Below are 144,179 nucleotides of genomic sequence, written 5' to 3'. Positions count from 1 at the left end.
GTATATATATATATATATATATATATATATATATATATATATATATATATATATATATATATATATATATATATATGTGTGTGTGTGTGTGTGTGTGTGTGTGTGTGTGTGTGTGTGTGTGTGTGGATGGAGGCATTATGATAGTGCTTTGACAACTTCTAAAATGTCATATAAAGCCTAGCATAGTCTATGTATAATTTTAAAAGAGTTTCTACAGCAAAAAAATTGTGTGCACCATTGCTCCTCATTACTCCTTTATAAGTAGTATAAATATAGAATAACATCAATGAAAATGCCATTTATGAATTTGATTAAAAAATAAAGTTCACTCTCTACCAATTTTTTGAGCTCTCAGGCAGATTCGATCAGGATTGCCAACATTTTTTACCCTTTTATTTTTTTGAAAGGCAACCTAGGGTTGGACAGACCCCCACCAGTTATTATTCAACGTATCATTGGGGTTTGAACCTACAACGTCCCACCACAAGGAGACATGCATGGACAGCTCCTAGAGAAAATGGATTATTGCTCCCTGCAAAGTCTTTGCTCATCTAATACAAATGACTTGTCATCATTACCAAATTAATAGCATATCATGAGTTTGAAATCCACAAAGGGTATACATTTCTACAATGTCAAAGCTAGGTGTAGTCCCTGATGAGCAAGGGGAACCTCAAAGATTTTACCAATAGAATTATAAGCCACAATGAAAGATGGATAATCTCCTTTATTCATCTTACTATGCTAATGGTTTTGGTTTCTTTCATTAACTTTCCTTTTTCTAGTATTGATAGGATAAATTCTAATGAGGTGGTCAGCGTTTGTGATACCATTTTCCAACATTTAATTGGTGAGTTCTCTTTATGTAGAAGTCTATTCAATACATTTAGTATTTTAACCAACTTACCTTATGTTTTTCAAAAGAAAAAATAGGAAAAATATTGGATATTTTATGAGGTCTTGCGTAACTTTTGATAAAATCTATGAATATTCAAATATGGCCATGATTATGTTTATTAATTATTGTTCTGGTGTTTCTTGTAACTATAACTTATGCATGTAACTTTTGATGAAATCTATGGATATTCAAATATGGTCATGATTATGTTCATTAATTATTATTTTGTTATTGCTTGTAACTATAACTTATGCAAGATCTTATTTTAACTTTTCTCAAGTTAGGGGTATAAGTTTGAGTGAGTTGGATTGATACAATGTATTTTTTTTTTTGCATTAGGTTCTCTTGAAGATGAAGCTTTTAAGAGAGACTTACTCATAGCACAAACATGAGGAAATCACTCGAGGACCTGACAAAGACCGTGGAGCATGCAACACATGCTTCTAGTAGACCTGACATTGTCTCTATGCTAGTTAGGCAATTTGATAATCGTAGGGGCAAATAGCCCTAATGAGAAGCAATGGTTAATAACCATATTTGTTAGTAGCCTTCGAGATATGTTTGGCTACATGAACTTTGGTTTTTGACAATCAATATGTCTTATATTGGTATTGTATGTCTATGTGTTAGGTAGCAAAACTTTTCTGATGCTAGTAATGATAATTAGCATAAGCATGTTATATTAAGGTCAGACCTCTAATACATCTTTCAATGTGGACTTATTTAGTGAGTTAAAGTCATGATTTGTGAAACAAGTGTTTTATAAATCTTGTTTTTAAGACATATTTGAAATGATCGTATTTGTTAAATTTTGTTTTTGGTATCTTTAAAATCTCTACAACTTTTAGAGTTTTATTTTAATTAAAAATATTACCTAATGAAGGATAACTTTGTAAATTAAGAAAGTATGGTTGGAGGATGGCATTCACTAGGATTATTTTTTTAATTGGAGACTAGAGTTTTTGTATTTTATAAATAGAGAGTCTCACCCTAGGGAGGAGACATGGAGAAATCCTTTTGGGTAGTCTTGTGCTATGCAACTAAGATACAAACCTAAGTTTGCCCCATTCAGTGTGCTCCTAAACTTAGGGTAGATGCAAAAGCTTGAGCTCAATTCTCTTTTGAGGGTGGTTGTTAAAATAAGTTGATATAATCTTGTGCCTTTTTTTTTCAATCAACATATATTTGGAAGCTTTGGCTAATGGAAGGTATTTTTTTCTCTCTTTCTTGATGTTAATATATATATATATATATATAATTCAAATTTATGCTTGGATCTTAAACATATATTTGGGTCAGATCATACCCGAAATTAGATAACACCTGACATAGTCAGCATGCAAAAGTTTCAACTGTATATCAAAATTTAGTGATTTTTCATGCATTAAAAACCTTATTCAATTATCTAAATTTTGTCTTTTTAAGTCAAAAATAATTTGTTCATTTTTTATGTTTAAAATTTTATGACAATAAAAAAAAATCTATTTTGGCAAATTTAGTTATTTATTTAAATAAGCTTGATCTAATTTATGATCTTAACTAAAGTTATATTAATGATTTTAAATTCCAATTACATATTTATTTCTAATTTCAAATGTCTATTATTTGAAAATCGATCCATATAGATAAGCTTAGATCTTTCAATTAATTGTTTATGATTATATATACTAATTGAGAACATTGATTTATTCATGGTGATTTCATTTGCATATTTAAATTAACATGTCATATGGATCATGTATCAAAGTGTATAGTTTTTCTCATTACTATAATTATTTCAAATAAATATATATAAAAAGGGTGATGTCATTATTTCTAATAAAATAAAGTAATAAAATTCTATACTTAATTTTAATCATATGTGGATATGTCATAATCAGTTGACAATATTACTTTCAGTATGTGAATACTATAAAATTTATAAGTTATTTTTTAGATCTTGACCTACCACATTTTTCAACAAAAATAGTCCTTTCTTTCTTTAAATGGAAGAGGTGGCAGCAATTACAAACGGAGAGTCTCTTGCTATGTATTGGGGTGCTCCATTTTGACCGAGTCATATTAAAAACTTCATACAAAATAGTTGTATTCATGCGACATAGGCTTCTTGTTTCATTTTTTGCTTAGTATGGTGAACATTAGAGTTGAGAGACAAGTTGAGCAAGTCGTGGCTTGGCTCACGTTCAACTCGTAAAGAGTTCATTCAAACTCGTTAAATATGTTTGGTAAGATGTCTTTGAACAATAGTTACTCGGCTATGCCTGGTTCATCTAAGCTTGTTAGAAAGAAATATATTTTAGATACATTTTACTTGTATTTTTTGAAATCCTATTTTTTTCAACTAGAAAATGGTGCATTTTTTATAAACAAATCGGCTCAAACTCGTCTTGTTTTACTAGGACTAATTATGTAGGGCTGGTAAATGAGCTTGTTGTTTTTAAGCTTGGCTCATTCTTGTAGTGAGTCGAGCCGAGTTCATGCTCATAATCAGCCCGAGTTAAATGAGCCCATTTGTTTATAAATTTTTTTTTTATTTTCTAGATGGAATAAATAGGATTACCAAAAAGAGCTCATTGTTTCACAACTTTTTTCTTTCTATTTTTTGAAAGGCGAGTTGAGATTAGGCATACTCCTACTAGTTGTTTCATAAACCAATTACTTATTGGTTTTGAAACTGCAAGGTCCTGGTGACTTGTACAAGTCACGCCTACCAAACAAGGGGATTTGTGTGCTGTTTTACAAAAACCTTTTTCAGTTCATTTTTTAAGTTTACTATATTTTATAACTGAATAGTTTACAATGAATATTAGTATAATTTAATAAAGCTTACTTTGATATTGTTGATTCTTTTTTTCCCTTTTTTTCTTTTGTTATTGTAAGTTCTTCAAAGTTTCACGTCTTTGGTATTTTGGGGTCCTTTTTACCCACATTTTCACCTCGCACATGCTAGCCCTTTAGTTACGTTGGATTTGCTTTGTTTTTTCTTATAGAGAGTTTTCTGCAATGACATTGTACGCTCATCTTTTCAGTGAAACTGTCAAATAAGGAACTCTATCTGATTGACTCGGGTCATGCATGAATCACATATATAACTATAAGGTCATTATAGTGTCATTATTTTATAATAACATAATTGAATCACATTTTTTAAGACAAAGTTAAAGAAGATATGTCATATGCATCATAAATATGAAAGTAACTTGTTCATTCCTAAATATCTTCTCAAGAAAAACCTGTGTTTCTCTTTGAAACAACAATCAGAATCTGGGTCTCTCTCTCTCTCTCTATATATATATATATATATATAGAGAGAGAGAGAGAGAGAGTAGTTGCCTAACACTCTTTGAGCCTACCACTAGTGAATAGGGGTTTTTGTTTGCAAATCTAACCCTTCAAATGTGTTCAACGTGAACAATTTGCTAGGAAATGATCACACTTGTATCATATATTTTGATAAAAAGATGATTTTTTAAAAATTAAATGTTTTTAAAAATTATAGGCCATTGATCTTTAAATATTATAAAAACCTAATTGTGTGTCAAAATCAACAATACAAGTCATTCTTATAAAATCAATCATGTAGATCATATTTGTAGGGTCAGATTTAATAAAAATTAGAAGAAACTTTTTAAACCCTGGTAGGCCGACAATCAGATAAAAAAGTGTTAGGCGGCTACCACTAAATGCTAATGAAACATGCTAAATGGTTTTTTCGGTTTCTTTGATGATTCTTGCACGATTCTAACCCCATAGATGTGTTCATCATGGCTGATTTACTAAGAATCAGTGCCCAAGCCATGTATTTTCGATGAAAAATAAAAGATATTTAGAGCTTTGAAAATTTAGTGCCCAAGCCATGTATTTCTGATGAAAAATAAAAGATATTCAGAGCTTTGAAAATTTACAAAGATTTTAGACCGTATATTTTTTGAACCTTATAAAAGCCCATCCATACATTGAAATAGAGCGCTCAAAGAGGTAATCCCTATAAAATGAAGTATGTAGATCGCATATGTAGGGTTAAAATTTAAAAATAAAACCAAAAGAGTTTGAAAAACCCACTTAGCATGTTTCCCTCACTATATATATATATATATATATATATATATATATATATATATATATATATATATATATATATATATATATATATATATATATATATATATGAAAACTCATAACAGCCAATTTGCGCAAAAAAACTTATTAGCAGCTGTCACAACTGCCGCTCCAACAAAGTATTACAATAGCATAACTAGCCATTGCAATCAAAGTCCCCCAACTATATTAGTTTCTTATTACAATAACAGAACTATAATCAAACAATATTTTTCAATATGATTATTGAAACTTAATATGTTGGGCAAAAAATGCACATTTAGCGGCAGTCTCAATCGCCGCTAAATATCTCTTCTACGAAAAAAACTTGTCACACCTCTGATCTTTATGAGATCAGCGGTGGAGAAGCGTCTGATAATAATAGGCAGAATGAGAAATGGGGGCCTAATATTATAAGTTCTCATATATATATATATATATATATATATATATATATATATATATATATATATATATATATATATATATATATATATATATATATATATATATATATATATGAGTATAGGGTAGGTGCTTGTGATACATGCTTGATGGGTTTTTCTGCTATTCCAGTATTTTTTTCGCAGTTTCGACCTCATAAATGTGTTTGACATGGTAGATTTACAAGGAATCCATACCTAGATCATGCATTTTTTATGGAAAAAAATGATATTTGAAGCCTAAAAAATTTACAAAGATTTTGGACCGTTGATTTTTTGAACCTTATAAAAACCCACCCATGTGTCATAATTGAACACTTCAAGAGTTGATCCCTATATAATCAAGTACATAGATCACATCTGTACGATCAGAATTTAAAAATAAAACAAAAAAAATCTAAAAAACTCATCAAACAAACACCTAATGTTCAAGCACCTACCCTTTATTCTATATATTTATACGTGTGTGTGTGTGTTATAGCCTACCATTAGCCTACCAAGCTTTTAAAGGGGGTTTTCATGTTTTTTTTTTAATTCGACCATACATGTGTTCTGTATTCTTGATTTTATATAAGAATTGACGCTTGAATCCTCTGATTCCAACATAAGGTTTAAAAGTTGATAGTATAAGAATTTCATAAATATTCAAGGTTTAAAAACTATTTTTTTATCGAAAAAACATGATCCAAGTATTGTTTCTTAACAAATGTCATTCCAAACGCATCTGTAAGGTCAGATTTGTAAAAAACAATCCAAAAACACTGTTCACTTGCGGTAGGCCAAAAATGTGGTAGGGAGCTACCACTTTTCCTCTCTCTCTCTCTCTCTCTCTCTCTCTCTCTCTATATATATATATATATATATATATATATATATATATATATATATATATATATATGACCTGATGCAACTTGAGTTGACAAGAATATCAGATGCAGACTTCTCTCATGGTTGGACCCAGACTTCACCCAGGTTGCAAACTCCTTTGGATCTAAATTAGAGTTTGAGGTTTCTTCAGATTTACACTCCCATCCAGAAAAAAGTGGGATAAGCCTCAACAATACAATATCTCAGTTTATCTATATAAGTGTGCATCCATAGGCTTCCTTATTGGACAAGCAATTTGATGACAAATTGTTAAATTGGGGTGAGGCCTTTTTCGGACTTAACCAATTTTCATTAGATTTTTCACCTGAGTCAAGAGCAAACCAAGTAATCAATTATATGTTGCAAAGTCCAGATAAATGGATTTGGGTCGTTTAGGTCTCTTATCCAACTCCATATTGTTGGGTGTCATGCTGGGCTAGCCTACGTGAGAGCAGTCGAGCCATAAACTAACCCCCACTTATGGTCAAACAAGGTTTATATGATCAAACAAATCGGCATTTGGCTCCGAAAATCCAGATCCACTAAACCAGGTTCCTCAGCTCGATTAATCTTTTTGGGTCAGGAACACAACAAGGACCAATGAGTTAGGATCCAATTCCCCATCAACACCAAAACCAAATATCCTTACAATCCAAACCCCATGGGCACCAAGTCCAATTAACCAGTGATATATGTCAGACCTGGGTCCAAAACCCATTCCACTTACATGTGTACCTGTCTGAACTTTACAGTCAACCAGTGATATGATCTTCACCCAAACTATCATTATCAAGCCTTATCCTAACTGCATGAGGTCGTCGATCTGGGTCCAAACCATGGTCACAAATATCGTTCTCAAGAAAATATCCAGATAACTTTACATTTTTTTTCACAGGAAAACCTCACAAAACTATTATTATACATACTTTTTTTATATATAATAAAGATCTAAATAATACAAAAAAAAACTGAAATATTCAACTTTAACGTTAACATCACATTAAAAACACTGTATGTTTAAAATGCAAATGGCATTTTGAAAATGTCTTTTTTCCAATGGCACAATATCATCTATTGAAAATATCTCACTAAAATGGTGATATTTTAAAACCATCGACAATATTTTGTGACTATGGGTTAAAATTCCCTGTTTTAATCACAGTTTGTTCAAGGTACGTATGAGAGCGAGAGAGGGTGTACAATCCCCAATTTTCGGACCCCAAATCCGGGCCCACCAATATCCCACACGAGTGGGGGACTATAAGTGACACGTTTATAGTTAAAGGACCCTCCCAATCTGTCAGGTTTTGGTAATTTTCCCAAAAATTTGAGGCCAGGTTATTCAATTCTCTAAATTTTGTCTTTTTAAGTAAAAAACAAATTATTCATTTTTTATGTTTAAAATTTCATGACAATCAAACGATTTATATTTTGCCATATTCAGTTGTTTATTTAAATGAGCTTGATCTAATTTTTTATCTTAATTAAAATCATATTAATGATTGTTAATTATAATTACATATTTGCTTCTAATTTCAAATGTCTATTATTTGAAATTTAATTCATATGGATAAGGTTAGATCTATCAATTGATTGTTTATGATCATATATATTAATTGAGAACATTGATTTAATCATGCAGATTTCATTTGCATATTTAAATTGATATGTCATATGGATCATGTATCAAGTATCAAAGTGTTAGGCAGCTACCAATAAATGCTAATGAAACATACTAAATGAGTTTTACGTGTTTTTTTCGGTGATTCTTTCACGACTCTGACCCCATAGATGTGTTCGTCATGGTCGATTTACTAAGAATTGGTGCTCGAACCATATATTTTCAATGAAAAAAAAATATATTTAGAGCTTTGAAAATTTACAAAGATTTCAGACCGTGTTTTTTCGAACCTTATAAATGCCCACCCATGCATCGAAATAGAGTGCTCAAAGAGCTTATTCTGATAAAATGGAGTATGTAGATCGCATATGTAGGGTTAGAATTTAAAAATAAAATGAAAAGAGCTTGAAAAACCCATTTAGCATATTTTCCTCACTATATATATATATATATATAGGAAAACCCGTAACAGTGGATGGGTTTTCCATCGAACTTTGCGCATAAAATTTGCACAAAAAAACCTTGTTAGCAGCAGTCACAGCTGCCTTTACAACGAAGTATGCAAAACCAGCCAATCAAAGTCCTCCAACTATATTAGTTTCTTATTACAATAAAAGAACTATGATCGGACAATATTTTGCAGTATGATGAAGAATCCAACCTGAATCATGTGTTTTCGATGTAAAAAATGATATTTAGAGTCTCAAAATTTTACAAAGATTTTGGACTATTGATTTTTCAAACCTTATAAATACTCATCCATGTAAATCAAACACTTCAAACGCTGATCTCTATAAAATCAAGTGCATAGATTACATATGTACGGTCAGAATTTAAAAAAAAAAAAACTAAAAAAAATTATCAAGCCTTTAAAGGGTTTTTTTATGTTTTTTTTAATCCGACCGTACACGTGTTCTGTATGCTTGATGTTATAAGAATCTACTCTTGAGTGGTTCGATTCCAACATACAAGATGCAGGTAGGTTTTTATAAGGTTTAAAATTTGATGGTATAAGATTTTCATAAATATTCAAGGCTTAAAATCTATTTTTTTATCAAAAAAGTATGATCCTTCCTTAACAAATCAATCATTCCAAACACATCTGTAAGGTCAGATTTATGAAAAACAACCTGAAAACACCTCTTCACTTGTGGTAGGCCACTCTCTCTCTCTCTCTCTCTCTCTCTCTCTCTCTCTCTCTCTCTGTATATATATATATATATATATATATATATATATATATATATATATATATATATATATATATATATATATATATGACCTGATGCAACTTGAGTTTACCAGAAATATCAGATGCAGACTTATCTGATGGTTGGACCCAGACTTCACCCAGGTTGCACACTCCTTTAAATCTAAATTAGAGTTAAGGGATTGTTCAGATTCAGCCTCCCATCCAAAAAAAAAGTAGGATAAGCCTCAACAATGCAATATCTCAGTTTGTCTACATAAGTGGGTGTGCATCTATAGGCCTCCTTATTGGTCCAGCAGTTTAATGACAAACTGTTAAATTGGAGTGAGGCCTTTGCTGTTGCAAAGTCAAGATAAATGGATTTGGGTCATTTAGGTCTCTTATCCAACTCCATATTGTTGGGTGTCATGCTGGTTAAACCAATCCCCACTTATGGTCAAACTAGGTTTATATGATCAAATGAATCGCTATTTGGCTTCAAAAATCCAGATCCACTAAACCAGATTCCTTATCTTGATTGATCTTTTTGGGTTAAGAACCCAACAACGTCCAATTTAAATGTTTGACCTAGACCACATGCAGACCACCAAATGATTTAGGATCCAATTTCTCATCAACAACAAAACCAAATATCCTTACAATCCAAACTCATTAGCACCAAGTCGAATTAACCAGTGGTATATATGTCAGACCCAGGTCCAAAACCTGTTCCACTTTCATGTGTACCTGTCTAAACTTTACAGTCAACCAGTGATATGATCTTTGCCCAAACCATCGTCATCAAGCCTTATCCTAACTACATGAGGTCGTCCAAACCATGGTCATAAATATTGTTCTCAAGATAATATCCATATAACTTTACATTTTTTTTATAGAAAAATCTCACAAAATTAGTATACATAAACTTTTTATATATAATAAAGATCTAAAAAATACAAAAAAACTGAAACATTTAACTTTAACGTTAACATCACATTGAAAACACTGTATATTTAAAAAGCAAATGGCATTTTGAAAATATCTTGTTTCCTACGGCACAATATCATCTACCAAAAATATCCCACTAAAATGGTGATATTTTAAAATCATGGATGATATTTTGTGACTATGGATTAAAATTCCAAGTTTTAATCACAGTTTGTTCATGGTACGGATGAGAGAGAGAGAGAGAGAGAGTTCACGGTCTCCAATTTTCGGACCCAAACCCGGGCCCACCAATATCCCACACGAGACTATAAGCGACACGTTTATAGTTAAATTACTCTCCAAATGTGGTAGGTTTTTGCAATTTGTCCAAAATTAGAGGTCAGGTTAGCAACTTTCTGTGGGCTCCTTTTTTTAATTTCGGGTTCCGCCCGAAACCCTAACCCTCTCCTCGATCCACCGCTCCAGGCGCGCTCGGCAGACCCGCCTTCTCCGGCGACCTCGGCCCAGGATTCCGGTGACCCTGTAAGCCTCCTCCCATCCTTTTAGGAACATGGTGTCCTTTCTTTCCGGTCGAAACCCCGAGAAAACCGTCAGTTTTCCGGCGTTTCGGACGTAATGCATTGTCGGGGTACCGTTTCTTTAGTTTCCGTTTTTTCGGAGTTGTATTGTTCGTATCTGAGGTTTCGGCGAGGTGGGTGTTTGTTGTTTTTCTTCATAGTGGTTTGTTCCTTAGAGGATTGGGGTAATTGTTTGAGTTTGCTGTAGGATTTTGTAACCCACCCCCCCCAGAAAAAATAAATCGAGTTTGATGGGTTCTGTTGAATCTTTCTCTCTTTTTTTTTTTTTTTGGTAGCTATTGAAATGTATTTGGTTTTTGAGAAATTTGGTGCTTGGTTGTTTGGTTGTTGTGTCTGCTCTCTGTTTCTTGGATATGTGATGAAAGAAAAAAAGGGTGAAACCCGCTTTGTTTTTTTCATGGTTCTGTTTCAGTATAATGGTGGGATGTGAATGGGTCAGGTTAGGTCGGATCTAGGCTTTTTCTGAATCAGACCTGGTTTGCGGTTTCATCTGCTGGATTTGGACTCAGGCCTTGCATTTGGGGGACGCCCGGCAGAATCTGATCTAACCGGATATGTGCCCTAACCTGATCCAGAGCTCGCATCAAACGGATCGGATCTGTTTGTATCTACATATATCCGGATCCGCACTACTCTTATCCGACCTTTCCAGGTTTCCAACTTGGGCTGTGAAATTGCCAAGGTCTCTGTCATAATCCAGTCTGTACCTATGCAGTGTTTTCCGGTTTGGGTTCTACTCAACTTGGGTTGGAAACTGAAAATTATGCCGGGATAGTCAGTTTGGTCCTATATCCGATCCACTTTTTTACGTGCAGATTGTTTGATTTGTTTTTTGTTAGTTGAGAATTTGGATTGCCAACTTGAGAATTTGGCATCAGATTCCTGCTCTGATTGTGTATAATCTGGATTCCGCAGCATAAAACCCAACTAGGATAGTGTAGGCGGATCATATGGCTAAACCAAAATCAACTATTGAGTTGTATCAGTGCCCTCTTGTTTGTTAAATTTGGTGAAAAAATTGAACGTGCAGATTTTGGTGACATATCATATGCACCATGTCTATCATCCCCACCACGCCTACCCGGACTCCTAGTGAAGAAAATGACAGCAATATGGTGCAGATGTCGAAATCTGTAATTAGCAAGAGACCGAGTAGATTGAGATCTGCAGTGTGGAATGATTTTGAGAGAATTAAGAAGAATGGGAAGGACATGGCTATGTGTAAGCTTTGTAAGAGGGAGTTTGTGGGAGGGACTAGCAGTGGCACATCACATTTGAAAAAGCATCTAGAGAGGTGCCCGAGCAGAACTAACGTCGATGGAGCTCAGCAATTACTTTCAATAGGCAGGAAGAAAAGGGAGAGGACTGTCAGTGTTAGTAACTTCAAGTTCAGCCAAGAAAAAAGTCGACTTGATCTTGCACATATGATCATCCTACATGGGTACCCGTTCTCTATTGTTGAGCACATTGGTTTTAGAATGTTTGTCAACAATCTTCAGCCATCATTCAACATGGTATCCCTTGAAACCGTTAAGACTGACTGTCTGACGATTTATGAGAAAGAAAATGAGAAACTTAAAGAAATCTTGACAAATCTATCTGGTAGGGTTAGCATTACAACGGAGTTGTGGACTTCTTGTGAGAATGTTGCATATTTATGTTTGATAGCACATTACATTGGTGATGAGTGGGTATTGCATAGAAAGATTCTTAATTTTGTAATGATAGGATCCCTTCACACAGATGATGCACTTTTCGAAATTCTGGAATCATGTCTAATGGAGTGGAATATTTATCATAAGGTGTTTGCAGTGACACTGGACAATTCATTTACGAGCAAAAATCTTGTCTCAAGAATCAGAGACTCGCTCTACCAAAAGAGGATGCTTGTGAGTGAAAGCCAGCCATTTCACATGCGATGTGCTGCACATGCTCTCAATATTGTTGTCACTGATGGTCTGGAAAAAGTGCATGAAGTGATCCATAAGATTCGAGAGACTATCAAGTATATAAATAGCTCACAAACAAGGGAACAAAAATTTAATGAGGCAGTTCATCAAGCTCGAATCCATAGCCAAAGGAGCTTATGCCTTGATATTCCAACTCAGTGGAGCTCGACTTATCTCATGATTGAAGGTTCATTGGAATACAAGGATGCATTGTCCCGCTTGCAAAAGCTTGATTCTAGCTACACATTGGCACCAACTCCTAGGGAGTGGGAAATGGCAAGTAGTATTACCAATATACTGAAGCCATTTGTTGAAATTACTAATGTTTTCTCAGTAACAAAGAGCCCAACATCAAACCTTTACTTCCCCTCAATTTGTGTGATTAAGTTTCAGCTGCATGAATGGTGTAGAAGTGGAGATGCATTTGTTCGTTCTGTGGCCTTAAAGATGAGAGAAACTTTTGATGCATACTGGAAAACGTGCAGCTTAATTTTGGAAGTGGCTGTTGTTTTAGATCCTCGTTTCAAATTGAAGCTGGTAGAATATTATTATCCACAAATTTATGGTGTGAATGCTGCAGAGCAAATCAAGGATACTTATGATGGGATTGTCAGTCTTTACAATGAATACACAGCCCATTGCAATTCAGCTCTGCCTTCCCAAGATTACAACAGGCGGGTAGGAGGTGGAAGTGAATCTAATGTTACCTTGTCAATGAACATTGCAAGTGATCCAAGCGATATGTTGAGAGGATTCGATGAATACCTTTCTGAGACTACACAAAACCAGCACTCAAAGTCAGACTTGGATCTGTATCTGGAAGAAGCTGTATTCCCTCGTAATGTGGAGTTTGACGTTTTAAATTGGTGGAAAGTTAATACACCCAAGTATCCTGTTTTGTCTAAGATGGCTCGTGATGTTCTGGGAATTCCACTTTCAACTGTGGCGTTGGACTCAACATTCAACATTGGAAGCAAAATGCTGGACACCTATCGCAGTTCACTAGATCTGCAAACTTTACAGGCTTTGATGTGTGCACAAGACTGGTTGCAAGACAAATTGGATGGTAACTCTTTTTTATTATGTTCAAATCTACAAGTCTTTATTTTTTATTTGAGTTTTCCCCCACCCCATTTTTATTGCTACTGTTTTAGGTTCAGCATTATTTACAAGCTATTCTGGTTCTACCATGACCGCTCTCAACCAGGTTTAGGTGCATTCATGTATGGTATGCTTTAGTTCTTCCATATTTTTGAATCCTAGTTACATTTTCAGTTCATATTTTTAAGGATTATACATTTTTCTTGTTGCCAGGTGGTGGACCCAGTTGTTGATTTTTCTTTTCACTAATTAGTGGCTTCTGTTAATATAAAGTTTTAAGTGGACTCAACCTCTACATCGTGTCAGGCTGAAATTATGGAATTTTCTTAGCTTTAGTGTTATTAATAGTTGAATCAGCTAACAGAGACTGTTCAAGCTGTTTTTCTTTGTTGTCATGCTTTATGTGCTGCTAGCTGCTGTAGAATATATGTGGGTAGTGATTTTAGGTCATTTTCCTTAATATTGTACTTTTTCAACGGCCTATTGAAAGCCATCATTTATCTGATTCCGTTTTCAGCTACCTATTCTTACGGTGTTCAGCAGGTGGTTAAGCGTTTTTTGGAAAGTTGCTCTCTGTTTTTTTTTTCAATGGAAACTTGCTCTGTTGCTTGATTCTGTTCCTGTTCAACGCCTCATGCATGTGCTTTTACTCTCTTGCTTTTACTCTATCAATGGTTGTTTCAAGTTATTCAACTTTTGGGTTATATTTTTTGTTTTAATTTATGCCTTAATCAGTTTGTCATGAGATATTGATTATAATGAGTAACAAGAAAACAGATCTCAAATCCATGTCCGTAGCCGGTGAACTCACGGTACTCTGAGTTGTTAAGTCGGGTGAATTCGTAGGGTTAAGATCATTGACTGCTGTTAATATCATTCCAAAATCACCATGGTCCGATAGGCTTCTCTGCATTTTCCCTTGCATCAACAGAAGGTACCTAAGAGAACGGAGCCACAAATGCAACTAGAACCCCCTGAATTTGTGAAAACCAGTCGCCCACTTAATATATTATCCTAAACTATGGATTATTATTATTTTTATTATTATTATATTATATTATATTATATTATAATATATTATTATTATTATGGATCTGAGCCTGCCATACCCAATAGCGTTGATGCCAATAAAACAAACTGCCGTTTAACATTTGATGGATGTCTGCAGCGTTTATGACTTCTTTTAGTGTGTATTCAAGGGGGTAAGGCAAAAGGCTAGGATCCTAAAACAACTCAAAGTTGCCACAAGGGGTTTGGTGCAGTGGAGGGGGCCTTGGCACTAGTCAGGATTTCATTCCTAGCGCCAGCCCGTTGCATTAATGAGGACCAGGAGTAGCCTTTTCTCTGCTGAAGCTTGGCAACTCCCTGGGGTAAAGGGGTTCACCATGGGTTTATGCCATTGGGACAGCGACCGTAAGTATGGCAGGTTTAGCCAGCACGACTAGGTCTCTGATCCTGAAGGTGGTTGCACCATCCATGAAAAAAAAAAAAAACAATTCAAAGTTGATAAAGACATGAAGGGATTAAAATACTGAACTGGAGCTGTTTTAGAATTATGGTGATTTGCAAGAATGCTCATGGTAAACATAAAATGGACCAGGTAGACATAGAGGCCAGAAATGTCTGCCTTAAGAAACTGAGGAGGTGTGGAGAGACTTATGAAGGATTCATTGACTTTCACGCCAACTCTTGTGGATGTAAAATTGTAAACCCGATTGTTTTCTTTACTGGTTGAATCCAAAGTTTAACTCCTTTCATTGATCTTGAGGTTCTGCGCCTTCTTTGTGGCTTCTACATGCGAGATGTGTTTGTTATCTCAAGGTGGAGCGACACCCCCGAAACAGAACCACAATTGGTCAAGTATCTAAGGCTTATATTGGTTAGGGTCATGGATCAGTCATCATCAATCATTGAACTTGTTTGGATTAGTTGTTCACCGAGGTGAATCAGTAGAATGGATACTTGTCCTGCAGGGAGTGTGGGGGTGCGTTTGGACGCCTCATATTTCAAATGAGGGGTTGGTTTTTAGATGAGGATGGTGTTCGCATTTTGTAGCATTGGCTGGGGATGCAATTGTTTTGGATCCAGAACAGTGAAATACATGGGAGAATCTGATCCAGTTGGATTTGGAACAGCCAAAAATTGCAAAACCTCCATCCTGGATCCGACCCATTTGCATCCTTAGCTTTGGCTTGACCCCAACAGGTTGGACCCGAGATGCATGATTTTATTCTTAAAAATGAATTTCAGACCCCTGAAAAATAGAGGTTCGAGGTTTGAGATTTGGAACAGCAAAAAATTGCAGAACCTCCATCTTGGATCCGACCCATTTGCATCCCTAGCTCTGGCTCTGGCTTGACCCCAACAGGTTGGGCCAGAGATGCATGGTTTTATGTTTAAAAATGAATCTCAGACCCCTGAAAAATGGAGGTTTGAGATTTAGTGTGAACCACGCCAAATCCAATCCCTCTGATGTAAGATCCGAGGGATTCAAGCACTACCGAAGTATGCCACGAAGAGCAAGAAACCCAGAGGAAACAATGGGCCTTACTGCAATGGACCGGGTCTCTGCTTGTCCGGTAGGAGCAATTAGTGCATGTCACCTTGTTATGGGACGTTGCAAGTTCGAATCCCAATGGTACGGTTGTATAACTGGTAGGGGTCTGTCTAACCTCAGCTTGCCTATAAAAAAAAGGGGGCCTTACTGTGACAAGGGTAACCAACAACCGGCGCTAGTCTGCTATGTAGGAAAAGGTGATCCCATTTTCTTTTCCCCTGCATCTTTTCCTGAGACTATCCTAATGGACACTCTTTAAATTATATGGGTTGAGCTTGAGCTCTCATTTTTCCTTCCCAACATAACCCAAACCTCAACCTGACTAAGATGGTTCTGGTGCTCCCTTGTGGGTCGGATATCCAACCTGTTGACGTGCATAGTTGAGGGGGATGAATGCTGTATAGTGGTCTGCATCGTAACTAATCTGGATAATTAAATTTTTTTCTAGATAACAAACCATATGGGACATTGAACCATTCATCCAACCCTACAAAGAGGATCTCAAATTGGCACAGTCCAATCTTCACAAGATATTCAATGTAATTTTAAATTTTATCATTTATTGTTTTCTTGAGAATGTTTCGTTGACAGAAGCATTAGCTGATGCTATTGTAAGACTCATATTTGTGACCATGGTGCATTTAAAGTATGACGCAGGTACCATCTCATCTCAGAACATAAGCTGGATGAGAAGAGAACAATAACAGACTTACACACGGAAAGCTGGACGTTGCAAGTTCTTTTCCTGTTTTCTTTCTTTTTCTTCTTTCTGGGTAAACACATTCTCTCTAAAACAAAGAGGGTTACATATTTCATGCTACTGCAAAAAAACGTAAGATTCAGATTTTACACACGGAAATTCCATATATGTTTAGCAGAATCATAGCTCAATATGCTTTGTACATCTCTTTGATTATAGACATGGGGAAAATAATTCTCATACAATTATTCATGTCTCACCAAAACCATTTTAGTTACAGGTTAAACTTCAATTGCTAACAAGAGAGAGAGAGAGAGCTTGTACACTTCACTAATGCAATTTGCTATTTCCTGCGTCGGAGGAAAGTATGGTCAATCAGTCGGCCCTCAAGACACAGCAACAATGGAGAGGGATGGAGAAGATGGACATGTCGGGACAGAGGCAAGAACTATTATCAGGGAACAGAAACCATCTACCATGTGTAAGTGATGCAACACAAATCACTCATGATTGACGAAGGCACTGCGCATTGTTTGGCTTCCTGCTAGAGTCAAAGGTTGCATTCCTTTTTCTTTTTCTTTTTTGAGTGGGAGAAAGATAATATCATTAGCCATTTCCTCTCTGCAACGCTTTTGATTATTGCCACAGTTCTTTATCTGCAGCTGTGTGCAGCCACCAAACTCTCTCTCTTTTTTTTTTTTATATAGGCAAGCGGTGTTGGGCAGACCCCGACCAGTTATTCAACTGTACCAGTGGGTTTTGAACCTGTAACGTCTCACCACAAGGAAACATACACTGTAAAAGAATTCACGATAATGAGTCTAAAACAACGTTGGATAGAGGAAGAGATGACGCTACATTAGCGGCTACTTCGGTGGATATGAAATCTCCATTAACCAATAAGGTTAAATCTAAAGTGATGATGGACAATGAGAGCCTATCGATAATTGATAAATCTCAGTACAAAGAAACCAGTCTCACAAATAAAGGGATCGGTTCCATACATGAAGGAGTTAGTTCCATATATGAAGGGGTCGACGTGCAAATGGCTGCTGATGTGGATGAGCCTCATGCAAAGATTTCATGTATGATCGAAAACTCTAAAATAATAGTTATCGACATCATCAAAACTAAAGTGGAGAAATCGGTTCCTAAGAATGAGGAGTCTGGTTACCACACATGAAGACCGGTTCATGGACTCTCTCTTAGCCTTGACGTTGTTTTGTTCTCTTTTATTTAAGCATATGTATGCCCCTCCATCAAATTAACGATCATTCTCTCTCTTACCATGGATGTATGATACTCATATCTGAACCGCGTATATCTCGTGTCACTTTTACTCTCTTTCTCATCTCTTTTTTTCTTTATGGTATCAGAACTATCGAGGTGATTTGTGCATCTTGTTTTTCATAGCATAGCTTCCTCTGCACCTGAGACATTGATCTACCCATATCCTGCGAAACTTAATGTGTCAAATTTTATTTTCTTGAACTTGTCTCATTCCAATTTTCTGTTGTGGAGAACCCAAAGTCATGGCTTTAATCGAAAGCCAAGATATGCAAGGTTTTCTTTTCGATGAGACGCCTATGCCACCTATCATGATTCATATTGGCACTGATGTCAATTCCGAATTGAAGGAGGTTCTGAATCCCCAATACTTGACTTGAAAAAAATCAGACCGTCTTTTGAAAGACGGATCGTTAGAACCTTGTCTGAAAGTGTTCTCGGACTTGTTGTCGGATTGGAGACATCGAAAGAAATATGGGTAGCCATGATCGACACCTTCACTTAGGAATCTCAAGAAAGGGAGTTTCATCTTATGCACATGATGACTATTATCAAAAAAGGTACAGACACGATCGACACGTACATTCAAAAGTTCAAGTCTATTTTCGATGATCTCTCATTGGCAAACCTATCGAAGATGACAAAAAGGTGTTTTGGTTGTTGCAAGGACTTGGTCCTAAATATGAGTCATTTGTAATAACCATGTTAAAGCCACTCATTCCTTCATATAAGAAAATCATTCCTCTCTTGCAAAGTTTTGAAGAGCAAAACAAGATGCATGAGTCAAATCAGCCACACTTGGCTTTCTACGGGCAACATGCGTCAAATAAAGATAAAGGGCATGAAAATAACAATTTCAAATTTAACTCAAAGAGGCATTTTTTTCATAACAAAAATTCTCATGATTCCAAGAAAATTGGTGAATATCAAATGAAAAATGACAAAAAGAAAGGAAAAGAAGCAAGTATTGTTAGTCAAATTTGTAATAAAAAAATCACTCCGCCTTGAGGTGCTTCAATTGCTTCAATCATACTTTCCAACCTCAGGATGCACCTCAAGCTTTAGCTGCTATCACCATAAACAAAAGTCAGGATGTTGAATGATTTGATGACACTAGGGCCATGACACATATGTTTGAAAATTCAGGTAAATTGCTTAACATGAAACCTTATACTGGCAATGATCTTGTGATGGTAGAGAATGATAAAAAAATGCCTATTACTTACACTGAAAGTGCCAGTATAAATGTTGATTTTGTTTTCATCCCTTGTTTCTTCTTTCATGAAAGATCTTGTGTCAGTTAGTCAGCTAACGAGGGACTTGCCATATATTTTTGAATTTTTTCGTGTGACTATGTTATAAAGAACAGAAAAACGGGGAGAATAGTGGCCAAGGAGAGTAGAAAAAGTGATCTCCATACTCTTTATAGAACTCCAGAGGCATTTTTCTTCATTCAATTCAAAAAGATTTTAGAAGAAAAATAGCATGAATAGCTTGGACATCCTCAAATGAGTATCATGAGATTTTTGAATAAAAATAAACTTATTGATTTTATTCCCAGTAATAAAAACACCGTATGTGCTAGTTGTCAACTTGGTAAGGCTTATCGCCTATCATTTTTTTATTAAGATAATATAACTCTTGAACAATTTGAAAAGGTGCATTCTGACATATGGAGATTCGCTCCTGTCCTGTCTCAGGATAATTATTGCTATTATGTAATCTTCATTGATGATTATATAAGATTCACGTGGTTATATCTCTTGAAGCAAAAGTCTCATTTTTATGAGAGTTTTATCCATTTTCACAAATATGTTGAAAACCAGTTTGAGAAAAAAATTAAAGTTTTCCAATCCGATGGCGGTAGTGAGTTTACCAGTCACAAGTTTGTTAAGTATCTTGATGATATGGGCATAAAATGTTAAATATCGTGTCCTATGACTCCTCAGCAAAATGACATTGCGGAAAGAAAACATCGTAACATCACTGAATTGGGACTTACTATGATTTTTTATAGTTCTATGCCAAAACGATATTGGGTTGAAGCATTCTCTATGGGTTTTTTTATCAATCACCTTCCTTCATCCAGTTTAAACATGGACTCCCCCTTATCTTCGTATGTTTGGATTACATCCAGATTATTTGAGTCTTCGGGTTTTTGGATCATGGTGCTTTCTCTACTTTAGAAAATATAGAAAAAATAAATTCAATCCAAATTCTTTTTCCTATGTTTTTCTTGGATATAGTGTCCAACATAAAGGATACAAGTGTCTCTATCTTGCCATCGGGCGCATATACATGTCAAGACATGTTGTCCTTGATGAGTATAATATGCCTTATCAGGACCCAGCCTCATTATATAAAGATGAAAACATTTTTGTAGATTTTTATGTTAGTGAAGAATGGAATCCAGAAGGTTCTTTTGAAAACTGGGAGATCAATAGTAATTTCAAATATCTCGAGAATATTGAAGATTTGCCAGTCACTGACCCCCGCAATGTTACTTGTTATGATCCAATTTATGAGAATATGCAAGATCGTGATATCTCCTAATGGTTCCATAGCAGAGATCGACTTCCATCAACCTTTTCCTAGTCGTACTAAGAGCCTCGACCATGGAACCAACCTCCCTACTAATGATGAATTTCTGATTAAAATGGATCTGTCGATCCATATTAGTGAGGATGACCCAACCGACTGTACGGCTCTTACTTTGCCTACTCCAGAACAACCTTAGCCTTTACATCATATGGTGACTTGAAGCATGGCAGGTATCATCAAACCTAATCCAAAATACCGTAATCTTCACATTTTGTATGACTCTATTCCTCGCGAGCTGAAGTCCATCAAAGAGGCTTTGACTCATTAGGGATGAAAACTTGCCATGGATAAAGAAATCATGGCCTTAGCTGCTAACCACACTTTGGACTTAGTCCAATGAGAACTATTTATGAACATAGTCGGTTCAAAATGGGTTTTTAAAACCAAACTAAAAGCTGACAGAAGTTTGGATAGACTTAAGGCATGACTGGTGGCCTGAGGCTTTAATCAAATCGAAGGAATTGATTTTCAAGACTTTTTCTCCCGTTATACGTCATGTCAATATTAGAGTTGTTGATAAGTCTATTACGTGATAACCTCAATATAGTATATATGGCTACTCGAAGGAAAACATCATATCTACCTAAGGACACTGTAGCTGCTAGATGAGAGATGAGGCAGTTTGATACAGTGACTGCGGATGGAGAACCCCTTGGCAAACCATCCTGGAAAGTGCCTCCATCATCCGCACCTCAGGAGCTGCATCAGTTCAAAGAGCGCTTTTATTTCTTTATACTCCTAAGAGGCATGCTTGATGCGGTGGTGAAGAAGAGAGTATAGAGATCTCACAATGATCGTTGATGGGAAGCTCAGCATGAGAAAGCACGAGGATACCTCATTAATATACCACAAACCACATCATGTATGAGTTTTTACAAACCACCCGAGCTCAACAAGGTCAACCCCAAACGATCATTTCTAGCATCACCTCTTGGGCTAAAAGGTTAAAAAATATGCAACCTTCACTTTTTGATGGCACCCCTGATAGCATCGTAGCAAAAAATTGGCTCATGCAAGTGAAAAAAACTTTAGATGTTATTCAGTGTCTGAAAGATTAGAGGGTATGGATAGTAGTATCGAACTTAACCAGTGATGTTGAACACTGGTGGAGGACCATCTGAGACACCCTGGAGCAGGACACATGTTTTTTCTTATTTACCTTTATGAGAAGGTTCCATAGGCAATTCTTTCTGAAGTGTTAGAAGGTGGAGAAGGAAGAAGAATTTAAGAAGTTAAAGCAAGGTGATATGACGATAGCCCAATACACTACTCGATTTAACTCTCTTTCTCGTTTCACCGAGTCCTTGGTGGCAAATGAGAAAGAAAAGTACACACAGTTTGAGAGGGGCTTGAGACCCAAAATTCTGAGGTGGGTAAAACCACAACAAATAAAGAAATACAATCAAATTGTGGACTATGCTTCGAGGTACGAATTTTGGGAGTTGAGGACAAAGGATAAGCCACATGAAAAGGAAAAGCCCAGGACTGAAAAGAAGGTCAAACACAATGGCAGTGAGGTAGTTGAGTCCTCTCGAAGAAAGTTCCAATATAAAAGGAAGTTTCAGCAATAACACAAAGGCACTACGGAGGTTAGACCCCTGGTCAAACTTAGGGTAAGTAAGTCAAGAATACAGGAAGCCAACAAGCTAAGAGACATAAAGTTCAGAAGTCGGCCCAGTCAAACAGTTTGTGTAGGACTTGTGATCTTTAGAGGCACGAAGGCGGGTGTGACCTAAGGAATGTCAAGTGCTTCAACTGCCGGCAGATGAGTCACTATGCCAATGACTACTTATATCCTAACCGGAGAAACAATGCAGCCCCAAAGTAAAAGCTCGTAGTACCAGGTCGCACATATGCAGTCGCTCTTCAAGAAGCCCTTGCGAGCCCTGAGGTGGTTAAAGGTACACTCTCTTTTTGTGGTATTTTAACATGTGGTGTTTGACTCTGGAGCTACATATCTTTTTACCACCTTAATCTTTGAGAAATTGTTATCAGATGTACCTTCATGATTGGTTGTTTCTTACTTGATAGAAACACCCATAGGCGAGTCCACCATGGTGAACACTGTGTATAACAATTGTGTTGTAAAAATAGATAACTGTGAGTTGCCTATGAACTTGTTATAACTCAATTTTAAGGATATAGATGTTTTCCTAGGTATGAACTGGTTGTCAGATCACCATGCCACTATTGATTACATAAAGAAGTGTGTTAGTTTCTAAAACCTCAAGACTTCAACTCTCGTATATCAAGGTGTTATAAAACTATACAGGCCAACAATCATATCATGCTTGAAAGTCAATAAATACATTCAAGAATAATGCATTTGATTTCTAGCTTATATGAAGGTTGACGGGAAAGAGAACCTCACCATATCAGTTGTGAACATAGTTTGAGAATATGCTGATATTTTTTTTGAGGAACTATCAGGTCTTCCTTTTAATCAAGAGATTGAGTTCTAAATTGATCTTGTCTCAGGAACAACACCCATTTCGAAGACCCCTTATCGGATGGGACCTGCAAAACTTAAGAAACTCAAGGAGTAACTGCCAGAATTGTTAGAAAAAGGTTTTATACAACCACCAGTATCTCCTTGAGGTGCTCTAATTCTGTTTGTCAAGAAGGATGAATCACTGCGAAGGTGTATAGATTATCGATAATTGAATGCAATAATCATAAAAAATAAATATCTATTATCGTGGATTGATGATTTGTTCGATCAACTTCAAGGAGTTGCATGTTTCTCTAAGCTGGATTTGAGATCAAGCTACCATTAGCTGAAAATTAAGGTGTGACTAAACTAGCTTTCAAATCAAGATACGACCATTATGAGTTTTTTGTCATGTCTTTCGGTCTAACTAATACACCAGCAGCCTTCATGAATATGATGAACAAAGTTTTCAACCCATATTTGGATAAGTTCGTAGTGGTATTTATCGATGGCATCCTTATTTATTCAACCACAAGGGAACAACATGAAGAACACTTGAGGATAGTTTTGTAGACACTCAGAGAACATAAGCTCTACGATAAATTTTCAAAATATGTGTTTTGATAGAAACAAGTGTCCTTCCTTGGTCATATTGTATCTAAAGAGAGAATTATGGTAGACCCTGCGAAGATTGAAGTAGTATCAATTAGGCTAGACCCAAGAACCCTACAAAGATTCATAGTTTATTAGAATTGGTTGGATACTACTGATGATTTGTGAAAGGATTCTCTATGTTGGCGGCTCCAATGACAAAACTTACTAAGAAAAATATAAAGTTCAAGTGCAATGACAAGTGTGAACAAAGTTTTCAAAAAATAAAGAAGTGTTTGACCACTACCCTAGTGTTGGTCTTACCCTCTGAATCTGGAGGCTTCTCTATTTACAGTGATGTTTCTCATAAGAGATTGGGTTGTGTTCTGATGCAATATGGTAAGGTCATAGCTTATGCATCTCACCAACTGAAAACACGTGAAATTAACTATTCAACACATGACTTGGAGCTAGCAGTGGTTGTATTCGCCCTTAAGATATAGAGACACTACCTATACGACAAACAGTTTAAAGTTTTTACTGACCATAAAAGCCTCAAATACTTATTTTCGCAGAGAGACTTGAACTGGAGACAGACGATATGACTTAAATTTTTAAAAGATTATAACTTTAAGCTAAAATATCACCCAAAAAAGGTGAATGTAGTCGCTGATGTTCTTAACAGAAAGTCAAGAGCATTGGCCAAACTTACATATTGGGATTTGTTTTCTTTAGTCGCGCATCAGAAAGCAGAAACTTGATGCTTACGAGATCAATTATTGTTTGTGTAAACCACATTGAGATCAGATTTGTGAGAGTAAGGAAAAGCAACCCTTAGACCCAGAGTTGGCCAAAGTTAGAAAGAGAATTTCAGAAATAGAGGAGTCAGACTTCAAGGCTAATTATCAGGATCTCCTCAAATTTTGTCATAGAGTATGCATTCTTAAGGATAATCAGCTCAGGAATTAGTTGTTGGACGAACACCACTCTAGATATCTGATCCACCTTTGCAGTACCAAAATATATCAAGATCTGAAAGATACGTTTTGGTAAAGCAAAATAAAGAGAGACATTATTGATTTTATAAGTAAATGTCTAGTGTACCAGCAAGTGAAGATTGAGCACCAATGACCCAGAAGACTACTATAACTACTTCTCATACCTGAATAAAAATGAACAGATATTACTATGAACTTTATCTCAGGACTTCCAAATACTAAGAATGAGATGGATTCAATATGGGTGATTATAGATAGGCTAACTAAGTCAGTTCACTTCCTGGCTTGTAAGTTGACTCATACTTGTGACCAGCTGACCCATCTTTTTATCAGAGAGATAGTTAGACTTTATGGAGTACCTGATTTGATTGTTTCGGATAGAGACTTCAAGTTTATATCGTGATTCTGACAGAGTTTCTAAGAGGCAATGGAGACATAGTTAAAAATGAGCACAACATTTTACCCTCAGACAGTCAGAGCGAACTATTCAGACCCTAAAAGACATATTGCGAGCAAGTACTTTAGAGTATATTGACTCATAAAATGACATTATACCTCTGATGGAGTTTGCCTAAAATAACTTTCAAGCAAGCATAGGCATATCTTCATTTGAGGCATTGTACGGTCGACGATGTCGAACACCCTTGTGTTAGGACGAGGTCAAAGAAAGAAGATTGTTAAGGTCATAATTTGTGCAATGCATGACAGACTAAGTCAGATTTATTTGAGAGCGTCTTCTGGCAACACAAAGTTGATGAAAAAGTTATGCGGACCAAAGACGCCGCGAGTTGGAATTTAAGCAAGGTGATCATGTATTTTTGAAGATATCTCCCTTTAAGAGAGTGACATGCTTTGGTTGGAAGGAAAAATTGGGTTCAAGATATATTAGACCCTTTAAGATACTCGCAAGAGTTGGTCAGACAACGCATCAATTGGCTTTGCCACCTTCCTTGTCCCAAAATCATAATGTATTTCATATCTCTATCTTGTGAAAGTATATGCCTAATCCCTCCTACGTATTGGATACAGTCGGGTCAGTATTTAAAATCTAAAATGATCTAAACATGAGTGAGAAGCTCATAGAAATCTTGGATACGAAAGTGCAGAAGCTGAGAAACAAAGAGATATAATTGATATTATTTGAATGGGGTTATCACAACCAAAATGAGGTCACATGAGAGCGTGAATCAGTCATCCATGCACAATTTTCACAATTCTTTTCTGGTAAGATTCACGACAAATATTCTTTTAAGGGGGTAGAATTCTAAAATCACCCTGACAAAATTGTCAGAGGAAAAAAATTAAAGAAAAAAAAGAAACTAGTGAAGACGGTTCTCCCAAAATCGAAAACTGCTTTCCCCAAATAACATAGAGGGGGGGAGGATGAGGATAAACCTCATAACCTACGATCGTCGAGTGGGGGTGAGAGTTATCCTCACCCACCGTGAGGGCTATAAAAAAGCCCTCACGGTGCGTCTCTTCCACCTATCAGTAAAACCAGAGAGCGACAAAAAGGGGTAAGAAAAAGAAATGAGTAGCAATAGAAAGAGGGGCTTATCGGAATCTTGGCCGACGACATCAGGTACGACACTCTTCTTCTTCTCCTTCTTTCTTTTTCCGATCGAATAGAGGGCCTGCAACCATAGCTGTCCGCGAGTTGCAAAAAAAAAAAGGGAAAACTCGGCTGCCGAGAGAGAAAGAGAGAGAGGGTCGATCGACCGGTCCCTTTGGAACATAGACAAAGAGAGAGGGGGCTAACTCCGGCGACCAGACCCTTTGCATTTGAAGAAAAAAAAAGAGACGAAAGAGGGTTGTGCCTCTTCCGCCCTTCCTTTTATATGGGCAGACCGAACCACGTGGTTTGGGATCAAACTAGTTCATATTAAATCGGTTCAGACCAAACCAATTCAGACAAACTCAACCAGACCAAACTGATCTGGGTGTGAACCAAATCGAGTCAAATCTAACTAGGTCTCGGTTCTCAGTTTGGATCTGGTTTAATATAGGTCAAGTTCGATCCATTTAATTTGGACTGATCCAAATGAAACTGGATCCAGATAAATCAAGGTTTGGATTCTATCTGATAAATTTGGATCCAGATCAGAAAAAGATCTGGTTCAAATCAATGTTGAATCCAAATCAAAACTGGATCTAGATTCAACTGAATAAATCAGTTTTAGATCCAGATCAGAACTGAATGTGGATCCAATTTGACAGTTCTAGATCTAGATCAGAGCTGGATTCAGATCCAACTTATAACTGGATGAATTAGTTCTAGATCCAGATCAGAACTAGGTCTGGATCTAGTCTGACATGATATCCATAAAATCACCATGTATGAAATTATGAGATGATTACATACACATGTTAGTCATGATATGTTATGCATATTAGAAAGAGATTGTTTTTGTGATAGCATATCTATGTTATGATTTGTAAATATCATGCATCATGATGAGATTATTATTAAACTTGAATATTTTTATTTTATTCATGTCATGTGAATTGTTACATTGAAATTAGCATGCATGACCCTTTAAATCTCAAAAGTGGTGGCCTATGAAAAGGACTACCTAATTCGCGACCAGAATGCAACCACTAGGCCACCAATAATTTAACGATGTAGAGACTCTACATTATTGCATGCTTAATATAAGATAAATGTGAACCCTAATATCATTCTGAGATTGAGAGTGAGACCTGTCATTATTAATTCACGATATAACTCGTGAGAGAACAAGTGAAACATGATCTTGAGAATATGGTTTAATGTAATAAACTTAAAATATAACTTAGGGTTATACACACAGTATTTAGGACTTTAGATGACTATGGATGGTTGAAAGCCATCATGGTTAGGATGTAGCATAAACCATATTGAGATTGAGTTTGAGCATGACTTCCTAGCTAGTTGTCGATGAAGTCTTTTTTTTTGTTTCACTACAATGCCTGGTGATCCAGGAATCACTTGGAGTGTATAGTTCACCAACATTGTAAAATTAATGTGTTTTACGTTAGTTGCTACGCCCATAGACGGCTATAACCGGTATAACCGACCTAGTGTTATAGTTGATGTGAGTGAGCGTTTAAGAGAGTTAAATAAAAAAAATTAAAACATACAAACATTGTGTAGTATGTTAAAAATTAAACTCAAACTAGGAGCTTAGAATACATTACACTTGTAAGTTAAAGTTTATATTTACTTATAATTATTCTTTACTGGATTGTAAACTCACCTCTTATATAATTACAACTATAGGTTTCAGGCACACTAGCGCAAGCATGACGTTATCGACTATTTCAATAAAGTACTTGATAGTTTTTATTTTCTTAACATTGAACATTCATGTACTTGTTATTTTCTTATGTTATTAATAATGAACTTTGTGAAAGAAAGTGAGTTATTGAAAAAAGAATAAAAAAAAAAATTAGCTATATTTTATCTGTGTAAACTCTGTATGTTTTTCATCTAGAAAGTATTATCAACTGGACTTGGACTCTTGAGGTCCCAAATCAAAGTGTTACATACGCCAACATGAACAGAGACTATAGTACGATAGGTTGAGACAACTAGGCTAGGTCTTTACGCCTGGGGTGGTTTCTCCAAGTAAAACTCAAAAAATAAGAGCTTCTCTTATGTTATAGATGGAATTAACAATTGAAATATGGTCGAAAGAAAAAAAATTTATTTTAAAGTGTTTTTTCTCCTAGTACTTTTTTATTATATTTACCAAGAAGAAACCCCGGTTCAAGTTATGGGACATTGGAGAGATTGATGCTCTGCCGTATGGTCCACTCCCAGGTGATTAAAGATAGCATACAAGAGAAGCATCTTAATCAATTTTCCATAAATCTTGAATTGACGAAACATAAATCCCTTATTTGTTTATTATTTCAGAAAAAACAGATCTTAAAACTTCTATTTTTAGCCTGTTTTCCTGCTTTCTGAACATAAGGTAAAAGGGATCTGAAAACTTGCCTTTATTTTAACCTTGCTGGTTGCAGCAAACAGCCTTCATGACTTCCCATTGAATTTGAACCTCACATACTAATGACAATCTTTTAGGCTTCATTACTACCAAGCACAAAGAATGATAAAATTTTACCAACTGGGGCTCAGCTTGTCTGGCAGGAGCAGTTAGTGCACGCCACCTTGTCTTGGGGGCATTGCAAGTTTGAATCCCAATGGTATAATTGTGTAAGTGGTAGGGGTCTGCCTAACCCGTACAAAAAAAAATAATGATAAAATTTCTGAAATCATCCAAAATGCAGCCACCGGTAATGCAACAGCACTTCACAGGCATCATTCTAGATTTATTAGTAGCCATTCCTTGACATGCAGTAAAAAGAATGTTCACATGCGGGTGTTTAGGAGAAACAGACATCGTTATTGTGCAGATCATCTAACAATGACACTTGAATTTCCAAGGCAAGTCCATTTATGCATTTCAAGTGCAGAAATTATATACTTTAATCACTCCATAAGTAATGAATTTTGTAACTGAACTTCGTAGACTCATACTGCTCCTTGTTTCTTTGTATAAAAATGCCCTTATTGGAGAAAGACACACATCGTGGAAGGTTCAATCCAGATGTGTGATTTGCACACAAGCTGGTCAATGTACTCTGTAAATGTTTCCAGTGGACTGCAGAGAAACGGAGGGAAAAAAAAGAAACACTATTACACACCTCTCATCAAAAAGCCATTTTGACTAGCAAATATGTTCTTTGGACCACTCTTCATATATATGACGACCAATTACCAATAATTAACAATTGATTTGCCTAATAATGGTATACATATAAATATATAGGGACGGGAGTAACAGTGGACGGCATTTAGTCCACTGTTACATCAGAAGAAAGATTGCAGCTGATCGTGCCGTTGCTAAAGACCTGGGCAAAAAAAAGGTCTTTAGAGGCAGTCAAGGACCACCGCTAAATTGTGATTTTGCGCAAAATCGGATCCTCCCTGAGCACCCAACGATTGTTCGATGAGAAGGGGTATTGCGCTCCTTCTATCGACCTTCTCGTTCTGCCCCCTCAAAAGTTGCTGTTTTTGGCATTTTTTTCACATCTAACACCATAGATGTGATCTATAGGTTTTGTTTAGTAGGAACTGGCTTTTGGATTAATACCGGAATCTGACATGTATACAGATTTTTCCAGTGATCTAAAATCAATGGCTATGAAGGTACCAGTTTTTCCTGGCTCATAAAAATATGTTTTTTTGTCGAAAAAACATGATCCAAGAGTCATTCTCACTAAATCGAGCATGCTTAACACATATAACAATTCAGATCTATAATAAAACACTTCAAAACTATGGGGCAGAACAATATATATATATAGAGAGAGAGAGAGAGAATATGAGAACTGGAAATATGATAACTAATTGTGAACAACTATTTTCATGGATTTTTTGTCCTTTTCTCTTGAATCTACCATTAGGATGTGATCTACATGGTTGGATTTATAAGAACCCGCAGTTGAATCATCTGATTTTGATGCATAAACACAATTTTTTTAAGGTTTTAAAATCAATGGCTCATGTTCTTTATAAATGTTCAAGCATTCAAAAATCACATTTTTTCATCAAAAATACATGATCCAATGGTTGATTCCTAGCAAATTCACCATGCCAAGCACATCCACATGGTTGGATTTGCAAAAAGAAGTGTTGAAAATGCCCATATTTCTAGTTCTCATATTCTAGTTATTATTATTATTATTATATATATATATATATATATATAGAGAGAGAGAGAGAGAGAGATCATGACCCTTTGTGCTTAAGAGAACTATCCATGTAGGGAAACACGCCATTATTACTGAGAACTCGTGGATGACATGTAATGGAGACGCGCCATATTACTCGCTGTCTGGCTCATTTTCAGAGTCAACATTGGTGTGAGCACTCTTATAACCAGCCATTTCATCCTTGTAGCGCAGATCGTGCCATGTTCTCATGGTCTCGTACCGCTCTTTATCCTCAGCTGAATGCAACCACAACAAAAACATCAGAGGCTAAGCCTTCTCTTTTTTACTTTTTGAGGATTACATTTTTAAAATAAATGTACAAAAGTAACCTTTGCCACTTTTGAAAACTATTCATTTTTTTCCCTCCAAAACAAAAGACTCGATACGCTTCTAAAATCAATTAGACCAGCAAAGTTGGTCTACAAATGAATGGTGAATAGACATATAGATGTAGACATCACTAGTAGATGTGAAAGAAATTGAATGCGACAGTTGCTCGTATCTTTTATCTTCTTTTGACATGTGATTTCTTCTCATACACACATTTTAACTATGAACCTGGATGATTAAGAGGAAAGTGCGAGGGTGGAAGAAATTATGACTTTCTCATACCTGACACTTTCTTCCATTTCTCTCCAAGGGCCCTTTCAACGTCGGTAAATGACATTCCAGGGTTGCTTCTTAGATTCTGCAAGCACAAGAAACAGTTACCTAGAGAAGCAGGTGAACATGCATAAACAAAGAAAAACATTAACTTCAATACATAAGATCCAGATTTTGATGGTGCTGAATGTGTGCACGTGTACGTGTTTGTAGTAAATTGAGTTGAGCAAATAACCAACTTGGTTAAATGGATGCACAAATTGGAGAAAACATGTAAAACATGAATAGGAGAATAGCAGAACAGGTGGTAGCATATACATGAGTTGGTCAAAGACAAATTGTCATTGAATCTAGTCGCGCCGTAGGGTCAACAATAAACATGATACATACAACACTATTTGTCATGATATTGCCTATGGCTATGCCAGATCTCTCAAGAAATTAGAGGAGAATGGCAACACATCACAGAACACCTGAAATTATTTGGCATCATGAAAGTACTATAGAAAACTGTGACTTGAGAAAACCTAACTTTTCAACAGGGCCTCTTCAATCTGATAATTCAGAACCAGCAGCACAACTTCTCATGGTTGCAGTGTTAACAATGGCTAACCAATGTCGTTAGGGACCTACCAGAAACAACACAAATTGGAACTATTGATTAATCATAGTCTGTACCAAAGACGGCATAAACACCTGTCACTTGATTCCACAGTTGGGTCAAAAGATGTGGATAACCACATTCAATGGATTTGAATGCTTCTCATTCCTTGTATTGATTGTTTGATTTCAGTGCGCCTCTCAAAAGCAAATTCAGCTGCTAAGACAAGAACAGTGCAGCATTGACTAGTCTTCCTATTCAATTAAATGACAACTAACCTTCCTATTCAAGTAAACCAGCTTGAAAAGTAATGATGGTCTCTAAGCTTGACAAGTAAAAAAGGGTAAACTAGATGGCTAAGGACTCAAGTACTATCTGAGAGATACAAGTCCTAAAGGAGAAAGGAGTGATCCAACCCCTGCAAGTTGGTTTTTTCTAGTAGCATGAAACTGCATATCTAGTAGTTTATTTAAAAAAAAGTGAATTTTGTATAAATTGCATAATTAAACAGGCCTTGGTTTTACTGAATTGTTGAATCTCGATAATGATATAAAAAATAGTGTAAAGAAGCCAAAATTTTAAAGGATGCACAAAATGATGATATTGACGTCATCTCTTTCAGCTGTTGAGGAAAACATAAATGCAAGCATTGCTTTCTTTGGTGCATTGGGGTCTTTTCTTCTTCTTTGGCTGTTTTTTCTTTTTGAACCATCATCCTAGACTTTTTCTTCCCAGAAGTAGACTTTGCAGCCACAGCATACTTTTTAGCTTCCCTCTTTGGAGGCTTCTGAATTGCAAATTCAAGTCATCATCAGAGAACATGAATGCATCAGTATCAATCACATAATAGCCATTGGAAGTCTTAACATTTTCAACATTTTTCTTGACAGTCATATCCACGAAACTTTTCCTGCATAAAATACATACAATTAGCGGCATATTAAAAGAGGAAAAGAATTTCTCACTTCCTTGACATCTGCACTTTCACTGGCATCTGACTCTTCTTCCGAATCATCAGTAGGGGAACCAGCATCATCTTTATCCACACTGAAGTCTTCATCCTGGAAACACCCAAAGAAAAAAGAATGAAGAAAGCATTAATTCAGAAGACAATACATACAAAAGACATAAGGAAACAACCAAACTTACCTCTTCATCACTTTCTTCGCCACCATCAGCACGTTGATTTTTAATGCGCTGAAGATGAGGATCAACAGCATCATCATCATCATCAAGGACAGCTGCAACACCCCTTGTAACTTGGGTGTCGCCAAGATTTAAGATCTTCAAACCCTTTGAGCTGCAAGAACCATTTGTCAAAGTTTAAAATCGCTAAGTTCTTAGACAACAAATTGTAAATTTTTGCACAACAAATCACGAAATATGCCTACCTTATAAAGTCAAAAAGATTATGATATTCATTTCTCTGGATATTCCGGAACTGATGCTCCTGTTCACTTTTCAATCTAACCAGTAGATCAAAGTAATGAGATGACATACTTGATCCTCCAGCGGCATGCCTCTCAAACTCAACATAATCAATCTAATATGAAGAGGAGAGAACTCATTATCAACCAAAAGGTCAAAAACTTTGAACAACAGGGGAAAAAAAGAATGAAAAACTGTCAATGAACTTCATTGAGTGCGTGTGTGTGTGCGTGTGTGTGTGTGTGTGTGTGAGAGAGAGACTTTGTTTACGTGTGTGACTGCATGCATGCAAGCACCTCATCATGTAAAACAAAGGTGGGGGCCTTGGGTAGAAAGAAAAATCCTTCCTCTAGAGGGTATAGGACTCCATCTTCAGCTTTCAATGATGATTTCGCTTCAAATCCACCCTGAGCACTATGGAACTTCCCAGGTCGAGTTATTCTAGCACCAGATAAGCCACGCAGAATCTGAGTGAATACTTCGTGCATTAAGCCCTGGAAATACCCACAGAAAATGGTGGAAAATAAAAAACTCATGTTACTTCTCTACACAAGCTCCCGCTTGAATTATTTCCAGAACCAACATTGAAGATAAGTTCTATAAATGAGTAATGTGCACACTTGCTATTGCAGGAGCAAAAAGTTACACTATAAAGTAGTATTAGGGCTGTCGATAGGTCAGATCACACAGAATCCAGCTTGATCTAGATCAATTTCCCAAGGACGTGGAGTGATGAATGGGATCTAATTAGAAAAAAGAGAAGGATAGGAAATAAAATTTGATTTAATTGGATCCAGATGGATCATTCACATTAACCCCAAGACAAAGTAAATCCAAATCCCCAGAATCAGAACCCTTCTTTATCAAATTTGGATCTCTGCTCAGATCCAGACCTGAATAAATAATATCTATTTTGAACCACTATGGATCCTCAAATTCAGATCTAGAAGCATGCCACCAGGACAGCCCAATGAGGCACCTATTGGTGCCTTAAAGGTCCAAAGATTTTAACTTTAGCCCCGTCAAGGTACACTCTAATGGGTGCTTCAAAATGCCCAATCATGAAATGATGCAGATTCCAATGATCTTCAAGACTCAAAAATAGTATACAAAACTTAAGAATTGAAAGACATGTATCAAAATGTAAAAAGATAATTTTATTTATAAGGAACATTAAAAGAAATATAAAAATAAAATTACATTCAAACATCACTACAATACACTCAACTAAAAATAATGAAAAACCCTAATACTACTCATTACTCTCTCACATTACAAAGGTATACATCCTCCCATATTTATAGAGAAGAAAAGAGAGAGAAAACTCTCAAATGAGAGAGAGAACTCCCAACGGCTAGAGTTTTAGCTTTTGGGAGTAAGTCAAAGCTAGTTTGACTTCTCTTATATATATATATATATATATATATTATAATATATAATAAATATATATATATACATATATATATATATATACGTATATTACATTAATCTTAACACTCCCCTCAAACCTACTGTCAGTTTGAAATTATAAAAAAAGAAACTCATTACACAAGATGTCTTAATAGACTTCATCAAGTTTGTTCATTTGGCGCTTCTTCAAGGAGTGCTTCATAACATAAATGATCTTCAATATCATCAATCTTTGATACTCTCGAAACGTCTTTAGAATCATTCATCCCACCAATACTTGAAGAACATGTAAAAGAGAGCAAAAAACAAGAGCAATCTAATAAAAAATAACTATATATATATATATTATGGAGAGAGGATGGCTAAGCGCACAAGCATAAAATACGTACAAAATAAGTCAATTTTAATATTTTCAAAATCATTTAAAGTAAGAATTTTGAACAATCATTAACTATAAATATGATAGTCATTGTCAAACTCAACCATAATAGAATAATATTTAAAAGCATGATTTTCAAATGGACACTTTGTTGACCAATAATGTAATTACTAGATTTTACATGTTTGTTTATTTATTTGTTATGTTTGTATGTAGACTCATTTGAATCTAATATGAATGTATCACATATGTTGATTTTATAGCATCTAGAAAGATTCATACAAAGAATGATTCATAATCTCATACGGGACACGGTGGAAGAAATCTAACTATCAAAAACCATTTACCTTATCTCGTATTTTTCGATGAGTCTCGAAAGTGATAGTTTTTATATTTTTTTACCGACTAAGACAAACTAAATGCTTAACATTGTTTACAATAAATGGTCCAAAGTGAGACTCAATGAGATGAGAGTCATTCTTTCTTGGAGAACATCAACTTGTCAAATCTTTGTGAGGAATTTGACAAGGTATCAGTTGAAAAACATTGCATACTTATATTTGCATTTAAAAGTGACACATACAATTTGTGCTTGTGTCTTTATCTCAAATTATATTATTGATCTTAATTCATCTTAATTGGAGCAATTATCACTAGGTTTTTTGAAAGATGAATATAAACGTAAGGAAATTCAATATCTATAATTCCATAGGGAGCACAACGTTTGCATATAACATCATATCTCTAATACAAATTCATTACTTGTTCAATAATATCTTTATTTTTTACTCATATTAGGTAGAATTAATGTTGGGTTTCAATTTTATTTTTTATAGAGTATTTTGGCTACGATGCTTACTCTGATTGGGTGGTTATTCTCGTGGATGATATTCCTCAACAAGAAAATGAGTAATTACTTTGCACATATTTTTTAACTCAATACATATATGTATATGTTATTACATGGTTGATTATAGTATATTTATCATAATGTACATACAGTACTTGGGCAGAAACATGAATCTCAAATTCATGTCGGTATGTATTTATGTCACAGTTTGTTGTATTTTTTTAATATAAACTAATTACTTGTTTGCTACTAACTTTTTTTTAGTCTGATACAATATTCTGTAGAAATGATATACTCTCATACTATGCCAAATTAAAAATGGTGAAGCAAAGAACATTGCAACAAAATAAAAAACAAAGCCAAGGAAAGTGAAGTCAATTGCCACAAAAGGTCTAGAGATTAAACAAACGGCAGAAGATGACAAACAAAAGAAAGCAGAGGTGGAGGCACTGAAGGACCTTGATGAGGAAGCTAACATGAAGAAAAATGTGAGATTTCTAAAGTCGTGTTTGATATTTAATCTGATATATTGTAAATTTGATATTTAATCATATCTTTTATAAATTTTGAATTGTAATAGGTTCACAAACAAATTTTTGTTGTATAGATACAAATTGTATTTTTGTTTTGTGGATGTATATTAAAATTGTATTTCTATTTTTTTTTATAAAAGTTTTTTTATTGTGAATATATGGATGTATATACAAATTTTAATAGTTTTTTTTACTTCACATACAAATTGTATTTATACTGACATTATGAGCAGATTAATGTGTAGTTAGCTTGTGGAAATGGCTAGTTTTATATTAACAGGTTACCTTGAGAACACTAGTGATGTTCACATATACCATCATGCAAAATGGAGGAAATTCGTAAATATAGGTCATACTTTGCATGCAAAGCACAACCTATAACTAATATCAAACAAAGGACATTCGCAAATATAGGTCATACTTGACAATATGTGTCCACTTTCACAAATAGGTATCCACCTTCGCAAATGTGTTTACATGTTCTCAAATATTTGTTGAATGTATACGAACCTTTTTCTTGTTAAAAATTAATTTCACAAATATGTAATGTGAACGTCCTGACCTTCACTCGTTAATTTCATGCAGATCTCCTTTAAGTATATAATAACTTAAAGTTAAAAATGACACCCACAAATACATCATGGAGTTTGAAAATATTCGATATGAACATCCTGACCTTCGTAACTCTTGAAGATTAACAATATGTGTCAACCTTCATAATTATGTGTTCACCTTCGCAAATATCACAAATACATGTTCATCTTTGCGAATATGTCTTGATTGTATGTAGACCTTCTTTCTGTTAAAAATGACTTCCACAAGCATGAAAACATCCTTAATTAGTGTGAATGTCCTGAGGTTACTTTTTTGTTACAATTTGTATGCATATCCACAAATTCATAGTAATTATCATATATTATAATTTGTATTTACTTTCACACATTCAAAATATATACATTTCTGTTATAATTTGTATATACATCCACATAACCATACTTTACATATTAATAATAAAAAAAACCTGCTACAATTTGTATATACATTATTGTAAAATAACTTATTACAATTTGTATATACATTTATACATTCATAGTAAAAAAACTATTATAATTTATATATACATCTACACATTCACATAATATGCATTCAATCAATGAAACAAAAGTTTAGATAAATAAAATAAATAATTGTTTGTGAATGTATCTATACAACGGAAAATTGTTTGTAAATATGATCACAATTACAAGAAATTCAGAGCTTGCAACTATTGTGGATGATGCAACTATGGCACTCGTGTTCTTAACACTGCTTGAGTTGATGAAAGTTCTTATAGATTATGTATAATGTTGTCTTTCCTAGAGAGTTGTCTATCCCTTGCTTCAAGCAGATCATGCAACTTAAGATTTTAATTCTTGTAAGAGCTAAGTTTGCAAAATCAATACTTGTAGTCCTTCTAAGCTTTTGTTTTCTTGCCCCAATTTGATCATCCTCCTTTTATTTATAATCAAAATATATATAAGTGTACAAGGTAATCAATTTCTAATTAAAATAAATTTATAAACATAGTTAATATATGTATAAGTGCATTATCATCTCAATGCCCCTCTATGTGTTAGAACTACTGGTTGTCAGCAACTACATTCTTATGGCAATGGTCACATGAAATACAAGTCAATGTCATTGTCATCATTGTGTCAATTCTCAAGTTTAAAGAAAAACAACATAAGGATAATCATTCAATCGATCTTTCAAACAGGCGGACACACTTCTGCTAACTATGAGAGGGTGATGGGGTTGTTTTTGAGCGTACTTAAACTGTCAGACCACTCAGTTGACCATTTAGCGTACAACTTCATTCATATTGTGTAACCAAATATCCTTCATCGCGAGCTCTATGGCTTGGACAACCACATCCTCCTCTACTATATTTTCTTTGTAGGGGCACCATGTTAGAATGAAATTTTATTCATAGTTAATCTTATATTGCATTATTTATAAAAATATAATAACTTTTTTCATGTTTGCTTACATATGCTTTGGTCAACATGTGCAACTTTGTAATGCAAAGGGCCCTTCCCAACCTAGGACCCATCCTTCTTCCATTATTCTCCTTCTTTTCCTCGTCGTCTAAGTTTTCTCTATTGTGTAACCTACTCCTCATAGAAATACATGAAAATTGAGAGATTGTGTCACATCTAAAAGGCCTTTCAATGGATATATGCTACCCTATCCAAACATGTAAAGATTAATACATATATTAATACATAAATTAGTACATAAAGATAATAAATTCATGTTTTCATATCAATATTTGTACCTTAAATAACACCAATATGCCTATCAAGTTTTTTCTTTCACGCTTTACTTGACTCAAACTTGCATACATACACGCAAGTGAATCTACTCTCTATGCATATTCATCGATGTGATCCAAGTCTTGCAGCAGTTGTACATATGATGCATGGGTCAATTTTCCACCATTGTCAATTAATAAACATATGTCAAAAAAGTAGAGCAAGAATGACCTAAATTCTTCGTCTATCCCATGATTGTCCTTCCTTCTAATACAAGCTAACTTTTCTTTCATTCTCCTCGCGTTGTTGTTGTCATAATTGTTCTTTAACCATAAAAACTTCAAACTTTTACCATTGAATGAAGCCTCAATTGCTCTCAAATACATTTGACATAGGCGCTTGAACTTTTCAAACTAAGGTGCATTGACTATCTCCTTATGGCATTTCAGTTCACTGATGCATGCTACATCTTTCAAGGTGATGATCATCCCAAAATCAAAAATCTTAAACATGTTGGTTATCGGATTTTATAAATGCACTATAAAATTTAAGAGGTTATGACCAATTTGTCATGGTGTGAGCTCTAAGAATTTTTTTAAATGCATTCAATTACAGTTCTTCATTTTCTCTCATAGTATTAAGAACCACTCATGTACTTGAAACCAGTAGAACTGATGCATAAGACTTATTAGATCCTTTACTTTTTAAGTTGTGGATCTTGAAATCATAATAAAATTTGGGCAGAATTAGTCAAATATCATAATTTAATTATTGAATATATGACTCAAATTCAATTCACACGCATATATGACAAATTAAAGATTGAATTGCAATACTCAAACTATTTGTCTTGCAAACATGCTTTACACACACATATTTGACAAATTAATAAATATATATCTATATTCACACTAGTTATTATAAAAATATGATTCACATATATATGACAAATTAATCAATAAATTATAATATTCAAAATAATTATCTTATAAATATATTATATGAATACATATATAATGTTTTAAAGATTGAATTTCAAGAATCTAACTACTTGTCTTACAAACATGTTTTGCACACACACATATGACAATTTAATAAATATATGTCTATATTCAAATGAGTTGATTGCAAATATCTTACAAATATATTGCATATAATAACAATTAAAAAAGTACATGTCTTGGTGACCTCGTTATTGAAACATGCACTTGCTCCTCCAAAAGTTGATCTTCTACATCCTTAAACTTCTGAGTATTTTTCTCTAATCTCTCTACATCATCCAACACTTGCTCCTCTCAAGGATCCTCCTATGCACTCTCCATCCCAACCTCCTCATTTTGTTGAGGATCCCCTTTGCAAAATGACCCTCACTCTCCTTCTCCTTTAGTTGATGACCATCAATCTTCTCCACCTCAGCCTTGATATCATTCTCTTGTCGAGATACCTTCTTTGCCCTTCCCACCCTCACAGTGTCCATATTTTCCATCTTGATCTCACTACTACCATTGCAGGTGGCCACATCTCCTGCTTCTTCTAGCCACGTATTGAGGTTAACAACAACCTAGACTCGGTCAATGGCTCCTTCAACTTCTTTACCATTTATTGCATACATGAATCTCCCTCCTTTGATGATTTCAAGATGGGAGATGATTTGAGCCACAAACTAGTCAACATTATTTTTTGCAACTATTTTTTTGTTGGGCTTCCACTTAATGATGCTGCATTTTTTATGGTATATGTCAGACACCCATACTTCTAGCCATGGATGAGGTCTTCTCTCTATCTACGTGTCCAGCCTCGTTTATACTTCTTCATAGAATGAATCAACCAATGTGTAATGTTTCTAATCCTCTATTTGCTTTGTTCTATAGGTGTTGTTGACTCCATGACAATCTCTTTAATCCTACAGAGCAATCATAACAAGTTTCAGCGAAACATAAATAGCTTTTATTGGTCACCAATGCATGAAGCCTTTAAAAAAGATAACTAGGAGCAAAGTTAAAATTATTCAATTATTCAAGTGCATAGCTATTTGAATCTTTGCTAAAGAAAATATGTACTTGGGCACAAATGAGAACATAATAACATCCCAAAAACAACAAAGTTATGCATTAAGAAAAATTCTAATAACAAAGTTATTTTTGCAAAAACAAATCACTAAAAAAACAAATAAGAACAACAAATGTGTCATGAACAAATAATGATTTTTCTGTTGTTTGCATAGTAACGAAACTAACAAATATGTCATGATGATTCTAACTACTCACCATCTTGTTGACAGATGGTTTTCGATAGTGCAGTTGGTTATGACATGAGAAAATACAAACTAATAACCATTCTGACAAACATCATAATATTTTTCATGTTATCAGAAAATTTTAGATGAAAAAAAACTTAGATGTAATGAGTCTTTGAAACCCTTAAGCATTGTCCATTATTTCAAGGCAACAAGAAAAGAAATACATTGTTTTTAATACAAAGACCATAAAATATGAATAGATCTCCATTTCTTTAGGTTAACAACAACCAAAACAGCAACCAAAAAGAAAGAAAAAGAAAAGATCCTTTAAGCGATTTTGATATCTTGTATATATACAAAGAATATCACATATTGTAAATATTAATGTTTAGCTCATGCAATACGTCAATTTCTTACACAAATTCAAGTTTAGTTAACCTAATGAAATATAAAAAAAAGCTTTAAGATCTCTTACAATAATCAGTTTGTTGAGGATACACTAAGGTGTCTTTAACCACATGTACTCAATCGATTACTTAAAAAATCTTATTACAAGATTTCTTACAATAACCAGATTTATATTTTTCTACTGTTTGGGTAGAAAATTAAGATATTAAAAATAGATTACTTAAAAAACTAATAAATATATTAATTCAGTGGATGTTTGGATTAACAAAAACAAGAAATCACCTAGGTTCTCCAAAGCCAACTCTTATAAGACCTGCAAAAATTTTAAAATTTTAAAGTAATGAAAAAGAAAATTATATTGTCATTTAGTTTAATTTATCATTTTTGGGCTAATTAATTAGCTATTATTTGTCAATTATATTTAATTAATAAATTAAATAATTTTTTTAAGGATTTAAGGGTGAGTAATCTAAACTATTCAGGTATTGAATTGGATTTATGAGATCGAAAGAAGTATTCAGGTTTGGATTTTAATAAATATCCTATCAAAACCAACCTACAAAATATCAAATTCAAAATATTCAGTTGGAATATGCCAGATCCAATAGAACTGGATCAACAAACTTGATTGAGATTGGATTCACTTAGTGGATTTGATCCAAATTAAAATTATATTGTGTTTGGATCTCCATTTAAACCTAAGAAATAAAATGGATAATGGATTTGAGTTTGGATTCAAGAACCCAAAATCCAAAACTATCACATCCCCTCACCCATTACTTCTCTTATATCCAATATCTTAAATCCTTCACCAAACTCATTACAATCCCTTAAATCTCTCACCAAACAATCCCTTAAATCTCTCACCTACCTACCTCTCACATCATTTATCCCATATCACACTGACACTCACCATTATGTATTCTCCTCTATAAATACCCTCCTTTTAACTCTCTCTCATATTCTCTCTTCCCCTTGGTACTGATTTTTTGGAGTAAAAGAACTTATTCTTTTCACAATTTTTAGAGTGATATCTAATCAGGCTTTTTTTTAAATTCACAAAATTGGGGTAACTCTCAAGTGTCGGAGCCCACTATTAAAGAAGATTGTTATTTTTGGATTTTTTGCTCTTTGTAAAATTGTATAGATTTCAACGTAGGGTAAATTTACACTAACTCTGGTATTTATGTGATTCTAATGCATGATTTAAATTAAGTAAAATAGAGGCTTGAATGCATTGTTTTACGAATAAAATATGTATATATGCTCTCATGTGTGGTTTTATGAATATAGGTATATATTTTCATGTGTTAAGGTTTAGGTGCCTCGTATTGTGAAATATATATGTTTAAAATTATATACACATGTTATGAAATATAATTGATTCGACGTATCGAATACACATGTTTTAGATTTTTTGTGTGTGCTTTAAGGTTTAATTTACAAATGTATAAATATTATAAAATATGATGTTATGATATGTTGCTAGATGATGCGACATATATGAAATGATTGAATTATAACATAATAGAAATGATATGTGATAGTTTCTTTTGATATGAGATCGAGTGATTGATCGAGCTCAGTCTGGTGGCTCATGACCTTATGTATGGTCATCTGAATTGATATGCATTTGTGCCCCAACGAGGTAGCTGGTAATCTTATATCTGGTTAATTGAATGTATACAAGTTTATGTCTGAATTGATAACCGTTAACCTTGTGAGCGGTTAATTATGTTTATGCATATATATAAATATAACCATTGAGAAATTGTTCTAAAGGGAATCTATGTGAGGGTGTGTGTGATCAAGATCGAGTGATCTTGCTATGATGGTAAATCTTTGTGAGAAGGTGCATTGTCTAAGATCAGAAAACCTGCTAGGATGATAAATCCTTATTAGTAAGTGCAATGTTCAAGACCATGTAATCCGACTAGAGTGAAAACTTTTCATGAGGTTGTACATTTTCAAGACTAGATTAACTAGAGTGAAACTCATTTTTAAGATACAGTGAATATCTAAGGATGAATACTTAAAGTAAATTTTGATAGATTAATGATGTATGTTTGTAATTACTCATGTTGATTATGATGGAATGTTCAGTATGATATACTGCATGTGTATTTGAGGTTTCATGGCCTTATCAACTAGAGACCTTGGCATGAGATTATGATTGAAAGGGTTAAACATGTTAGTAAATGACACATCATGCCTACTTAGTTACTTGGCAAACGAATGTATTATATTTTTTAGAGTGAAATGTATCACGTATGTGTACCATGATTGATGTGCATCATGGATATCTTATTTGATGAATTATGTTATCATTAAATGTGTTATCTATATTGACTTTGTACACTCACCATGTGTTCTAGTGTAGACCTACCAAGCTTTCATGAGTCTGACCATTTTTATGGGATTTCAATTGATGTATAGCTAAAAAGCAGATGCGGAATGTTGAGGCGACGTTAAGAGCCAATCATTTCCTTTTTATCGACACTGAATTATGGATATATGTTATTAAAAACATTATCGTTTATTGGGTTATAGTATTTTGAATGCAAAAGATTATCCATATTAAATTAAGTATAGTCATTATTACATGGAATGTAACCCACCTGAGGTTTTGAACCAAAGTTAAAAATGTTTTCATTGATGATTATTTCAATAAAAGAAAATATTTCAAATTTTCAAGTATTTTACAAGTGATTACAAATCTCGGGACATTACAACTCCAGTCAAGTTTCTCTACCAAAATTGCATATGGGCAAGATTTAACATACTCAAATTCAAAACTCAAAATAAATAAAGAGCCTAACATTTATATTTATTGCAATATTCATCCCAATCACCAGTTAAGTATCATATCTAATAAATCAAAATATAAGAGCCAACACCATACACAAGCATATACATTAGAAAAAAATATATATAACAATGCCTAAATGGAATGGATGCACTAAATACAGATTTTTTGTAGTGTAAAAGCTCATTACCACATTAGATAAACAACCACACGAAAATTAAGGAAATAAAGTGAGAAACATCGACTCACACAAAAATTAATTAAACAAATAAAAAATGGAATAGGCTATTAAACATGCAATGATAACTTGAAAACCATGCAATTCTTTTATAAAATAACTTATTCATGCCAATGTTTCAAAAAATAATGAATTCATGTCAAAAAAATTAAAAAATAATTTATTCGGTTGTTAAAGATGTGCTTGCCGCAATGTCTCATTGCTGATGATATCTAGGATACTAAAAAAATTGTTGTTGAAGTATCTCCGCACGATGGAGAGCAAGCAATAGCACCAGAGAATTTTGTCAAAAAATAGTCGCCAAAAAATTTTGTCTAGAAAAATCCCGTTGGGGAATAACGGGTTGAGAACCACCGCAAAAACTTTGGTTTATTTGAAAATAGCCCCAAAATGTGAATCATCGCTTTTGAAAAACCGAAGTATCGCATTTAATGCTTGTACGAAATTTAACAAAAAAAATGCATTAAAGACTTGAAATAATTTGTGAATCTCATGTTGAATATGTGAATGTTTAGAAAGTCTCCAAATGAGGTATGAAGATCCGCATATGCAGAGGATGTTTGTGAATTATCTTGTGAACATAACGAGGATGTTTGCAAATGAGTGACAACATTCGCAACAAGTATTTGTGAATGTCAGCAGACATTTGTGGACGTACGTGAAGAGTATTTAGTTAAAGGAGGTTCACAGGTTTTCTTTATGAAGTTTGTCTTATATTTGCGAAGGTCGTATTGTATTTGTGCAGGTTGAATTAGAATGTGAATGTCAAGGATATTTGCAACAAGTGACTGCAAACGTCGGCATATATTTGTGGTTTCCTCGAGGAGTATATATTTACTTAAAGGAGGTTCGTAGGGTATCTTCGTGAAGGCCGTACTATATTTGTAAAGTTTGCACTATCTTTGCGAATTTTCGTAAGTGGTATTCTTTTTATTGAAGGTTGCGAACTGCATACAACAAGCCTATATATTGTGCAAACCTCAACAAGTTTGCATATAAGAAAAAGGTTAAAAATATCCCACAAAAGTCGGGGATCAGAGATTTTGGATATGCAGTGGCTTTCATCAAATTGTGGGTCATTTCAGAAAGCATGTTATTTTGCAAGAACAGTACGGTCATTTTCCGTTATTATTTTATCATGTATGAACCGGTTAATTTATGTAATTCTTATAAAACCCGAGTATAGTTTTTTTTATTGCGTATGAACAGGTTAATTTATGTAATTCTTATAGAACTCGAGTATAGTTTTTTTTATTGCAAGTTCAGTTTGACTTGAGCCTGTAGACTCTATACTTAGTACCAGCACCTCAAAGTCATATTTGTGTCTGGATCCACCCTAGCCCGATGAAGGTCCAACCAGTTAGTACCTGAATGGGTATGTAAACAGGTTGATCCTGATTGAATATCGATATTATTGAATCATGATAATGGGATACGGATTCCGAGAGCAATAGTATCTCTATAAAACGAATTGTGGGATACTTAAGGATGTTACAAATCATGATTCTGTTAGCTTAAATCAATAACACAATATGCATTTTAGATGTAATTAGAGTATAATGTTAGATTGGGATGTGTATGTAAGACAGTATGGATTTCTCAAGTAATTGAGATGAGTTTTTTAAACATTTGACACTTCCGTATGCGAGTTTCATACCTGTATCTAGTATTGGTATGCTTGACATGTGATACTTCGAGGGTGTATCAAGTACCAGTGCACTAAAGTTGTTAACCACCAACCGGGGGCTCAGATTGCCTTGCAGCAGTTAGTGCACGTCACCTTGTGTTGGGACGTTGCAAGTTCGAACCCCAAATGGTATGGTTGTATATAACTGGTAGGGGTCTGCCTAAGCCCAGCTTTCTCTGTCGAAAAAAGAAAGGAAAAAAACTTTGTTAACCATAATTAGAGGGCTCATGATTAGCTTAGTTCAAGTCAATCTGTAGCACGAAGTCCTACAACTGCTCATACGGTGTTTGGAGGTGTCCAATAGTAAAATTAGAGGGGCGTGTTTGATCGCAAGGGCATGACCTGTCTGAACACGGCTGGCCCAGTGCAGAGGTGTCTTCTACTACTCGAGTATTTGGCCCGTCCATGTTCTGATCTTTTAAGATTTAATTTTTTTTTTTAAAATTTTTATCCCAAATGTTGTCCCATAGACTACTGCTCCAGGGAAAGGAGTGGAACACTGCAGAATGTCGTGTTCCAAGCATGCCGTTTGCATCAGGCTCATGGGGCACGGTCAGCAGTGAACCACGGACGCTGCTGTCCATGCAATCAAACGCCCCTTTACTGAATCAGCAGTGGTGCACCCAGTTGTCCGACTTGAAACAGATTAAGTCTACCCATATTCTGATCAGGCATACCAGGCAAGCACTCGAGCAAGAGAGGGACCAAATGTAATCACATTGCACAGAAGAAATGTGACATCCAGCCTAACGGAAGGACAATGGACCCTCCAGAACATGCCATGAACCTGCTGGAATTGGTGGTGACCACGGACAGCATCGGAGAAGTTTCACAGGGTCGGGAAGGGCAACACATTTTTGTTTTTGTGCAATGCGACTGAACCTGATCCGCTCTCCTCAAGCAGCACCAACATTTTTTTTAAAGGCATCAAGCAGAATGAACTCAAGCATACCACAAAGTTCAAACTAGGAAGGACTATATTACACCATAATGAATAAAAGCGCCACATTTCTATAATACAAATTACAAGTGACAATGGTGGATAGTCAAAATTGTTCCACTTAACACGAAGCCCGTTATTACTCATCCTCCAAATCAAACCCACCAATGCGCTGCCGTCTTCGGTCAAAAACTGCACGGAAAGACTCGCTCTCCGCACGAAGTCGTTCAAGAAACACAGTTCGCCTCTTTGGCTCTCCAGAACTGCTCCGATCACTCTCGTCCATGGCCTCTTCCTCAGGTGATGGATTGGAGCCCTTCACATGAATGGTAACACCAAGCAAGCAAAAGAATACATCTCAAGATTGATGTACAGCAGAACTAACATGATGTGAATTAGAACCAGTTTCCTACCAATGAAATTTGATTTTGATTTCCTACAGGAGCGAAGGAACAACCATTCACTTTTGGAGTTTGCCTCCAAGCAACTCTGAAAATTTTGGACAATTTCATGTAAAACGTAATAGGAAGATATTACTAAAATTTTGCTTGGACTATACATAAACTTTTTCATTATTTTCTTAATATTTCTCCTTCTCAGGTTATCAGCTGTCACAAGGACATGCCATTTTGGCTTACATGTCCCCTGTGACACGATTGGGCACAGGCAAACACACATATGGATACTAACATCTACTGCGATTATTTTAATATTTTAATAAAATTTAACATTTTTTAATATTTGAATGAAATGCATTTTTTATATTAAAATATCAAAAAATAGTTTTTATTGATTAAAAATTGGAAAACCTGTGTCATTGTGTCCTATTTTCCAAAAAACAAATTTTGAACTTGTGAGACGAACCTGCATCTTGTGTTTTCATATCCACGTGTCTTTCTGAGATAGGTTATAACCTAAAGATATTGTATACTAGAAACAGGAACCAGTAAGAATTCAAATCTGCAATCATCTTGAATGGGGCTCATGCAGAAGTTACAAAATCCACAGTTTGTCGATATTTGGTGGATTGCGCTGAGACAGGCTGAGATGCAAGTCCTTGCAGACTCTCCTCTCGGACATGGTCTGGATAAGGTTAAGCAGGCTAGACCTGCACAGCATGGTACTTCTATTCCACTTTCGGCTCTATCAATTAAACATTCCCACTCATTGCAAAAAGAAATAGCAGTTTTTAAAATTATATGGAAAATAGAAAGTTGTCTACAGGAAAACTCGTCCAATTCTTTTGTTAAACAAAGCCTGTGAAAAACTTCTAGGTTTCTCTCGAGGAAAACAAAAAACTGCAGGGCATGGCTTATTTTATCAATGCAAGGACAGTAAAAGTTTTCTGACAGAAAAACTAACATTTTCTTAGAAAAGAACAATCCCAATCAGACAGCAAAATAGGCTCATAGATTTCTCAGCAATAGGGAAGGCCTATGGTCTATGGAAAAAATGAACCTGAAAAAGAACGTGAAAACAAGGAAACTCAGAGCAAATGCAAGGTGTTGTTGCATTGCAGACATTGGTTTTGCATGTGGTCAGGAGTGTGGATCAACACCTATTTTGTGGAGCAGCTGGATCGGCTGTCTATGCATGGAAGAGAATGTCTACTTAACCTAAAACCACTCTACAGGTGAAATTAGCTTTTGATCAGTCAAAGACATCTTCCTCACATGTATACTTAAATACATCACAAGGACTCTGGATTATTCTATGAATCTCCCACTCCTTGTGGAAGTAACTGGAGACTATCTTCCATTCCCCATATCTTATAGTTGCACACTTTTACATTAACTACTAATATATACCACCAGACTTTTTTACTCCAAAGATTTGTTCAAGGCACGTGTTATCCTTTAGTCATCTAATTCGTCTTTCCTTTATAACTATTACTTTGAAGCATGTGCTTGAAAGGCTTATTTGCCTTTTATATACTATAATTTTAAAGCACAGAAAGTAAAGACAACGACTGGTCAAATATGGATAGCATTATTAATTTTGAGCTTCTGATCACAACACCGTAACCAACAGAGGAACATAGGTGAGGAATGTTTACGTTGACGGAAATAGTAGAATTTTCTTTGTAAGCTATTGTTATTTTTTGAAACAGCTTTTCTTGTGATATTTTCTCCTCGCTTTATCTTCTCATAGCTTGTAGACTCGTAGAGCATATCCTGTTATGGAATTAGGTGGTAGACACATTCAGAGTTAATACATTGGATAGGGTCATAAGGACCACTCCAAACTTCCTTGTGTCAAAGATGTAAGAAGCAAGCCTCTATAAGTAAATTCTTTCAAGTCCATACGAATTCAAATTCATGACAACTCTAATTGAACATTTTTGCTTATTCATTTCATTTTTCTGCTGTTGCAGATTGACCTGATTATTATGAACTTCACATAGATACCATATAATGAGGTTCCTAAAAAAGCCCAAGACTATGAAAGAAAGCTAAGAGTGAGGTATAAACCATACAAATAGCTATAACCAGATGAATACCATCGATGAAGGAAATGCATCTTTGCCTATATACAAATCTGAACATATGAAAAGTGACTTTAAAACTCTCAATTTTTGCAATTAAGCATTATAATGAAATCTTGCTTTACAATTATATACAAAAAACATGGGAAAGTGATGAGAGCAATTCCTGGAAAGATAATAATAAACAAACATGCAGAAAAACACCAAGTGACTGACAATGTATTCATCAATATCCATTTTTTGTTTATTAAAATAGAACCAAAAAAGATGAAAATGACCCATGGATCACTTACCAGATTGTATCCAACTCCAGGTCCAATTATCAGAGAGCTAGATTTCTTTCCCACTCCTATGGCAAATCCCCTCCTTCCTACCTGAACAAACAAGAATCTGTTGAGCAAGGTAAACATGAACCTAGTAACCATGAATGCAGATGCAGGCAGGAAATTGATGAAAGTTCGTTGCCACAACAGCAGGATGTTTGAGTTGCAAGCATTTATAGATGCCTATAAATGTCAGTGATGTGTGCACATTTTCATGTGAAAAATCATATGTATAAAGCATGAAGGAATGAGTCATTTTGCATGGATAACTCGGGATAAATTAAGACAGGGTAGGTGGAAATGACTTACACGATCACCCCAATGGACAGATTTGTCTCCCTTGCCATATGCTTGCATCAGTCCAGAGAGTGCACTCAAAGATGCATTTTTAGGAGGTTTTGCTGCCACATCAACAACCTCATCTGTACCATCAGACCACTTGCTCCTTTCTATTTCTTTCACCTCTAATGAGTCAGAAATTTCAGTTTGCCATCTCTGTCCAATTTCAGATTGATCACCTAAAAGAAATAATGAAAAGTAAATTACAGAAGAATATGAAGCAAAGCCTTCTTCACCCCTTAGAGATGTTATTAAAGCAAAAGAAAGACGAAAAGAATAGTTAAAATGAGAGAGAAATGAGAAGGAAGCAGTGAGCACACTGTTGGAGAGGTTGACTACTAGAATTTTGAAGTCTCAGAAATGTAACCCCACCCCCCCACCCCCCTCCCCTTTTCCTGTTCTCATTACAGCTAAAACATTTTTACATGATGACCAGTTTAGCTTTACACAAGTCCAATATATTTTACCAAAAGTGAGGTTAGTCAAATATATTGGGAGAAAAAAGACCTATTCAACCACTACATACACCAACAGAATCAGATTTTTTTTTGGATAATGAATAACAGATTTTTCAAGCAGCAACAATGCTGAAGTTGGTACTTGTGCTTGTGTATGCCAACACCTACACCCATGAGGCAGCCAAATTCCAAAATTTGCAGCCTTCAATTCAATTTCAGTGACAGATTCATCAACTTGCTCATGGAGATCTATGCCAATTGCCAAAAAGAGTACGAAAAAGACATACTTTGATGTTCATAATCTGGTGATGACAAATCATGATTCTTTAAAGACTTAACATCGTGTTCCTGAAGGGATTCTTCCTCATTGCAATCCACATCCTCCGTATCCATCTCAACCTGTAAATACAATATGGTCAATGTCCCTTGAAAGAAAGTGTTAGTCCATGGTACCAGAAGACAGAAGGCTAACTAGGACAACAATATCTCCATAAAAGGATAATGACAATTAACATACTTCAATATCAGCAGGTTATCATACGCAACACTGAAAGATGAGTGAAACATGCCATGACATCAGAGTTGAGAGAGAGATTTGTTGCTTCTATTCCAGTGGGTTGCTAATGTTAATGAGCTTAAATGTCACTGTAATTATTCTACTATAGATTCTATCAAAATTCATCCCCTTTTTGCAAAATCCATCACCTTCATGTTGTTGCATTTTCTTAACATTAATAAAGACATTTGAATTCCATAAAATTCTTAATTATCACTAAAACTAACTTTCCAAAAATGACACACCAAGTGCATCTGAATTATGTTAAATAAATGCTATCTGAGTAAGTTTTCCAACCACGAGAAATTTAACAAAAAGCAGCCCAATCAGCTTGTAAGCTAAATCTGTGCTGACGCATGACCAACCTTGGTAATGCCCTAAAAAATGCATTGACTGGGAGATCTCAGTCACTAAAAAGTTTTGTAATCCAAAGATGGTTTCTTCGCCAGTCAACACACCCTAAGTCAGATTTTCTCCAAAGTTCACCACCAAACCAACCTAACTAAAGCAACTTGATTGACATGCAAAGAATACCTTTCCCTTTTCTTTTAAGGAAGGAAGCATGATGATTAGTTCAAAAGCAAGTACGGATGGCATAATCTCAAAATGGTAAACATACTATGAAAAGCAAAGATTCTGATACATCTCAAACAGCATATTAGCCATTGAGGAAAACTTATGTAATTTACCAATTGGATAAAATAAATCTTACTCATATCTGTCACAGAAAATTAATTACCTCTGCAATATCTTGGTCATTCAGATCATCTCCTCGGAACAATGACTGTAATAAAAATGAAAGAGAAATTACTAGATGGATTAAGAAACTATATGCAGGAAGTCAATTCTAGTACCACATGCATTATTGATCCGGTTAATACATACAATGCATTTTATTCTATAAAAGCAACAAGTAGTGGCATACCTGGGTATCTAGTTGTAGATATAAAGGTGGGGCCTGTTCCCATTGTTCTGCCATTTTCTGAATGTCCTCAAAAGTAAATCCATGCACGTTCCTAGCCGCACATCCCTAGCTTGACATAAGGTTATATTGTAAGGGAATATGAATATATCAAGCCCAAAGATGCCTTCAAATTATACAACAAAACAATAAAAGTGGAAATCAAATGACATTATACATAAAAACACAATGCATCTGAAGAATGGAGGAAAACCAAACATCACAGAGCATCAAATCCACATCTTTCAGGAACATGGAAGCCTGCCATGAAAAAGTCAAACCTTTCTTACTGCACATCAAAATATGAAAAAAAAACTTTAAATCCAAAAAATCTTCCCAATAATAAACTTCAACCATCATAAACTAGGAAACATCCATAACTAGCATATACCAACAGTTTCTGTCATGAAGCCTGACAACTTTACCACCAAAACCAAGAATCCTTCCCTACCCCTCTGAGCAACTTCTGGTCTGCTGGTCTGCCTACATAGCCATCTTGCATTGGTCAGAAACTACTAGATAGGAGGTCCTGCCATCTATGATGACCCGGTCTCGAGGTAAGCAGAGCCCGATACAAGTCAGCAAACTCTTTCATCACTTCTTTGTGTGCTTCAATGTGTTATTCTGGTCATCTCTTCTTCCTCAACTATGTTTTTCTTAGAGCACCTAACTCCAGCTTCATGGGCAACCACGTAGAAACATGATTTCCTCAATAACTCACTGATATGAGCATATCGGTAATTACAAGCTCCCATGATTCCAATATACATCAGTTTTTAAGTTCTGATGTGCTAAGTAGTGGTTTAACATGGATTCTAGATCTTGGAACCAAGCCAATTATAGAGCAGCTCTTTTGAGGATTCCGATCTGAGAAAAGAATTTGATAGCATGTGATTTTTCAATTATCATTTCAACGATCAAGTCCTTTTGTTTGAGAGATCCCTCTATGAAAATGGACAATTGCACCATCGAATTATAGGAAAGTCAGTTTGGGTTAGGGGGATAGCTGGAGGGTGACCTTCAAGTAGTAGGCACAGTTGGAAAGAGAAACCCTCAAGATTAGGCATCAATATCATTGCCAGTCACAACACTCACTTTCAGCTATCAGTTTGTATGAGAAAAGAATGAAGGGTTATTGTTGGAGGGGACATGTTTTTTGGAGAGAGATACTATTTCACCAATCAAGTCATAGGTATCTGACTATTCATACCTAACAACTTTCCACAATGTGGTTTACTGACACAAGATTTTTTTTGGTCCAGACAGAATAGCCATCTAGAAGACATGAGTTCTTGGAACTGAGGCTTGTTCATTCTTAAATAAGTCTGTAAATAACCGTAGCTACATATTATAATGTGAACTACTGAACTCTGGTGTATGCTTAGAACTCTAGAAGAATGATCCAAGAGTCTGATCAGATTCAATAGTGAATGGTTTACACATAAAGAACAGACAAGAAGAAGAGCTCACCACAGTATCTCTGTAAGTAGCCTCAAGAATGTAAACTTCATACCCCGACCTCTGTCATAAAAAAAAGGCATGAGGTGAACTGGTGAAGCAGAAAAAGGTAATGGAAAACTGTAAATAGCATGTGGCAATCCAAAACAAGGCCTAAAAACTTTTGCATCAGAATCCAAACGATTTCATGTGCATTACATAAATGCACAAAAATATAAACAAACGTACAGCTTATATACAACAGAAAAAGACAATGTTTTATTGGCTGTAAAGAGTGCAAGGTGTAAAAAAACAACAGCAATCTTTGGAGCAACAATGAGCAAGATAAGGCAACCAGAGAAAATAGTATAATAATACACATGAAATCGAATCAAATTCAGAACTACAAGATTTAAGAAAACAACCAAGTGATTTTGGAGATCTACTAATACAGTTGTCAAGTTTATATTTTTGGTTCTGAGACATCAGGAATTATGGTTGTTAATTAACAATCAGATAATCTACTAGAAATTTTATTTAGGGACTTGTTTGACTTCCGACTTTGTTCCACATCTCCAGTTTGCATTAAAGTTTGTATCATAAATGTTTAATACATTGAAATGGAAGTCATCTCAATGTATTTTATTAAGAAGAAAGATGCATCCCAAAGTAGGGAAGACAACCACCAATATATATATATATATATATATGGAGAGAGAGAGAGAGAAAGAGTTACTACGTTAAGAAAAGCTGAATTTTGATTATATCATGATAACCATAACAAGGATTAATGGCCTAAGATATTTTGTAAATTTCAAATGGCCAAGGCACTGACACAATAGACATGATTATAACCTATTTAGTGGTAAAACTTAAAATTAGCAGAACTACGCTCAATCAGACCTAACTTCTCAAGTTCCAACCACAGTAGCCACATCTGTGTGGAAACATTATTGGGAGTCTCATGGTTGTCAATTTTAATAAAGGAGCACCAATGTTTACATTCGGTTCCTAAAGAAACCCCTGTATATATATATATATATATATATATATATAGAGAGAGAGAGAGAGAGAGAGAGTTACTCGGTTAAGAAAAGCTGAATTTTGCTTATATCATGATATCCATAACAAGGATTAATGGCCTCAGATATCTTGTAAATTTCAAATGGCTAAGGCACTGACACAACACACATGAATATAACCTATTTAGTGGTAAAACTTTAAATTATCAAAACTACGCTGAGTACGCTCAATCAGCCCTAAGTTCTCAAGTTCCAACCACAGTAGCCACATCTGTGGAAACATCATTGGGATTCTCTTGGTTGTCAATTTTAATAAAGGAGCACCAATGTTTACATAGGGTTAGACCATTATCTGCTATCATGTTTAGGTTCCAACCTGGCACATATATACCACTTTTGCTAAGTACACATGTCTATATCAATGTAAAGTATTCTTTTCTTCAGAAAAAAACTTCAAGTTATATTGTACCTCAAAGAATGGTCCTTGACTTAAGAACATGTCAGCTCATAGAGGTATAACCCATGGTAGGCTCATTTTAAGTTTGAATCAGAACAGCTACAAAAAACAGCTAACCATCTCACTCAACCTATTCCATGAACATGAAAGCTAGGCCAAGACTGGCACAAGCTATCAAAAGTTAATCAACATTAGCCAAGTCAACCTACTAAATTGACAGCATAGATCGATCTATGACTATATTTTATACCCTAGAATAAATTAGTTTAATCTATTCTTTGGTGCATAAATAGATTTACCCAAATCAGGATCCTTCGCAGAAAATTTTGACCTTAACCATGAACGAGCAAATTCAAGTTAGCACAGAGAAACTGCAACTACCTGCATTGTGAATCTAACTCCATATTCAAGAACTGCAACTACCTACATACATACATACATAAAAGAGACGTAATCTTTTCAATAGTTTTAAGCTCAAATTTTCAGAACCAAAGAAACATACAGAAACATGTGGTGGAAAGGTAAAAGATAACAGGAAAAGGAGGATGAGAGATAAGGAGTGGATCCAGCTGACAGAATTACGATTCAAACACTGTAATCTGCAGAATATGAATGAAAGAGACTATTACAAAGAGAAGGCATCATGACATTCATGAAATCACTGAACCTTTTTAAGAATATTCTCATTGTAAGGGATGTCCCTAAATTAGTTAGGCTTGGCAAAAACTAGAAGAAAAACAGCGAAAGCAAATCCTTTCCTGAGAAAATTCAAGGTTGGTCCTGAGTACAAGGGAACCCAACTACAACAGAAGAAAATCACACATGAACGTGTGCATGCACACACACGTAAACACGTAGAGCCTACTTCATGTAATAAGCCTTTTTTTTACCTTTTCTTGTTTGTCTTCAAATTCCCTCAGTTTAAAAAATTAATGACCTGATCTGAGACTCAGCAGGACGTCATGACCAGACCTAGACTGATTCAGGTCAACTAATATTCAGAGAACCGTTTTGTTTAGACATAAGCTCAGATGCTAACAGTTCAACCCTGACCCAACCTGGACCAATATGTAATCAGACGTATTAGGCATTCAAGTGGGTGTCCCTAATGGAGAATGCCAATCTAGGTTCTCCAAGATATTTATTCAAAATTTTGCTACTATTAGTACATCATAATTGTGGCAGTGACAATTTAATGGCGATAGCATCTTAATAGATAACCGGTCTTTGCCAGGAACTTCACCTGCATCCGATCCCCAATTCTTGTTCACCCCGGATGACCATGTTGGGTGAATTATGACATCGTACAATCATGTTGGGTGAGCAACAGCCACTTCTTCACAGTACGAACTTATTGGCTAATGGGTCACACTGACCAAGTATCCTACAAAGGGGCTCCTAAGAGCCAGAAGTATTGAAGGAATGGCCATTGACCATATTTATTTATGGCATTCAAAATGTATGTAACAAGATCATCGTCTAGAAGAGGCTTTCCACTCTGCACAAGGATAAAGCAGAGCCATCACTTTGACAGCTTTTAGAGTCAAAGAGGTATTATAGCAATTGCAACATGGTTAATTTCCATTTCTGAAAGAAAAATGAATGGAAACCATTGCCTCAATCTGCATGCATACAAGTGCTAAAAGCGCTAAATTTTGAAAAGACCTTAAGGATAATGAAAGAATGCCACGGACACTCCAAACAGGCAACAATCACAATAAGTTATATTTTTTTATCGTTTTGGCTTCATCTGACAAATTGTCCAAGAGAACTGATAATATAAAAACCTAACAGAAGTGTATAGAGAAGATTCACAAAATAATAGAACCTGTATCGGACAAAAAACAGAAAAAGAGAAAAGGTACACAAGTACTCACTGAGGTTGTATAAATAGAGAAGAAATTATACCTTTGCAGTTGCCCAAAATTGAGCAAAATCAGCTACCCGCAGATTGCGGTCATCCACTAAGACAAGGACACATGCCACCAACAAATGGATCAATTGTCGAACAGCACTGCATCTGTAGTTAGCGAAAGCGAAGCGGCATATAGATACCGCAGTTTGCTATCCTAAACCATGCTAGAAGCATTTAACTTACCAATCAAAAGAAAAGCTAAACATAAAGAACAAGCCATGATTTCATCACTCTGTCCTTAGCTATAGCTACTTCAGCTAACAGTTACAAGTTACGAAAATCCTTTTCAATAACTATTTTAAGCATAATATGAAGTCCAGAATCCAAATGCAAATAAGTTATAGACGGCCAGAAATACAACGGTATGAGCAGCAAGTGAAATGATAAAGAAAGTACTTTCCATCCCAATGGCATTTAGAAATTATATTTCAGAAAACACATGAAAAATACAATGACAAATCAATCTTTGGCATTTTATAGATAAATGTTAACCAAATGTAACAGAAACAAAGTGCAAACCAGAAGTTGAAATAAAACCTCAAGAAAGAATATACTTTATATATAGCAAAATGTGATCAAATAAAACTCATACCAATTACAAATTTGAATATTCCATCCTCTAGGGTCTTCTTAAAAGCTTTCAACATGCTTGTGTGATAGACCTGACATAAACAATATAAAAGGGTGATACATAAAAAAGATTCAGTGCATTTTTCTTATAATAAAAGGTTTAATGCATTTGAATCCTGAAATAACAATAATTGTTACTGACAGTAATAAGCTGTTCTTGTCTCAGACTATTAGTAAAGACAAATTCAGGTACTGCAATGGCAAATAAGCAGACCATGGAACTCAAATCAAACCAAATTATGTGATGTAACTGCATAAGATGCAGCTCAAATATACAAACCATGGATCTCGAGTCAAGTAATATATCAATATTTATCCAATTTAAGCCCACAGGATGCCAAAAATGCAACTTTTAATTTTTTCAGCAGATCATAGCAGATGAAAATAAAAGTGGTTACAAATAGAAGCACCAACTGTGGGAAAAAAATAAAGACTTTAATTTCAAAATGAATAACCAAAATTGTAAATGGTCATATAACTGCCTTGTTGGAATGTTCATCATAACACAGATATGCGTGGAAAATTTCTGGAACACCTCACAGAGGCCAATAAAGTTTAGCCTTTGGAGGTAAATTTAACAGATAACCTCATCTATTGTAAGAAAAATGCAGAGAAAACACCCATCTCATGCTAGATTGACCAAGCTGAATGGAAACCCAAAAACCATCTTGAGAGCAGCAAATACTACAAATTGCACAGCATAGGAAAACACCAACCATGAAAAATAAATAAAACAACAAAGCCAAAATTGAAAGAAATGGAGGAGATACCCAGACAAATACATCTTCTCATGTAAAGAATATACCAAACATTACCTCCACCATTTCTGGTTCATAACAATACTCCATCACTTTCTTAGTTATCATCCGCTTCCCCTTGACAGACCCAGATGACTTGGAACTCTCATTCTCCTCAGCCTATTTCCAGATAATGGATACCATTTTCACATAGTATCAATGCTCTCGAAAACTTAACTTAAACTAAATAAATTACAACAGGCCATAAAGGACAGAAGAAAAAAAACAATAAACTAACATCAGCAAACTCACTACACAATATTTTTTGATGTCAAACCTTTTCAACCTCGATCATGAAATAATCATCCATGGAATGAATTCGTGGTGCATTACCGCCATTTGAAACCTCTAGATCACGTAATGCCTTTGCTAAGTAGCTCTTACCACTACCTGAAACAAGAAGTATTAGTATCTCTTTCCATCATCTCTTTGCAAGCATCTGCAGGCTAGATAAAAGAATGAATAAATAAAATTAATCCTCAATCAAAGTTAATTATTGAATTAACATGTGTCCAGTACTATTCTGTTAAAAGCCAACAATGGTAGAACAACAAAGCATAGCTTCTGCCAGCTTTCAATTTATCATCAATAAGGCACATAAAGTTCACAAATCACAACACTACATGGCTGAGAAACATACAAATCTATGTCACAGGGACTTGGCCAACTGGGTGTCGCACCCGCGTCGATGCGACGCGGGTGCGGCACCCGGTGCGGTCAACCTGGGTCATTTATGTCTAACTTTTGGACTTTATATATATATATATATATATATATATATATATATATTTATTTATTTATTTATATTTTTGCCGCACCCCCGCACCCAAGTTTTTTGAAAGTGCCGCACCCCCGCACCCATGTGACATAGATATAAATAGATGTGACATCATACCAACGTGCTACACCATCAGTCATTTCCCCAATCGTCATCATCATCAAACATGCCTTATCAAGAAAGAAAATGGACCAAAGGAAGAAGGGAAGAAGGTAATGAGAAAGTAAATGGAAGAGACATTTAAACTCACTCCAATAAGAGAGTAAAAAGAGATAACAAAAAAAATCACTGCTGTTAATACACTCCATGAAATAAATTCATGGATGAATTTTATTACTGAGGCAGATGATAACCAGTGCTTCCCCTATGGTGCACTTATTGACGAGAACATTCCTCATAATTCTGCTAAAGCTCAAACAGTTAAAATTGTCAAATCTGTTTAGCTATGACAAGGCTAAACAACAATGAGACAAGAAATTGACAATGCAAAAACTAACACTTATTTTTCCTTGTAAGTCCTTTTTTCCCTTCTCTCCTCTCAATCTCTCATATTAATATAGGCCCTGTTGGTTCCCTGTTCACAATCCATGAGGCCACCACCGACCAGAAAAGTGTCATGAGTCTTAATTCTTAAAGTGTTATTTCTTTCCCATGCCTTGAAGAAAAATAGGAAAGTATGGAACATCCAAAACTATTGAAGCATTTCAAAAGGCTGACAAAAATACTATTTGAAACTTTGAAATGCTGAAGCTCGAAATACTTCCCTTCAATATAATACTTCAAATATATGTTTCATGTTTCACAAGGATAAATACCAACGAACACTATAAAATTTTAATTCCCTAACTTATGAGAGCCTTAACAACATTTTCTATTAATGTAGCAACAAATGATTTTGTTTAACTTTTGTACCTACAGAATCAATAGGTTCTCTGTACAAGGGTTTTGGTCATATTATATGTGTATGCCCATGAAAGTAGAAGTTTCCTCTAAGTCGCTGACATGTTTGGAAGGGCCCCATATGGTTGCTTCATTTCCCAAGGCCTCCATTAAATCATGAATACTATGAAGTTGTAAAAATAAATAATATCTTATCATATAAGACGTAATAAGAAACCATCTGCTATCACTCAGGGGAGTCCATGGTCGATGATACACCATATGCATCCTTACTGTCATAGTTTTAAAGCTTCTAGATATGTCTTTGCTCCTTACATCACAGTCCTGAAGCTTGCAACGTAGAAATTTTTATTGGTGATGTTTTGAAGCTTGTTTTGAACAATCCTATTATGTGACTGCTTATGGTTTCTAGTATTTCTACAATGATGGAACTTAACAACATGACACAACATGAAAGGAACCATGCAGGTACCCAGAAAATAATAATAATAATAACAGTGAGAGATGGACAAATTTTATTGGGATCTCACTCACAAATAGTTATTAAAAAAAGATGATTTCTTAATGGAATAAGGTGGCACTTGACAACTTATACATTGACAAACAACCAGCTCATGATCCCCATCTAGTTATTCCTTAAACAGAGGGAAATAAAATTACTACTTACAAACTTATGCTTTCAAAACATACTACTTTTTACTTCAAGAAGTGCTTGTTTTAATCTAACAAATGGAAGAAAAAAAATGCTCGCATGGACAGTATGACCACCTTCTAAGAACAAGCATCATGCAACAAGTAGAAGAAAACAAAGTAATCACTTTTATGGGGCCATTCAATGACTGAAAACAAAATGAAGTATATACCAGGAAGACCACGAAGAATGATAACTATATGATCAGGACGAGTTGCTCGATGAGGCTGCATAAATAAATGAATTGCATCAACCATCTTAGGCTTTTCCACTGGACATTTCTTCAGAGAGAATGGCTGGATTTCTTCTGTAGAATGCTTAGATTGTGCTTCTTGTGATCCCTGTAAAGTAAAAAAGAAAAAAAATTAAAAAAAAGTTCTGTCAATTCTTCAATTCCACAGGCACCATGCAACTGCAACAATGCCTTAAATGTAACAGAGTATAAAACTGATGAAGATGCAAAGTGACTGGGGTCCTAAAGCCAAAGTAACTTTTTTATTGGAATGCATAAAGAGCAAAACAAATGCAGAAAAAAATAGGGTACAAATCAAACATCTATCATAATTCTCTCACCCTATTGAATATTTATTACCATAGCAGTTTAGTCACTAGAACTCGGTTCTTCATGATGTGGAATTGATTCTTTGTGTTCAATGAATTGATGATGGCTTCCAAATTTTCTCATAATAAGAGAAGCTATGTCACATGGGTGCGGGGGTGCGGCAGGGCAAAAATGTAAAAAATTATATATATATATATATATATATATATATATATATATATATATATATATATAATTTTGAAGTTTTAACAGTTAACATTGTCATAATATCATTCATCATGCATGAAATATATCAACCGCAATATCAATCAAATAAGTAAAGCAGAAAAGAACTAAATTACATACCAAAAGAGGTGTCAGGGCAGGACCATGAATAATTACATAAATGACGATGAAGTAATGGATCTTAATAATTTTCTTCTTCATCATCGAATGCATCATTAGCCGAAAACAGGGAGGGGCTTGGCCCATCCCCTGAAATCAGAGGGAGCAGGGAGGGGGGCTCAGCCCCTCCCCTGCCGAAATCAGTGAGGGGCTCAGCCCCTCCCCTGAAATCAGAGGGAGCAGGGAGGGGGGCTCGGCCCCTCCCCTGCCGAAAACAAGGAGGGGCTCGACCCCTCCCTTGAAATCAGAGGGAGCAAGGTGGGGGGCTCTGCCCCTCCCCTGCCGAAAACAGGAAGGGGCTCGACCCCTCCCCTAAAATCAGAGGGAGCAGGGAGGGGGGCTCGCCCCCTCCCCTGCCAAAAACAGGGAGGGGCTCGGTCCCTCCCCTGAAATCAGAGGGAGCAGGGAGCAGGCTCGGCCCCTCCCCTGCCGACCCAACAAGAGAGCGAGAGGGAGTAGGGGAGGCTCGGCCCCCTCCCCTGCCGACCCAACAAGAGAGAGAGAGAGTGAGAGAGGGTACCTGAGACGAGGGAGAGGAGGAGGTGGCGTCGGGCTCCCCTGCGAGACGTCGGGAGGAGAGGAGGCGAGCGAGAGAGGAGAGGATGAGGGCAAAAAAAATTTGCCTTAATCCTCTTTCGCAGCCCCTTTTGATCGGGCAACAGATTTTTTTTTATGTTCAAAAATTTGGATGAAAATGACCTTGGGTGCATTGACTGCACCCAGGGTCGTGTTGACCGCACCGGGTGCCGCACCGAGTGTCGCACCGGGTGCCGCACCCGCATGCACCTACTTTGCCGAGTCCACAACAAATCTGTCCATGTGCGCCTTTTAGAGTTGCAAGAAAATATGTGAGGAAATAGGATTGCCCAAGATCTTGTATGATCCTTTTCATAAACCAATAACCACAACCAAAAATGTGTATATAGCACTACACAACAGGTTTAAGTTCTTGCAGATGAATTACACAAAAATGATCCATATTTTCATGTGGAGAGCACCAATACCTGTGCTTTTCCATCACCGGAGAGCTCAAGAACACCTCCGGAGTCATTAGCCGGAATCAGGCTCTCTGTTAGCCACCCAAAAATGGTTTGAGGGATATTGAACCACATTCCTAAGTATCTATCCATAGAAGAGAGCTACCATTTGGTATGAAGACATCTAGTGCAAAAACTTGGTTTTCTGAGATGACTGTCTTGTTCTGTCTCAATTTTTGGCCCACCATTAAGGAGTTTATTGAATTGCACAATGCTAGGAATAGGAAGCAAGAATGAAAACAAGCATGAGAGAGAGAAATAAGAAACCATGGTACACATTTTCACGCTTCCCACTGTCACTGAATATATAATCTGCTCGATAAACGTCAAAAAAAAAATCATATTTTCAAGTTAACTTTTATTGACACTTCTGAACACTTTACTTTTAGTTTATTTGGTACTCATCTCTTCTTTGTAAATGTATATTTAGGCTTTCCTCTTGGATATCAACACATATATTTTAAGATTAAATGGGTTAGCCTTATCTATAATTACAAGCATCTTGAGTGAGAGAGAGAGAGAGATCTGCATTCAAATGGTAAAATAGTCTTTCTAAAACTAAGGGTAAAGTTGAGTTTTACTATGAAGAATTTACACTAAGTGACGCTTTGATTAACCATGAAAAAATAAGATATGTTTTTCAGTTACATCAAAATAAATGTATGAAACTGAATACATACTGAGGTATGTATCCGTAAATAATCCTTAAAAGAAAAGGAGATGTTTGACAACACTACATGCAAGAATTGAAGGATATTAACTACCCTTTAAAAACCAATGCTCATTATTAAACAGAAAAAAACAATATCCAACCAATTAGCACTATATTTCCACGCCCTAAAAGCCAAGAACCAAAGGAAAATAAAGAAGAGGACCAGACTGAAAAAGTGCTGAACCGTTGAATTTGACAAAGAAAAAATACCTCCTGTGAAAATCCAGTAGCAACATGACTTAACTGACACCCGTGTGCAGGGGGTTGAGCTTCAGGTAAAGCATGACCAGGAACTGTAAGTGAAGAGGGCACTGTAGCAGACGTGCTTGAAAGCCCTGGATATTTCAAAGTAGCGGCTAAAGGTGGTGGCATATGGTTCTGAAGACCGGGAGGATACGGTGGTGGTGGTGGTGGTGGTGGTGGTTTCCCTGACAAAGGTTGCATATGGGAAGCAAGAGAAGAAGGAGCACCAAATGCCTGAGAAACTTGAACAATGCCTGGCACTGGACTACCAACAGGCGGTACAATAGAAGATCCATCAGCATTAAGGCTTCTGGTACTAGAAAGACCTTCCGCAGGCATGCTCTTAAGAATCACATGTCCCTGAAGAGCCACAGGTGGTGGTTGAAATATGTGATGATGATTACTGAGGTGAGCCACCGAATCCAATTCTGGGAAAGAGTAGTTTTCATGTCTGTTCTCAAGGGGCAATGCCTTATCTTGCAGGCCATGCTGCTGCCTGTGGGGCTCACTCGGTATTCCAACCAAATGTTGGGGATGCTGCTGTTGTCTGGTTTCCATAATCTGATAATTTACGTGTTCATGAACCGGTGCATAAGAAGGATCCCCGGTATAAGATGCATTAACTGGTTGTTGAAATTTTCGATTGCTAGAGGTAATGTGCATTGCAGAAGGGTGAAAGCGATCATCATCAGATGCATACTGAGACATCTGGTGGTGAAGAACTGAGGAACCTTGCTTGGATGGTCGAAGCAATGGATTATCCTGCTTATTCCAGTTTTCCTGTTCTTGATGACTGACTACTCTGTCCTGATTTTGGTCCGTATGATCTGAAAATTTCGAAGAATATAGATCATTTCCTGAAGAATCAAAGCGCGTTTGCATTTGGGCATGCTGGGGTACAGCTTGTGGCAATATTTGCTGAGACAAAATGGAATTTTGATGGTCTTGCGTGTACATACCAGATGCCAATCTATCATTCCCATGAGAGTTTGGTGCGCGGCGATACTGGTCCTGGTTGTGCATCATACTTCGTTCATGTTGGTCAAGGGACGACGAATTTCCTGCTGCTGCATGCGAAACATAATTTCCAGACCCAAGGTTGGCTTTTGACAGGTCCGTTCGATGCTGCACGTTGGAACTAAGCTCTGACTGATCACCACCCGACCACCGATCCCTCCCACCTTCGGTTAAATGAGGACGTACTTGGAAGGGCGTGGATTCAAAAGAGCCATTAGGTGGATAGTGTGAGTTCGGCTGTTCCGGAAACCTAGTCTGGAAAACTGGACCGTTGTAGCCGCCGTGATCACGAATCAGGTTGGATATCCTTTCGTCTTCGAGCGACCTTTTACTGGAATTTGCAAAACCTGGATGGCCATAATCATTGTGATCGACGGCACGACCGTTTTCTAACCTAGCTCGCTTGTGAGTCACCCCGTTGTTAACCAATCGCTGTTCCTCCGGACCTCTTCCAACAACCGACCCCCTACGATCGTCGTCGAACGCTCCATTATATCCCAAAGAACCAGAATTCCAAGTTGGTGGTCGTTCTTTTCTCGGATCAAAACTCCCCCCAGGAAACGAATTGTAGTCTGCATGATTACCGCGCCCATCATTCAGATTCGGAAACTGCTCGCTTCTTCTATCGGAGCTCGGGCCATGGAACGAATTCCAGCCAGCGGGATCTCCGATTCCATCCCGGGCCTGAAAATCATCCCACCGTCTCTGTTCAGGAAAATGACCACCTGTCGGCATCGGGTTCGCCCTAGGGTCAAACTCCGGCCGGACGAACCCCAAGGGATCCGGCCAGTGTTCGAATCCAGGCAGCACGGGGCGGGCTCTAGGGTGGAATTCCGGCGGCCCGGGCGGCCGAGAATCGTGATGAAGCTGACCTGGAGGATCAAAGAAGGGCCTTTGGAAGATCGTTTGCTGCGGATTGTGAAAACCTGGCGACGGATGAAGATGACTGAAATCCCTACCGGAATTCGACGGAGGGAAATCACCGTGGATCGGCCGCAAATTCCACGGGTGCTCCATCTTCACCGGAGAATCGATCGGATGGGACCCTCTTCGAGTCGGGGGACGGGCAGAGAGCGTTGGATTTAGGGTTAGGGTTTGCGCAGTTACCGGCACAGGCAGCAGTTGGACTTAAGCTTTGCAAACAGATCGGATATATAATCGGACGTTCCGATCCGAATCCGACATTATACATTCGGATCGAATCCTTAAAGAAAGATCCGAATGTGCATTAAGATTAGATTTGGATTTACCAAAACCAATTATTTTCTGATCGAATTTGAATCAATATGTTATATCGGATTTAGATCAAAATCTGATTAATTTTTTCTGTGTAAAGCTATGACCAGTCAAGAGCTTCCAACTGTTTTAGCAAATCCAGTATGATCACATATATATCTGAATCCAGACATGGATTCAGATCACACGCAGTAGACCGGGGGGGGGCGGAAGCGGGGATCCATCCAAACCTGATGAAGGTGAAAATAAAAACTCGTGCGGGCATGGAGGTGGAGATGAACTTACACTTTTTCTGCCCCGTCCTTGATCTGGTTAGTAAAATAACTAAAATACCATTAGTTATTTAATAAAATTCCATACAACACCTCTCTCTCTCTCATATATATATATATATATATATATATATATATATATATATATATATATATATATATATATATATATATATATATATATATATATATATATATATATATATATATATATACTCGTTTAGGGTTAGAAATTTAGTAATATATATATATATTGGTTATGTGATAAAAGTCATTTTTTGCCTTAATGTGTAGGGTGGTTTTCTTTTTAACAAAAGGTGATGGTTCCAATCCCACAACTGACTAAAGTTCTATTTTTCACAATCCAGTCGTGCAAATCCTGCCCTTGATTGTAGTTGTTTTATTTTTGACAATCCAGTGCATACTTTATATTTATATATTTTCTATGTGGTGCATACTTTATATATTAAAATGTATTTTAGAGGGGTTGATCGCGCCCCCTTGAAAAATGTATAACAATATTCATTTTTATTCCGGCCATGCTCAGCTCGGCTTGAGCTCAGAGCCTAGCCGATCTCGAACAATGTTGTTCAAGCTCGTCTCCATCTAGAAACAAGTTCGATCACTGGTATTTTTGGCAGAGGCGAGCTTGAACAGCCCAAGCTCAGCTAGTGTGCACCCTTAGCTTCATGGCTTTAGTCATTTTTGGTCAATTTATAAAAACTTACTTTTATCATCCATTTATAGAAAACCACCCAACATTTATGTTATTACATTTTACACTATTTTTTCTCTATGCATTTAAGAAACCAGCCTATTATATAATTACATTTTTATTCTTCACTATCGTAGATAGCTCATCATATGCTTGTTTTTTAACTGAATAAATGTTAAGAATATTCTAATTGTTTTATTTTATTTTAGCTAAATTATGGCTACCCAATTTATTTTATGCCCCATTTGTTTGCAACAAAGATAAAAGTTCAAGCGATTAAACATGAAAACCAAAAAGTTGATTAAATTGCCCACTAGGACTTTGCTCATCTAGCTAGGAGGCAGCTTCAAATGTCAAGTTAAAGGTGAAACACATGGTGCACATTGCACGCCACAAGGTTGATGATAGGTGTACGCCTTGGTGGATTCAATTTTTCATATTCAATTAAAGTCTAGATTGTGAAAATAAATTGCAACATATGAAAAATTAAATGGAGAAAGAAAGAAGAATACTAAAGTGCATCCAAAATTACATATTAATCATGCACAACATTTTCCAATATATTTACCTAGTGTCCATTTGTTTCATTGCCTAAGAAGAAAATAATCTTTCATGGGAAAGGCATGGACTCCTAAAAAGTCCCGTTAGCTCAAATTTCTCATGAAAATTCTTTCATATTGAAGGGATTTACACATGAAAACAAGCCTCTATTTAGAAAATATCATGTTTGTTCAATATAAGTCTTTGTTTTCATGAAAACTGTCAAACAAATATCTACCTTTATTATTAACTCAGGTTAAATCACAAGTCAAGTTACAACAATAACCTTCATAATCAAATATTCAAAATATTTACAGTTTCTTTTCTTGTAAAGGTGAATGAATCATTTTCAGTTTTACAAAAACTATAAAAAAAGAAAGAAAAAAATCACATTTTTTCATATGATGGATGTTAACCTAAGGACCCTATTTGACAAATTTCAAGAAAGCTATGGCCAATGTTAAAAAGTGGGGCTAATTTTTGTCTTGGCCCTTAAATGAAAAATTGAAAAATAATTGTATTGTTTTTGTAAAATGGCATGGTTTCATAAATGCCTCACAATTTGCTGAGACCCTCTTTATGCCCAAAAATTAGTTTCTAGACTTTTTTAAAACATGTTTACCATTCGCAACATATTTGTGCAGACATCCCGACAGTCACACAAATATGTTGCAAACCTTCTAACATTTGCACAAATATTTTGTGAACATCTTGACGTTCGCATAAATGTATTCCAAAGCTTCTAACATTTGCATGTGTACTTCCTGAGGTCCACATGCAATTATCATACAAATTTTTTAAGTGATTTTAACCATATTTTGAGGTTCACAATATATTTGTGTGAACCAGTGGCGGAGCCATGGGGGTCGCCCACCCTGGAATTTGAAACCGAGTTGACTTGTGACTCGGGAAACTGAGTCGACTCGGGACCTGGGCTCTCGATGAGTCTAGAGCCTGTGTCTTAAAGACACAGGCCAAAAGGGGCGAGGGGTAAAACCCTCGCCACTTTTCCTCTCTTCTTTGTGCTATGCCCCTCCTTTCCGGCGTTCTCCATTCTCCGGCAACTCTATTTGTCGGCTCTCCTCCTCTGTGCTCTGCAGCCACCGACGATTGTGTCGTCGGCCTCCCTTCGGTGAACCCCATTCGTTGGTGCCCCTCCTCCTTCGCCATATTCCTTTTGTCAGCGACCATCGCTAGCTGTCGACCGTTGCATTGTCGCAGGTAACCTCCCTACCCCCTCGCTCGGCCACTGGCGACTCAGCCTTGATGTTTTTCCGACAGGGGGCAGACCGACGGAGACCCCTGCCTCCTTGATGTTTCCCGGCAGGGGGCGTCGTCACCCCATGTCTTCTTGTGTTTCCCTGCGAGGGTCGAGGCCTGAGACCCCTTGTTTCCCGGCAGGGGGTGACCCCCCCCCCCCCCTTCCCTCTTATGTTTTCCAGAAGGGGGCTCTGCCACCTATCTCGTTGATGTTTTTACGACAGGGGGCGGAGCCCTCTGCCTCCTTGATGTTTCCCGACAAGGGGCTTCACCCTCTGCCTTGTTGTGTTTCTCGGCGGGGGGCGAGCCCCCCCCCCCCCCCCTCTTCCCTTCTCTATGTTGTTTGGTTAAAGAATAGCATTATAATTGTGATTAACCATACCATGAATATCCTATATTTAGTGCTTAGCAATTTAATTTTGTAAATTAATGTAGAAAATATATGCTATGAATAACTTCCAGTAATCTTTTTCTTCACAGAAATTTATCTTTGCAACTGATGTCAATACCCGTGAATGTGCAATATGATGATCATATGAATGTGTTATTTCTATCTGTATTGATTTTCACTAATTTCATTTGTATCGGGCATTGCCATGTTCACATTTTTCAGATGCAAGATCAATTATAATAACTATTCTGACTGCAAAATGAATTTGAACTTGAAACTGAACTTTAAACATGACATACTATTTTTTATACTATGAATAACTTAAAAGAACTAAAAACTCTTGTACATATTGAAGCATAATTTGAGCATATTCTACATGTCATGCTTAACTATTCAAGCAAGTTATTTGTGTATATGTAATATTACTGGTACTAGAATTGCATTTTATATGTTAAAGTAAGTGATCTTAATCTTGCAAAGTCATGAGTTGTGTTGTTTGTAGGTGGATTGACAAACTTCTCTAGAAAATTACTAGGTATAAGTTAAATAATTGGATCAGGATTCAACCGAAAGATAGCCAAATGTTGATTAATGAGTGAGAATATATGGGTCCACCCTGTTTAGGAATTGCCTTGTAGCATTACATTCCAAGACATTTTTATGATCTGCTATTTATTCCAACTTCTACTTTAGATGAATGTTTTGGATCCTAATTCTTACTTCCAGGAATCATTTATAATTAGTTAAACTAAAAAACAAAGACAATCGCCTTTGCATCCACTACTGATAGTTCTTGTACTACATCATCAATTCTAGAAACTCCTCCACCTATATTGAGGATCATTTTTTTATATGATCCTACTACTCTGTTATTTTCTGTAATTTGTCTCTCTTCATACCTTCGGGAAGGGCTCACATAGGCAAGGTGGGTGAAGCCTTCTGGGCCTGGAACTGCCTTGTGGTTGTTTGTCGGCAGGGGGTTTCGTCCCTTTTCTCTTTTTTCCCGGCAGGGGGGCGCGCCCTTGCCTCTACTGGTGTTTCCGGCATGGGGCTTCACCCGCCTTGCCTATGCAAGCCCTTCCCGACAGGGGGCTTTGCTTCCACTGCCTCCTCTGATTGCCAACAGGGGGCTTCGCCCCCTGCCTTGTTAGTGTTCTTGTTCTTATTGTCATTTCATTTTGCTCGATCCTTTTTTGCAATGAGATTTGGCTCATATAACATTGTCATATTTTTTTCGTTGCGTAGGAATGGATAAGTTTATAATGAAAAGATCAATCTTTAATAAATCTTCTCTAACTCGAGAAGAAGAACTAAGTCATAAAATAATCAAAACAGAAATTGATGAATCAGAGTTACCTGCAGACCCTGCACTTCGCCCTTCCATTTCTAGTTATCATCCAAGTATCCAAGATAATGTTCGTAGAGCATATATGATCTGAGTTCCTTATCAACCTCGAGATTGTACGTTTCAACTAAACCACCAAAAATGAAGGTTCATTCCAGCTTGGTATGATGAGTATAAGGATTGGTTGGAATATAGTACAAGTAAGCATAAAGCATATTGTTTGCAGTGTTATCTTTTCAGGCCAAAAAGCACAGAGAAGATTAGTGTAGAGGCATTCGTATCTGAAGGATTTGATAACTGAAAAAAACAAAAAAAGGTTTGATAAACATGTTGGAAGCTCTGGCACTTTTCATAATTTAGCACGAATGAAGTGTCAAAATTTGGCACTTTTCATAATTTAGCACGAATGAAGTGTCAAAATTTGATGCAACAAAAATAACATATTGATGCTATACTTTATCAACAAAGTGTTCGACAGAAAGATGAATATAGACTTCGCCTTTGGGCAACTGTTAATGCAATCAGATACTTGTTAAGTCAAGGATTGGCATTTTGAGGGCATGATGAAGCTAAAGAATCTCTTAATAGAGGAAATTTTATTAAGTTGTTGAAGATATTTGCAAAGATCAATGATGACATAAATAAAGTTGTATTGAAAAGTGCTCCAAAAAATAACAAATTGATATCTCCTAATATACAAAATGATATTGCCAAGGCTGCTTCTATACAAACTACAAATGCTATTATCATGGAACTTGGAAATATTTTTTTTTCTATTTTACTTGATGATTCTCGTGATGTATCAACTAAAGAACAAATGGCTATTGTTTTATGATTTGTTAATGAAAAAGGTCGAGTGGTTGAGCGATTTCTTACTCTTGTGCATGTTCTTGAAACAAGTTCTATGTCACTCAAACAAGCAGTTGAAGAAGCATTTTATAAAAATAAATTAAGCATATCAAGTTTGCGTGGACAGGGTTATGATGGAGCAAGTAATATAAGATGGATGTTTAATGGATTGAAAAGTCTTATATTACATGAAAATGCATCTGCATATTATATTCATTGTTTTGCACATCAACTTCAATTGGCATCAGTTGGCGTTGCTAAAAAAATTCATTGCTTGATATGATTTTTTAATATATTAGGCAGGTTTTCGACTTTTTTCTCTATTTCATGGAAGAGATCTGAGCTTATTCGAGAAGCAAAATTTATGCAAATTGTTGAAGCACTTGCATTGGGTGAACTTGAAATAGGGCGAGGATTAAATCAAGAAATAAGTTTCAAACGACCTGGTGATACTCTGTGGGGTTCTCATTACGATGCTTTGGTTAATTTACTCAGTATGTATTATTCTGTTATTCAAGTGTTAGATTTCATTGCAGAAGATACATATTCAGGAAAAAGTTCAGATGCAATTATTTTATATCATCAGTTGCAAGATTTTGAATTTGTTTTTTACTTACATTTGATGTGTAAAGTTTTGGGAATAACTGATGATCTTTCACAAGCACTTCAGCGAAAAGACTATTTAATTTATACTTGAGATGCATGGGTTATTGTTTTTTATGGTTAATCATAAATTTATAAATATAAGAATAATGCATTCATGCAATCAAATAAAGAGATAAATATAATGTCTTATGATGTAGTTTGTGCATCTGAATAAACAATTATTGATGATAGGAGAGGACCAAGGCACAAGTGATAGGATAATTAACAGTGGATGCAAATAATGCAAAAATGACAATTGAAAAGTAAAACCCTTGGTATATTGTTTAAGTTATATAAGCATTTATTAGTCAATAAAATTGATTTTTTCTATTAATATGACGTGGTTGAATAAGTTTTTGTTCAGTAGATTCTCATATAATAAAAAACAATTGAAAATCATTGAAGTAGAGGTATATTGGCGAGTTGCGTAACAAAAAACTTAATGTTCGAAAAAAATTTAAGTGGCTAATAATAAACTTAAATGAACAAGACATTATTGTTGGCCAAAGGTTTAATGATCTAGAACATTATAGTGAAATTTTTAATGATCATGTGATCAGGCTTAACTATAAAATAAAATTCTTGAAGAGTTAGAGTAATAGAATGATTGTTATATGTATGAGAAAGAATCTGCATATTATAGTTGATTGCCCCTAGAAGATCCATTGCACAAAGATGAGCAGAACAACGTTCTTTCAAGTAAAAACATAAAAAAGGAATCATATATGTGGTGGTTCATTGGACAACCTTCGAGTAAAAAAGTTCATGTAGTGTGGATTACAGGTTTTATTCGCAAACACCTGCAAGATAACCCAAATATGACTCTTAGAGAAATCATTAATGACATAAGTCGCAAGAAAGGTGTAAAAATTTTGATTAAAGTATCATGCAATGGTGTTCATGTTAATGATGGTTATATATGGTTCTCAACTTTGGATTTAGTTAAAATTTATAGCTTCATGGTGGTTGGAGTTTATCTCAGCAACCATTGTGGTTTTCATCAACAATAATTTAATTCAGTATTAGCTACTAAGCAATAGATAGTGATTGAATATTTTAACTATGTTCTTAATATACACCTTTTTAATTTTATTTTAGCAGGTGGCCTCTTTGAAATTTCAAATCCTCTTCTTTAGTTTACATAGACTAATAATCATAAGGGTGCTTATAATGTCCAGCATAAATTACATAGATGCTTCATCAACTACAAGTGGTTTGATGACATTGGTTTGAGCAGTTCTCTTAAAATTCTGCCTAGATCCATAATTGATCATACCTTGCTTATTTTTGGCATTAATTGTTGTGTTAGGAGGAAGAAAGCTTATCTTTTTAAAATTTACTCTATGTGGTTGACTTAAGAGGCTTGTTTCATAATTGTGCTTGACAATTGGAATTCCTACCAAGCAGGTTTCCCTATGATTCATGTTCCTGAATAAGCTGAATGATGTTAGAGTGAAGTGCATTACTTGAAAGAACTCTCACTTTGGTGATATAGAAGGGAGAGTGAACAAGATCCGTGATGATCTCCATGCTATTCAGATCCGAATGGATTCTCCTCATCCAACTCCAAAAGATAAAGAGTATGAAATTTATCTAAAATAACAGTTAGAGAAAGCTCTCAATCAGGATAAAATGTTCTAGAGACATAAATCTAGATTTTAGTGGCTTAAGAAAGGGGATATGAACACCAAGTTTTTTATGGCTACTGTGAAGGGAAGGCACTAGTTGTATATGATGAGTAGAAGATAAGAGATGAATGAAGAAGATAGGAGATGAATGTATGATTTTTTTTCAAGGATTTCATTATGAAGATGAAGATAGACATGATGTTATGCCTATGCTTGACAGTCTAAGAGTGTTTCACAAAGAAAAATAACAGCTTTTTAGTCCAATTAATGATGATTATGCTTCTTGCCTTCTAGGTAAATGGGGACAAATCCCTGGGCCTTGATGATTTTCTAGAGATATTTATTGAAATATTTTGGAATATCATGGGTCCTGGCGTTATTGGTGCCATTAAAGATTTCTTTTTAAAAAGTAAAATTATAAGGAATGTTAATGCTACACACATTGTTCTCATCCCCAAGGTGTTGGATGCTTAGTATCTCTAAGGGTTTAGACCGGTATTCTTATGTAACTTTTTATATAAAATTATTACTAAAGTGATGGTTAATAGGATGAGATATATTTCTCGAGAACCACATCTCAAAAATCAAGGTGCTTTTTTGAAAGAAAAAGATATTTGAGACAATATTCTACTTGCACATGGAGTAGTAGACTAAGGTTATTGAAAGCGCCAAAATTTTTTGGGAAGCATGCTTCCCAATTTAGAGGAAGCTCACTTCCTATTTAGGGGAAGCTCGCTTTTCCTTTGTTTTTTGTGTTTTTTTTTCTCTTTTTTCACTTCTCCCTCACTTTCGGTTTGCTTCTTAGGTCGCTTCAGAGACGATTTATGGTTTACTTCTAAGTCATCTTGCGCTTTTCGCTTCTTAAAATTTTGGAAGTGCCTCGCTTCCCACTTCCCGCTTCCGCTTCTCAAATCACTTCCCGCTTCCGCTTCCCCAACTGGAAAATATGTGGTAGACTCCATCATAAAAATGTAATCATGCTCCATGTGTGAAGCTTGATTTATCTAAAGCCTATGATCATGTTAATTGGAAGTTCTTAGAAAGTTCTCTTCTTATTCTCGATTTTCATCAAGTGTGGGTCCAGCACATTATGCTTTGTGTTTCCTTAGCCTCTTTTCAAGTTGTATTAAATGGCGTTCCTAGAAAAAATTGAAAGTTCCATAGGTATTAGGCAAGGGGACCCTATATTCCGTTGTTCTTGGTGATTATGGAAGGCTTCTCTTGGAGGTTTGGTTTGGCTATCTTAGAGAATCAAATGGATGCATTCTCTTTTCCTCATTTCAAGGGGTGTATTTCACACTTATTTTTCGTGGATGATGCCCTCCTGTTCGGCAATCCAGATTTAAGGTGCCTCTCATATTTAAAGGTTTTAAAAGAGTTTGAATTATATTTTGGTATGAAGGTGAATGATAACAAGTCTCTTGTAATTCCTTTTAATATTATGTTTTCTATTGTATAATATTTCTGGTGTTTTACAATGGCCTTTTGCCGAACTTCCAATTAATTACCAAGGCTTGCCTTTGTTTGTTTGAAAGTTGAAGTTGAATATGTGCCTTTAAGTTGTTATGAAAGTTCAATAGTGGATTGAAGGTTGGAAAACAAAGATGTTATCATATTCTGTGAGAATTCACTTGATCCAAAATACTTGAGTTGTCTTTTGGCTTCTATCATTTAAGCTTCTTAAGAAGATTATTAATATAGTGGAGACTATGTTTCACAACTTTCTTTGGCAGAAGGGAATGGTAAGAGACCACATCTTATATAGGGATGGCAATGGACTGAGGGAAAACGGGGCCCCGCCCCACCTTGCCTCATTTGGATCGGGGATGGAAAACATGAAACAAGGATGGAAGCGGGGGATAGAGGTTAAAATCAAAACCCGTGCGAGGATGAAGGTGGGGATGGACTTACGATTTTCTCTGCCCCGTCTCCAATCCTCACCCTGCCCCATCCCACCCCATCCTTGGTCCTTTTTTAGGGATGGCAGTGGACTGAGGGAAAATGGCCCCCCGCTTCGCCTCTACCTCGCCTCATTTGGATCGGGGATGGAAGACATGAAACGAGGATGGAGGTTAAAATCAAGACCGATGCGAGGATGGAGGCAGGGGTGGAGACCTTATCCCCCGCACCGATCCACTGTCGTCCCTATTCTTATAGCATGGGATGTGTTATGTAATCCCAAATTGGAAGGAGTTGAGATTCCACATGTGAAAAAAATTTAATATAGCTTATCTTGCAAAATTGACTTTAGATGTTTGTTGCAAGGACTTGGTTTGGGCGTTATTCTCAAGATCAAAATACCTTTCGAATAAAAGTTTTTGGAGTCTTTCTGATAACCCCAATGGGTCAGGTGTGTGGAAAGACATTATTTGGGGGCTAGTCTTGTGTTCAAGTATTTGTTTCTTGTGTGGTTAAAGATGGCAAAAATACAAAGTTTTGGATAGATCATTGGGTTGGGGATCCTCTAATTTCTTTAATTGATGAAAGGGAAAAGAGAGGCCTTAGAAGAGTCAAATCTTTGTTTATAGTTGAAGGCTTTGCTACCTTTGGTTCATGCAGTGACCCTCATTTTCTTTCTATGCATCATACTTGGCATCATGTACATTCTTTTTCTATGTCAGATGATTGAGATCAGATTTATTTGAAGGGCAATCTACCTGAGACTGCTATTTCAAAGAAGGAAATTTAGAACTCAGTTAGATCATATGCAGTTCAACACTGATGGTATAAATTTATCCGGACGAAAGGAGTTATTCCAAAAGCATGTTGGGTTGTTTATTTGGCATGTTTCAACATTTATTTACCCAATTAGGGTTGAGAAAATTTGAAAAATGACTATATTGTACATTTTTTAAAAAAACCCTACAATTTGCTAAAATCCACCCCATGACCAAAACCGCAATCGTTGATCATTAAAATAACCATTTTAACCTTTGCATGTTCATATCTCTTGAGGATATGTGAATTTTCTTTGTGACAAACTTTACTATTTATTTTTTGCCTAGAAATTGAAGGATTCTGAAGAAACACAAAAAAGAACAAAGAAACTAGACAAAAATACCTTTTCAATGACATCTGAATCGCTAGAAAATGACAAACTGGTGCAGAGATACATTCTGGACAGCATTTTGAAAAAAAAAGATGAATAGGCACACGTGCCTAACTTGAAAATTTTATGTTGTTTTTGGCTACCTGCAACCAGAAATAAGGAAAAACCATAAAAAAGAACAGAGAAATCAATATGTTAGCTTTTCAACACCACCAAGATCGCCTTGATCTACTGAACGGTTCAAGAGAAATATCATCTGAAAGATAAACTTTTTTGTTGTATCGTATCCTCTGACTAAAAGGTAGATTCACACAATTTTTTTTGTAGACCTCATGAAGTCTGCATAAAATATAGGCGAAGATGAGGAAGTTCGCATAAAAGATATAGGCAAAAATAATCAATATTTACGAGGATGAAGAAATTTGCATATATTTTATGCGAGGATGAGGAAGTCCATATATTTTATACGAGGATGAAGAAGATAAAATATATTTGTTGCGAATATGAGAAAGTTCGCATATATTTGATGCGAAGATAAGAAAGTCTACATATATTTTATGTGAAGATAAGGAAGTCTGCATATATTTTATGAGGAATACCTCATGAAGTCTGTATAAAATATATATGGACTTCCTCATTCTCATTTAAAATATATGTAAACTTTCTTAACCTCGCATAAAATATATACAGACTTCTTCATCCTCGCTTATATTTTATGTAAACTTCCTTATCCTCACTAATATTGGTCATTTTTTGCTTATATTTTATAGAGCTTTTGTGTGGTTCACAAAAAAAAAATCTTGTGAAACTACCTTTTAGTTAGAGGGTATAATATAACCGAAAAGTATATCTTATAGAGGATGTTTCTCACAAACTGCTCATCAGAAAGGCAATCTTTGTGGTGTTGAAAAGCTAACAAGTCGATCTTTCTGCCATTTTTATTGTTTTTCCTGATTTTTGGCATAGGTGACCAAAAATAGCATAGAATAATTGGGCTAGGCACAACTGCGTTTGTTCATCTTTTTTTTTTTTAAAACGTTGTCAGGTTGTATCTCAGTGTCCGATCATCATTTTTCAGCGATTTAGATATCGTTGAAAATGTATTTTTGTTTAGTTTTTTTGTTTTTTTTTCTTCATAATCTTTGAATTTCTGAGTCAAAAATTAATAATAAAGTTTGTCACAAAGAAAATTCACATATTTTCAAGAGGCTTGCACATGCGAAGGCTAAAATGGTTATTTTAACGCTCAACATTTGTGGTTTTGGTCATCAGTCAGATTTTGACAAATTATGAGTTTTTTTTTTAAAACACATCATTTTTTAATAAAGGTCATTTTTCAAAGAAAATTTGGGACTACCTTCCCCAAATAGGTGCTATTTCTACTGAAGGAGGAAGAGGATTACACTCATTTATTTCTCTTATTCCATGTTACACAATTAGTATGAAAATTTGTGTGCAGCAGATTCAGAAGACGTAGAGTTCCTCATTCATCAATCATTGCAGAGCTTTGGTAGTGGGCGTCCATTAAATTTGATCAGTCTTGGATGCAGAAACGTTGGGATCCTATTTTCTATATAGTTTTGTGAAAACTATGATCGGTTAGAAATGCTATTCTCCATGATAATGAAGCCTGTTCTAAGGATTAGAGCATTCGTATTGTGTGTCATGCTTATGCAGAGAGTTTTATGGTGCATTAGTGGCCTTCCAAATTGATTCCCCTATTATCAAGCTTTTTGTTGATGGTGGTCCGATGGTTCAACATGAATCAGGGTGATGTGATCTTCAGCCATGCCTTTTCATCTCATAGGCAAAGTGTTTTGGTGGCTTTAGTGGCATTTTTTTTAAAAGGCAAGCTGGGGTTAGGCAGACCCCCACCAGTATTATTCAACGTACCACGACGGTTTGAACCTGCAACGTCCCCCACCACAGGGAGGCGTGCACTAACAGCTCCTACCAACCACGTGGAGCCCCCTTTATTGGCTTTTGTGGCATTTGATGTCTCTAAAATCTTCTTCATTGGTGGCTTTAAAAAGACCATTACTTGTTGATCTGGTAGAAGTTGAATGTTGAAAGCTCTTTGTTGATTTGATTCCGAAGCGTGCCGATGTCTTAATTTTGTCTGATACAATCATACAAGAAGTGTTGTAGGTGCATCAAAACTGCAGTGGAGGGACATGGCAGATATCCAGTGGTTTTGTCTTTTGTTTCTAGTTTTAACAAGAGGGTGGTGTATGTTCGCCCCCGATGATTCACTGAATCCCACGTCTGTGTCCGAGGCTTTGAATGAGCACCACGTATACAAGCACATGGGGCTCGTATTCCCGTGTATGTTGACATAACTTTGCATCGGACTCTGGTGTTGTTGCAAAGACTTAAGTAACCTTTCTTGCTATTCTTCTCATAAAGTGATGGTTTGAGAAAATGACAAAAATGCCCTTTATTCAAAAAAGAAAAAACAAATAGTTCAAAAAAAGGACAAACATGTCCTCCATCTAGAAAGTCGAGGATGATGTTGACTCTTCAAAGTATTCTTCTTCTTTCTCCGTTCAAAAAAAGGACAAACATGTCCTCCATCCAGAAAGTCGAGGATGATGTTGACTCTTCAAAGTCTTCTTCTTCTTTCTCCGTAAAACACTGTAAAACCCCCTCTCTCTCTCTCTAGAGAAGAAATCAAGGGAGGCAAAGAGTTCTCCCTGGAGAAGGCCATGAACATCAACCCTCTCACTCTCTCTCCCTTCTCTCTCTACTTCTGTGCACATCCAACAGACGATCCTACATTGCTCTATCGTCATCTTCTTCTTCTTCCTTCTCCGTAAAACACTGTAAAACCCTCTCTCTCTCTAGAGAAGAAATCAAGGGAGGTAAAGAGTTCCCCCTGGAGAAGGCCATGAACATCAACCCTCTCACTCTCTCCCTTCGCTCTCTACTTTTGTGCCTGATTTAGAGTTTTTGCCCTTACAGGAGGGAGATCTGGGGGCTCCCCCCGGCGCGGATCCCGCTGCACGGTCAGCGGACGAGGGTCCAGGGGGGGCCGCCCCTGGCGGGGGCTCGGGGGACAGCGCCCTCCGGACTAATTTTTTTTTAGCCTTCCAACAACGATTTGTAGTATTATCGGGCTTTCCTACAGCAATTTGTAGTATTTTCGAGTGATTTGTGGAAGACACTACAAATCGCTATAGCGATTTGCGGAAGACACTACAAATCGCAAATCGCTATAGCAATTTGTAGTGTCTTCCGCAAATCGCTATAGCGATTTGTAGATTCTTCCGCAAATCGCTATAGCGATTTGTAGTGTCTTCCGCAAATCACTATAGCGATTTGTAGTGTTATTCAGTAAGCAAATCACTGTAAATCGCTAGCCAAATTAGGACAAACTTGTCAGGGTCATATCTCCCTAACCGGAAGTCATATTCCAAATTCGTAAAAAGTGCTGTCTTTGTTATTGAGTCTAGTTTATATCTGTAAATTTTCAGCGATTTCTATTGTCATTTCATTCCTCATTTTAACTAAAAACCAGACCCCTATTATTTTGTGTTATTTGAGTTGCACAACACTATTCTCGCTTGACATCCACATCCTGATTCTGACATGCTCCTTGTTGGATTTTCCATTGATTTCTTCCAACCTTGCTTGGAACAAAAATATGTCTTTCTCACCACGATACCCTGTGCATTTTTTGACCACGACACCCGAGACCAGTGCCGGGGGGAGCCCCCGGATCCCCCTCCTGTAAGGGCAAAAACTCTAAATCAGGCTCCACAACGAATCAAGTTGAACGATGCTACCCAAGCTGGGAGGAGCCCCCAAACCCTCCTCCTATAAGGGAAAAAACTCTAAATCAAGCTCCACAATGAATCAAGTTGAACGATGCTATCCAGGCTGGGAGGAGCCCCCAAACCCTCCTCCTATAAGGACAAAAACTCTGAATTAGACTCCACAACTCATCAAGTTGAATGATGCTACCCACGCTGGGAGGAGCCCTCAGACCCCTCTTTTTGTAAGGGTAAAAACTCTGAATCAGACTCCATAACTCTTCAAGTTGAATGATGCTACCCACGTTGGGAGGAGCGCCCAGACCCCTCTTCTGTAAGGGCAAAAACTCTGAATCAGGCTCCACAACGAATCAAGCTGAATGATGCTACCCACGTTGGGAGGAGCCCCCAAACCCTCCTCCTATAAGGGTAAAAACTCTGAATTAGGATCTACAACTCATTTAGTTGAATGATGTTACCCACACTGGGAGGAGCCCCCAAACCCTCCTCGTATAAGGGTAAAAACTCTGAATCAGGCTCCACAACAGTCAATGTGCAGGTCAGCCGGTGCTTGATGGAGCAATGTAAGATCTTATGTTGGATGTGCATAGAAGCAGAAAGAGAAGGGAGAGAGAGAGGGTTGATGTTCATGGCCTCCTCTAGGGGAGATTTCTTTCTCAGATAATCCTGCAGTGCAGAAACTGGGTCTTAAATAATCATCTTCGGGGCACTTAAGTCTTTACAACCACTCATTTTCAAGAATCGTCATTTTTTTTGGCACCAATGGAGGAGAGGGTACTTAAGTCTTTGCAATCGCATCAAACTCCAATGCTAATTAATGCTGACAAACATGGGGATACGAGACACACATGCTTACATACGTGGTGCTCTTTGGGACCCCCGAACATGAGATGTAGCTAACTGCCTTGTTCCGGGGGGGGGGACATATAACCTGCTTCGTTAGAATGGTCTCTTATAGGGGCCCTAAGAGAGAGGATCGGGTCCCACTTCTGCTGAGGGGCTGGTTGTAAATGTAATGTCACCGAGCGTACGACAGTATCCGCTCTCCAGCCTACACGCCATGGGGCTCTTGTTAATGTTGCGTAGTCATGAATTCTTGAATTGGAAAGATAGGCCATCAGATTAGCTCCCATCTTTGGGATGATCACTTGTAATTCTTTTATTTATTAATAGATTTCGTAAGATAGTGTCCAGAGTTTCCACTCAAAAACAAAAAACTGGGAGGTTCCTTACCCACAAGGGTAGCAAACAAAAAGGCAAGCTGGGCTTAGGCAGACCCCCACCAGTACCAATGTTGTCAGTATCGGTATGGGCTTTGAACCGTTTGGCCAACAATGCAGGTGAATCAGCACGATACCAATTCTTAAGTGAATCGTTTTGAATCGGCCAAAAATTATTTTGTGTCAACCAAAACATGACACGTGTTAAAACCATTAAAATAATATTAAAAATTAACTTTAAACAACTTTTACATTTATTAAAAATAGCTGAATCAGGTTAGTATTATATCAATTTTCTGCCTATACTACACATATTGGCCGATAATGATAACACTGAGCCATACCATTGATATGAACTTGCAACGTCCCAACACAAGGTGACGTGAACTAACCACACATACCAAACAAGAGGAGCGCCTGTTGACAGACAAGGCCCTGGGATGTGTACATCTGAATACCAACATTTTCCAAGAAATACTTGGTTTTTCAAAATAGTACAAGATCTTTCTTAATGATAATATTCCAACAAGATCTGTGAGTCTGTGACTATGATTCGAAATACGCATTCAGCTAATCTTGGCCATGCAACCAACCCAAGTTGACTGCCAAGGCCCTGTGCTCGTATCTTCCAAACGTGGAAGGGAACAATTCCAGGCTCATAATCAACACTTCTGTTTTGAAGTTAAAAAATAACTGGTAGAAGCAGTATAGGAAAAGGCCAAGCACACTATCGGGGGCATGCAAGATACATACTGAACTCTCCACGTCTACAGCCTCACCAAAACAAGGAGCCCAGATTATAGCAACCCACATATAGGGTGCATTTATTTACCTCGGATCTTAAGGAGAACTGAGGTTTTGTAGATCAAGGCATGGGGACCACACTTTGATCCAACCTCCATGCAAATGGAGGATATCAAAACCGAGGCTTTGAGATCCTCATTTTAAGCCAAAACACTCTTATCCCCATCCCCCCCACCCCCCCACCACACACACACAAAATGTACTTTTTAAGTTGTCGGACTAGCAATCCTCAGATCTCTTATCCAAGGATCTCTAGTTAAAACACCTCGGATATTAGATCCAAGGTAATCAAACACACCCATGAAGAGGGCTGATGCCGGTGGACATTGTCCATCTCTGAGATGGAGGGTGCCTGAAAAGAAGAGCCTGCTATACCACAACATGAATCCTGATTAATATCATAACTTAAAATCTCCAGTGCACATTATCCACAACTGAACAGAGTAACAAATGTTCCTTCTCTGTTCCCATTTTGTAATCAGCCCCAAACAGCTGAGGCATAATTCTGTATTTCACTATTCTGCCATTAATATACAACGCATACCCACTTGGAAAAAAAATAAAATCCTGATAAATTTAGCTTTTGTAACAGGAATTTACAAAACCACAAGAGGACACGAGTTCAGTTCCTCCAGTTATTATGGATAACAAGAGAATCAAGTTTAACAGCAGCGTCCTTCATTATGATGAAAGCAGAGATCAACATTTGATAGAAGCGGTCCTGCAATTAACCCCATACATTCAGCTTGATGCATATGTGTGGGCACCGGCACATGGGCATAATACTTACCATAAAAAGAATTGCATGCTTTGCACGAAACAGTAATGATTCGCACATGGTAAGGCCCAAAACAACATAATGATGCCACGATTTTGTATCAAAATATGAAATCGAACTTCATCAAGGAGCAACTTGGAACAGGAAAGGTGGAGCAGACTGTTACCAATTGCAACTCAAGCACTTGAGCTAATCGGCTTAATGATCCAAACCACCAGTCTAACCAGAGTCACTTGGCTCACTTGACATCCAACCCACAGCCAGAGTCCAAGGATATCATAGCTCAAGCACTTGAGCTAATCGGCTTAATGATCCAAACCACCAGTCTAACCAGAGTCACTTGGATCACTTGACATCCAACCCACAGCCAGAGTCCAAGGATATCATATCGTGGGGTAATCTTATCATAAAAATTTGTTGGCAGACTAACAATCGTGCAAAAAGAGATGACAAAAGTTGAGTCTGAACCTTGTTAAACTTTTCATATTTTTCTCCAAGCCATCAATGTCATTTTGAAGGACCACGTTCGTTTTTGACTTCTCAACCGTCCCTGACTTTATGGTATCAGCTATATACTGAAGACCCTGTTTTTTTTTAAATAAGAAAAAAATCAACCACAAGTAACTTCTAAGTATTTCACAAATTTACCTTCCTCTTCAAGCAACAAGAACATCAGCAGTAAAATGTACACTTGGAGATGGGTGTGAAACAAACCTTGGCACCGAAACCGTCTGTGAATCCCAACAGGCGCTTAGGAGTTTTAGGCTGTCCCTGCACATTGGCACAAGGCAACTGAGAGAGAGAGAGAGAGAGAGCAATCACTGCAGATGAAGGGCCAAAAAATACGAAAAGGTCTTAAGGCTGTTATAGTCAAAGTCGCAATTCAAAAGCATGGATTAGATTAATCTGCCCCTTAAAGCATTCCATGCTTCCTAAATACATCACTCTTAAGTCTTATTTACTTGTCCAGATGAGCCAAGAAATGCTTCCGTTAAAAAGAGTACAAAAATATGACGGATGAGGCATCACCATCACATAGAAGAAAAAATAGATTCTGAAGAAAGGGCCTGCCAGCTGTTACACACAAAGTTGGCAAGAGCAATATCAGCCACATGGTAAAAACACTGAATAAATATGCCCCTTACCCTAGACGCAATTCTTGATTAATCAATAGGTCATTCTAAGGGTTTTTTTTTTTACTTTTGGAAGACCAACAGGGTACTTGTCCAAAGGACAAAAGTATAGAAAAAGGTTTCATAAGGCTTCACCATCCCATACTAAAAAAGCAAAAAAGAAAGCTGCAAGGTCTTCTCCATGCCCATTCAAATTGTACAATCCGACTATGTCCTTTCTGGAGCACTGATCTAGTCAACAAAATCTAAAGAGGCTCAGACATTACTCTACCAAAGCCTGCAGACAAATTACTGATCCAAAAAGCACTATTTGTTAATATATATATATATATATATATATATATATATATATATATATATATATATATATATGTGTGTGTGTGTGTGTGTGTGTGTGTGTGTGTGTGTGTGTGTGTGTGTGTGTGTGTGATATGTATATATTTGCAATGTATTCTCCTTTTTTTGTATTTTACTTTTTGTCTTTCATTTTATTATTTTGTTTTTTTTATTGTGGTTGCAACTAAGCATTAGGAGTGCCTAACCGCTCAGCTAGCCATTAAACACTCCTAAAGGTTAGTGCTCCCTCTTCTTTGTGTTTATGAGCTTTGAGCCCTTTTTTTATTCCAAGGAATTATTGTGCATTTTATGTGAGTTAATAAAATCTTATTTTTTTGTGAGTGTGTGTTTCTAGCCCTTTGTGGCTTGTGTTCATATTAGCATTGTGAACGGTTGTGCACTCTTGTGGTACACTAATATGCAACAAAAAATATGAACCAGAAGAGATAATTTTACCTGCAGAAATTCTGCCATTTTCCCATCTTTTGTACCTCCAACAAACTGGCACAAGTACAAAACTCCAGCATTTGCAAAATCCTGCAAACCATGTTTAATTGCAGGCTCACAATGGTAAGTACCGGATAAAACAATAAGAGGACAATTAACTACTTCCATGTTTAGTTTCATACAATTAACTAAGAGAAATTTGATCAGAGAGCCTTAATTGTTCTGAATTAATGACAAATCTGAAGAAAAAGCTCACTGTGATAGGATGACCTCAAAATAAGCAAAAAGATGCAAAACAAAATTCACTTGGAAACTACTTGTGGACGGTCATATAAAAGAGGAGGCAGTAGGACACTGCAAATAACTACAAAGATATATTAATATTTAATCAGGCTCAGGTCTCATCAGCAAGCAGGCATAACAACCTCACATTTCCATTCCTTCAAATATAAGGTTTCAGAACTACTTGTGATTATGCTCATGAAACAAATTTTACAAGAGAAAGAAATATGGAACAGTCAAAGAAAAGGCAATCAACATCTGTCTACGAATAGGCTCAGTCGGATTGCACTAGCATTTGGACATGAAGTAGACAAATGTTTTAACAATCTCACATTCTATAAAGCATAATATGTTTCAAACCACAGGTTCAAGATATCAGCAAGTTGAGAAAGAAATGGGGAACTGTACAGAAAAAAGGAAATCAACATCCATTGAATAGGCTCAGTCAGGCTCCATTTAAATATGACATGTTTGAACAATTTCACATTCTATCAAACATAAGATGTTTCACACTACAGTTTCAAGATATCAGCAAGTCCTACTCTTACCCATGAATAAACATCAATTACATGAATGCTCACACTATCATTGTGAGACCTACTAATCAATCCAACCATTGATTTATGTTTCCAATATATAAAAGTTGTGATTTATGTTTCAAAAATATAAGCGGATTCCCAATATCTCATATAAAGCACTTTACACCATTACACAAAAGCTCAACTGTAAGCTGAAACAAAATGTTATCCGCATGAAACTCTTGCAGTAATTGGTTGCCAGAAACCACCAAATGGTTTTACTTTTACCATTTTCATATCTCATTCTTCTTCTCAATTCAAATGGCTGTGGAAAAACTGAAATACTGCAGCCAAACCACTACAGACTGCAATAAGAAAATGCAATTTTAAGCACGTACCTCACCAGAAAACTCCAAAATCAGCTTTAGCATTAAACTGAGCAAACCTTTTGTTGGTTGTTGTTCCAAGGGGTGATTGGCCTTTAGATAAAAAAATATTCCAACCAGTCATCAGCAACCATTATTGGTCAGCTATAATCGCATCCTCCAGATTTATAGCATACTATGAACTATGAAGAACTTTTTGCAGATTACTCAATACAGACCCGTCTTAACAACACTCTACAAAGCTAAGTTGGCAATGTTCCTCTTCAAGTCCAAATATTTGTCCACATGCCAGACTCCAATAGCAAGTGCAGATTTAGACTAGCCAACTGGTTTGTCTTGCTATTCCTTCACCAAGAGGCAAATCCAGATTGCAAATAGTTCCTTGCTACACATTTTCAATTTTTGAATCTACAAGAAAGGTGACATCTGTTAACATTCTTTTTGTGAGGAATAGGCTTTTGCCCCATCATTCTGTAAAAAAAAAAAATCCTTACAGGAATATGGATATTCACCAACTCTTTCACAGGGCATAACAATGTCTAAGTTCTTTTTTGCCTCTACCAAGATTTTCATTGGCCTTTCATCTATTATTTGGATGCCTGCCACATGATAAGTTCTCCATCGCTTGTGCATCCTAGAGCTTCATAAATTCCCTACTTGAACGGAGACGGAGGACCTTCAGAAGTTCAAGGAGCAAATTACTTTAGTAGCACCTTGTAGTTGACATGACTACATAAGGTCCACAAGTTTGAGATAACCTTTTCATATTTCAGGAGAGGATTCACGGTTCCATTTAACATTTTTCTCCATCCATGTGATTTGAACTATGTACTTCAGAGAAAAAAAATACCCAATGAACACAAAATAAATAGCAAAATCTGTTCCAGCTTCTGCAATTTGTTGCCTACATTTAGCAAACAGTTGATCAGTGCCACGGAAAGGGAAAGGGATAATGTGCCATGTCTTCCTTTCAATTCCAAATGTTATCTACACAATATGCAAAATAACAAGGGATACCAATTCACATTCCAATCAATTCCAATTCACAAATTGCAACAAACTCCTAGTTCACTCAATGGACAAGGCAACCAAGTTTCCTTCAACCATGCCAGAACTTATCACAACATAGTCAAGCAGCTATTGATGAAATGTCTGGGGCGACATTGCACCTCAGATCAATGTTGCCTTTATCACAAAGAATAATTTATGCCAGCTACAAACTTCTGAAGTCTCCTAGAAAGGGATTTTCCTCTTCTGTTGCACATCTTAGACAATTATTATGAAATGGTGTGATACAGGATAAAGTAATTTAGCAGTAAACTTACAGGATCAAGCAAGCTACTTCAAGAAGTTCAAGATGCACAATACCGCTTAGTTTGTCTTGTATTTGCCATTTTAAAATTTTGCAGGTTTAACAAATTGGCTAAACAGGCCCAATGACAATTGAATAAACCAGTAAGCAAATCCCAAAGTGAGCCCTTCTATTATCAACTACAAAGACATTATAATTTCATTGCCCATTCAAAAGCATCAAAGAATGTTCTTCCCAAAAAGGAAAAAAACCATACAGAAAATGGTGTTTCTGTAACCACATCTGGGTTAATGATCATATACCTTATTGAACATAACAAACCCAATATTAGATCACATACTAAACCCAATAATACATCACATACTCATAAATTAAGGCTACGGTTCTCTATTTATCAGACTATAATTATAGCCTTAACGAACTTTAGAAAAAAGAAGCCAAAACTTAGAAAGTCAAACATAGAAATTTCAATTTGTAAAGCAAACTATCTAGATCACCTGTTTATCCTCCAATGCACAGATCTTCCCATCCTGCAATACAAGATTTGGGATGCCAATAAGAATAAGACAAAAAGAAACCACCAACATGAAGTTGATTTATGACATCAACTCACCAATCCGAAAACCATTTTCTGTAAAACCTCTAAGTCGATACCTATATGAGAGATATCCGCTCGAACCACACTGACCTGGTAAATAGTTTGTGCAGATCAGACATCTCAACTAAAAGGGCAAAGCAATTAAGAAAAATTTACTAAACTAGAAAGAAAAAGAACCAAGTAATGCTAACCTCATTCTTCATTAGTTTTGTTAGTTCTTTTTGCTCATCCAATTTATCATCCAAGTTCTGAATCCTTTGTGTCAAATGCTTTTTTGTATCCTTACCACACAAACAGAAATCTCAAGTTAGAAACACAAAAAGACTCCATACACGTAAGGAGATCTTGGTACTGAATTGGATAAACAATAACTTGAAATTCTTAATCTATGCCTACAAGTTTGGACAATAAAGAAAATCATAGTGAACCTTGGCAAGTTTCGAGGATAAAGAAAATCACAGTCAGCCAAAATTAGATCCTTATACATTGATAGGGAAAGAAAGAACAGAAGATGCAATATTTTAGGTAAGAGAACATGAGCAACATCAGGATATTTCAAACAAGAAATATCCAAAGTTTTTATTTTTTAATAAATCCAAAGCTTGTTAAAAACTTATAAAGCTACAAGACCATCAAATGCAGATCAGTCAGCACAAACAAGACATACATAGTTGAAAATTGAAAAAACATATTTTAGGCATAAATCTGAGATCAAGAAACAAACAAAAAATATCATCTAAAACATAAAAAATCTAAATTATGCACAAGAACAATCAAATCAGGATCACTTCCACACCATTCTTCACATTAAACAACAGATTTATACTCTAGAGTCTAGAGTCTACTCTAGAGTCTAGATAAATTATTTCCATAGTTGCTTTAGTCATAAAAAAGAGAAATAAAACAAAAACAATGTCAAAGTATAAACTGCCTGAAAAAACTTTATTTACGTCTACTGATCAAAAACCAAAGGTCAGAATCATTTCCGTTCTTTTCTCTGCATTTAAACATGTACATAACATGATAAAGAAAATAATAACCAAACCCATATATGAGATGACTCGAACTTGTTAGAAAGGTGACACAGGCCTGGCCAGCTACAAGTATGAAGTGTATAACGGCCTAACAATCTATTGAAAAAACTGCCTTTGGGCTGGCGTATTTTGTGAAGAAATCGATAAAGGAGTGAGGAGAGAGAACAGACTCTTCTTGGGGCATCGGCAGCTACTCTCTTTTCTCTTAATGACTGCACTAATACATCATTAAGCTTAATAGGGTTACAATATTTTACATGGACGAAACCACCCTGTATTAGTAATACATATTACATTAAAATATAAAACATGCATGTGTTGTATCGGATATGGATCCTCTACTGGATCCATATCCTTTCCATATTCTAATACCCTCCCTCAAGTTGTGCATGGGAGTGAGCCATCTGTAACTTGTTCTTCAAATACCAGAAACAGTTACTTGTGAGACCTTTTGTGAACATATCAGCGACTTGGTCTTCTGAAGACATATAAATCGGTTCAATTTCTTTGTCTGCTATCTTTTGTCTGATGAAATGTTGGTCAATCTCAATATACTTAGTCCGTCTGTGATGAACAGGATTGAACGCAATTTGTATAGCACTTCTATTATCACACATAAGAGTCGAACTTGAGATATTATCTCCCATCTCCGTAAGTAAATGCCTAATCCAGGTCACTTCTGCTGTGGTGGCTGCCATAGATACCTTTGTGCTAGATCTCACCACAACCTTTTGTTTTCTGCTACTCCATGACACAAGATTTCCTCCAATAAAAACACAGTATCCTGAAACAGACCTCTCATCTGGGTCCCCTGCCCAGTCTGCATCTGTATAGGCCAATATGTCATGTTTTGGCGTTCCCCATGAAGATTGTATATATGTGAGTCCATCACCCACCGTGCATTTTAAGTAACAAAGAATGCGTTTGACGGCATCCATATGACCAGTTTTCGGTTCATGCATGAACTGAGATACTTGATTTATAGAATAGACAATGTCTGGTCTAGTAAAAGTGAGGTATTGTAGCATGCACACTAAACTGCGATACTTGTCTGCATCAGGATATAACTCACCATCACAAAGACTGAGTTTTTAATTGACAACACTGGGTGTGGGCAGAGGTTTGCAATCTATCATTCCTGCTTTGGCCAGAAGGTCAAGAGTATATTTGTATTGAGTCAATAACATTTTTCCATCCTGTCTGTCCACCTCTACACCAAGAAAATAACTTAGTTCCCCAAGATCTTTCATCTCGAACCACATACTTAGTAAAACTTTAATTCGTTGAATATGGTCTGGAGCATTACCAGTGATCACGATATCATCAACATATATAAGTAAGAAAACCATAGTGGTTCCATCCCTGTATATGAATAGAGAATGATCTAGTTGGGAGCGAAAGAAACTGTGGTTCTGAATCTCTACGGAGAAGCTTTCAAACCATGATCTGGAGGCTTGTTTTAAACCATACAATGCTCTGGTTAATTTGCATACATGTTCTTTTGGGTCTCCCTCTGCATAACCTTAAGGTTGCTCTATGTAGACCTCTTCTTTTAAATCCCCATGAAGGAATGCATTTTTAACATCAAACTGACTAAGGGTCCACCCATGTTCAATTGTGAGGCCAAGAATAATACGAATAGTTCCCATTTTCACCACTGGGTTGAATGTCTCATCATAATCTTGACCATATTCTTGAGTAAAACCTTTGGCAACAAGACGTGCCCTGTATCGTTCAATGCTACCACCCGGTTTATATTTAATCTTATATACCCATTTTGAGCCAACAACATTTTTATCTGGGGGACGACCAACTATCTCCCATGTTTGACACTCATGAAGTGTCTCGATCTCCTCATTCGTCGCTTCAATCCATTTATTAGATTGAATAGCTTGAGAAAACCCAAGTGGCTCCTCATGTTTTTCAATCTTGGATAGAAAGATATGAAAATCCATAGAAAAGTTATCATAACTCACCCATTTTTCAATAGGATGCCTTATCCCGCCTGATCTTCTTGGTGCCTCAATGCCACGTGTTCTTCAGCAGGTACATCTGTTTGCTCTTTGAATCTCCTGGTATAGACATTTCCTTTGTATCTCAGACATTCGGTTTCTGATACCTTATCTGAAGCCGTCTCATCATGTATGCTTTCAGGAGCCAAAGTAGTATGTTCTGCAGCGTGTGAAATGAGTTCAGCATTGAGCCATGGATCATACCAATTAACAGCTGTATCAATATGATCACGATTGTGATCTGCTTTATTCCCCAGAAAACTATTTTCATCAAAAACAATATTTCTGGAGATTCTGATCTTCTTACTGGCAGGATCATAGCACCTGTAACCCTTGTGTTCATCTGCATAACCTACAAATTGGCATATAGAGGCTTTGTCTTGAAATTTAGTTCTCATGGATTTATCGATATGTACATAACTGTTAAAATATGTGTACTCGTACACATATATGTTGAAATATAATCCTTAAATGTACATATATATATTTATATATATATATAAAGATACGTATACATATATATATGTATACGTATCTCTATTTATATATATATAAATATATATATTTTATCTTCCTAAAATACCCTCAAGGGTATTCTTGTAATTTGTCATTTTACGCATATTCCAATTGGAATATGCATTGTAATTTTTCCCTTAATTTTCTATTTTTTTATTTTTAATTTTTGTATTTCGTACCACATTGGGGGCCTCCCAATAGAGACGTTGGGGGCTCTCCAACGTCTCCCTTGAGAGCCCCCAAGGTGGTCCCTTTTATGCTTATAAATAGGGGCTTGCCCCTTTGTATTCTTTAAGACTTGGAGGAGCTCTTGCTCCATTGTAAGGGGTTTTTACCCTCTTCTTCCTTTTCTTCAATAATATTCAACTTATGACTTTAAGTCATATTTTTACCCCTTGTGTGGGTTTATGTGTTAGCACATTATGTGCTTGTGTTGTTCCCTTTAATGGGTTTATTCGCACTTCATGTGCATGTGTATAGGTTCATTATTGAACCTAATGTATTCAAAGCCACTTTCTAACATGGTATCAGAGCCCGGTTACGATGGGGTTGTCTCTTGGCGCAACGGAAAGCGTGGTGCTCAAGAAATGGTGAAGTATTCATTGTTCCTCTTTTTCTTTTTAGAAGTTTTCGGTATGTATCTCTTTTCTTAACATATTATGCATTATGAAACTATTTTTCTTGCACATTTAGTGTTTTTGATAGTTGAATCATTTCCTTTCACATTTCGCATGTTCGTATATTTTAAAATATCTACTTTTAAATTTGGTAAACTTGTTTATTGTTCAAATATATAATTCTTGGTTATATAGTTATCGATTTCTCATCACATATAATAGTAATTTATGTTTTGCAAAATTGTTTTTCAATTATGTGAGATTTGTGATTTTTCATAAGAATTTCGTGATTAACCTATAAGTTAACTTTTTAAATACGATTTCTTGCTAAATTAATGATCTTTGCTTAAAAACTCTTGTGTTTGGTTTCTTGATGAATCTTTTTGTAACTTATATAATTCTTGTATAAGTTAATGATCTTTGCTATATTTTGATATATTTCTTGTATGAGAATTTCTCACATCTAAATCTTTGTAGTTTACCTTTTTATGAACCCTAAGTGGTTCTTGTTAATGATAAATATTTATGAACTCCTAAAAGTCTCTCAATGGTTTTGGTTTAGTTAAAGAATTTTGAAAAATTATTTGTGATAAATATGTTGTATGAACCATTGTGCTCATTTGGAGAGATCTTTTAAAAATCTCCTCACATTATATAGAATGCATAGTGTATCTATTGCATCCTTTGGTATAAAAGATTTCATTAATTTTTTTTTCTTCTAATGATGCAACTTTATAAACATGTTTGTTTATATTTTTCATAAGGTTTCAAAACCTCTTGATTGTATCTCTAAGGATGCCTACATTGGCCATAATATGGTCTTCTTTGTCTTAAATTGCATTTATCAAGCATATAATTGCATAATTGAAGCTTGAGAGTCTCAAGCATTTGCATCTTTTATGAAATACATGCATTATTGCATGTTTGATATTATTACGCTTTTTTGCGCATTTTTGTTCTAGTGTTGTGAGAGTGTCTTAGTACACTTCTTTTATAAAGTATTCATACTTGTATGCGTATTGTCTACTCATAGACATTTTCACATGGTACATGTTGTCCTAAATTTGCACATTTAAGATTATTGTCATTTTACATCTTGGTATACGTATAATTGCAAATTATAAAGGCTTGATTTGTTTCTTGGATTATTCCAATTATTTTCTCACACATGACATAGCTTAAATATTTCATGTTGTGTTTATTAAAGTTTTTTTTAATAATCATGATTGAACATAATTTCGTATATATGCAACATTATTGTTATATGGCATATTGTTGGGATTAATTATGTTGGATCTTTGAATCGGCCCTCTTTGTAAAATCACATATTTGGAAAATGTTTTCCCTAAGAGTTCATTGCCTTTTTATGGCATTTTTTCTTCTATCCATCACATGTTATATGATGCATCAATCCTTTTTTTTATGGCCTTATTATTATATTAGAGATGGTTGTTGAGGTGAGTTATGGACACCTTGTGTTATGTCATTTTAGTTTGTCCACTTGCCATATTATAGATGGTGATTTAGGTGAGTTATGAGCACCTTGGGACTCTAGAATGATTTGGTATATGATCTCTAATTGTGATTGTGTCACTCGTTGTTATGTCATTTTAGTTTGTCCACTTGCCATATTATAGATGGTGGTTGAGGTGAGTTATGGGCACCTTGGGACTCTAGAATGATTTGGTATATGAATGTGACACTCGTTTGATGTTGGCCATTGATCTTTTGGATGCTCTTATTTATATATAAATGTGATGGACATATGATGTTTGAAACCTTAAAATGTTTTAAGGTATATTAAAATCAAGGTTTTTGGGATTATTGCCCAACCTTTTATTGTTTATAGATCTTATGAGTGCATTTGCACATTTGTGTTTTGTGCTTTTGTGCACAAGTGTTCTTGGTGTGTGTATATTCACACATTTATTCAAATATATTGTTGTTATGGGTATTCTTTTTGAAGAATATTGTTCTATTGATTCAAGGTTTTTTATATATGTTTGTCACTACAAGTTTTATTGCTTCAAAAGCTATCTCCTTTTATAACTCTTATCTAAGTGTCATCATATGTAAACAAGAATTTTATTACACCTTTGTGTGTTGGTAGCCCTTTGTTGGCTTTGTTTCTCTTAGTCTAGTAGCTAAACAGACTTGTCTTGAGTGTTATCATATGTAGACAAGGCACGTTGATTCACACCATGTTGTGTGATCTTTAGTCCATGTTGGCATTTGTGTTTTTGTTCTAGTCGCTGAGTTGTATGCCCATGGTTGGCTTCTTTCACTCAATTCAAGTGTCATTTTATGTAGACAAGAGATGTATTGTATTTTTAGCCCATGGTTGGCTTAATACTCTTGTTCTAGTAGCTTTTAACATACTTGATCTTGAGTGTATTTTTACGTAGACAAGAGATGTTTTTTGTCCATGTTGGCGTGTATTCTCTTGTTCTTGTCGTTGATGCACTCATTTCAAGTATTATTATATGTAGACAAGAGGTACTTTTACACACCTTAGTATGTGTCATTTGGCATTATATTTATATTCTTGTTCTAGTAGCTTATACACTTGATTTACGGATTTTGGAGGACTAATGAGGTAGTTGCTTGTAGTGGATAAACTATTTTTGAAAATTGCAAAATTTTCTTGATACAAGTGAATCATATCTATGATATGTTTTTTTAAATCAAATTTATATTTTAGCATTTAATCTATATATTAAATGCTTACAATTTTTCGGCAACTTTTGTATTTGATATGCAAAATAAGTCTTTTGTCTCAAATTATATTCATTTTTGAATCTTGAGTGGATGCTTTAACATATTTAGTCAAATCATGCTTCTTATTTATGACATTTGTTTGACATAGATCTTCTCCCTAAAGGTGTGAAAAACTCTATTGTTGATCTATGCATGATAAATATACCTTTATAAAGCCTCTCTTATTGAAGATCATATTCGTCATGCTTTTGGACATTAGTATCCGTACTCATTAAAATCTTTTTGGACTCTTGTGTTCATTTTGACTAAAGTATGTTTGGAGCATGTTCTTTGATGATTTTTTAAGCGTTAATTCATTTTTTATAGTATATGCATATGCTCATTATGGCCTTTTAGGCCCACATTCAAATAAAACATATGTAGTTTATGCCTCTTCGTAGGCTTATCGTGGTGTCCCTTAGTGGACCATTTTGTTATTTCCCATTATGGGGTTGTGTTTGTCCAATGTTGGACCTTATGAATGCATTATGCATTCTTGTAATTTGTTTTCGCTCACTCTTTAATATGATATTTGGTTTTTGAAACTTTGGTTTTCTAAATTTTCTTTTCGTACTAAAGTAGTTATCCTATTATGCATAAATTTTGCACCTTGTTGGGAATGTTCCATTTGAGTAAAGTGCAAAGATATTTTTTACTTGTTCTTTGTTGTTATTCCACAGGATTTTGGAGATAGGACAAAGAGGAGTACTCTGGATGGTTCGGGAAATGTGTTCACCGTTAGAAGACAATTGGAGGAAGGCATTTTCAAGTTTCAATTGCATCCTTGCCGAAGCCGCTTGGAGTCTTGCCCTTATTGTTCAATCTTTTTGTTTCCCCGCAAAGATTGAGGGGGGGTGTTAAAATATGTGTACTCGTACACATATATGTTGAAATATAATCCTTAAATATACATATATATATTTATATATATATATAAAGATACGTATACATATATATATGTATACGTATCTCTATTTATATATATATATATATATAAATATATATATTTTATCTTTCTAAAATACCCTCAAGGGTATTCTTGTAATTTGTCATTTTACGCATATTCCAATTGGAATATGCATTGTAATTTTTCCCTTAATTTTCTGTTTTTTTATTTTTAATTTTCGTATTTCGTACCACATTGGGGGTCTCCCTTGGGAGCCCATATGCATACGTATCTCTATTTATATATATATATATATATATATATATATATATTTTATCTTCCTAAAATACCTTCAAGGGTATTCTTGTAATTTGTCATTTTACGCATATTCCAATTGGAATATGCATTGTAATTTTTCCCTTAATTTTCTGTTTTTTTATTTTTAATTTTCGTATTTCGTACCACATTGGGGGTCTCCCTTGGGAGCCCCCAAGGTGGTTCCTTTTATGCTTATAAATAGGGGCTTGCCCCTTTGTATTCTTTAAGACTTAGGAGCTCTTGCTCTATTGTAAAGGGTTTTTACCCTCTTCTTCATTTTCTTCAATAATATTCAACTTATGACTTTAAGTCATATTTTTACCCCTTGTGTGGGTTTATGTGTTAGCACATTATGTGCTTATGTTGTTCTCTTTAATGGGTTTATTCGCACTTCATGTGCATGTGTATGGGTTCATTATTGAACCTAATGTATTCAAAGCCACTTTCTAACAATAACATGTGCATCCAAAAACTCGTAACTCATCATAATCGGGATGTACACCAAAGAGAACATAATAGGGAGACTGATTTTCAAAGATAGGCATAGGGAGACGATTTATCACATGAGTGGCAATATGAAAAGCTTATATCCAAAGACCAATAGGCAAGTTACAACCATGCATCATACTCATTGCACTTTCCACAATGTGTATGTGTTTGCATTCAGCAATTCCATTTTGCTGTGCAGTGTACGGGCAAGAAACTCTACGATGTAGCCTATTATCTTGGAGAAAATCTAAAAATTCTTTGGAGGAATACTCACCACCTTCATCACATTGGAGAGTTTGAATATTTTGGGAGAATTGAGTTTTAACGTAGGCATGAAAGTGACGGAAAATAAGAAAAACCCCTGATTTGTGCTTCATAAAGAATATCCAGGTAAAACGAGAGAAACTGTCAATAAAAGATACATATTATTTACTTCCAGAAGATGAAGGATTGGGGTTGGGCCCCAAACATCGGAACATATTATCTCAAAAGGCATGGAAGCTCTTTTATTTATTTGATGAAAAGGAAGTACATGACTTTTGCAGACCTGACAACTGGGACACACTTTGTCTTTCAACGAAGGTGAAAGAGACTCCGAAAGAAAACCATTGGACATTAATTTTTCAATAAAGACTTTACTACAATGACCAAGACGAGAATGTCAAAGATTTGGCTTATTACATTTTGATATACTTAGAATGCTTTTAGAGATATGATCGGACTTGGGCTTCAGGACACTGACGGTCGGATCTTCATTGAAGATATACATGTTTTCATGTCGCTCTCCTTTAGCGAACATCTCCTTCGTTTGAAGATCCTTAACAAAGACAGAAGTAGGAGTAAATTCCACGAATGAATTGGTAGAGTCAACAAGCTTAGAAATAGAGACAATATTTTTCTTAATGTTTGGTGCATGAACAACATTAGATAAAGGAATGGATGAAGACTCAGACAAAGGGATGAAGACGTTGCCTACGTTTGAAATAGAGTGGTGAGTCTCATCTCCAGTTACAATATTAGATTTACCAAAATAGGGAGTCAAAGTAGAGAACTTACCTGCATTGCCAGTGACATGAGCTACTGCCCCAAAGTCTACATACCATATTCCATCATCATTCTGTTTCAGATTCAAGTTGGCCATAACAGATAAGAGAAGATCCTTAGTATCATCACTGACCCAAAATGTACCTGCAGTTCCTGATGTAGCAACATTTCTATTGTTTTGTGTTCTATTACGATTTTGTGGGTTGAACCAGCAGTTGGCTTTGATGTGACCTCGTTTGTTACACTGGTAGCATGTGGAAACATTCTTTGAAAAGCTGGCAGTGGTATTTGGTGTAGGTAGCAACTCACGTCCACCCTGGATTTGGGCTCCCCTGCCTCTGCCACGCCCTCCTCGTGCACGATCAGCAAACATCCATGTGACAAGAACCTCATGCGTAGATGATTGCTCTGTTGAAGCATCAGACATGCTTTTCAAAGACATCTCGTACTGGAAGAGTTTAGCACGTAATTCCTCAAAACTGGGCAACGTGGGAAAGCATAATAAAGAAGTGACAAGAACATGATACTCTGATCCCAGGGTATTCAGTGTCTGCTGCACATTTTCTTTATCTAACACTGGATATCCAACAATGGCTAATTGATATGTGATGCTTTGGATTTGGTTTAAAAATTCAATAATGGTCATTGCCCCCTTTTTTAAAAGCTAAAATTCACGCTTGAGAAACAACACCTTAGCTTCTGATATCTGAGAGTAGGTCTGAGCTAGAGTCTCTCACAATACTTTAGATGTGCAATCATCAGGAATAGAAATCAATACTTCTTGCGACAATGTGGAAGTGATGAAACCAACGAGGGCCTGATCGCTCTTCATCCAAGCAACAAATGCAGGGTTGCGAATGATGTTTGGCAATCCTTCGTCTTCTTTTGCTTCGGTTGTGATAAATTCCGAAGGCATTGGAGTGGAGCCATCCAAGTGACCTGAAAGATCTTGACTTCGAATAAAATGGGTAATCTGCCTTTTCCAAGTCAAATAGTTGTTTGTATTTAGCTTTTCTGAAACGAGCTGCCCCAAGAAATTGAAAGAAAGACCAGAATTGGCTGAAACATCCATTTGTAGACTTATGACAGAAAATCAACTTCATGACAGAAAGAGAATAGTGGCTGAAACTGGACTGCGATCATAAAATGACGCAGCTTTATGATTTATGACAGAAATCGGCACAGAGAAATGATTTATGACAGAAATCGGCACAGAGATTTTTTTTTTTAAAAAAAAGGAACAGACAATGTCACGACAAGATTTAAAAAAAAGAAGAACTCGACAGAAATGAAAGGAAGACGTGAACAACTGATCTTGGATATTATTTTAGATTTGTGTAGGACGCACAGCAGATCTGAATGTATTCAGATCTATGAATGAATGAGAAAGGAGAAAGCGTGAACAGGAGAGATCGCGTGAAACAGGAAGAAAGAAGGAGGAGGTGACGCACTGCACAGCAGATCTGAATATATTCAGATCTGTGAGACGAATAGCGAAGCTCGTGCAGGCAAAATGAATGAGGAAGGAGAAGGCGTGACAAGCAGTTTCCAGACCAGATTCACATGACTAGGAGAAGTCACGTGAAATAAGAACTCGGCTTTTGCATGAAACAGGAAGAAAAAAAAATGATAGATCGGCTTTTCGCGAGAAACAAGAAGAGAAGAGGAGAAGAACACGGCTTTTCAAGGAGAAAAACAAAAGGACAGAATTAATGAAAGTGACCTGATGAAGAGGAGAAGGACTCGGCTTGTCACGTCCCTGATGAAGATCCTTTTTACGCCCAAAGATGTTGTTGCTCTGATACCATGAAAAAACTGCCTTTGGGCTGGCGTATTTTGTGAAGAAATCGATAAAGTGAGGAGAGAGAACAAACTCTTCTTGGGGAATCGGCAGCCACTCTCTTTTCTCTTAATGACTGCACTAATACATCATTAAGCTTAATAGGGTTACAATATTTTACATGGACGAAACTGCCCTGTATTAGTAATACATATTACATTAAAATATAAAACATGCATGTGCTGTATCGGATATGGATCCACCGTTCCATATTCTAATCCCTATATCATAAAGACAGGGATATGGGTACCGGTCACGATGTGGATGTGCTTGGTATGACAAGCAAGCTATGCAAAATTAGGACATGGGGACATGGCCGCACTATGTATAATGTGTGTGTGTGTGTCAATGTGTGTGCATTCAAAATTCTTAATCTACTGCAATAAAGCATATGGCCTTCAAGGCAAATTCTTGAACAACAATTATAAATCATTATGATTAAAAGTATATCAAAGAATAAACCTAAATTGAATAGTGAAATATGATGTAATCAATGACAAACTTAAAGAAAAACACAAACACAAAATAAACAATCAAGATGACAGAAAAAGAATTTAAGGACACGTTGATGACTGTGTATGGCAGAAGTTTGACCATGTCCATTTAGGGTGTGTTTGATTGCTTGTTCAAGATTGGACACATGTGTTCTGTAACAACTATTCTTCGTCCAGTGTTTGTTTCAACTCAAATAGGAAATCATATTTTTTCTATTTGAAAATAAATAAACCCTAAACTGCAAGAAAATAAATCATAAATAAACCAAAAAACCTTAAGCTACAAGAAAAATAAACTACAAAATCAAAGAAATGATAAATAAACCATAAAATAAAATATAAAAAACACTAATTCAAACCCTAACCAAATAAAATCAAAGAAAAAAACCTTAATCAAATTAAATATAAAAAACTCTAATTAAAGAAATTTGATTCAAAGCCCTAATCAAAGAAATTTCTTATTTTTTATATTTAATTCAAACCATAAAATTAAATCAAAGAAAATCCCTAAATCAGAAAGCCCTAATCGAGAGTGAAGAAGAAGAAAGAAACAAAGAAACAAAGAGAGGAACAAAGGAGAGAGAGAGAGAGACGCCGGAGCTCTATGTTTCTCCGTTGCCGGAGGTCCTTTCCTCTCATCACCGTCGCCAGAAAGGTCGAGGGCTGGGGGAGGGGGTGAGGGGAGGGGAGGGGTGTGTGCCCGATAATCAGGCTTTTTTTAATAATGTCCCCCCTTGTCCTGTTCTTAGTGTAACAGGAGGGGTGGGGGGTCACAAACAGTGTTTCACAGCTTCTGGAACAACACGTGTCGGTGATGTCCCATGTGAAGCACGGAACACGCAATCAAACACACCCTTAGTATCATTGTGTGTCCAGGTGTTGTGTTGTGTCAACACGGGATACACATGCTATGTGAAGTGTCTGTGTGACGTGAACACGTGACATCTGATTCTCAACTTCTAAAGCATGGACCAAATAGGGAACCAAGACCATCATCCATCTGTTTTCCACAAAAAATCCTTACCAGTATTGAAGCCCATATAGAAATCAACTTGAGATTCTAAATGAAATCATGACTATAACTACACTTAGAACATGTTAAGTCATAAAAAAATTACCCATATGACATTTCATTGAATAGAAGCTCAATTTAACTCGTGAATTTGTAGTATCACTATAAATAATAATCTGTACACAGCCAAAGAAATTCACACACAAATATACTCAGTGGGCTGACTCTCACTGTAATACAACAAATCCTGTGAGTTTTTATTTCTTGCAAGGGAAGATGAGCTAAACATCATATATGCCTCAGAGTCAAATCATTAAAACATGGAAAGCTCAATTACAAATCTAAATATCAAAACTGTAGGATATAACTCCCATTACCATGTCAATTAGACATGAACAAGAATTTGCAGAATATAGGCAACTGTGTATTCACACCACTGAAAATTATGGTGAACCAGTGGCTATCCAATGACAACATTGCTTCCATCCAATCTCCATAAACAAAAGACAACCCAACACATAGAGTGGTCAAAGAACGTGTACCGCAAGATATGCAGAGACTTGCTCTAAATGTTTTGTCATACTTGTAACAGCATTTTCCATGTTGCGCTTGGTGACGTACATGAGATCAGAAAAGGACAACCCCTGGAGAATTTCAAAAAACACTTACCCATCATATTTATATAAGTATGACCTCACTATTAAAGAAAAAGTACAACTTCATCAATATATATTTGATAAGAGAATACAAACCAGAACATCACAAAGGTTTATAATAATGCTCGGGGAGCATATACACCCACCTAGTAGAAACCATAGATGTAGGTTGCAACTTCTCAATCAGGCTTTGTAGATTTATTTAGCATAGTTTATTTTATAGAACCATGCCTTGGATCATGTTTTTAAGATACAAAAATAAGACTTTTTAAATCATGAAATTTTGGCACATTGTGGGCCGTTGATGTTTGAATATCTTAAAATCCATACATGTATGTCACAGTCACAAGATCCAAAACTTGTTTTCTACTAAAATAATGCATGGAGATCATATCTATGTGGTCTGATCAACAAAATAACTTATGAAATTTGAAAAACTAAAGCTTCTCCTATCATTACTAATATGTATACATATAGGGAAATGGAAACCTACAAAATGAGCATGGTGCTAAATAAAACATGCTATTGGATCTCCAGTGTTTTTCGAAATTTTGACCGTACGGATATGATCTATATGCATGTTTTTATAGGAATCACTTCCTGGAGCATTTGATTCCGATGCATGGATAGGTTTTTATAAGGATTCAAAAATCAACAGCCTACAATCTTCATAAATTTTTTAGGCTCCAAATAACATTTTTTCCATTCAAAATTCATGATCCAAGTGTCTATTTCTAGTACATCAATCATGCTTTACACATCTATGGGGTTGGAATTTCGAAAAAAACGCTGAAAATCCAATAGCATGTTTCATTTAGCACTATGCACATTTTGTAGGTTTCCAATTCCCTATATATATTTTGTGGGTAAGGAACCCCCTAGTTGGAACTTATAGGGAGAAGTTGTTTTGATTAAAGTTGACCTCATGGATGTGTTCAACATGGTCAAAATAGCAGGAATCGACCTTGGATCATAGTTTTTCAATGTAAAAAAATGTCTTTTTGAGGTTTCAAAATTTGGTACACCGTAGGCCATTGATTTTTCAAACTTCATAAAATCACGTCAAAAAAACATGATCCAAATGTCAGTTTCTACTAAACTTAATATTGAGATCACATCTGCAGGGTCAGATGTGCAAAAGAACTGAAAAAAAAATAAAAATATTACATTTTTCACTAAGAGCTTCCTAACCCACGAGGGTAGCAAATATATAAATATGTTAGGTGCGGCCAAGGTTGTAAAAAGTGTATAGTAACCTGTATAGGTCAGCCCAAAATAAGATTTGTGTTGTATCATATCATAAAAATTGTATTTTTAAATAAAACCCAAAAAAGGAAAAAAACAGAAAAAAAAATTTAAACAGTTCATAACACAAACAATGATGAATTGCATAAGATAAAACCATACTATCACATATCAACAACTATGAGCTGCATCAGACATCAAACTTCCAATAGTCAAGATAATGTGCTATGAAATAATATTCATATTAAATAGCAAAACTAAGCTAACAAGTCACAAGATTCATAAGAGTGCATGTTTATATAAACAAAAGCAAAATTACAAATTGCTTTTCAATACTTGAAACAATTTCACATAACCAGGTTTTTTCATAATTCAAGCAAGAATGAACAAGATAATGTCAATCATGATTATGATCACCATCTTCTCCTTCTTGCAAGAATCACCCCAACTCTCAAGCTCTTTAGGAATGAGTATGAACTGGCCCTAAGAGGGCATACTAAAAAAAAACAATTAAATCAGTGCAACTTAAATTGCACTGATTGTGGATTGTAAAATATGCCTTGTCTCGAGGTGTACTGCAAAATACACCCGATATAGGTACAATAAATACCCATACTAAGATATGTGTGTATATCCTATCGAGTTACTTAAATCGTATCTTATTGTACGCTTATTGTAAGCTACAATACTTACAACATTGGGTGCACCTACAACCACCTAATTGGAAATGATAGGTGTAAGTTGTCTAAACCAGCAAATGCATTCATCATAGTTTGTTTGCTAGGTATCATATTTGGATTGTGGGATCTGAACTTGAAAACATGATTATAATATATATATATATATATATATATAGAGAGAGAGAGAGAGGTGGTAACTGCTTGTAAAGTCCGCAAATTTTTCAGAATTTTGAAATGAATGAAAAAGATTTTTTTGTGAATTATTCTGATTAAATATTGCTTTTCTGAAAACTTATCGGAACTATTCGAGTGATTTAATGTTTAATCGGGAAATTTATGAGGTTTTTACAAGGTATTTTATGCTTCGGATCAACCCAAATGGATTTGGGTAAGGGTGTAGACCCATATCAAGGTTTAAACCAAACATAGAAGGGATTTGGATCCATTTGAGACCCAAATAGATCTCCCCCTAATGTAGAAAGAGTTTTAGATCCATTTGGAGACCCAAATGGATCCCTCTAAGTAAAAAGTATTTTTAATCCATTTAGAGACCCAAATGGATCCCACTACGAAAAAGACATTTTGGATCCATTTGAAGACCCAATTAGAACCCAATATGTAAATAAGGCTTTCAGATCCAATTGAGACCCAAATAGATCCCATGAAGAAAAATGGATTTGTTTGGATCTGGATCCAAATAGGGACCCAAATAGATCCTACTTAAGAAAAGAATATTTTGATTCAATTAAATTCCAAATGGATCTCCCTAGTGTACTATAAAATTGTTTGAATCTACATAAGGCCCAAACAGATCCCGCTTGTATGGATAGGATTTGGGTCCACTTGGGACCCAAGTGAATCTAATTAAAATTATATTTATATATATATAAAATATTAGTAAGGTTGATTTGGATTTGATAAAACCCAAATGTGTCTCACCAAAATCCAAATTCAAGTTCATTGGATTTCCCACTAAAACCAAAAACGAAATATTTTGTCTCCCTTATTTTCCTCCTTTATTTAAAACCAACCCCCCCCCCCCTTTCAAACCAATTTTGAAACCCAAAATGAAATTTTTGTTTCCCCCTTATTTTTCTGCCCAAAAACATCCCATGTTTCTCCCTTTTTTCTCCTATATAAACCCCCTCTCCCTTCCTCTAAAAACCCATTCACACCCACAGGTGAACCCAATTTCCGCTTCTTCCTCCCCCTCACCGTATTCTCTCTTTCCCATATCCCTTCCACCTCCACTGCCACCATCATCACCACCATTAGCCATTCTCCCCACGACACCACCACCTCTGCCATTACTGCCACCACCGATCCACCCATCCACCGATCCACCACAGTGGCCACTGCCATCACCACCCTCACCTGTTTTGCCCAACAGCTCCACCACCATCCCTGCTCCTTCCCCTTCTTCCTCCCTGCGCAACCCCAGCCGCACCTGTTGAACTGTCACCTGAGGCAGCCACCTCCTCCACCCTGCTGCTGCCTGAAGCAGGCAGCATTCCCTGCTTCTGCGTGCGTCACAAACACGACCAGACCATCGCTTCCAGTGGTGCGGCAGACGCAAGGAGGCAAACCCCACCCCTTTCTCCCTGGCTGCAGTCGAACCTACCTGGTTCTGCGCCTATCACAGCCTGCTCCTTCACCCCGCTGTTGATTGCTTCACCGAATGCACCAGCCACCGGCAGCACCATCTGCTGGCTGCAACCACAGTGGCCACCTTGTGCCACCATCACCCCCTTCACCAGACGCCTCTTCCACTGTCTCCCACTGCCCACCTTCAGGGGCAGCTCAAGAGAAGTTGAGGCCCTAGGCATATTTCATTGGAGGCCCATATTTCTCCATTTTTTTTCCATTGGAGGCCCTCAGCATGTTCCATGTTTCATGGAATACTTTCACCAACAGCAGCAGTGTAGGCTGCTGCTCCCCCCCCCCCCCCCTCTCTATGTTGTCCGACAGCCACCAAGGCCACCTCCGTTGATTCCTTGTTTTCCGACGACAGCCCCACCGACCGCACTTCCCTCTCTCACTGCCATTTGGGCAGGGCCAGGCTCAGCCAAGCCGCACCATTGACTCAGAAAAGCCGAGTGTAGCTCACAAGCTACTTCGTTACGCCAAGCTTCAAAGGAAACTCCCCAAGGATATTTATGGGACGGCACACATTACAAGGTAGGTTTATGTCAATCTTAAGTTATTTGAAATGTTGGATTTCCATATGTGCAAAGTTAAATAAATATATATAGTTTCAGAAAATTGTTCGTACTGCACTCTACGAAAAAATGTATATTTACAATACCATTGGATTTTACGAGCAGATATATATATAGTTTCAAAAATTGTTCATGTTGTACGTTTTACGAGAAAAAGATATATTTATGAAACCATTAAATTTTTATGAGCAAAAACATGTATGAAAGTGTTGTATGATCGAGGCAATGAGCACCAGAGGGGGAGTGAATAGTGTTTTTAAATAACATCTTTAGAATTTTGAAGGATTTTGAGATTCACAAAGCAATCACACAAAGAACACAAGAATTTATCTTCGTTCAGTCTTCTTGACCTACATCCAGTCCCCAAGCAAAACCCGCTTGAGATTTTCACTATCAACCTTATGTCACAACAAGAATATACATACCAAATTCAGTCTCACTTTCAGTAACAAACCTACTGAAAGCAAACAACTCTCTTTAAACCAAGGAGTCCTTTCCTTTTACAGAAAAATGAAATAATCAACTTACAATCAACATACGATCCTTTCTTATGAATGCAAATGGAATGCAATTGGCTTTTGAGGTTGTTGAAATACTCAACTCACGAATTCACTATCTCTCAAAGGAATTTAAGTGAAAAATTAGAGTGAAAATATCAAGTGAGCGAGAAAATGAATACTTGAATGAATATGAGTGAAAAACAAAGAATAATTCAATTAGATTTTATGTTTTTTAGTGTGGAATGCACTCATATTTATAGTTGAAAGATTTCATACGTTGAGGGTATGAAAGAGTGTCAAAACAGTCACTTTTCAACGGTCAATTCGTTTGAAAAATGAAAAGACACGCCTTTTTAAAGTTTCAGGAAAAACGACAAAATTAATCCGACTGGAACAGTAGTTAGTCGACTGAAATCAAATACTAGCAGACTGACAGTTATCGTCGGTCGACTAATGTATTTAACAGAGCCGTTTGAAGTTTGAAACTTAGTCGACTAAAGAAAAGTTAGTCGACTAATAATATCATCAGTAGACTGAAAAACCTTTCAGTCGACTGCTGCTAAATTTTCTGAAAACAAACATTTTGTTCAGTCGACTAAGAAAACCTTCAGTCGACTGCTACTAAATTTTTCAGAAATCAAACATTCTGTCCGGTCGACTAAGAAAACCTTCAGTCGACTGCTACTAAATTTTTCAGAAAACAGACATTCTGTCTGGTCGACTAAGAGTCGATTAGTCGACTAATTCAGAAAGTTGACGTTTTAGCTTAGCAAAATTTGGCGCAAAAAAATTGGTCGACTAGTGAGTCTGTTGGTCGACTAATAAACATGAAAGATTAAGTAAAAAGTTTTCTAAAATGATTTTCATCAAGGGTTCTTTTAGAAAAGTTTTTTTAAAGACTTTTTTAGGTAAAATGCAATTGAAATATGCACTTTAAGTAAGGCTCTTACAAGAATTTAAGATATTTAATGAATTTTACATTTGCACACTAGTCTTCAAAGATTCTTCATCAAATTCTCCATATCTTGTCATCTTTCTTCATTGTCTTAGCTGAAATGCAGTTGATTCACTTGTTCATCATCAAAACCTTGTACTTGAAGTATCGTGTACGGCTTCATTGTCGTAACAATCTCCTTTTTTATGATGACAAAGTAGTCAAAGATAGAGCATTTAGATGCATAGATGGAGATTTTACTCCCCATATCAATATGTTGCAAAACATAAGAAGTTAGCATAATAAAAGCATATATATCACATATTGTTTTTTTAGCATTTTCATCATTACTTCATGCATTGCAATTTTCTTTTTCTCCCCCTTTGTCATAATCAAAAGGAGTAAGTGCAATCATAGTATAAGCAAAATGCAAATTCAAGTCCAAAATATTACAACCCAGAAATTATCAAAGTTCATGAAAAGTAATGTTGTTTTATCAAAGCAATAACAGTAAACAAAGTTCAAGAAAAATGTTAGTCTTAAAAAAATTCAAGTAAAACAAAAATTTCAAAAAAAATTATAAGTCTAATAATGAGCAAATGCCTAGTTCTTCAGACATGGCCAAAAGCCAAAATTCATCATTAAGCCTCATTGATATTCTTTAGTTCTATTTTTGATATGAAAGCAATATTTGCAATATATTGCAATTGCCTTCTAGTTTGGACACCACTCTTTATTTCTCCAATAATTTGCTCATGCGGATGATTGGGAACTTCTTTCCAAACCGGCAGAAGAGGAATATTTTCTTGAGAAGTGCTCTTTATCAGAGGTTTTCCTTGAAGTATGACTTCTTCTTCTTCGCTTAGAGGTATAACCTGCTCACAATTCTCATCAAATGCAACATATAAAGATTCTTCAATGCATGATGTTCTTTTATTAAAAACACAATAAGCTTTGCTTCTAGAAGAATATCCAAGAAATATTGCTTTGTCTGATTTTGAATCAAACTTATCAAGATTATCTTTGGTATTTAACAAGAAGCATTTACTACCAAAAATTTTGAAATATGAGATTTTTGGTATACGATCATAATACAATTCAAAACATATTTTATGTAAGATTGATCGAATAAGAACACGGTTTAAAACATAACATGTTGTATTTATTGCTTCAGCCCAAAAGTATTTTGGTAAATTTTTATCTTGAAGTGTGGTTCTAGCACATTCTTGCAAAGTTCTATTCTTTTTTTTCAACTCCAATTTGTGGAGTCGCTCTAGGAAAAGCAAAGTTGTGAAATATACTATTTAGAAAAGATTCATTTTCAAATTCACCACCATGATCACTACGAATTGTAATAATAGATATAGATTTTTCATTTGTAATTCTTCTACAAAGTTTAGAAAATTCAGAAAAAACATCATTTTTGCTTTTTAGAAAAAATCACCCAAGTAAATCGAGAATAATCATCTACTATAACAAAAGCATATTTGCTACCATTCAAACTTTGAATTCTAGATGGTCCAAAAAGATCTAAATGTAACAGTTCAAGAGGACGCTTTATTGAAACTATATTTTTTGCTTTGAAAGAACTCTTGATTTGTCTACCCATTTGGCAAGCATCACATAAGTGATCCTTCTTATATGGTATTCTAGGTAGGCCTCTAACAAGATCATTCTTGGATAACTTAGAAATTAATTTAAAGTTAACATATCATAATACAATTCAAAACATATTTTATGTAAGATTGGTCGAATAAGAACACGGTTTAAAACATAACATGTTGTATTTATTGCTTCAGCCCAAAAGTATTTTGGTAAATTTTTATCTTGAAGTGTGGTTCTAGCACATTCTTGCAAAGTTCTATTCTTTTTTTTCAACTCCAATTTGTGGAGTCGCTCTAGGAAAAGCAAAGTTGAGAGATATACTATTTAGAAAAGATTCATTTTCAAATTCACCACCATGATCACTACGAATTGTAATAATAGATATAGATTTTTCATTTGTAATTCTTCTACAAAGTTTAGAAAATTCAGAAAAAACATCATTTTTGCTTTTTAGAAAAAATCACCCAAGTAAATCGAGAATAATCATCTACTATAACAAAAGCATATTTGCTACCATTCAAACTTTGAATTCTAGATGGTCCAAAAAGATCTAAATGTAACAGTTCAAGAGGACGCTTTATTGAAACTATATTTTTTGCTTTGAAAGAACTCTTGATTTGTCTACCCATTTGGCAAGCATCACATAAGTGATCCTTCTTATATGGTATTCTAGGTAGGCCTCTAACAAGATCATTCTTGGATAACTTAGAAATTAATTTAAAGTTAACATATCATAATACAATTCAAAACATATTTTATGTAAGATTGGTCGAATAAGAACACGGTTTAAAACATAACATGTTGTATTTATTGCTTCAGCCCAAAAGTATTTTGGTAAATTTTTATCTTGAAGTGTGGTTCTAGCACATTCTTGCAAAGTTCTATTCTTTTTTTTCAACTCCAATTTGTGGAGTCGCTCTAGGAAAAGCAAAGTTGTGAGATATACTATTTAGAAAAGATTCATTTTCAAATTCACCACCATGATCACTACGAATTGTAATAATAGATATAGATTTTTCATTTGTAATTCTTCTACAAAGTTTAGAAAATTCAGAAAAAACATCATTTTTGCTTTTTAGAAAAAATCACCCAAGTAAATCGAGAATAATCATCTACTATAACAAAAGCATATTTGCTACCATTCAAACTTTGAATTCTAGATGGTCCAAAAAGATCTAAATGTAACAGTTCAAGAGGACGCTTTATTGAAACTATATTTTTTGCTTTGAAAGAACTCTTGATTTGTCTACCCATTTGGCAAGCATCACATAAGTGATCCTTCTTATATGGTATTCTAGGTAGGCCTCTAACAAGATCATTCTTGGATAACTTAGAAATTAATTTAAAGTTAACATGTCCAAGTCTCTTATGTCATAACCATTGAATTTCATTTGAAGCGATAAGACATTTTTCATTAAAAGTGGGTAACTCATCTAGATAAAGTTCATATACATTATTCTTTCTTTTACCTTTAAAAATGATCTTTTTAGAAGGAAAATCAGAAATTAAGTATAAATCATGTTTAAAAGAAACGTGAAAACCTTTATCACATAATTGACTAATGGATAATAAATTATGCATTAAATCATCTACTAAAAGAATATTTTCTATCAAGAAAAATTTTGGATTACCAATGTTACCAATACCGATTACTTTTTCCTTGTTATTATCACCAAAGGTGACGGTTCTTCCATCCTTACTTTGGACATCCTTACTTTGGAGGGTGGAAAATAACTCCGACCTTCTAGTCATATGCTTGGAACAACCGCTATCCAAGATCCATTTGCTCCTTATTTTGTATACCTACAACAAAATTGGAAAACAAAGCATTTGACCCCTTTTTATTTTCTGGTCTATGAGTGTTAGCCTTAGGAACCCATATCCATTTGGATTTTGGTTTCTTTTGAGAATAAATATTCTTTCTATAAAAAGATTTAGCATTTCTAGAATAATCATGTTTAGGCCTATAAGCTTTATAGGTACCATAATTAGATGCATTTCTATTATGACTAGAAAATTGAGTTCTTTGAATCAATGATTGAGAATTTTGTCTGTGATTCTTCATCACATAGTTTGGTCTATTTTGAGTATCAAAGAAGCTATATCTCAATCTGGTTTTGTTAATCGAGAATCTTTGAGAACCAAGAAGTCTTTCTAGATTATCTAGGCCATTAGTGAACTTGGTCATTATAGAAAGAAGATCATTTGATTTTTCTTTCAAACTTGATATTTCTTCTTGTGAGATATTGGTTCTAATTCTAATTTCTTTTATCTCAGATGCTTGACAAGAGTTTTCCTTCTTGAGATCTTCTATCTCTTGAAGTAAAACTTTGTTTTTAGAGTCAAGAGTTAAGTTTTCAGTTTTTAACTCTTTGTTTTTAGAACTTAGACTCTTAAATTTAGCATATAAATCATTAAATGCTTCTAATAAATCATCATACTCGTATTGATTTACCGAGTCTTCTTGTGCTACAAAGCACATGTTGGCGACTTCTTCATTTGATTCTTCATCGGAAGAGGAGTCACTATCATCCCAACTTGCTTGAAATGCCTTTTTCTTCTTGAATTGATCCTTGGGTTTGATTTTGAGAAGAGGATAATCTTTCTTGATGTGTCATGCCTTTTTGCAGTTAAAGCACTTGACTTCATTAGGATTGGAAAAATCAATTTTCTTTACCTTCCTTTGAAATCTTCCATTTTTTATGAATCTTTTGAATTGCCTTGTGATGAGGGCAATATCTTCATCTTCTTCTAAATCTTCAGAGTCAGAAGTGGCCTTGAAAGCAAGAGATTTCTTCTTGGGTTCTTCTTCTTGTCTATCGTGAAGTTGGACCTCATATGCCATTAAGTTACCAACCAAATCTTCAAGAGAAAGGGTGTTTAAATCATTTGTTGTGGTTTTCTTTCTCATTCATGAGTTAAACACCTTAGGATTTTTCTAACTAAAACTACTTGCGAATATTCTTTTTCAAGGGATTTTAGAGTGTTAGTGATAGCGGTCATTCTTGTTACCATGTTCGATATCGACTCATTTTGCTTTATTTTAAACAATTCAAATTTATGAACTAAAGAAACAATCTTAGATTTCTTTACCTTTAACGTACCTTCATAAGTAACGAGAAAAATATGTCAAATTTCACTTGTTGTAGAGCATTAAGAGATCTGATTGAACTCTACCTTGTCAATGACACAATACAACGCATTCATAGCTTTGGCATTGAGTGAAGCAGTTTTCTTTTCTTCATCGGTTTATAGGCTGAAATTAGTTGATGGTGTTTGGTATTTTTTGGAAATAACTCTTTTCAAATTTCGAGATCCATGGATTGTAGGAATATTGTCATTCTTACTTTCCAATATCCATAGTTTGTTCCGTCGAAAAGAGGAGGACGAACAGAGAATCATCCTTCTTTGTGTTGAGATGATGTTGTCATGTTAGATGATGGTAAAATCACGATATAGTAAACCTTGCTCTGATACTAAATGAAAGTGTTGTAAGATCGAGGCAACGAGCACTAGAGAGGGGGTGAATAGTGCTTTTAAATAACGTCTTCAGAATTTTGAAGGATTTTGAGATTCGCAAAGCAATCACGCAAAGAACACAAGAATTTATCCTGGTTCGGTTTTCTTAACCTATATACAGTCCCCAAGGAAAACCCGCTTGAGATTTCCACTATCAACCTTGTGTCATCACAATAATATACAGATCATATCTGGTCCCACTTTCAGTAACAAACCTACTGAAAGCAAACAACTCCTTTAAGCCAAGGAGTCCTTTCCTTTTACAGAAAAATGAAATAATCAACCTACGAGCCTTTCTTATGAATGCAAATGGAATGCAATTGGCTTTTGAGGTTGTTGAAATACTCAACTCACGAATTCACTATCTCTCAAAGGAATTTAAGTGAAAAATTAGAGTGAAAATATCAAGTGAGCGAGAAAATGAATACTTGAATGAATATGAGTGAAAAACAAAGAATAATTCAATTAGATTTTATGTTTTTTAGTGTGGAATGCACTCATATTTATAGTTGAAAGATTTCATACGTTGAGGGTATGAAAGAGTGTCAAAACAGTCACTTTTCAACGGTCAATTCGTTTGAAAAATGAAAAGACACGCCTTTTTAAAGTTTCAGGAAAAACGACAAAATTAATCCGACTGGAACAGTAGTTAGTCGACTGAAATCAAATACTAGCAGACTGACAGTTATCGTCGGTCGACTAATGTATTTAACAGAGCCGTTTGAAGTTTGAAACTTAGTCGACTAAAGAAAAGTTAGTCGACTAATAATATCATCAGTAGACTGAAAAACCTTTCAGTCGACTGCTGCTAAATTTTCTGAAAACAAACATTTTGTTCAGTCGACTAAGAAAACCTTCAGTCGACTGCTACTAAATTTTTCAGAAATCAAACATTCTGTCCGGTCGACTAAGAAAACCTTCAGTCGACTGCTACTAAATTTTTCAGAAAACAGACATTCTGTCTGGTCGACTAAGAGTCGATTAGTCGACTAATTCAGAAAGTTGACGTTTTAGCTTAGCAAAATTTGGCGCAAAAAAATTGGTCGACTAGTGAGTCTGTTGGTCGACTAATAAACATGAAAGATTAAGTAAAAAGTTTTCTAAAATGATTTTCATCAAGGGTTCTTTTAGAAAAGTTTTTTTAAAGACTTTTTTAGGTAAAATGCAATTGAAATATGCACTTTAAGTAAGGCTCTTACAAGAATTTAAGATATTTAATGAATTTTACATTTGCACACTAGTCTTCAAAGATTCTTCATCAAATTCTTCATATCTTGTCATCTTTCTTCGTTGCCTTAGCTGAAATGCAGTTGATTTACTTGTTCATCATCAAAACCTTGTACTTGAAGTATCGTGTACGGCTTCATTGTCGTAATAATGTATGTGTGCAAAAAGTTTCAAAACTTTTCATACGCAAGTATTTCAAATATGTTTTAAATGAAAATACGTATGTGTTCAAGTTTATAAACATATTCCGACGAGTGTATTTCAGAATGTTACGAACAAATGTAAGTATATGGTTCATGCTCTTTAATATGTATATTTTTGAATGATTACGGAATTATATTTGTTTTAAAGCTTGCGTATGAATAAAAAACTAGATTTTGATGCATGAGTACAATATTGATTTATGATACATGTTAGCATGCTCATGACATAACGTTTGATGAAATAAATATTGAATGATGTATAAATTGCATAATGTCCATGATAAAGAACGTGTTATGCAATTATTGTTTTACGAAAGCTCGAGCCCAAATGGGTGGCTCCCGACTTTGTGCACAGTCAACTGGAACGATGTGTTATAGTGTCCCGAATGGGTGGCCAAGAACCTTACGAAGGTTTAATATAAAATCATACCTTCTTTAAATATGTTTAAGCACATATGTCAAGAAAATTGATAATGAAATACGTGCATATAAGCTTAAAATGAGAGGGTAAGCAGTACTTTTGGCTCCGTGGGATATTGATAAGCATAAAGGGTTGCTTCCCCAGCCACGGTGATAGGAGATAGCTGCCACCGATGTCGCGGGGTGGTAATGCGATTGTTTCAGCTGAAAGTAATTCTAATATATCAGGTTGAGGGTGGTGGGAGCTCTCTCTCGACACTGTCGCCCCACACCTAAAATCGAAAAAGATGAGAAAGGCCAAAGTAATAAGCTACCAATTGATTATACCTCCTGGGTCGTGCCTCTAGTTTGGATATTGATTGTGTTGTAACCACAGATTATTGTGAAAGAGAAACAAAAGTGTATTGTGCACTAAGTGAAACATAACATGCATCATCTAAGAAAGAAAATATAAATGAAAGAATTGTAAGTTATTCATGCTTATTGTGAACGTTTTGCTTGTACAGGTAAGTCATGCATGAATTGAATGATCATACATGAGTAAGACTGTTGCATATGATATTTGATTGTACTGTTGTTTCTATCATTTCATGTATGTCTGTTTTTATACAATTATGTATTGTTATTGTATTCCTATTGGGGTCTAGTGAATATTGACTCCCTGCAAATTACAAGTACTGAATAATTGCAAGAGTGTAGCGGGAAGTTGTGGCGGCGTCGAGAGTCAGACATCTTCCCTTCCTAAAGATGAGAGCTTTTTAATACTTGTTTGTACTAATTTTGTAAAAACCTTATGGTTTATTTTTTAATGAAAATACTCTAATTTTGATATGAATCATTTATAAGTGTTATTTTGTCTTACTGTTATCAATCATGTAACTCGCCCGAGGTTTTTAACCAGAATAAAAAAGGTTTTCTTTCTGCTGCCATAAAAAAAAATTATGTGTTTTTCTGGGTTTTTAAATCTTGGAGCATTATATTGCTAACCGCTGTACTAACTGGGCTTTCGAAGGGTTTCACCATGTATTACTTGTTAGAATTCATCCACCAACGTTCGGTTGATGCTGAGGAATGAGATGATTGAGAGAGAGAGGGGTGGCTGCAACAAATGGTACAATCCTTCATACTAGGATCGTGCCCTATATGTTATATTTATATTGAAAACTGGATTGGGTTTGGATATTACATTATATTACATCAGTTCTAGACCCAATATAAACAATACAGAGAAGTTTGGATTAATACATAGGTTTCGGGTCCAAATCCAAAACCTCTAATGGGTAAAACGACCCAGTCTCAATACCCTCCCTCAAGTTGTGCATGGTCATGCACCATGGACAACTTGCTCTTCAAGAACCAAAATTGTATGCTGGTAAGACCTTTAGTGAACAAATCCGTCACCTGATCAGTCGTGCGTATATAGGCAGGTTCAACTTCCCTGTCTTCTACCTTTTGCCGAATACAATGTTGATCAATCTCTATATGTTTTGTGATGAATGGGGTTGAAAGAAATCTGGATGGCACTTTGATTATCATATAAAAGAGTAGTGGGTAGAATAATTTCTCCTAATTCTACCAAAAGATGCCTCAACCATGTAACATTTGTTGTAGTTGCTACCATAGACCGATACTCGGCTTCAGTACTGGATCGTGCAACTACACGTTGTTTCTTGCTACTCCATGATATTAAGTTTCCATCAATAAAAACACAATACCCCGACAACGACCTTCTGTCATCTGGATCTCCAGCCCAATCAGCATATGCATATACAATTAGTCAATGTTGCTCTCCTTTAGTCTTAGATTGATGATAGACTAAGCCATCCCCAAGTGTTCCCTTTAAGTATCGAAGGATTCTCTTGACAGCATTCATATGTTATGTGCGTGGATCATGCATGAATCGCGAGACTTGATTCACTGCATACACAATGTCTGGTCAAGTGAAAGTGAAATATTGAAGCATACCCACAAGGCTGCGATATTGTCTGGGATCTCCATATCCTCCCCATCCTGAGCACTGAGCTTATGATTCAATACACTGGGAGTGGATAGAGGTTTACAATCCTTCATACCTGCCTTATCCAATAAATCCAAGGTATATTTGTGTTGAGTTAATGAAAGATATTTATCCCGCCGGTCTACCTCAACCCCCAAGAAATAATATAGAACCCCCACATCTTTCATCTTGAGCTTTTGTAGCTTCTATATGTTCATCAGAATTCTCAATAATAATAATATCATCTACATATATGAGAAGTTGACGATCTCGAAAGATAAATAGGGAATGATCGAGATGAGATTGAATGAACCCATGTCGTTGAACTTCGACAGAGAAGCTATCAAATCAAGAATGAGAGGCCTGCTTTAGCCCATAGATGGCTCTTCGTAATTTACAGACATGAGTGTTGGGACTGTGTTCTGCATAACCAGAAGATTGCTCCATATACACTTCTTATAAACTGTCATGCAAAAATGCATTTTTGACATCAAGCTGACCGAGAGTCCATCCATACTGAACCAACAAAGATAAAATTAATCGAATGGTTCCCATTTTGACTACAAGGTTAAAAGTCTCATCGTAGTCTTGCCTGTATTCTTGAGTAAAGCTTTTGGCTACAAGTCTTGCCTTGTAGCGTTCAATGGATCCATCAGGTTTATACTTGATCTTATAGACCCATTTAGAACCTACAACATTTTTGTCTGAGGGTCTAGGAACAATCTCCCAAGTTCCACATTCATGCAAGGCTTCCATCTCCTCATTCATAGCCTCAATCCACTTGATTGACATGTATGCCTGCGAGAAACTGACGGGTTCATCTTGTTAAAATATACACTACGTATGGATCTGGATCCAGATCCATACGCATGACATGTTAAATGAAACACATGTCAAATTAGCTTCATTAATGGCATCCTTGTAATATCTCTGATATTACAAGGATCATTGTAAACCAGTATAGTTTATATATCCTAGGATTTGGTGGTCGAGCCCCAGTTGGTATGCCGCCCCAGCCGATTGTGCATCTCTCTCTCTCTCTCTCTCTCTCTCTCTCTCTCTCTCTTGTGCATAAGTTGAACCATTCATACAAAATCTGATATGGTATCAGAGCTCAGGGGTTGCGGAATCCTATTAGAGGCCGTGTTCAGCGAGATCTGAAGAAATAGGTTTATTTGGCTCCTCTTCCTTCCTTTTCTATTCTCCTTCACGGTAACAGGTTCGTCTCTTAACTCGTCTCTTATTCTCCTCTTTGAGTAATCCAATCTTTTTTTGCAACTCGTCCCTTATTCTCGATTCTTAACGTGATATCCCATCGTTTGCTACTCATAAACAGGTTCGTCTACAATTTTTTTATTATTCTTGTTCAACGACTGTCAGTCATCAACGACTGCAGCCATCAACGACTGTCAGTCATCAGTCTTTGTTTTCCACTCTTAACGTCTGTCAGTGTTTATTCATTCTTTGGTTCTAGAAATTTTTTTTATGCACAAATTATAATCTCGATTGTCAGTCATCACTTGATTTCTTTTATTGCTTCTTTTTTTGGTGTCCCTTGTGCAACGCTTATAGTCAGATTGTAACAGTTTACAATCTCGATTCTGAATCTGCCAAAAAAAAAAACGCTTGGGTTATTTCCAAATATTCGTAGCACAGGTACATGTCTTGTTGAAGTTCTCCTGATTAATTAAGTGATCTCAAACCTCTTTGTTTCTATCCATTCGTTTTGTTTGCTTATTTCTTGTCCCATTGATATGGATTACTCACCGTCATTCGGTCCCTCTGCAAATTTCTTGAGTCAGCTCGTTACAGAAAAACTTACTCATTCTAATTTTTTGACTTGGAAGAGGCAAATCCTCCCTTTTATACGGAGTCAGGATCTCGATGAACATCTGGATGGTTTAGTTCATATACCACCACGGCTTATTTTGCAGGAAACCAAGGATGAGAAGGGTGACACAATTACCATTTCTATTAAGAATCCAGAGTATACAGCTTGGAGGAAGCGAGATCAGTCTTTGGTTGCTTATATTACGTCAACACTCTCTCAAGAAGTGTTGGTTACTCTTTCAGATGATTGCACTGCGGCGGATCTGTGGAGTAAGTTGTCTCAGACATACTCTCAGATATCAGAAGCCAGAGTCATGTACTTAAAAAATGAATTTCAAAGTTTGAAGAAAGGCTCCATGACAGTCATGGAATACATAGGCCGCTTGAAGAGTATTACTGATCAATTAGCGGTTATTGGAAGTGCTATTGCAGATAAAGATAAAGTTCAACAACTTCTCAATGGATTGGGTCCTGATTTTGACATGTTTACCACAGCTTTATCATGCCTTCCTCACTTGCCCACTTTTGACGACCTTCAAGCGAAACTTCTCCAGCATGAGATGATTATGAAACAACGGGCAGAAGGAAATGAATCAGCTCGTCCTCATTCAGTTTTGGCCATGGACACTTCTGTAGGTTTTGGACGAGGGAATGGAGGGCACCAAGGAGGCAGAGGTCGCGGACGTTTTGGGCACGGAGGACGTGGTATCTTGCCTACACCTAATATTTCAGGGAGTTTTAATACAGAGAATCAGAGAAGAGTGCCAACTTGTTTCTTATGTAACAAAAGAGGACATGTAAAAGCTGATTGTTGGTTCAATCTACAGAATAGAGGTAAAATAAACAAAATTGAGAATAAATCAGCTACTACTGTGGACACAAAAGTGCCATCCTCTTCCACAGATGTGCAACAACTTTTGTTGTCAGCATTGTCACAGATGACGATCAAGCAAAATGAACAAGGCGAATGGTATGTTGATTCCGGTGCCGCCACACATGTTACGGGTAATGCAGGTAAGTTATCTCACTTATTGCCTTATTTTGAAAAATGTAGTATAGTTACGGGAGATGGAACTTATCACTCCATTAGTCATACCGGCAATGCACATATCCCTATGTCCAAGTCCTCACTTCACTTGTCAAATGTCCTTCTTGCTCCTAATATTAAAAAGAACATTGTTTTTGTAGCTAAACTTGTTGACGATATGAATTCTTCCGTCGAATTTACTCCCTCTTTTGTTTATGTTAAGGATCTACGAACGAAGGAGACGTTCGCCAAGGGGGAGCGACAAGGAAACATGTACGTCTTCAAGGAGATTCCTTCAGTGTCTTCGCCTTCGTCTTCAGTCTCAGTCCTCCAGTTGAAGTCGTCCAAGCATTCTTCAGTGTCTTCGCCTTCAGAGTCTTTGTTTTCCCCTTCATTGGAAGTTTTTAATTCATCTCATTGTAATAAGCCAGATATTTGGCATAGTCGTTTGGGACATTGTAGTCGGGGTTTCGTTGAAAATCTTGTATCTGATGGTCTCCTTCCAGAGTCTAGTTTATGTCCATTTTTTGATAATAATAATAAATGTTCTTCATGCGAACTGTGCAAAAGCCATGTTCTCCCTTTTCATATTATAAATAAAAGAGCTTCAAAGCCATTTGAGATTATTTGTTCCGATGTTTGGGGACCCGCACCTATTCCTTCTCTTTCTGGCAATCGTTACTATGTTAGCTTTATTGATTCTTATTCCCGTTATACTTAGATATATTTCTTAAAACACAAGCATGAAGTTTTCCAAATATTTCGAGAATTCCATTCGATGGTCAAAACAAAGTTTGCTTGTGATATTGTGCATTTACAATGTGATGGTGGAGGAGAGTATTCATCGAACGAGTTTATTGCCTTTCTTCGGGATAAAGAAATAAGTCGACAGGTTTCTTGCCCTCATACTCCTCAACAAAATGGGGTTGCGGAGAGGAAACACAGGCATATTGTCGAGAGCGCGATGAGCATGTTACATGATAGCAATGTGCCCGTTAGTCTCTAGACAGAAGTTTTTCACACATCTGTTCATATCATAAATCGTCTTCCTATGGTAATTTTGGATCGAAAATCTCCCTATTATACTTTATTTGGGCAACATCCCACTTACGATGAGCTGTGTGTTTTTGGTTGTGTATGTTATGTACATATTGATTCATCTCTGCGAAATAAGTTTCAGGACAAGGCTGTCAAGTGCAGATTTGTTGGGTATGCAGATGAATACAAAGGTTATCGATGCTATGACCCTACTACAAAACGTATCAGGACCTCCATAAATGTTGTCTTTGACGAACGAAATTTTGAGGTCAATGACTCTGCAACGTTGCCATCTCGAGAATTAGAAGTATATGATCCATGGATAAGCGCAGATCTTTTTGCTAATACAGGAGAAACATGTCAGACAAATTGTCCTTCCTTCGGCTTGAGTAGGGAGATACATGACCCACAGATGCATGTTGAATTATCACCAGTTGAGTCTCCAATTAAGCCACCCCCAGTAGAACGCTTCTCTGGACAGATATACACTAGACGGGACAAAAATACAGAGCCGAGGAATGTGGGTAGCATCGCCACTGATCCAGCTCAAAGGCCGTCACGCATTAAGCATCCTATTCAACGATGGGTGAGTTATGAGACCTTCTCCCTTGATTTCCAGTTGTTTATGTCTCAGCTCACAAAACAGGATGAACCCACTTGTTTTAATCAAGCTCTTCAATCCCGTCATTGGACTGAAGCTATGAATGAAGAAATGGAAGCTCTTCATGACTGTCAGACTTGGGAAATAGTCCCTCGGCCAGAAGGAAAGAATGTAGTTGGCTCAAAATGGGTTTATAAAACAAAGTATAAGCCTGACGAAAGTATTGACAGATATAAGGCACGACTTGTTGCTCGAGGATTCACACAACAATATGGTGAAAACTACGATGAAACTTTTAGTCCCGTAGTCAAAATGGGTACTATTCGTGTCATCATATCCCTAGCAATCGATCGAGGTTGGAGCCTTAGCCAGATGGATGTTAAAAATGCATTTTTGAATGGAACTTTAAAGGAAGAAGTGTATATGGAACAACCTTCTGGTTATGCGGAGAAGGATCCTATTGCCTGGGTGTGCAAACTAAGGAAATCTCTGTATGGGTTGAAACAGGCGTCCCGTTCCTGGTTTGAAAGTTTCTCTATGCAAATTCAGAGTTATGGTTTTAGAAGATGCTCTCTGGATCACTCACTCTTTATTTACCAAAAGGCAGACATTGTTATACTTCTTCTTATATATGTTGATGACATTGTGATCACTGGGAGTTCAGATAATCATGTGCAAGACGTGAAGCAGTTTTTAATGAAAACTTTCAAGATGAAAGATTTAGGGGAGTTGAGGTACTTTCTTGGTGTGGAAGTTGACAGACAACAAGACACATTGACACTCATGCAACAAAAATACACTCTTGACCTTCTGGAAAGAGCCGGGATGACGAATTGTAAACTAGTCAGTACTCCTAGTGTATTACATCAAAGGCTGAGCTCTGAAGATGGTCATCCTTGTGTCAACCCTACAACGTATAAAAGTCTCGTGGGGATGTTACAGTACTTGACCTTTACCAGACCTGATATAGTTTATGTTGTAAATCAGGTATCCCAGTTTATGCATGCTCCAACGGAGGGTCATATGGAAGTTGTGAAGCGCATTCTACGCTATTTAAAATGAACTATAGGAGACGGACTTGTTTATCGCAAGAACGATAATCTGCATAGAGGACATGAACTCATCACTTATACAGACGCAGATTGGGCAGGAGATCCAGATGAGCGACGATCTGTCTCTGGATATTGTGTATATATTGGACACAATTAAGTGTCCTGGAGCAGCAGAAAACAAAAGGCAGTGGCACGATCGAGTACAGAGGCTGAATACAGATCGATGGCTGCAGGGACGGCAGAAGTCACATGGCTTAGACACTTATTGAGTGATCTTGGGGAGACAATTATTCGATCATTTCTTCTATGTGACAATCAAAGCGCAATCAACATTGCATGTAATCCTATTCAGCATAGCAGAACGAAGCACATTGAGATTGATCAACATTTTATACGGCAAAAAGTTGAGATGAAGGAGATAGAACTACGTCATGTTCGAACAAAAGATCAAGTGGCAGACCTGTTTACCAAGGGGTTAACTGGACGTCAATTTTGGCTATTGAAGAGCAAGTTGTACATGCTACAAAATCATGTACAACTTGAGGGAGGGTGTTAAAATATACACTGCGTATGGATCTGGATCCAGATCCATACGCATGACATGTTAAATGAAACACATGTCAAATTAGCTTCATTAATGGCATCCTTGTAATATCTCTGATATTACAAGGATCATTGTAAACCTGTATAGTTTATATCCTAGGGTTTGGTGGTCGAGCCCCAGTTGGTATGCCGCCCCAGCCGATTGTGCATCTCTCTCTCTCTCTCTCTCTCTCTCTCTCTCTCTCTCTCTCTCTCTCTCTCTCTCTCTCTCTCTCTCTCTCTACTTTCCTGTGCATAAGCTGAACCATTCATACGAAATCTGATACATCTTGCTTTTCAATCTGAGAAACGAATAATTGCAGGTCCGTAGAGAAGTTGTTATAACTGACCCATCTCTCAATAGGGTGGCGAATTCTTCCAGTCCGCCTGGGTTACACATAAACTTGCTGAGCATTATTCTTGTTTCGTCGTACATAGACGACTCCTTGAAATTTTGTGGCATCTGAAGTAGGCATGCTAGGAGTCTGCACATTTCTCAAGTCTTTCATCTGAGGCTCTACATCGGTCTCACACCATTCAACAGGTGATGTGTGACATGAGGGAACAGCATGCGTCTCTATCTAGTTAAGTAACTCAGTAGCAAGCCACGGCTGATACCACTCAACGGCCCTGTTGTGCCCATCTACACTTCCTGAGTCCTCAACGATGGTTTCATCAAACACAACATTTCGTGAGACTCTGATGCGATGAGTGGTGGGGTCATAGCATCGATACCCTTTGTATTGATCAACATATCCAACAAACTTTCACATACATGCTTTGTCCTGAAACTTATCACGTTGAGAGCTATCAATATGAACGTAACATATACAACCAAACACTCGTAATTCATTATAATCAGGTTGAATCCCAAAAAGAGCAAAATAAGGGGATTGGTTCTCTAGCAATCTCATAGGTAGACGATTTATGATATATACAGCTGAGTGGAAGGCTTCCGACCACAAACTCACGAGAATGTGAGTGTCATGCAACATACTCAAGGCACTTTCCACAATGTGTCGATGTTTTCTTTCTGCTACACCATTTTGTTGTGGTGTATATGGGCAAGATATACGATGACTTATTCCATTATCTTGGAGAAATTCAGTAAATTCCTTTGATATATACTCGCCTCCTCCATCACATTGGAAATGTTGAATTGTAGACGAGAATTGATTGCAGACTAAAGCGAAAAATGAGCGAAAGAGTTTGAACACCTCGGATTTATGTTTCATAAAATAAATCCAAGTATATCTGGAATAGCTATCAATAAAGGTTACGTAATAGCGACTACCAGATAAAGAAGATTGTGGGGCAGGTCCCCAAACATCAGAATAGACAATTTTCAAATGGCACTGAAGCTCTTTGATTTATTGAATTAAAAGGAAGAACATGACTCTTACATAGTTGACAACTGGAACAAAGTGAAGTATCATACTCAACACTCATACTAGACTCTGGAACAAGTCCACTCGACACAAGTTTCTTAATAAAAGAACCATTACAATGGCCCAAACGACGATGTCAAATCTCTGGCTCATTACACTGAGATAAACTAAAACAATCTTTGGACGACACTAGTTGGACTGACTGAATGACCGACGAATTTGATGAAGCACCACAAACTGAAGAAGAAGATTCTTTGAGGACATACATGTTTCCCTATCGTTCTCCTTCAACGAGCGTCTTCTTCGTGAGAAGATCCTTGACACATACAGAAGGAGTAAATTTGACGGAAGAATTAGTATCATCAACAACTTTAGAGACAGAAACAATATTCTTGACAATACTGGTAGAATGATAGACATTGGACAAATTTAAGGAAGAATTAGAGAGTGAAAGGTTAACATTTCCAGTATGAGATATAGAGTGAAGGGTACCATGTCCAGTTTTAATATGACATTTTTCACGATAAGGAATAGGTTTTAAAATCTTACCGACATCACTTGTCACATGTGTTGCAACCCCAAAATCAATATACCACGTTCCTTGCTCATTCTGCTTGAAGCTTAAACTTGAAAGAGCAGATATCAAAAGATTCTTCACATTATCCTTTTCATCATCCTTCGAGTCTTCTCCTATTCTTCCTCTGTGAGAGGATCCTGCACCATTAAATTTTCCCTTGTTTTGTGGGTTGTACCAACAATTGGCTTTGATGTGCCCCCTTTTGTTGCATTGAAAACATGTTGGTATATTTCTGAAGCTCTGGTTCCCTGAGAAAGGGGACATATTGGGCGTGGGCAACAATCCTCGTCCTCCTTGACTATTCCTTCTATGTCCACGTCCACCTCGAAAACCTCCACGTCCTCTTCCTGACATCATCCCTATAAATACATCATGGTTGCTAGAGTTCAGGGTCATTTCTTCTCCTCTAATGGTAACTTTATACTGCAATAACTTCGCGCGAAGATCTTCAAAACTTGGCAAGGAAGGGAGACATAGAAGGGAGGTGACCAGCATGTGATAATTGGATCCAAGGCCATTCAGTGCATGTTGAACCTTTTCTTTGTCAGGAATTTCACAACCCACCATGGCCAGTTGATCAGTGATGGTCTTGACTTTGCTTGTGTACTCTGTAACTGACAAGTTTTCTTTCTTTAAGAGCTGAAATTATTTCTTTAAATGTAAGATTTTGGCCTCTGAAATTTGTGAATAAGTCTGCGCCAACCTTTGTCATAACTCCATAGCTGAGCATTTGTCGGGAATGCCCACTAAGACCTCTTGAGAAAGAGTAGAGGTGATGTAGGCAACGACTACTTGATCTTTTCTCCTCCATGTCCCAAATTCTGGATTGTGAATCAATTTATCGAAAACCTCCCTTTTATCATCTCGCTCCTCCTGCATCACAAACTCTGGTGGTGCATGAACTGTCCCATCGAGGTGTCCGGAGAGATCCAAGCTCCTGATAAAAGGCAAAATCTGCCTCTTCCAGGTCAAGTAATTCGAGTTGTTCAGATTTTCAAAGATTAGTTGACCAAGAAAACTTGATGGTAGAAAAGGGGAATCAATGAGGAAAGGAGAGGGCACGAAGAAAGATCAATACAAAATGACAAGTGCAGTGAATGCAGCAATATCAGAGATTTCAGCAAGCTCGTCCTTTTTTTAAGGACAAGATAGCTGCAGATAATCAAAATTTCCCAAATGTGTTGATACTGCCTAGAATTATGGAAAGGCCAAACAAGACAGCAGTCTGATTTAATTAAATCGAAACAGATGTGTTGCTGACGTCAAGATGGGCTAGGCGGCAGGAATAGAAGGAACGTCAAAAAGAAAACTAGGGTAAAGAATTCAGTTCGGGCAAAGGACAAACTAGATCTGATAATCAAAACAGATCTGACATTAATAAAGAACGACGTCAAGAAATAAGATTTCAATCTGATGCAACATGAACAGGTTTCAAACTGTTTCACGCGTGCTCATCCAATAGTAAAAACCTGCAACGTGGACAGATTTCAATCTGTTTCACGTGTGCATAGGTATTATAAAGAGATGACGTGCAGATATGAAAAAAAAAAACGACGTCAAGAAATAAAGATCGTCAAGAAATAAAGATCGGGTGTGGTAACGCTAAGACTGATGCAGCGTGAAAGTTTCACGTGTGCACAGATGTTAACATTTAGACGTTCAGATATAGAGGAAAGATCGACGTCAAGAAATAAGATTTTGCCCCTTTTTTTTAGTTTGAGTCTGAAGAGAAAAGAACGTCAACAAGGAAGAGGGGAGAGGAGAGATAGGGAAGAATCACGGTGACCTGTTAAGGCACTGGATCTCGCAGGAGACACTTTCTGGAACCAGTTTCGTGCACATCAAGCGGTGATCAGAATCGAGCCTGCACTGATACCATGTTAGAATTTATCCACCAATGTTCGGTTGATGCTGAGGAAGGAGATGATTGAGAGAGAGAGAGAGGGGCGGCTGCAACAAATGGTACAATTCTTCATGCTAGGATCGTGCCCTATATGTTATATTTATATTTAAAACTGAATTGGGTCTGGATATTACACTATATTACATCAGTTCCAGACCCAATATAAACAATACAGAGAAGTTTGGATTAATACATAGGTTTCAGTCCAGATCCAAAACCCGTAATGGGTAAAACGACCCAGTCTCAATATTACTAAATTTGACCGTACATATGTGTTTGGCCGTGTCAATTTACTAGGAAACAATACTTGGATCAAGTTTTTTCCATGAAAAACATGAGTTTTTAAGCCTTGAATATTTAAAAAAATCCTAAGTCATTGATTTCTTAAACTTTATAAAAACCTACCTGTGTATAGAAATCGGATGATCCAAGAGTCGGTCCCCATAGAATCAAGCATGTAGAACACATTTGTATGGTCAGATTTAAGGAAAACACAAAAAACCCCTTTAAAAGACCGGTTAGCACGGCGGTTAGCGAGAAATGTGGTTCGCAGCTACCACCTTATCAAATATATATATATATATATATATATATATATATATATATATATATATATATATATATATATATATGTGTGTGTGTGTGTGTGTGTGTGTGTCCATTACCAACAAATGCCTCTTTTTATTTTTAAATATTTGTTTTTTTTTCATGAAACCAACCTTACAGATCTACGTGTTTTGTTTAGTAGGAATCAACTTTTGAATCATTCGATTACGACACGTAGGCAAGTTTTTATAAGGTTTCAAAAATCAATGGCCTACAATGTGAGATACTTTTCAAGGTCATAAAATCATTTTTTTTTCATCAAAAAGACATGATCCAAAGGCTGGTTCCCACTATTTTGAACATGCTGAATCCAACCATGAGGACAGATTGGATCAAAACAACCCACACCATAGAGAACAAGAGGCGTTTGCACTTAATGGCACCATTACTAAAACAGTACTATATATATATATATATAGATAGATAGATAGTGATGAAAACATGCTAAATGAGTTTTTCAATTTTTTCTGTTGCTTTTTCATGATTTTGACCCCATAGATGTGTTCGTCATGGTCAATTGACTGGGAATCAACACCTTAATCATGTATTTTCGATGAAAAAAAGATATTTGGAGCCTAAAAATTTTACAAAGATTTTGGACCATTGTTTTTTCGAAACTTACAAAAACCCACCCACGTGTCAGAATTGAACTTTCTCCAAGAACTGATCCCTATAAAATAAAGTCACAAACCACATATGTACAGTCAAAATTTCAAAATAAAACGATAAAAGCCTGAAAACCCATTTAGCATCTCTCTCTCTCTCTCTCTCTCTCTCTCTCTCTCTCTCTCTCTCTCTCTCTCTCTCTCTCTCTCTATATATATATATATATATATATATATATATATATATATATATATACACACACATATGTATAGGGATAATATTTGGCCGTAGCGCACTACATCATAATGAGTAGAAAATACAATTTTTTACCTTTTTTTTTGTAGATTGGATCCAAAGATGTGATCTACAAAGTTCTTTTAGCAGTTAACAGGTTCTCCATTGTGCGATTGTATAACTATGATTTTGATAGCTTGAAAAATCGAAGGCTCACAATTATGTCCCATAGATACAACAGCTGCTATGGGGGTAGGCCATTTTTTCAAGAAGTTTCCATATGACCAATATATAAGGGCATATAAAATGGGAGTCAAAATACAGTATCTGTATGACATAGGCTCACAATATGTGAAAACTTCATGGCTCAATAAAAACACAAACCAAGGTATGATCACCATGAAACAAACCATGCTGAAATCTGAATGCATACATGAGGTTGGATTAGGCTGATACAGCAGCTCACACCCACAATTTCCAGCAACCATTACTCCATCTATATATATATATATATGGATGTAGAAACACACACGCAAATAGCAATACCTTCCACCACATGTAGCCATATCCCAAAGCCCCTAAGGTAGCAGCTGGCACCAGAAGAGATGTCATATTACCTGGAAAGAAAAGACAAACTCATAAAATCTAGTGCCACTCAAGCAAAAACAGAGCCTTCCCAACAGGATAGACCTTTAGAATGAATACGTTGACAAAAACTCCATATTAAGAGTTTTAATTGAAAACAACCTTTTCTCATGAAAGAAAAATAATAGGCTACATATCTGAAAGAGAAGCAACCAAAATTTCTTCTCCTGAAAAATTGGAGGTGTAATTGAAGACGAAAAAGCCATAGATTTTATGGTGAATAAAAGGCAACACTTTTGTATCTATAATGATATCCTAGTTGTCTTGCTACAGAAACGTAAATGAACTTTCATGATACAGTGAGAAGGATACCCATTTGACCAGAACCTCCATTAACAACAGTTATCTGTCGTGCAGAGGCTAACCGCCGCAACTCCGTTGCTAATTGACGGACCTAGATGAACACAAAATAAAATCATAGGTACCATAGTTTAAATTTAGTGATGAAAGATACTACTACTATTGCCAACAAAACATGCACCATTTCTAAATAAAAATCAGTTTAACAAGGAAATAGTATTGCAACATGTCAGTAAGACATCCAATAACACATGGCCCAATGGAACCAGATGCCAGGATTTGGACGCTCCAACCCACCCCACCAGGCTTGCTCCACTTGGTCCATCACACGTGCAGGCAGTAGACAGTATTCCTCCAAAGCTACACATCATCAACTAATCTAAAAGTACCTCATCTTTGAATGCCAGTCCAACTTTCCCACCATAGTAATTCAAAAATTAAAATACGCTTAATGTTTCCACTTCCAAGAAACAACCTTATTATAGTCTAGATTTTGTGAAAAGTAGACATTTTCTCATGGGCTCAATGATCATCCCTAACAAACAGTTAAAAGGAAAAAGGTTGGCAATCATTCAAGTTTCCTATCTAAGGGAAAACATTAAATATTCATTGTTTCTTCCTCAGACACCAAATTACAAACACCTGCAGAAATAAACAATTGACTCTCTTGCTAAATATGATACAGAAGATCTGTTACCTGTGAAGCAAGAGCTTCTGAGTGGTCAGACTCAGCACCAGATGACTCTCCAGATTTATCAAAACCCTTCAGTAATGCCTGTGCCAATAAAAAAGACAAAAAGAATAAAAACCCAAAGTCCACCAGAATAAGTAAATGACATAGAGAACTTCCAACACTAACAAAATAACAAAGAAATGTTCCAAAATCAACCACATTTTGCAGTCAAATGTCATAAAATGATTCAGAAAAAGGCCCAGTACAATTTGTTTTACCTTTCCAAAAAAAAACTGCTCCACTTGGTACTAATGGGCAGGAAATAGGAAAAAGGAATCATAAAGCTTTGGCAAATGATAAAATCAAGCTTCAGTATGACAAAACAAGTTTGCTGTAATTGCAACAGTTGTTCATCCCAGCAAATATCCATAGTTAAATGATCTCCGCGTTTGGAGGGGAAAAAAATGAAAGGAAAATATATAGCTGAATGTGACAATAGTTTTGATGAAAGCTACAACAATACAAACATAATAACAAAGTCAAAATCATCAATTTATTAGCTCTAAATTTCTCTATGTGAGAATTTTCAAATTCTCCATCCCTTTTCTCTGGGAAAATCCACGAGTAAGAGATCAATCACATGTTTGGTGCATTACATACAAAAGCTTCTAATATAAATATAAAACTAAGAAGAATAAATGACACAATTGCAATTAACATGGTTGGATTTCTCAGCGAGTCAACTCGTGACTTAGCCGAGTCACACCGGATTGGTGCCTTACTGAGCGAAAAACACAGGTAAACTCGGAATGAACCAAAAACCATCTGCTTCGCATGGAAACTTGGCTGACTCGGCCAAGAAATTCAGTGCAATGAACCGGTCGAAAAAGAGCCAGTTTACGCTTGAATCAACTGAATTAGGCCTCCGATAAGATTTGGCCGATTCAATTGCCATTCACAAATCAAACACAAAAAAAATGAAAGAGGGTGCAAGTTAAAACCCTACCCCTCCTTCAACCTCTCCTTGTAATGAAATATGCGGAAAAGAAATGTATGTCCTACAATGGACATTCACACATAGAAATCAAAGAACAAGTCCAAAAGAGGACATACACAAAAGCCAATAATGGCTAGAAAGCATAAAATCTTATAAATGCACTAAAGGGCTTGAAGAAGCCACACATTACAAAGGGGGAGACCCCACTTATTTATAGGCAAGAGAGGAGTGAGAGAGGGTTAGAGAAGAGAGAGGGAAAGGCACCATTGGGAGACCCAACAAGGTGTCGTTGGGCTCCCAACGGTCACAATTGTGACCGTTGGGGGCCCAACGACTCCTTGTTGGGGCCCCCAATGAAGGTGCATTTAATGCACAAAAAGGAAAAAAAAAATAAGAAAAAGAAAAAAAAGGAAAAGAAAAGAAAAAGTAAAAAGAGGAAAAAAAGACTATACTGCCCCCTATTGGGCGATATTACAGAAATACCCCTTATCGGGTATGAGTGAATATACTTATATACTTATATACTTATATATATATATATATATATATATATATATATATATATATATATATATATATATATTTATATATATAAATATATTGATTACATGTATATTTTAACACCCCCCCTCAAGCTTTACGGGGATACAACCGAAAGCTTGTTGAGAAGAAACATGAAACGAGGAGCAGCAAGAGCTTTAGTGAAGAAATCCGCCAACTGGAACTCGGATGTCACGTAGGGCAGTGCTATGGTTCCTTTTAAGTATTCATCTCGAACATAGTGACAGTCCATTTCTATGTGTTTAGTCCACTCATGGAAGGTGTGATTGCTTGCAATATAAATGGCGCTTTTGTTATCACAACACATCTTCGAAGGAGTAGAGATGATTACGCCCATATCATTGAGGAGACTTCTAAGTCATACAAGCTCCATGATTGTAGTGGCCATTGCACGATACTCTGCTTCTGTTGAGGATAATGACACCTTTTGTTGCTTCTTGCACCTCCAAGAGATCATAGAGTCACCTAAGAAAACACATAAACCTGTAGTTGAGACTCTATCATTGGGGTTTCCTCCCCAATCAGCATCAGTATAAGCAATTAAATCAAGAGATGATGAAGAGGAAAGAAAAACTCCCTTAGTTATGGTGTTTTTAATGTATCTGACTATTCTTAAGACTGCACTCATGTGCACAGATGTAGGTGCATGTTGAAACTGACTGACTGAGTGAACTGCATGAGCTATGTCTGGCCGAGTGATAGATAAGTATGTCAGGGCCCCAACAAGTTGACGGTAGGGAGTAGGATTCTCGAGAAGTATTCCATCTTCCAACCTTAACTTTGCATTGATGACCTCAGGGGTGTCTGTCTTCTTATCATCGGAAATGCCAGATTTGGAACAAATGTCAGCAGCGAGTTTCATCTGGGAGAGAATATACCCTCGGGGAGAGTAGGCTACTTCAATACCTAAAAAATATCTTAAGAAACCAAGATCAGACATGTCAAAATTTTCTTTTAAAACTTTCTTAATATCATGGATTCCTTTTTTATCACTTCCAGTGATGATCATATCATCAACATATAGTAGTAAAATAACTACTGAAGACCCTGCATTTTTCACAAACAACGCAGTGTCAGTATAACATGAACGAAAATTCAAGCTAGTCATTACATTGCTAAATCTGTCATGCCAAGCTTTCGGAGCTTGTTTTAACCCATATAGCGCCTTTTTTAGTTTAAGAATTTTGTTTTCACCAATAGATACTCCTGGTAGAGGATCCATATAGACCTCTTCACTTAGTTCGCCATTAAGAAATGCGTTCTTAACAGCCAATTGATAGATAGGGCATTTTTTAACGGATGCAACCGCAATAAGAGTCCTAACACTAGTCATTCTAGCTACGGGAGCGAAGGTTTCTTCATAGTTTATTCCGTACTCTTGAGCATATCCTTTGGCTACCAACCTAGCTTTATAACGTTCTAAGGACCCATCACTTTTAGTTTTAATTTTGAAGACCCATCTACATCCAATAGACTCCTTTCCAGTGGGTAATGAGGTTATTTCCCAAGTTTTAGCCTTTTCAAGGGCACTAAGTTCTAGTTTCATGGCTTCAACCCATTGAGGAATGTTTTTGGCTTCATTATAGTGTGACGGTTCATGATAAGAGTGTAATGCAATAAGGCATGCTCTATATTTAGGTGTTAGGGACTCATAGGAAACAAACCTATTAGGAGGATTGGAGATCCGGCTAGATCTCCTTAAAGAGGTTTCTTCTATGTTGGAACTTTGAGAATATTTTTCTAAAGCGCTAATGAGAGTTTCTTAACCACGCCTAACATAGGTTTGAGTTGACCTATCATTACTTTCATTTTCAACATTACTAAGAGGAGTATCCTCTAAATCATTAGGAACATCCTCCTCGTGAGGAGTCACATCTTCTTGAGAGAGAAGATCAAATAAGAAAGCATATTCGCTTTCATCAATATCTTTATTTTTCTCAAAACCGTTCTCATTTTCTAAAAAGGTAACATCTTTGGATACATATAGTTTGTTGCTTTTGGGATCGAAGCACCTAAAACCCTTTTGATTTTCTCCGTATCCTAAGAACACACATTCGATAGCCTTGGGAGATAATTTATCTCTTTTATGTGTAAGGACAAAACACTTACACCCAAAAATTCTTAATCTATTAAAATCGGGTGTTCTTTCAAAAAGTTTTTCATATGGAGATATATTTTGTAGGGATGAGGATATCATTCTATTTATCATATAAGTGGAGGTTAAGGCGGCTTCGGCCCAATAACATTTTGGAATTTCTTTGGAAATGAGAAGGGTCCTAGTGGTTTCCAAGATGTGTCTATGCTTTCTTTCGGCTAGACCGTTTTGTTGGGGAGTCCTAGGACATGACCTTTGATGACAAATTCCATTGGTTTCTAAATATTCTTGAAATTCATTTGATAGATATTCTCCACCGGAATCGGATCGAAGAATGGAGATATTAGTTGAAAATTGATTTTTGACAATCATATGAAATTTTTTAAAGAAGTTAAAAACTTCGGATTTTAGATTGAGAAAATAGATTCACACATATCGAGTGAAATCATCAATGAAAGTAACATAATATGAGTACCCTCCTTTTGATATGACCGGAGAAGGACCCCAAACATCCGAATGAACTAATTCAAAGGGTCTTTTTGACACAAATGTTCTTTTTGGAAATGGGGTTGATTTCATTTTTCCAAAAATACAACTCTTGCAAACAAAATGTTTCTCATTACAAAATTTCTTTCCAAAGGGAAAGGAGTACATTTTTTAGAAGCTTGGATGTCCAAGTCTTTGATGCCAAGTTTCTATATTTTTATCTTGGACATGATTACAAAATGAGTTAGTAGGGAGTTTCAAATTGGTCATGTAGTAGAGATCTCCCCTCCTATGGCCTTGCCCAATCCGCTTCCCGGACTGGAGATCCTGTATAGAGCAATCCTTGGTTGAGAAGGAGATTTCACATCCATGATCACATATTTGAGAGACAGATAAAAGATTCGAATTAAGTTGAGGTACTACCCTTACATTTGGTACAAAAAAATCTTTTGAAAAATCTAAGGTTCCAAAACTTTTAACTTGTAAAGAGGTACCATCGGCGGTGGAAACAAAAGAATTTTTGGAGTTGCTACATACATTGGATAGTCCATTTTCAATAGGGGTCATATGAAAAGATGCTCCAGAGTCAAGAATCCAAGAAGGCGTACCTGGAGGAGAAGAAGAAGCAATGGCGGCTCCCGAAGTTGATGGCGACTTGAGTAGAATTTGAAGTGCTTCGGATAGTTGAGCAAGGGAAAAGGACTCTTTCCCTTTCATTGGCTCCTCCTTTTGTGGGATTTCTTCAATAATAGCAACTTTACCTTTTGGAGGTTCATTTATCTTTGGACAATTAGGTCTTATATGACCTGGTTCTTGACAATGATGGCAAATGGCTTTCCTATAATTGCCATTATAGTTGTTTTGCATCCCAAAGTGTGGAGGCTTGTAGGCTTTCATATGATTGTCGGGTTTAGACACGGCGAGAACTTCATCTCCTCCTTTAATCATGCCAAGACGTGTTTCTTCTTGGCATATTTCGGCTATGACATCTTCCAATGGAAGTGGTTTCGATCTATGAAGGAGGGAGGACCTAACTTGTTAATATTCGGGCCTAAGCCCATGTAAAAATTGGAAAAAGTGTTCTTTCTTCATTTGTTCTCTTCTCATTTCTACATCTTCACTTGATACCCATTTGGGTTCAAGAAAGGATAGCTCATCCCATAAAGGGCCAAGACTGCTATAGTAATCTCTTACACTCATTTCACCTTGCTTAATGGTACGAATTTTTTCTTGGATAAAAAATTGACGAGCAAGGTCTTTTTGGGTATACATACCTTTCATAAAGAACCATGCTTCATTTGCTAGGCGGAATTTAGCAATATTGGCACAAATCTTTAGCTCCACGTTGTTCATGAACCATGCAAGAATTTTTGCATGCTTACTTTCCCAATCTTCTACCTTGGATTGGTGATCTTCAATAGCCTTCATGCGAGCATTTCCTTCTAGAGCTTTTTCTTGATCACCATCAATTTTCGTAAGTTGAAGTTGAGGTTCCCTAATGGTGCCCATAACGTATCCCCAAAGCTTTTTACCTTTGAGGTTGTTCTCAATAGCGGCGGCCCACATCATGTAGTTAGTACCATTGAGCTTGAAGGAGAGATCAATCTTTTGTTCTCCTTCCATTATATAATCAAGAATGGAGGACAAACAAAGAGAGATAAAACTAGACAACTAGCAAAATGAATCAAGAGCACAACCAAGGCTCTGATACCATGTAATGAAATATGCGGAAAAGAAATGTATGTCCTACAATGGACATTCACACATAGAAATCAAAGAACAAGTCCAAAAGAGGACATACACAAAAGCCAATAATGGCTAGAAAGCATAAAATCTTATAAATGCACTAAAGGGCTTGAAGAAGCCACACATTACAAAGGGGGAGACCCCACTTATTTATAGGCAAGAGAGGAGTGAGAGAGGGTTAGAGAAGAGAGAGGGAAAGGCACCATTGGGAGACCCAACAAGGTGTCGTTGGGCTCCCAACGGTCACAATTGTGACCGTTGGGGGCCCAACGACTCCTTGTTGGGGCCCCCAATGAAGGTGCATTTAATGCACAAAAAGGAAAAAAAAAATAAGAAAAAGGAAAAAAAGGAAAAGAAAAGAAAAAGTAAAAAGAGGAAAAAAAGACTATACTGCCCCTATTGGGCGATATTACAGAAATACACCTTATCGGGTATGAGTGAATATACTTATATATATATATATATATATATATATATATATATATATATATATATATATATATATATATATATATTTATATATATATATATAAATATATTGATTACATGTATATTTTAACACTCCTCTCTGCTCTCTCATCTCCAACCGTCAAGCATCCTCCTCAACCCACTGCAGTGCTGATAGTCAGATTTTCTGGTGACGGCGAGCTTAGGGAGTTGGCAAAGAGAAGCTGCGACTCTCATGCTCTATCATTTTCTCTGTCTGTAATTCCTCTGGCCATCTGCAGCTCTGGTTCTTTGACTACCGAGAGTTTCTGGCAGGTCAGTGGTGTGCCGGCTACCCGTGAAGGAGGGTTCCGCTCTCTCTTTTGACCAGGCTACCTCTTCTCGTCTTCTAGAATACGTGAAATAAAAAAGGTTTATTTTTTATGCCATGTTTGTGGTCACTTTTGTGAACATATTCTTGTGGTTAGAGGTGATTTGAAAACTGGTACTTAGATTTGCTATTGCTAATCCTAAAATACGAATGATAAGCAATATTTTTGTTATTTATGGCTAGCTGCTTGTTTATTGTCGATGAGCCTGCTCAATGCATTCGACAAGAATGCCTTGGAATGAATTCAATGATGCATGTTCATAATCAATTCTGGCAGCCTACATCATTGATTGGTAATAGCATACTTTTGGATATGGGCACTTGTTCTGTGACCTGTTTAGCCAGTGGAATCGAAAGTAGAAGGAAAATGGATTTTGCTTTCCAACTTTTGTCTACTTTATGTTCCACAGGGAAATAGAATGATATAAAATGTTTTAGATGATGGTCTCAAAGAAAATTTTTGTTTTTTTTTTTATGATTATGATTTGTTTAGGACATTAAGCTATGTAATTTTTATAGTATGAAACTGTAACATGTATTGTTATGATTTATTTTTATAAATTAAATAAAAACATTGACTCGTCCGAGTCACGGTGTTGACTCTCTTTAGTCACCGAATTGCTTGTGACCGATCCGAGACCAAGTTCCGAGAACGCCAACCATGGCAATCAATACACAGAAGAAAAAGAAGCAAGGAAGAGAGAGGGAGGGAATCCAGTAAACGAATATACCCTGTCATATGACACATACATTGACACACTCAATACCAGAATTAAATCAAATTCATAGTAATTCTATTGTGAACTATATCAGCTTTCAAGCAATGGAGATTACATAACAAATCAGAACATTAAAAACAAATATAAGCACTTTCATCCAACCGCACGAAGCAGAATCATAAAGCAAAAACGGCTCGTTCAAACCGATCACACGGACGATCCCGAAGTTCGAGCACGGACTTCATGATCACAATTTTTTATACAAAAAAAAAAACAACAATCAAAACCTAATTTCTTGCATGCTTCCAGAACTCAAAAAGAAAAAACTCCAAATTCAGTGAAACAATGGAATCTAACCTGAAGTTCCCCCAATATATCCGACAACTTTCCGTTCCTTAGAACGATCGATCCCGTGTACCCTGAAACCACAAAAACACCATTTACAACAAGAAAACCCTAAAAGGGGGACGATCAAACTCAATCCCTAACTCATACAAAATTTACAAAAACTCGACAGAAAGAGAGAGAGAGAGAGAGAGACCCGCTCCGAAGAGAATGAGAATCTTCGAGAGCCCTATTCCCGACCGCAACGCCATGGCCGATTCTGCACAGAGCGATCAATAAAGCCCTTAGAATTCCTCTTCGGATCGAAGACCAAGAGAGAAGAACCCTCCGTATTCGAACCAGGAAACCCTAGTTAGGGTTAGGGTTTGGAGCTCCCCGGGAAGCAGAGGGGGAAGGGGATTGAAAGCGTCCCGCCTTGATCCACTTTAACTAGGAAGAAGGAAGCCTTCCCAGTTCCCCCACTTCACTGTGGAGGCCACAAACTTTTTATTACGAAAAAACCCTTAGGCTTTCTACAAAATACCAAATGACTGCCGTTAACCCTACTTATGTTTATAGGATCCTGTTAAGAAGACCGATCTGGTAGTTGTTGTTTTTTTTTATTATCACGGAGAAACCACCCATAAAGTAAGCCTAATAAGTTTTGCGTTGTCAGGACAGCGATCCTAAGTAAGTACTTAGTAGTTGCCACGCTTTAGCTTTCGCGCAGGAGGCATAGAGACAAATTTGGCAAAAATATCATGAGAAATTACTTGAAGCTTAAAATAGGTAATTTCTCTTGATTTTTTTTTTGTCAGAAACATAAACATCGGGATTTAGACGTGACATTTATGTTTTTATTGGCTATTTATCGTAAAAAAACTGTGTATTTTATTTTTAAATTTGTAAAATTTTATTTATTTATAAAAATGTATTTTTATTATCAAGATTTTGCCAAAAAATGCAAGATTTACAATTTTATTTTATTTTGCTTAATTTATTTCCGACCAATTTTGCTGTTTTTTTTTTACTTTTGCCACTATGGCAAGGAGGTGACGCCCAAGAGATTAGCGATGATGGCAATGGATCGGAGGGCCCGCCTCGCTCTCTTTGGATCGGGGATGAAAGATATAAAATGAGAATAGAAGCAGGAATGAACTTATGCTTTCTCCTAAAATGCTCTTTAGGGATGACACTGGACTGAAGAAAAATAGGGGACCATCTCTCCTTGCTCCATTTAAACCGAGGATGAGAACATGAAACTAAAATTAAAACCCATGTAAGAATGGAGGGCAGAATTTTGAGACAGAGAGGGGGCGGAGACCTTGTCCCCTCCCCCTGCCCCAGTCAACTGCCATCCCTATATGTAGGGGTGGCAATTTCAAACACGACCCTCCAATCGGCTTCTTATCCAGGTTCGAGTTTGGCTTAATTGGGTTTGTGTCGTAAACAGGTCGACCTGCCTAACCCTGTTTATTAAACGGGTTAGGTTCGTGTTAGGGGTATGCCAACCCGCCAACCCATTTAATAAACGGGTTAGGAGGGCGGGTCAACCCGTTTACCCGAACTCGACTCACCAACCCGCCTGCTAACCCGCTCGCTAACCCGCCAACCCGTAAACTTTTCAATGTAAAACCCTGAACCCGACCCGCCAACCCGTTTACCAGCCCAACCCATTTATTAAACGGGTTAACCGTGTCGTGTCGGGTTACCCGTTTAATAAATGAGTCAGGTTCGTGTTTGCCACAACTGTAATAACCGCAATTTTTCCATTAAAATTTGTAATATTTTAGGCGTAATATGGGCGGATTTGGGCACAAATCCAAGTTTCGGATCCAGGACCCATACCTAAGTGATACCTCTTATACACATAAACCTATTAAATATCAAAATACGTAAATAGGAAAATAAATAATATATATATCATTAGGTAGAGTTTTAGATCCAACTATGGATCCACATTTTTTTAAACAAGACCCAGATCCAACACGTTGTTGGATCCCAAGTGCGGGTCGCGGGTAGGACCCGGACCCAGCCCACACCCTATAAAAAGGGAAACAGGTAAAGATTAAAAAGGGGGGGCAACCCGATATGGGTTGCCTGATAAAAAAACAAGAAAGGGGGGAAAACCCCCTCCCCCGATAAATCACCTCTTAGGGTTCATTTGAACCCTAACGCGTAAAGAGTGAGGGAGATAGGGGGAAATCGCAGCCGCCAGGGGGGGTTCCTTCCTTTTCGGGAGGCCACCCTCCTACAAAGGGGGACCCCCGAACCCCTCTTCCTCCCTCTCGCGCTATTCCATTTTCTCTCTCTCACTCTCCTCTGCCTCTCATCTTGTCTCACCCTCTCTCGGTCTTCATCCTCTGGTTTGTGTGAGCGTCAACAGTGCACCGACGTCGGCAACTTCCTTCCCGCAACCATAGCTGCCCAAACGCCGGTCAAGGTAGGGTTTCTGTAAAAAAAATTCAGGTCGATCATGGACTTGGTGGGTTGTGGGTTGTCTAAAACCCAAATCGGTCGATTTGAAGGGGGGGGGAATCTCCAATTTGGGGTTGTCTGTCAACCCCAAACCGAAAACCCCAAATCTACGATTTGGGGGTTTCAGATCCTTCTTTTTTAGGGGATCGAGTGTGGTGTGTGTGGGGGTTTCGGATTCTTTTTTTGGGGATCGAGCGTGGTGTGTGTGGGGGTTGTACAAAAAAAAAAGAGTTTATGTGATATCTTAAACTGAAGTATGGTTCTGTGTTTTAAATGTTTAGGCATCATCCATCGAGTTCGGGGTAGGTTGTTGTTTACCTGTGATTTTCGGAGTGTGGTGTGAACATTTTCCTTGTCTTCGTAAATATATTAGCATCCTGAATGTATTTCATAAATTCCAAATCCTTGCAGATAATATTGCACTCAATTAGTTGCATGAAACATAATATTGCAATATTCTTCTTTTCATTTTCCTAATATTTTGTGTGGTGTACCTCGGGCAGCGGACGTTCACTAAATCATGCACCTATTCTTATAGAGACAGGGTAAATTCAGGGTTTATGGCATATCGTACTATTGTACAGTTCTTGTGTGAAGTTCTTCTTAAAGCTAAATCGAATTGCTTGTTGTATAGGTTGTAGGGTAGCTAAATTATTAACAGTTTTGGTGCATGAGGCCGTATGGAATATGTGTCTTTCTTTGTTTTTCTGCGTAACATGGCATGTTATTGGATACTTATTTAGTTTGTAAAGTACAGTAAATGGCTGAACAGATAGTTATTGTACAGGTTGTATTTTAGTTGAACTGAAATGTTAAATAATACTTAGTTCATATGGCTGAACAAAGTCTAGTTGGTTTTATTGTTTTCTTGCGTAACTCAGCATGCTATGCTATACTTAATTATTCGGTAAAAAAATACATTGTAATGACTGGGTGATCTAATGACACCTAGTCGTCACTTCTCTGGTATATTGAATTTCCTGTGTTGTATAACTGAAATAGGTAGAATGGGTTTACAGTCTCTATTGTTATAGACATCAAAAGGTTATGTTTTTTGTATATTGGCTATAAACACTGCATATGTTAGTTTCGACAATTGTAAATATTTCAAGATCTTTAGGAGATGCCTACTTTCCCTTTAACATTTAGTAAACAGTATGCATAAAAATCTTAAGTTACTATTAATGAACTATCAACAGTGGGTTTGTGAATGTGCCAATTATCATTTTAGTAAATTTTATCACCATCGATCCTTATAAAGGGCTGAGCTAAGTTAATGATGATTCAAGTCAAAGAAAGTTGTAACCACTGTTTTAGTTTAAGAAAACCATGGTAGTGATAGATGAATAAGAGTAATTTTCCCTTATGTGTAATTGTTATGGTTTAAAGCTGACATGTGAATCACCAAGCCTGGTACTTGAAGGTTTCACCTTGGCACTCAAGTTAAAAAGGTTAATACCCACATAAATATTAACATCCGTGCTTGACTGGTTTCAAGGCACCGAAGCACTTTGAGTGAGTTATGCAATCAATATGACAAAGGATTGGGACAGTTTTATACCCTGGGTAAATTGACTAAGGTTGGGAATTCTACTGCTGTGGTAGTAGAAGGAAGTTGGGAAAATGCCTTGTACTTCGGGAAATAAATTAAATGGAAAGATTAACCCACTCAGTTTCAAGCTTACCTTAGAGAGGGTAGGTGGTACAAAACTTCGGGGACATGTGTTTATTGTTCGAGCGTAAAGCGACTCGTTGGTCCCAGTCCTCGGAGTTGGGGGACCTAGACTACCAATATGTCCTAAGTGGTAGCTCTTTGTTCTTCTGCAGAAGTTTAGGGATGCATCCTATTTTGGTTTTGGCATTTGGGAGGTTCTCTCGGTCACTGGCCGCTCCCTTGGGATTTCAGTCTTAGTTAGAATGTTCAGGTTAATAAAATACCCTTGAATAATATACCCCGAGCGTTCTTTTCTAAGATGGTTGCCTTGGCCCGTGTGTACCCGCAGAATAAGATAAAATAAACACTATTTAAAACAGTTAGGTATCACAGTGAGTGGAATCATTAAAGAGACATTTGAATATTCCTTCAGCATGCTTTATATTCCAAGCTTGTGATGAAATGAAATCCTAAAACGTGTAGAAATGAGATAATGGAATTCATATTATGGTTGTTACATGAATATTATGCATGTTATTGTTATTGTTGTTGCAGAATATGCTCTATTTGCTTAATGCTTTACTTAATTATTGTTGTTGCATAGTCTTCTTTACGCGATTCTGTATAGGCTGAAAATCACAAACGACAACCACATCATATACTAGATTCATGATATACCTGCATTAAGAATTTTAGTTTTCCTACTTAGACGTGGTAGTCTAATTCCTATAATTTTTTTCATTTTCAGGCAAAGAGTAGTTCTATGAGCGACGCGGGATGAGGCGCTGACCAAGACTTGATCTACTTGTTCCCTGACGGTCCTACTTTCTTTCAGATTGGAATCTTTGTTTTGAGACTCATAATGTGAAAACTCTGATGTTGGATTCTATTATTATTGAATTAAAAATAAATGGTGTGGTTTGCTTTTACCTTCCTGTATCATTCTGAAATGCTTAACCCTGGAGTTATTAGTTGTTTCCGCAAAAAAAAAATCCTCAAAAATCTGGGTTAAAATTTCGGGTCGTTACAACCACTGACCCATTTAATAAACGGGTCGGGTTCATGTTGAGGTATGTTGACCTGCCAACCCGCCGACACGACCCGCCAACTCGACCCGATTGCCACCCCTGGCTATATGAGATTTTCAAATGCCCATGTTGAAAATGTTGTCAGTATTGGTGCATTTTGGCATGTATCGGCCTATACATATCGCAGAAAATCGATACGCATCACCCTTTGAATCAGTTTTTTTTAATAAATGTAAAAAAATACTAAAATTTATTTTTTCTAATATTATTTTAATAGATTTAAATACTTTTTAAATATTCTTTAAATAGTTTTAACATGTATATTGACAAGTAGTATTTTTATTGTTTTTTTGGCCAATAAAGAACGAATCACTTGAGTGTGGTATACAACTGAATCATTGGCCAAACGGTTCAGGGCCGATATTGATACTAACAACATAACTTGAAAGATATCCATACTCGATCCAAATCCAATTACTAGTAAGTTTTCATTGTTTTTCTCTCTATCTAAAACCAGATCTTGTTGGGTTGGGAAATTAAAGTTGCCTTTCTTCTTCCGCGGGAACTCAGAGCCCGGTAACAATAGCAAGAAAGGAAGGAAAAAGGAAAAGGGAGTTGGGATGAAGATGGAAGGGTACTCAGTGGAGGGGTTGTCGATCGGAGTGCAGAAGACGTGTGTCATCTTCCCCACCCTCAATATCACCTTCAACATCGGTCGGTGCCCACAACGCGCCATCGCCCAAGAGTTCTTCTTTATCTCTCATGGCCACATGCATATCGTGAGCGTTCTCTATCTTGTTGGACATTTCAGATTGGGTTCAACCTTAAGTGTGACCCGGTTTGACACTAATGAAGGCTTTAGTGGGGCATTAGTGGGAAAGGGTTATGTGAATGTGAAAGGTACACACTCAATATGGCATGTGAAGAGTTCACATACATGAATGCCACGTATGTAACCCCCCACTTTCCTCTTAATATAAATTGAGGCATGGTTGCTTAACGAGAGCAACCAAAGTGTCCACTTTTCTTCTTGGGTTTAGGGTTCTGCTCACCATCGACTTGACGGTCTGGGCTCATCGTGGGCATCGATAGGCTAAGAAGAACACAATGCACTTGTGTCAATGCTCGTATCATTCATGGTGTCTACCGGTATGTATGATTTGCTTTAACATTTTGGTTATAGTTTTACATGAATGCCAACATTGGGTTATGGGCCCACACCGCATATCTGGTACATGAGCGGGTGTGTCGGCATTCATGTAATGCTCGCCTAACTCTTATCTGTGTTTTTTCTTCCTCGCTGGATTCTCCATGGCCTCCACCCATCCGTCGCCCAACTGAGCAGCCACCTGCTCAACTACGCGTGTGTCATCGTCACTGATCACCTACTTTCGGCAAGTGCAACTCGCACGAGTGACAGGCTTAGGCCAACGGACCCATCTCACCCTATGCTCAACTGTGGTAGATCATCGGTCAGGGTCAGGGTCACCCTCGTCGATGGCATTTAATCCGACCGCTAGTGCCAGTGACCGCAGATTGACAATATTGCGATGGGGGATGACATGATGCATGCATGCTCTACTGGATCAATATTGGGTTTGGCAAGGTTGTAGTTGTGAACTGCATCAGGTTGAGCCAGGACCAGTCGAGATGCGGTCCTAATCGCGGTGATCAGTTGACTCTTGCCGAAGATCGATTGTCGAGAAGGAGGCTACCTTCATCGGCATCGATGAAC

General features: G+C 36.4%; 4 protein-coding genes across 9 annotated transcripts; 1 reads left to right on the top strand and 3 right to left on the bottom strand.

Moving 5' to 3' along the window:
* Positions 1-10,463: 10,463 nt before the first annotated feature.
* Positions 10,464-14,214, top strand: LOC149815295 (zinc finger BED domain-containing protein RICESLEEPER 1-like). 5 transcript variants are annotated; one of them, XM_089988828.1, is made up of 4 exons: positions 10,464-10,586; positions 11,673-13,657; positions 13,746-13,819; positions 13,906-14,214. In XM_089988828.1, exons 2-3 carry the CDS (start codon positions 11,698-11,700, stop codon positions 13,802-13,804), a joined length of 2,019 nt encoding a protein of 672 aa, XP_089844954.1. In that variant the 5' UTR covers positions 10,464-10,586; positions 11,673-11,697; the 3' UTR covers positions 13,805-13,819; positions 13,906-14,214. The 5 variants fall into 5 exon arrangements, with proteins under 5 accessions (XP_089844954.1, XP_089844950.1, XP_089844952.1 ...); XM_089988827.1 differs by having other exon boundaries at positions 10,509-10,586; positions 13,746-13,814; XM_089988824.1 differs by having other exon boundaries at positions 10,493-10,586; positions 11,673-13,814; positions 13,906-14,094.
* Positions 14,215-30,728: 16,514 nt separating this feature from the next.
* Positions 30,729-40,201, bottom strand: LOC149815294 (FACT complex subunit SSRP1-like). Its single transcript, XM_089990517.1, has 9 exons — positions 40,044-40,201; positions 33,791-33,872; positions 33,546-33,743; positions 33,213-33,364; positions 32,971-33,121; positions 32,787-32,882; positions 32,531-32,608; positions 31,230-31,305; positions 30,729-30,853 (listed from the first exon to the last, which is right to left on the bottom strand). The coding sequence occupies exons 1-9, from the start codon at positions 40,199-40,201 to the stop codon at positions 30,729-30,731; spliced, it is 1,116 nt and encodes a 371-aa protein (XP_089846643.1).
* Positions 40,202-47,044: 6,843 nt separating this feature from the next.
* Positions 47,045-65,851, bottom strand: LOC149815293 (uncharacterized). Of its 2 annotated transcripts, XM_089989414.1 has the most exons (14): positions 64,680-65,851; positions 63,688-64,547; positions 60,955-61,123; positions 58,691-58,803; positions 58,432-58,533; positions 57,579-57,648; positions 56,980-57,035; positions 53,626-53,676; positions 52,120-52,224; positions 51,934-51,978; positions 50,926-51,037; positions 50,151-50,359; positions 49,812-49,892; positions 47,045-47,349 (listed from the first exon to the last, which is right to left on the bottom strand). In XM_089989414.1, exons 1-14 carry the CDS (start codon positions 65,752-65,754, stop codon positions 47,173-47,175), a joined length of 3,225 nt encoding a protein of 1,074 aa, XP_089845540.1. In that variant the 5' UTR covers positions 65,755-65,851; the 3' UTR covers positions 47,045-47,172. The 2 variants fall into 2 exon arrangements, with proteins under 2 accessions (XP_089845540.1, XP_089845539.1); XM_089989413.1 differs by having other exon boundaries at positions 63,688-65,851.
* A 16,984-nt stretch (positions 65,852-82,835) lies between these two features.
* Positions 82,836-137,808, bottom strand: LOC149815292 (uncharacterized). The gene is made up of 13 exons (XM_089988973.1): positions 137,502-137,808; positions 137,318-137,379; positions 129,564-129,641; positions 128,879-128,960; positions 128,468-128,538; positions 101,816-101,917; positions 88,446-88,535; positions 88,270-88,344; positions 88,154-88,186; positions 85,168-85,248; positions 83,957-84,013; positions 83,711-83,826; positions 82,836-83,185 (listed from the first exon to the last, which is right to left on the bottom strand). The coding sequence occupies exons 1-13, from the start codon at positions 137,554-137,556 to the stop codon at positions 83,164-83,166; spliced, it is 924 nt and encodes a 307-aa protein (XP_089845099.1). The 5' UTR covers positions 137,557-137,808; the 3' UTR covers positions 82,836-83,163.
* Positions 137,809-144,179: the final 6,371 nt, after the last annotated feature.

Source organism: Nuphar pumila, chromosome 15, assembly GCF_984573655.1.
Source record: "Nuphar pumila chromosome 15, dmNupPumi1.hap1.1, whole genome shotgun sequence".
Taxonomy (NCBI): domain Eukaryota; kingdom Viridiplantae; phylum Streptophyta; class Magnoliopsida; order Nymphaeales; family Nymphaeaceae; genus Nuphar; species Nuphar pumila.
Note: the sequence above shows the minus strand (reverse complement) of the source record. Positions and strands in the feature narration are given on the sequence as shown.

Coding starts and splice junctions, on each gene's coding strand:
- LOC149815295 (XM_089988824.1), top strand. CDS start 11,698: ATGTCTATCATCCCCACCACGCCTACCCGGACTCCTAGTGAAGAAAAT. Junction 13,815..13,905: donor CCAGGTTTAGGTGCATTCAT/GTATGGTATGCT, acceptor TCTTGTTGCCAG/GTGGTGGACCCAGTTGTTGA.
- LOC149815294 (XM_089990517.1), bottom strand. CDS start 40,201: ATGGAAAATATGGACACTGTGAGGGTGGGAAGGGCAAAGAAGGTATCT. Junction 33,122..33,212: donor AATCTTTTTGACTTTATAAG/GTAGGCATATTT, acceptor TGGTTCTTGCAG/CTCAAAGGGTTTGAAGATCT. Junction 31,306..32,530: donor AGAAAAAGTCTAGGATGATG/GTTCAAAAAGAA, acceptor TTGTGCTTGCAG/AATCTAAGAAGCAACCCTGG.
- LOC149815293 (XM_089989413.1), bottom strand. CDS start 65,754: ATGGAGCACCCGTGGAATTTGCGGCCGATCCACGGTGATTTCCCTCCG. Junction 53,677..56,979: donor AATTTTGGGCAACTGCAAAG/GTATAATTTCTT, acceptor TTTTTATGACAG/AGGTCGGGGTATGAAGTTTA. Junction 52,225..53,625: donor CTACTTACAGAGATACTGTG/GTGAGCTCTTCT, acceptor ATGTCAAGCTAG/GGATGTGCGGCTAGGAACGT.
- LOC149815292 (XM_089988973.1), bottom strand. CDS start 137,556: ATGGCGTTGCGGTCGGGAATAGGGCTCTCGAAGATTCTCATTCTCTTC. Junction 101,918..128,467: donor ATGGCTACATGTGGTGGAAG/GTATTGCTATTT, acceptor GAAATTCTCCAG/GGGTTGTCCTTTTCTGATCT. Junction 85,249..88,153: donor GTGCATTGGAGGATAAACAG/GTGATCTAGATA, acceptor CATGGTTTGCAG/GATTTTGCAAATGCTGGAGT.